The following is a 137,273-nucleotide window of genomic DNA, read 5'->3' on the forward strand; positions in this document are numbered from 1 at the left end:
TGATAATCTATTATAAAAGAGATAGATGAGAAATGGGTAGTCTTTACGAAATTGTGATCTGTTTTGAAAGGATCCACACACGGTGCAGTAACAATAACTTTTTCATCATTTTCAAATTTGTTGCAATCCTATTACTGTGGTCACAATATGTCCATGTATCTTATTGTCATAGTGATTGCTGTTGAGGGTTGTCTGTCAGTAAATTTCAGTGACAGATCCCCGAGCATTGCAGTCATATAACCAGATGGCAGCACCGGTCACTTGATTCTACAGTCACTTACCAATTCATTCCAAACTTCAGCAAATCAGCAGGTTTGATTGCACTGATCATTTATATAAAAACAAGCATGAACATTCCAGAGTGTTTAATGTATATACTAATGATGTGCCTACCACTGGAGAATTATTATATCGAGTTCATATACTGTGAGGAAATATCAGAAAAGCACTGCAGTGTTCTGATCTTTCGTAAAGTTTGTCTTTAAACAGACTTTCCCGTAAAATTACAGCCAAATGCCAGAATTGGTAGGTAACGCGACAATGATGCTGTAGTTGTGATGTGACGTTTTCCACACTGGTGGATTAAATGTACTTTTACAGCATGTACCACATTGCTTGGGTCACGATGGAGTGACACGTTACCATGGTGACCGCTTTGACAAAACTGCATCATCATACTGCTACTGTAGACTCTCTCACAGTCCCTCGCCTGCTTCACCTCTGACCATAATACCGCCCTCAGAGGGTGAGCCTACGCTATAACCCGGCTGGCTCGGTGAGCCTTGCTACGATGCTGAAGTTGGACTCAGTTTCGGATTCGGTTTCGGATTCGATAAACTGAGAATAGTTTTATATTTCCAGCTTATGTTATTATTTTTTCGAAGGATATGTTAACTACTGATACACAAGGAGATATTTTAACTAGATCACCTTACTGCACATGTAGCATGTATTTCATGACATAAATGTTGCTCACATAATCATAACTTATACAGTTTAAAAAACAAAACACTTTTGGCAGTAGAGCAAGAAACTATAGTGCATGAATACGCCAGACGAAACTGCTGAAAAATTAGTCAAAAGTTACAACTTATGAGCAATAATGGGCATTATGCAGTTTAGACTATTCAATGCAATCTTTATTATACAACATACTATCTGATAGTTTAGTCCTGGAGTTTAGTGTTGTACATTGAAAATGAAATCTATGTAGAACAACATCAACCAAAACATCAAAGTAATACAACACATTAGCATTACACCACGTGACTCACATTGTGACATATAAAGAAATTAAAATACAAATGTTTTTGTAAACGTTGTTTTCATTGCTCGACACTTCCGTTCGATTTCGAATTAAAGTGCTTTAAAGTTTTCTGTAATTTCTATTTTTTAACAATTTTAATTGTGAACATGCACACAATTTATGCTTTAAAATATATACTACATTTGGCCGGCAGGTAATCCAGTAAAAACTTGTTCTCGACAACATGTATTTATCTTTGAATACGAAAATACTGCGGACTATTTTATTTTCACTGGAATTTATTTTGACTGAAAACAGATTTCTTGTGTCTTATTTTCACTTCTTCTAGTCTGATTGGATTTTATTATAGCTGAAAAGAGTCTAGCGAAAGTAACGAAAATAAATTCCAAGTGAAAATAAAGGATTCCACACTATAATTAAATTGGTTGAAAATACAAAATTTCTTTCAGTCACTCGAATCCGAAACCGAATCCGAAACCGAGTCTAACTTCAGCATCGTGCCTTGCTTGCTAGAAAGACCATTGAGGGCGCATCACCATATGATTGAGGATAGCTGTGCCGGTGCCTAGCGGACGAGGGGCTGTTAACTGCTACTGTAGCTTCCACTCAACTAATATCGACAAAAACTTAGTGGCATCAAAATTTGAGATTTAAAGTAAACATGATAATAAAATGAAACTGGCAATGATCATATGCAAGTTTTTCTGGCAAAACTCACCAGGTAATGAAAGGTATAAAAAGTAAGGTTGGAGCTAAATGTGATGGAATGCAAAATAAAACAAAAATGACAAGTAGGTGTGTTTGCATTACATGAAGTTGTTTTTATTGAATAAAACAATGTGTAGTTGGCTGAAATTTGTTTCATGTCTGGTTTAAAAAAAATGATAACTATTGTGAAATCATAAATGAGACATTGCATTATCTTTGATTACTTGATCAGAGACATCAAAATGTTGGTACATAAATGCATTGGCAAATATTAGAGAACTAACTTTGTTGATAATGTGGTTGTGAATTGTGTCATTCCAGCTTTCTCCTGTTTGTTCAATGTTCCCCTGGAAAAGAGAAAGAAATCTAAAATGTTCAAATAATTTGTGCCCTAGTTAAACTTACAAAGAGTTCAGAGAGTTGAGGGAGAGAGAGAGACAGAGGGAGAGAAATCAGCAGACAAACCACAGTGACTGGCTAACAAAAAAGCCATGACAACTCTTTCCATTGCTTAACCCTTTCGCCACAATACTTTGGCGAAAATCAACCACTACTGGATAGACTATTGTCGACCTACAGCTTAACCCCTATTTCCCAATGTAGAGATCAAACCTGACCAGGAAAACAATAGGATTATACCAATCTTTGGTATTGAAAGGGTTTGCGAGGTCTTCCAGATGACATGGACCCTGTAAAGTTTACTCCTTAGTTGTTCAATGACTTTGGTAAGCAAGTTTGCTGAGAAGGTTTGCTGGAGGGATAAGACTGGAATACGGTCTCTTGTTGTTCATAATGCACTTGGAATATTCAATGAATGCTTGGCAAAACTAGATCGCAGGACAGGGATACTGGCATTGAAAATACTGTTGTCAAGACGTAAACCAACCACTGAGTGAATTTCCTCAGCTTTGTTATATCAGAGGGCCAACAAAGTCACCATTTTGAACAACCATTTACAAATTGAATACCTTGGCCAGTTATTTTAGTTGTCTTGAGTGATGCTTGAAACAATGCTTGGAAAAGAAGATGAGTAACTAAGCATATTGTCTTTCATCATAATACATTGTCACCATCTTTTCCATGACTACATGAGCATGTATGAACTTCTTTACTCTCTTTGCTTTCCCTGTCTCTTTTCTTTTTCCCTTTTTTCTGTGTTTTCACTTCTTCTGTACCGCACTCTGCGTGATCGCAGCCTTCATGATCTCTGCCCTTTGATTTGTCGCTGTCGTCTTTTCCTTTTCTTTTTCCCTTTTCTTTCCTGCCTCCGTCTTCAGTGGAGTCGTCTTCTTCGCTCTCCTCCTTGGCTTTGTTTTTCTTGCTGTCTCTCTCTGTGTAGTACGTGGTGGTCTGTTCCTCGTGGAAGGTCGACAGCGTTCGTTTCATTGCGAACGCATCTTCGCCGTCGGCGTAGTACTTTGGTTCTACTTCACAGATGCTGCATCAGGAGAAAATTTTGTAAAAAGAGATAAGCAATTTGAGACATTTTTTTACTTCTGTAGGACAGGAAAAGAAAAGAAAGAGCTAGATCAGAGAAGTATTGAGAAATCAGAGAGTCCCAATATCTGTCCAAAAATGACACTCTACACCTACATGTAACTCAGTAACTGTAACATCCTTTACATAGAGACTGAAAATTTACACCGGAGTAACATTTGAGGTCAGTGATCTCCCCAGGATTTTCTGATAGAGTGGCGGCTAATTTGCATAACAATAAATGTAATTGTTATGGTAATGAGTTTATATTGTTTACCAAAAATTATAGAGTGGCGGCCACCACTCTATAATAGCTCTGGGGAGAACACTGTGAGGTTATTGATAGGCATAACCATAAAGTAAAAGCTAAGGATTCTGTACACAACTAGGCATAAAAGAGACAGACTGACACTTACTTGAACTTCAAAGTGTTTGTATAGAGATGTAAGGCAGCCCGGTTGCTATGATAGAAAAGGGACGAAAATTCATTAGTCAATTTATGACCACTAAACATGGCAATTTCACAGGATACAACCAATCTTTACATTTCCTGAACTCTGCAGGTTACAACATGCAGATGAAATGGTCTTATTTATAAGGATATCCTGTGAGTTCCAGTACCTGCACATCCAAATCATCGGAGTCACTCTAAATTCACTGCTACTACATGGCAGCTGGTACCCATCTACATTATTGCCATCAAATTTTATGGCTAGCGCATACCTATCTGAATTTCACATTGCTTTCGATAAAGGAGGTTTCAGTAATTTTATCTATTGTTTCTCTGGGCGTCTTGTTTTCAACTATCAGAAAAGTAAAAAGAACTAAAAACACAAAGAGAAACATGTATGAAGAGAAACTGTATGCCATAAATTCAATCATATGAAATATCAATCTGTAATTATTTAATTTTGTTTTTTCTTGATCTGCACAATTTTGGTTCAACAAGTTCGTTTTCTAAAAACATACATTTTTTTTCATTTAAAGAAAAATATTAAACACTCATGGCACATACACACTTGGCATTGAAACACTTACCTTATTCTGACATGTAGTGACACATACTTGGCATTGAAGCATTCAACCATGGCCCTGGATGCTTGATCCATCAGTTTCTGAGCCAGACCAAGCCTTCTGTGTGATCTCTTCACGGCCTGTAGAGTTCATAAAATGCATGCAATCAATGCAATTGAAGTGGATATACAGATGTTTGTCGCAACCATCTGATAGTCCACTGTTTCGAAAACCAGAACAGCTATTGACAGTTTTTCAAAACAAGATTTTGTTTGCGAGTAGTTTTTTAAGTTTCTAAAGATGTACATAATACTGGTAAGTAGCAAATGTTAAACACAAATAGGGAAGTGAAATAAATTATTATAAAACTGACATGTTCCTTCAAATATTGATTTGAAAGAAAATAACTATTTGAATTTTGTTAGGTGGTACACTATGGTATGTACAGCAGACAGATGAGACAACGGAGTACAGATACATGCATTTGGTGGAGCAGGGCAATACAGACTGCCGTTTGGTGGGGAAAAGTTAAAACTTGGATTGACAAAGCAATATGTTCGTAGAAGTTCACAAAGCTGTGCTTATTAGAGGACAGAAATCAATTCATGTCTGAACCCTTTCTTCACTATAAAGAACAAAGCTGATCTCTGCTCTCAATGTTCAAGGGCCATGACTCTAACAGCCACTGTCAGAGCTTCAGATGGGAGCTTTTATTTCAAACGGGGAATTCACCATGGAATAGATTGGAAGTAAACTTTTTTTGTACTAATGTTGATGCAGAGAAACAAAAGGTTATGATCTTCTCTGAGAAAGGGTTAGTGTGACAGTAGTGAACTTTATGTGATTTAGAAAACATGCAGAATTTTGAGCCCAAGAAATTGCAACTATCTGTCATGACTTTTGGTTTTTGTATAATTAAGTTTCACTTCACTAGGGAAAGGAAATATACATTTGCATATACAACAGAATTGCAAACTCACAAGAGATGTAATGTGTCCATGTGGCACTTCCTCTGGGTCTTCTTCCCTGTAAATTAATCATCAGAAAACTCTCATTCAGTGTACAACATTGATGATTTTATTCCTGGAGACATAACTGTCGCCATCACATGCATATTTGTATGCAAGTGAAACTGTCTAGCTTAAGAATTATGAGTACCCTATCTACTGTGTGAAACATTTTGTTCACGGAACATTGTCCATACTTTTAATCATGATTTATTTTTTCATTCTGGTGAGCAGCATCCATGCGCTGAAACTCTGCAATGCCAGACTTCTCAACTGATTATCCACTGTCATTGGTTTAACCCTTTTCCTGCCAGACAGTAATAACTGTATTACTTCCCCATCAGCCAAGTCAGTAAAAAGCGGTATTGAGCCAAAACATGACGTATTTTCACCCGCTTGGCTTGGTATGTTATAGCATCTTTTGTCCAAAAAAAATCAAGTTTACAGTATTATGTTTTCAACAGCCTTCAAATGTACAGTATTATGTTAAAATAAATCATATGGAATACGTTGTGTTTCATTAATTTTAATCATCTTGACCTGGTGGTGAAATATGGACTTGGCAGGAAAAGGGTTAAACGCCACAACCAATCAATAAAACATTAACAAAACACACATGTTCTATAATGCAGTGTCTATGCATCTACAGATAAATTTTATCTTTCAAATGTTACTTAAAAATTCAATGTTGATCAGTGTGTCCTCCAATGCCACTGACTGAACGGTCCCTTTGACTTCTGGAATTACAAGATAGTTTCACACTCTGCCATTATGCGTATAGTAGTGGGTAGAGGGACTGTGGTTCCAGGTATTAATAAACTGTCTGACTTCAGAATTGAAATCATATAAGTCTAGGGAAGTAATGCTGATGATGCAGGTAGATGGAGAAGAACAGTTTGCTTTATGGTGTCGTCAAAAAGAGAGGGATTTCATTTAATTTATAGTCACTGCTCTTTGCATATTTAATCGTCAAACTTTTAAGAGTTCCTTGTCTGGAATTAGGGAGGAATGACCTATATACCGGTACAGTGAAGCTGGTTGAATGGGACATGGACACACCCTCCACTATAGTAGTATATCACACTGCATTTTTCTATATTTTTCTCTATTTGTCGTTGAACATGCCATTCACTGCAAGATGGGAATACTCACATTTTTGCCAGCACATATCCAACCACTTTGCCCTTTTCATCCTCTGCCACATAGGACAGCTGTGGCCATGACAGTCCATGATAGAAGTAATACTTCATCTGATAGTTTTCAGGCAAACACAGCAAGTTGCAGTGCTGCATATTCATTAGATCTTCTGGCTGTTTAGAAGACAGAACATGATTTATCACCACGAGTATGTTGAGTTACAAGAAGGTGCAATGAAATCTGTTGAAAATCTTATTAAGTTTTGTTTTCACTGACATTCAATGAATGACTGCCTGACAGCATTCTCAATACTTATCCTCCCATGGTCTTACACACAAATATTAGGATCCCTTTTAGTGTCTCCTGGACATGGTATGTTCATTTCCATTATCATTTTATTATTGCAGTGTTTGCAGGATGAATAAACGTGTGAAGCTGGCATGTTTTAACCTGTTCACCCCATTCCCTGTAAACAGATCCACAATCACTACTGACAACAATGAGTTTGGGCCAAATCATGGTGGTGAAAGGGTTAAAAGTTTGTCCAGTTGATATTGTTTGCTTTTTCGAAGAGCATTCAGTACAGTTTTTGGCCATGCCCCTTTCTACCAGAGTGGAAAAGATGGTACAGCCAGTAGCTGATGATTGGTGTACCAATCACAGTCCATGTCACACATCTTACAAACACAGACAAGACCGAGTTGGTGCTGGCCAACTGCCGAATGTGCAACTACAACAGTAGGTCCAAGCACAGTTACTTGCTTGTTGAAAAATTTATGCCTGATACTTCATCTCCTTAAAAAATATTCATATTGTGTGATTTTCGAAAGAGTTCGAAAGACACACTGCCAAAACATAGGAGTGAGCAACATTCCAGTCACCCACGTAGGTAAGCGGCGCCGACGTGGTCAACATTCAATGTGGGATGACTGGAACATTGCTCACCATAACAATTATAATGTTTTGGCGATGTGTATTTCAAACTCAGCTGAAAATCACACGAAATGAGCATTTTTGAAGCAGATGAAGTATCAGGTATGAATTTTGAGAATGAAAGGGAATGATAAACTGTTACGTGATAAATGAACTTGCTCATTTTCGCAGTGAAATTGAACACGGAAGATGACATGGCATCGTCCGCATAGCCGTTTGATTTCCTATTAAGCTTTGGGAGTTTTACATGCATACACACATCTAAGGGCAATGTAGGTGCACAGCAGTCAACAAGTAACTCCAGGTCCAAGAGATCAATTTGCTCATCGTCTTTGAGACTCTTGTTGATGTATGTTGCTAACAAGGAAACATAACGTAATTGGGCAGCTTGTTCCTGCATAATGTTAGCAAGTAGGGACACCACAACACTATGAGACTGCATTGTTTGGAATGATATGGTAACGCAAAGTGATTGTTAGCACAAAGATCTGCCACTTCCAGTCGTACTTGTTACAAAGATGTTCCCATTTGAAATTCAGCTTACAGCTTTCTTTTGACTGTCGGTCAAACTTTAAAATGTAACTGATAAGACGCTCGTGATGTTAAAATGTAACTGATAAGACGCTCGTGATGTGTTGTCCGAGGTCACTCACGGTTGTCATGTGGCCATCGGAGCTGAAGTTCATGTCAAGTATAGTACTAGTACGGTAAGTATAGTACTAGTACTAGCATACTAAGCGATTACATGATCGACTATTCACAGGTCACATACAACCGTGTGGCGGCGCTTTTCATCAAACGATTTAACAACTTGTTAAGCCAAGGTTTGATTTCGGGGCAGCATCCAGCTGCCCGGACAAGAGACCTTGGCAAGCGAAGATGTGGAACAATATGACTCATTCAGTGACAAACGTTTTACATGAGAATAACAAATGAAACTCATCATCATCAATCAACTCCTCATCTTACTAAGCCGCTTCTGTACTCCCTCCACTTGGCTATGTTGAGGAGGCCAAAACAAAGAAAGTGCTAGGCCTACAGATCTCTACGGTACTGTTGCCGTGATCCATAGACCTACTACTCCTTTGACAATGTTATGTTGCCTCAATATTTAACGGTGATGGAGTTACAGGTCGAGCCATGCCAACTGTTGATGCTGAAGGTGAATACCAGCAGACCTTTCAATGTAAGGTACGAGAGCAAGTGGTAAAATGTACAACAGTCCCGGGAGTGAAGTTTAAATGAACATGCTTCCTACACATTATCAGACATAAAGATTGCTCACTAATTTGGTAGTGACGTAGAAGTATCATTAGGTGCGTGCTTTTTACCATGACGCTTGCAAGTTTGAGGACTACATGAACACGGTCTTTCCTCGAATTCCTGGCACCGTGCTGTCAATGCAATGCCGGTCATTTACAAGCCTAAATCGACGTAATGTAACTCAAAATACAGACTACAAAGACTATTGCACAGGTGGGAACCTTACCTTTGCCAATCGTATATTCATGTTGGCGTGTATTAATCTTCTTCGTCCTAAATTTCAAGGAAAAGAGTTCTGTATTAACACTTCTCTGTAAAAACCTAGCGAAGGCATGCGTACGCACCAGAAGCTGATTCGGACTGAGATTCGGAACGATTCGATGAAAATTTGGTGGCAGTGTGGGCGCCCTCATCGTTCAATACCATTAATCTGCAAGTGTCTTTCTCGTTTCTGCTGCCTGTGGCATAACTCAGTAATGTGTCTATTATGTACTAATATTGCTAATGTCTGCAAGTTCTAATCTTCTCTCAGCATTGTCTGTTCTTAGACAAATTGTAGATGTGAAGTCAATGAGATTTGGAATCTGGTCAGTATTTTGATTGAAACATTTAATTCTCCAGGTTCTTTTGTTGTTTGCAAGTGCAATGCTTACTGAGCAGGTCTCTGTTGTTTATAGCAAATGTGGTTGGAGCACAGGCGAACCAGAAATAAATACATGTAGTCTAAAAATATGATATTTTGGTAATTATGAAAAATGTAATTATGAAACATTGATATCACTAAACCCGAGTTTAATATTTCATCCATATTGAGCTTCCTTTCTGTGATGCAGCAATTGATGAAATTGCTGCTCGTGTACGAGTTGTGTATGACATATATATATTGGGTGGCTGGCCAGGATGTCCAATATACTAGGAGCCGCTTTTGTACGGGTACTCATAGTATAATATTGGACGCCGCCTATGTCATACACAATTCATGCACGTACGATTTTATCGAGTGCTGCTCTGCAGAAAGGAAGCTCAACCTGTATTAAGTACGAACTAAAAGTAACTAGTAACTCAATGTTTTATAATTACCATTTTCTATTTTTTAATAATTACAAAAAATAATATTATATTTTTAGACTATTCATTTCCAGTTCGCTTGTGGTTGGAGGCATTATCAACAACCCACAGACTTGTATGCAGGGCTTTGGATGTGTATGTTAAGCTGTGATTTAAGAATGCCCTGCTGACACTCTGGTAGATAAGGCTACATTCACCACTGAGTAGAACAGCAAATGTTACCTTGAACGGGCATTAACATTCCAGAATAAATTATGTATGAAAACTGCATTCAATTTCCAATTATGAATATGAATATATTTTCAAACATGGTCCATTTTGATAGACTGTGAATTGAAAACCTAATTTTGTCATCACAGGATTCCCAATTGTATAGGTTTTCATTACATCAGATTATATTTCCGATTTGACTTCAGCTAAATTGTATGACTTCAATAAGATGTACAAATAATGCATAATTAGTATAATTATTATATATATACCAATACTGCAACTAACTATAACATTGAGGAATCCTGTGATCACACCTACAGGGGACTGAAACTCATAAATTTGCCTTCTATTGAAGTTGGACAAGTACGAATTATTTCGAATTACATGTACAATATTCATGATTTTCAAGTAATAAATCAGTGACAAAAATTCATAATTTCTTCCGAAGGCAAGGGGCTGGCCCTCATTGTGAAGTATACTGATGAAATGTGATATAAGAAAGATTGTTGGGTTTTATTCTTCAGATAGCATGTAAACAACTGGAGTAATGTACGAATGTGAAGAACATTGGGGATATTAATGGCAAAATCCTGTTCTAAGGTGTTGTACTGGGGTGCCTTTTGCATTGAAAAAAACAACAGTCCGGACTAGAATTCATTGCTAAATCTTGACATTACATATTTTACAAAATGTGCTGTGAAGACAAGGATACTACTTTGTGTTTGAACATTGAAATTTACGGTGAAGAAGAAGCAAAAATGAAGGAACAATTAAAAATTACATCCAGTTACCCAGTAAATTTCTACGGTAATATGCACGTAAATTTGAACAAAACCAAATGTTCCAGATTACAACAATTTTTAAGCCCTCAATCAGTGGATAGAGTGAAAAAGAGCTACAATGGCGAGTCATTAACAGCCAATTCACAAGTATCGTTTTCCAATATTGATTACTTTTATTTTCTAAATGTTTCACTGGATACAGTAACCTGGGAATTTCATTGTACAAATTGCTAGAAATCTGTAGAAAAGATAAAGCACTGTGAGGCTTGACAAAGTGGCTTGCCACAATTGACCATCACTGGTACAAATCACCCTGCTTCACACAAAAGCTGACAGAAGGGGTACCCTATTATATAGAAAAAACCCAAAGCTTTAAAGAAACACTTTGGTATATTAGCACTTACAATATTTATAAATTATTTGTTGTATTACTATAATATGAAAATGAAAATCACACCCTGTATCCAGAGTGTAAAGCTAGAGCAAAGTTGTATTGTCAAGAAATGTCTCTTTATCGATCCATTGATATTAATTAACATTTTTCTTTCAGTCCTGGTGTCTTTTTGACTTGTCAATAATTAATAATCTGCCACAGCAAGTATCGTGGTATAGAGCATTCTCAGATGATGATGATACGACAAATTTGTGATTGTGCAGTCCAAAAGATTGCACAGTCACAAGTCTCAAACAAGTGGGTAAAGGCATGTGCTCAAAATGATGGAGTAGTTTGTTAAGAGTCAATCTTTACACACATTATGCGAAGTGAGAATGGATGGAAATTGGCATGTATACGGATTTTACAATGATAGTGTATAGATGATTTCTACATTCAGTGCAAGTGTCTTTTGATATAACACTAGAAGTTTACAGGACATGAATGTTGATTGGATGATATAGAAGAAGTTTTGAATTTGAAAGCCACAGATTATGAGACACAGATACTGATTGGATAATATGAAAGCAGCTTTGAACTTTGCCATCTCTAGAGTGTTGCTCTGTAGCTTTCAGTATTCAGAATAGCTCTCTATCTTCAGCAGAGATTTCAGAACAATACAACTTTAAGTAAATTAATGCTTCATAAAATATTAATTCTACTTTATTTTTTTGCCATGACAACAAAGTCTTACTATAATATCCCACTTCTCTCATTCACTGAAGTGATTCTTTAAGTTGTTCACATTTGACATATCCCATAATGCACTAAATAGTAATGGACGTGCTCTATGAACAATTCTGTGTGCATCATCACAGTAGTATGTAAAATGCAAACATCATGACTCGCTACTTTTGCAAAGTTTACTTTACACAGGTTGACTTGTAAAATCAAGAAAAAATGCCATACAAATCTTACACAAAAAAGCACTTTAATATGCCGATAAAAACCAACCTGATAACAGGTATGACACAGGCATTCTAAAACTTTCTCAAAAGAAAAAATAATGCGTTAATAAAAAGTCTCAGAGTGAGTGTTCATCTTTCTTCAATTGTTTAAATTGTCTGCATAGAATAAGAGTTAATTTGTGTCAGTTTAAAACGGCAACTAGCATAAGCTGTCCAGATATGAAAGGTAATTCATAAAAGCCAGAAACCGCACAGACTAAATGTAAGAGAATATAAAAAGATGGATATAGAACTTACAAATTAGAAGAAAAAATATGAAGAGCAGGTTGTGTACAAAATGAGCTGTTACACTAAAAAAAGAAATCTATGATATAGTGGTAGAGAATTGTAAAACATCTTTAGCCATTAGAATGCACTTGGTGAAATCCCTGTTTTCTTGGGAATTCCGTATACCATATATCAAAGTTGTATTTGGTAAACATACATCAGCTTCTTCTGGTTATCACTGTTAGAAGTGGAAAGTTCTTAATCAGTCAATTTCTATAGAAATATATAACAATAGGTATTAGTGAGAATGAAAGTAACAAAATCTATGAAAGTTTAGAAATGTGCATACTTCACAAAAAATGACAGTAAAAGTAACACTCAGGAAATCTATGAAACATTAAAATTACTCTGATTATTAAAAATGCTAAGTTTTGTTATAGCGACAATGCCTCCAGGGCTGAAGTGGATGATTTTGATATTTTTCATTTATTCTCTTTCTCAGTCCAGCTCTGTTTCTGGGACACCTTTTAATGATTTCACCTGCTGAAGGATTTTTATACATTTAGTGAAGATGACTAGAAGAAGGACGGTCAAAGTTGGGTAAAGCTGAAAGATATGCAGTTCATGGCTTTGACAGAGTTATGTCACTACGGGACCTGAAGCCATTGGATATAATGGGAGACAGGTGTACGCACTGGTGTTGGTGATTTCAGACGTATATGAATAACAAAACGCAAAAAAGGACACTGTATTGATAACCGATAAGATATCATGAAAATATGAGCCACACGTCTGGAGTTAGCAGTGGCAAATCAATGCCCTCGTTGATCCAACTGATGTCAATACAGTAGTGCTTGGTATCTAAAATACCCAGTATTGCCCACAACGCTACCCTCAGACCGCGAGGGCTTGAAAATACATCTATTGAAGTCGTAAATGAGAAAATTAACAAAAATCTAAATATAACACAATATCATACAAGTTATCTGTGAGTTCATCACACTAAAAGCAACAAAAAAAACATTCAATATTATGTAACTGTCTATTGCAATATTTTCCACTAACCTGTCTGAATCAATCGTTAAAATATCACGCTACATCAGGAGTGACCACGGCAGGATTTTTTCATCCCATACTAAAAACAGCCACAATGCATGAAAGAAAATCAACAACACACCAAGCAGTAACATCTGATTTACAAGGCAAATACACTGGTATATCAAGTCTTGTTTAGGTACACCAGTGTCACCATAAAGAAACACTTCACAATCTGTGCTCGGGACCTAAGGCACAAAAGTTCACAGTTTTGTAAATAATTGAATATCCCTATTCGAAAAAGAGCACTAGAAATTTATCCTGAGTCTATTTATTACGATAAAAACCAAACATGTCTCCAAATATCCCTTATTCAATGTAGGTCATCCAGTACAATTTCAAATTATCCATAAATGCAATAATGCAGATATTTGTCCCCCGCCACAATTACAATGTAGCATGTTTCTCATAAAACATTAATAAAGCATAACACTTGCTATAAATATCAATATAAATATGGCATATAAATACAGCTTACGTGTAAGTAGCACTATATCTTGGGTTGTGAACTCAACAGAATAACACTGATGGTTTGCACATGGGCTTTGTACTTATATAAAAGGTTAGGTTTATATCGAAATGTACTGGGTACTGTACATTTCTTGTCTACACACATCAGAGAGTTAACAACCATGTTGTCAGACAGATCATGGTCTTTGTGGAGGGACCTTGTACAGATATACGATATTACACTCAGAATGTCCCTTCAGACAGACTGGAAATGAAAATCTGATGACTCAGTGCAGAACACACTGTCTGCAGTCACTTTATTGCCTGTGTTTTCTTCTCTATTTCCTTGCTGTCAGCGTTGTGAGCAGCATCCTCCACTTTGTCAGCAACCTCTCTTTTAATACAACATTCAAATGCTGGCCTTGCCCTCTGACTTTGTTGAGTCTTCACATTTTGAAAATGGCTGGTCGTCTCAGAGCTGAAATTACAAATTCCTCGTGTTCTGTCCGACTTTTTTATATTGTGCAAACAATATTGACATTTGACTTTGTAGTTTAATTACCCTGGATGATGTTTAGGTGATGCTGACAATCGGCATTGCTTATCATACTGGTTTTGAAAAATTAGTACAAACAGCACATATGAAACATTCTGTCTGTTATCAACACATTGATCGTGGTTGACCTTTAACCCCTCTAGACCTCACCTGTTGCTACTTACTCCACTCCCGTATGACACAGATCAAGCAAATTTTTCATTTAACAAATGGAAGTCTGTGCGTCATTCACAGTTAAGGTCAAAGGTCATTTGTTGCCCTGTGTTATGGACTGTCAAAGTTTTGACTGGCAGTGGCATAGCCAACATGGTGAAATATGGTAACATCACGCATTGGTAAATTCTGTGAAACTGCAATTCTATGCAAATTTAATCATCATCATACTCCACCCACAGTTCATATTTCTATTGCCTTTTTGTTCTTCTTTATTTCAAATTTGTTTTCAGTGAAAGGGAGGGATCAGTGGTTAGATGCTACATGCACAGCATCACACAATTTTTTTTCCTTCATCATTTACTTCTTTGTGTTTGATTTTTTGTTTCTCAATTCTCTCTGTATTGTGAGAGAGTTGGTTTTTATAGGCTTTACAGATCAGTACCTGCCCTGACACTGCGGTGAAAATCACCCAATAGGTGATCTATTTCCAAGAGGTTTATTTTGAATGTGATAAATCACAATTCGTATCCAGTGATTTCTCCTTCTTGAGAGAATCACAGTTTAATGCCTTGTTTGGATTTTTCAAACGCACTTTTTATACTTAAGGAGACCTTACAAGACAAAGATTGGCACAAATTGATGTGTTTCTGCTCACTGGGTGTTGCTTGTATGTCATTGATAATTTGCAGCCTTGTAAAACAATACCAAGTGTACATAGCCTCTTCTTTTACCACAATTTTCATGGAATTGCATCTGACAATCTTGGATTAAGACATCGTCATGCCAGTGCTGAATATTTTATATTTTAAGGTTTGACTTCTTTCTTGCATGAAGTCACTCAGCGCTTAAATTTCAGATCAAGAACGTGCAAGCTCATCCGATTCTATTTTGAAATATTCACGTGAATTCACCCTGTATTTCACATCATCACTCACCCAAAGTGACAACACTCTTACAAGTTGAGTTTGTACGGCAGACATGCTGTTACACAATTACATATACTGTGGTTGAATATAAAATTTGGAGATTGACATTACGTCACTTTTTGGTCTGTGCATGACAGGTTGACATAAACCATTTTCTGAGCAATCAAACACAAAACTCACAATTATGTGTAGCAGCTGATGTAATCACAGATAGCAGAAAAAGAGCCTGTCTGCTATCATCTGTGATCCTATATGTGCATGCATAAAATATTACGGCACACTTCGGAAACTTATAACACGCAGGGATAAGGAAAGGGACACCTGAAAGCAAACTCTTGCAATATGTCGGGTTAGCTCTGCTTGTTTGAGCAATATGGCAGAACCGATGGAACTCAGAGCAAGTGAGAAACAAACTTCACATAGGCAGAAATGGCTGCTAGTAGTGTGTTAAACTGCACAAAGGCCATAATACTTTGTTCAGTTACATTCCTAAGCTGTTCTTGGGGTCTTTTCTTTCATGTGTATTTTTCTACAGAATCAGGTGTGAATTTTGTTTCTCCTTGCAATGCGCTTCCTTGGTGAAAGAATGATGACAGCTGGCAAGCTGGCTGGGTTCCTTCTGGTCATGCCTAGTATCTACACGCATATATCCCAGCTGGAGTGAGATGTCATGATGGAAGGAAATGTCATTGTGGTCATGGAGAAACCTTGCGTCAGACACCTATGGTTGTGTTCCGTGGTATGGTTCGTGAAATGAATAATGACAGCGGTGCAGTTGCCGACTCGAGTAGATGTCCCTAACTCACCCAGTTGCAATCAAATGATTTCCCATGCTATACTCTCATAGTTTTGCCATCCGTTGTCAGAACAAGCGGATAAACAAACAGGTGGGCGGTTGGTCTGACCTTATTCAGCTTTGAATAATTGTGTATTAGTAAGGCAACTCTGTAGGTGGACTCCCTTCACCTGTCAGCCAGTGACTGTGTGTATGTTGGCAATATTATGCATAAGATGTGAGGTATATATTGGTCTGAAAATCACAGCCATGGATGTATGGGTGGATGGATTGATGATTTAATGGTGTTTCTCTTCCTATGAAAACAGGTGAAAACCATCCCGGCTGCACTGATCAGCTTTTATTTGGTGCTACAGAAACCCTTTGGAGCTGGAAACGGCTAGTTCTGTTGAAAGACAGAAAGCAAAAAACAAAAAAAAAGATGATTTATGGTTATGAAGAGAACAGCAGTAAAATGAAACGTGGCAGCTAGAAAGCAATAGTCTTGGCATTACATTAAATTTAGGAGAAGTGAGGTGGGAAGGGGGGTGGAGTGAGGTGTGCAGGTATGTTACGCAGTGCAGAAAAATATGAAGCAACACTTATAACAGCCTAAAGGACATTGAACACACACACGTAAAAACCAACATAACAATGGAAATATGCGAGAAAATTCACAGGAAAAAGGGAATATTACCACTTTTAGGAAGAAGGCTGGTGTTGGCGTCCCTGATGGAACTTGCCTTGAGGTCTCTGAGCAGGAGGCTGTGGCAAAATTAAAACACTTGTTGAACAGATACAGACATGAAGAGGAGTTCGAAAATCAAACGGCGGTGATACAGTCTTTGAAAATCACACTGCGGTGACACAGTCTTGTTAATGTCACTAATTTAAGTAATTAGTGGAGTTTATTTTTTTAACATTCCAAAAAAATAAATCTAGCAACTTGTCATTTAGTTTAAAAAAATGAAAGTTAGTCAGTACTGGTTCCTTGTTCTTGAAGTTGCCCGGCAATTAGTTATGTTTGGCAGATGAAATTGTGCATGATGGATTAAATTATAAAAAAAATATTCTTCACATGCAATCCATTCCTTATCATTGTTTGTGCTCTCCATTGCCTGTATCATTCCTTTGAAAAGTTACTCAAAAACTCTTGCATGACAAAATTACCTTGTTTTTATGCATTAATTTCAATGAATATTACATTTCAACAGTCTGTGTTATGTAAGCAATAAAACTATCACAGGTAAAAGTAAGCGATAGTACATGAACTGTCATACCGTACAAGACCACCTCTAACAAAAACAATATTTGAACAAAGTCGGTTTTTGTTTTTTGCGTCCAGTAGACAGGTATGACCTAACTTGTGACACTTGTCGGTATTCATCGGTTGTGTTCAACACGTTTATTTTTCATATCATTGAATCTGACCATCATTTTTTTTTCAAAAAATTGACATGAATAATTTACAAAAACAAATTCGAGGAGGTACGGCACAGCAAGAGTGGCGTGGTCTTACATTGGCAATAGGTTTGATAGAGGCAACGCAGAACGTGTTACAAAGCAAAATCATTAGCCATGAGATGCTTGAAAGTTATGTGTTAAAGTCTCCTGAACTCCTCCATAAAGAATACTTCAAAGCTACAACTAAAATTTTCAAAATCCTGTCAATTATTGGTACAGACTCACTCACTGAGCTATCAAATTTAGTTGTGTAGGTGATATAATGTACATGTATCCCTACATCTGATTTTGCAAGTGTGCATATAGTTTATAATTTAGGTAATATAATCAATCACTGTTTCATAAGTACTGTAATTATAAATATATATTCAGCTGCCACTGGTGGTTGAAATTTTTAGGAAGAAAAACAGAAAAAGCTATCTTTAAGTTTAAGTGGTGCTATTTATCAATAATAACAATTACACTAAAGCAGTTGCAGTCACTCACTCAGATTTCAGAAATTCAACCAGGCCAACCGTCTCTTACTGCTGCTTTGTGAAGAAATTCTTTTCCTGCATTTCATATTATTGATTGTTAAAGCTAAGGCACTAGTTGGTATAAGTACCTTCATCTGTGAGAAAGCAACATCATCAGATAGTAGCTTCACGTTTAAGAACTGTGTTGTTGTGGCAAACACCATTGCCACAAAAAATACTAGACCACCCTAGCATGTCAAAATGGGTTTTAGGTTAAGACCTTGAATTTGATTATCTTGGATAAAAAATATTGTTCTAATAATGTGCCCCAAATATGTCATGAATTTAAATTGTAGACGTTACAAGTCAAGTATTTGATGAAATTTGTTAAAATAACAATCACAGGGTGCAGCATTTTCATTAAGTACTGTCAAATTTAATTGAGGTAGATAATTTAGCGTGACACACATTTTCAACAATTTTGTGTTAAAACCTATCAGGTAAAACCAAAAAATAAATTTATCAAAGCTTAGGCTGCTCGTCCAAATTAATTAACAACTAAAGTCTAACATTTTGAATACATCATATTTCAATACTGATAAAAAATGTCAAAACCTATGGAGACCATTGTATCATATCAAAAAAGCTATAGTGAGTCACTGCATGATGTCAGGACTGACTGGTTTAGTGTCAAAATAAAAAATATCTTTTAAAGTCATGTGACGCAGGAACTGGTAATTTGCTCAGAGGAAACACATTTCACTTATATCAACTAGGAAACGGTTCAATCTTACATTTTACTACATGTGATAAGACAGACTGTATCTGGTGCGAATACACCATCAATCCCCCGAGTTTGTCAAGCTCAGGGTCTAACTTTACCAACATTTGTTCAGCATATTTTGCTTTCATAATTTGAGTCTCTCATCAGTCTGTAAGACGTTTCAGAAGGCATTTCATCGTACCCTTTGAAGTGGCTCAAGGCAAAGCATGCAGGCAGTTAGTTGCAGTTGGAAAGTTGCCTCTAGCTCAAACATTAAACTTACACAAAAGACAGAGTAGATTAAAAAGGAATTACTGAAGGACACCACATGCAAAAACACACACCAAGTTGTTAGGAAATTGACAATGCTAATGTTAGGAGAGATAAAATATATAGCAAAACACATATTTTCTGATTTGTGTGTAAAAATAACATACATTTGGTCCTCGTCAAGTTCAATCGTCTCTCCCTTAGTCGTAGTAGTATATTGACATACTGTTGCATCAGATAAAGTATTTGCGTAGGAATTTCTTTACTTCACTTTGCAGGTCTTTGAGTATGCTTGTGTGGGGATGGCACTCAATCATATGAAAAGATTTGTTTATCGGCGAGTTTTGCACCAAGGGAAAATGCTTTTGGAAACGGATTTGAGTAATTTAGTGACATGACTGTTCTATTATATCTCCGTTGAAAGGGATCTTGCATGAACGAGGTGTCTGATATTCACACGTAAATGCATTACATAGTTTATGGCAAGTCTGCAATCAGTAACCAGCTAAGTACTCATCTATTTCCCTCATGGGAAATCATAAAATTATTGCGATACTGCGTGATTGAAGTCAGTACTGACTACATTTCCTGTTTACATGTCTGTGAAAACTACATCTGATTAATCCTTCCAAATGGGTGAGTGCCAAATCCACAACTTTGTACCATCCAATTCGTACCTTTATGCATGTTTTGTCTTGCTATGGTCACAGTCGTAGTTACTTAAAAAAGATTTCATCCGCAAAGATGCATTTTTTGAAAAGGTTCAAGAGACTTGGTATGTTTCTGATGTAAATGACAGGAATTTGAAAGGGTATCAATGGATAATTTGACTAGGGCAGTATTTGTGACTGTAAACATCGATAGTCTGCCTTAAATGGTTTTCTGTGTTCAGCTCAGAGGTGAGATTCATATCTGGCAAGTTTATCAGACAAAGCTTTCGAATCAACAGGATTGCTATATCCACGGTAATAACTCACTCGAGATGATTTCTGTCGCCTCGTTCCGGAGCGTCTCGATGACTGTCTCTCGCTGCTGATCTCGTAATCTTCCAGCCGCTGTGTGAGGGCCAGTTTCTGCTGTATGGCCATTCTCAGGAGGGAGTTGAGGGTCTTCCTCTCCTCCTCTGCTGAGGCAAGTTTACGTTGCATCTCATCGAGTTGGGTGACGTAGTCGTCGCAGCGAGTTGCGAACATTGCCCGCAGACTCGCGAAAGTGGCGGCATCTTCTTTGAGGGCTTTGAGTTCGTTGCGTAGTTTCATCATGGTCTCAGCAACAATGGCCTTCTCGTTGGCGTATTTGCTCTTGAGGTTGGCCAACGCCACTTCTGCGGTGGTTTTGTTAGCTTTAAGGACCGTTCTCAGCGTTGTGATCTGTTCACGCTTTGTTGACAGCAGTGCTTTCAGCTTGACTACCTGGTCCTGCAGGTCTTCATTCTCAGCTGAGCCGCCGCCATCCACCCGATGCTGTCTAGCTGATTCCAGTGTGTGCTCAACGGCACGTTTCAGGTATTTGACCTGATCGCGCATTGTAGCTAACATGGTGAAGCATGTAGATGCGTCTGCGGGGCCTTCGCTGTTGAGAATGCCATTCTGTTCAACCTTAGCATCTCCTGTACCATTGGTTGACGCAGCTTCAAGCATTGCTTCATCGATATCCTTAGAGTTCCTGTCTGCATTTCTCCTCTCTTTACGACTCATGCCGCTGGCATTGTTGCTCCTAGATGGGGCAATGCCTCGTAGTTTGCTGGCAATCTGAGTATGGAATCCCTCTCTCCGACTCATGCGCGTGTTCTTGAAGTGTTCCAACATCACTTTGTTTGGAGTTTCCCCGTTCACTGTACAGATATGGTGATACAGCTGGCAAGATCCTCACTTATGCTAATCAGCTCGTCTCGCATACAGTTCAGATTCCCTTGGCTCTCTCCCATATTTCGCTTGTTTCTTTCAGTTTCCTCTCAAGTTCCTTTACCGTGGAGTTCTGCTTCCTGTTGTTGTCATTCAAGACGTTCATTTCAGCTTGCAAATCATTGTAGACCTTGGTGGGGATGTTCTGCAGCTCGTCGGCAGAACTCGTGCGATATGATTGCAGCTCGGCCTGCTGTTTCTGCACTCTGGTGACAGCAGCCAAGAAACGCTTCTCATATCTGTTAATTTCTTTCTTTAACATGGCAATTTCTCTGTCCTTGTCAAGAAGGTCCTCATACTGCTCACTTTCCTCATCCTCGCTGGCTCCTCCATCTTCATCAAACTCACTGAAGACCTTTTGGTCGACGACGGCGGACAGCTGGTTTACTCTCTTGCTCTGCTCAGAGAGAGCGTCTTTCGTGTTCCTAAGTTCTTTGTGGGACTCCTGCAGCGTTCTTGAAAGCTCTGATTTTTCATTCTTCAGAGAATTCAGCTGGGCTTCCAACCTCTCCACTTCAGTTGTGTGGAGTTCACTGAGGAGATCAGAAACTGTTGCCGGTGCTGGTTGGGGCGAGCCTTCATTGGGCAAAGATGCGCGGAACTCGTGTTCCATTCTGCGTAGTATAGGGTGATCAGGCGAGCTGCATTCTTCCCTGTCCAGCTGTAACCTATCGGTGCTGCTTTCTAGATCCTCATTGAGAGCTTCTAGCTCTGACAGCATTTTTCCATCAAGCTCTTTCTTCAGAGCGTGTTTCTGCTCACGTTCATGTTCAAGGGCATTTAAGGTCTCCTCAATTTGTTTCTCGGCAATTTCCTTAAGTTTGGCCAGGTCTTCAACCTGGGAGTTCAGGTACTCTGTTTCTTCGTTCATTCTTCTGATTTCATGTTTCATGGCTTCAAACTCCACTTGAGATGATTTCAGGCCAGAGACCTGTATGAGAGCCAGTGATGAAAAAATGTCAGTTTCTCTACTGGTAATGGTAACACAGCCAACAGTTAAATTTCTGCAAAGGTACAGGTATCTGTGGTTTAACAAGAATTCCGCCAATTTAATGCATTTCAATCAATATAATTAAACATAGCTAACAGTTTGATATTTACTGGCTTAAACAGTCTCTGTAAAGTAATGTCGGTAGTATGTTTACACAAAAAGGATGAATAAAGCAAAACATTCTGGAACACCCTTCATGGTTTCCTTGGTAACTGTTGCATCAGAGAAACAAGGTATTATATATTTTCAATATTACATGAGCTGTTATTGGCTTGTCAGATGACATCAGCTGATACTTCCACACTATCTATAGATGTACAGCTATATGATATTCCACACTCTCTATGAACCATCCACACTTCTCTCACCTGTTTTTGTAGTTGTATATTTTCCTCTTCCAATTCACTGTAATCCTGAAGCAGCCTAGTTTCCCGAAATTTATACTCCCTCAACTCGTCTTTGATTTGCTTCCTCTGTACTTCTAACTTTTCTGTCACATCATTTAATTCAGAGTTCCTGGAGGCAACCCTCTCATTTTCAGATTTAGTCCTATCAACAGATAGACGACACTGTTTGATTTCGTTCTCTAAGTCACTGATTCGGGAAATAAAATCAGCTTCCCTGGATGCGGTTTCTTGTAAGAGTGTTTCCTCGTGGGTGACTTCATACTGGGTGTGTTTCTTCAGATTAATTTGTTCTTGATCAAGTGCCTGATGGATTGAGATGAAAGATAAAAAAAGATAGTGAGGAACACAAACAGGAAGTTAAACTCTGATGAATGATAGAAATCCACTGGAATACAACTACCCTACACATGACAGAGAGTGTTTTTGTGGAGCAGAGGCAAAAGGTTTAGGGTCACACTTTTGCCATCCACTGTGATTGCCTTGCTGTACTGAGGAAATCACGTATACATGTAGACGGACATACAGGTGTACCCTACAAACGTATAATGAAAATATTTACTATCAATACCATGGATCCTGGAAGACTGAAATATAAATTTCATTCTTACTTCATCTGAATACCTGCAGGTTAAACTTGAAACCAAATACTGGTAGAGGGCCATTGTATTTTCAACGGAAATGAGCCGACTCACATTTTTATTTGTACTGTACATACTATATTAACGGTATCTACGTTTAGGTTTCTGCAGCTGAGGGGCTTGGAGGAAGATAAATTGGATTAGGGTGACACAGTACACTGAAGCACAGATTGGTTTCTGTTGAGCAAGCAAGCCTCCAGTACTTCATAATCATGTTCTACAATTCTTGACCTTTATTGGAAAGCCAGACAAGAGACACTCGGAGTTGGGATTTCCGTTTCAAGAGAGCTTTGCTATGGAAAGCCATAGCTGCCTTATAATGTATGATAACTATATGTCACCTTAATTAAACATTACATGATGCAGATATGACATTATGTTATGTAGTTATAGCATTATGTGATGAGGTTATACAATTATGTTGTGAGGTTATAGCCTTGTGTGATGATGACATGCCATTATGTGATGTGGACATGCCAATATGTGATGAGGTTGTGCCATTGTGTGATGAGGTAATGCCATGATGTGATGAGGTTATACAATTATGTGGTGACGTTATAGCCTTATGTGACGAGGTTATGCCATTATGTGATAGGGACATGTCGTTATGTGATGAGGTTATGCCATTGTGTGATGAGGTAATGCCATTATGTGGTGAGGTTATAGCCTTATGTGATGAGGTTGTGCCATTATGTGATGAGGACATGCCGTTATGTGATGAGGTTATGCCATTGTGTGATGAGGTAATGCCATTATGTGATGAAGTTCTGCAATTATATGATGTAGACTAGTCATTTTACTGTGTGGTTATTTCATTATGTATGCCAGACAAGCCATTACGCTTTGGTGTTGTATCTTTACGATGCTGACACCAGCCATTACGTTATGGTGACTCTTCGTTATGATGTGATGTTACTTCTTTATGATATGAGGAGGGCGCTATTTTCTTGTAGTTGAGGGCGCTCAATTTCTATTGAAGTACAAAGTAAAATGGAGGACATACTGAGAAGAGCGAATCTGTCAAGTTTGCTCCCCAGATTTCAGGAGCAAAAAATCGAAAGTACAACTATATTGTCCCTGACCGATGGAGAGCTGACTCGATTAGGAGTCACCACCATAGGCGATCGTGTGAGACTTAGAGAATTATGTAGCCCGGAAGCATCAAGTGAGTATTCTCCCAATGACACAACTGGCTCTGGTACCAGTACTACTACTAGTGGTAGTGCCAGTGTCACTGCAAGTACAAGCCGCATCCGCAGGGAGCGATCATTTTTGTTTTCGCCTCATCAGAATCCAGCCGCACACAGGCGAAATCGAGGAAATCGTGCAAAGAAATGTAAAAGGACATGGACTGGACAGTTTGTCTGTCTTGCTGACCGTAACGCCAGTAGCGTCCCATCTTCTGAGATCAAACAGATACTAACTCGAGCTGGGTTGGGACTGAAACGACTAACTTTTGACAGCGAGTGTAAAAGTAGAGACTTGATGGACACCTTGATGTCCGATGCCGGATTTCCACAACTACGTGATTGTGGGGGTGTAGAATTGCTTCACTGTGCATATGCTAAGCAATTAAAAGTGATCACATGCAATTGGTCAGTTCCTGATTTGAAAACTAATTTAGGCTCTCAGAGTAAGATATATATTAGACCCATCCAGAAAAACCTGTCTACGAAACCTATCAGTTCAGAGACTGACGAGACTTTGATTACTCAGACATGTATGGGCTGCAACAAAGAATTTAATATTCGTGAATTACGTGATCATCTGTGGACCTGTACAGCACGCTCTGATGAAGATGAAGATGATGTATCCTATGACAGGACTGAAGAACAGGAAGATCTGAACATTATTGATACAGTGGATAACACAAGGTAAGTAAAATGCTATAAAAGATTTGCAATGTACACTTATCAACTTTGTGTTGTTTATATCCTTTATGCAACAAGTATCTAATTGTATAATATTTGTGATTTTGTAGACAAATTCCACTCTCACAAGCTCAATGGGTTGCCCTTTGTGAACTATATAAATTATGTAAATTTGTTGCGTTGTAAACATTTTGAACAATGAAATAATTTCCATTTTTACGAAAACTTCTATCTATATATGTACATATATTTGCGTAACACACTATAGCTTGATGGCAAATAACAATAGTGTCCAGCAATTTCACCAATTTATACAAACTAATCAGCAATGAGTGAATAATGGCCTCATTACCTGATGATGACAGTTTTTGTGAGCAATGAGTATGGTTTACCCGCCAAATATTCAGACAACAATCTTACATGTCCATACCATTTATGTTTTGCAGCAGTGTCAATGAATCACATGTACATTGACTTGACATGAGATTTGCACATTGTATGACAGTTTGCAGTTGAGCTGCAAAGAAAGATGCAAAGATATTTCAATGTTATGTAAACAAATGAGATTAAATGTCTTGAACAAAAACATCCCATTGTTTTTTTTCATTTTCATTCAATGTTTTTATGCCTTAACCAATCTTGAATGAGCTTTTTATACTTTTGGCTTATAATCTTAATAACATTGTTGGCCTGTCCATTTAATAATCTCATATGATATAAACAATTCTAATAGATCAAGTAGTGATGTAAATGAGATTTTATTTTGTGTACATACCAATGATTGTATTGTCTGTGGACAGGTCAACATTTAGGTATCAGTTACCATACTTTATTATGCTAATGAAAGTATTTTAGGAAGATGATCTAGCTGACGTGAGTCTGTATTCATGTATCAGTATGTCATTCTGTCTGTCCATTCAGTTTTCTCAGAAATTACAATTAGTCAATGTATAATTCAGTGTGCTGATTTATCATGGTTGTAGGATGGAATTTCTTGGAATTCCTTAGTTCTATGTTTTTCTTTCTCCAGTGATACTGCCAATGGTACCACAAATATGATATCAAACATGGATGTCCAACAGTCTGCTGCTGCTTCAAATCCTGATAACACTGTAAGTAATTATTGGTGTACACAGCAAGACAACCAAGGCAGATTACAGTACATGCCTGTAACAGCATCTAATGCAGAATGAGGCAAAGTTGCATTTATTTATGCAAAGTATGTTAATGAGCATTGTTTATTTATTTACATTTAATGATAATGACTCATTATGAATGGTGAATATTCATTTCCCTCAAGCCTGCACTGTACATTATGTGCAACAGGGGCTGACTAGTACCTGTATCAGGTCCTGAAAAATAACCTCTGTTACAGAATCTGTATAAATTCAGATTTGAGGGCTGTATGCACAGTCCTGAATTAGGCCTGGTGGTGAAGGACTGTACACAGTGCTGTAATTTCTGACTGTATCCATGCAGACCTGTACACCGGCGTATGTACCATTGAATTTACAAACTAGGGCCTGATGCAGGGTCTGAAGATTTGCAGGATTTCACGTGTGAAAATATCAGACCCTGTCACAGGTCTGTGTTCACAGTACATATACAGTCCTGTAATACAGGTGCTGTACATATACGGTCCTGTAATACAGGTGCTGTAAGAGGCAGAGATTTCATACCTTGTCACAGCACTGTGTGCACAGCATTGTATACAGCCATACATACAGCTCACAGCTAGTACTGGATACAGACATGTTCTGTAGCCCCTGGTAAAACCCTGTGGTGTCTTTGCTAACACAGACCTATACCGCAGGCTATATCATGGCCTGTGTAGGGCCTGTCATAGGGGAGAATTTTTTTTTGCTGTGAAAATGTTTCACTGTGTGTGAAAACCTGATTTTATAAACATATTCCTTGTTTCACTTTCTTCACTTTAGATCTCATACTTTTGCAAGGAAGCAGTTACATTTTAGAGTAATAAACAAGATTGGATCTGTATTATAAAAAGAAGATAATAAAGGACATTAAGGAACAAAGTCACTCATTTTTGACATTATTTCTATTGCTTCGGTTTCTTTTTGAATATATAAATTTTAGTAATTATGTTTTTTCACAGAAATGGGCTCAGTCTATGTTAGACACAGCTCATCTCACACCCTGTCCATGGACACAAAATGCATGATTCCTGACGTAGATGAATTTTTGGTGTGAACCAAAATGGTATTTTATTATAATTCATGTGTTGTGGCCATGTACTGGATAAGAGTTGAGTTGTAACAACTTGTCATTGAGAATATTTCTGTTAGTGGGACAAATGAATAATATTTCATAGGAAATTCAAATTACTGAAATAAGGGAAAACAATGAGTGAGTTTGTCCTCTCATAAAAGATGTGTAAAGTTCCTGTAGCAGGTTGAAGCAATCTATCCTGTAAATTAGATTTTTGAAAGTAAATAGTTTGGAATAAGTTGTGAAACTTAACCATTAAACACACAAGGTATTACAGACAAAAGTAGGCTTTATATACCACCACTGTAAGGAGTTTGTCAATGCATGGCTGTCATGTGCAATATAAGACTTCAAATTTATTTTGCCAACCTCTTTTGATGCAGAACAGTAAGGCAGGTTGATTGATAGATTGATTGATTAAGATGTGTGTGGGAGAACATTTTTCGGTGTCACAGTGTACACATTCCAATAGTTTTTTCTAAGTCTGCATCTGTTAAAGGCCCACCAGCTGCAACTCTGCAAGATTTGTCTAACCTCAAGATATACTGTTCATTGGTATCTATAAATTGAATGATTTAGTCATTAACTGAGACTCAACAACTTGCACTTGTGGCAGATTAGGTAAGAAGTTTAAAAGACTGATTTTTTTTTTAGTCCCCACGGACATTGACTTTTAGGTTTGGTCATGTCTGTGCGTCCGTGCGTGCATCCGTGTGTCGGTCAGTCCGTTCCCACAGATATCTCAGAGATGCCCGGAGCAATTTCATTCAAACTTGGTACAAGGAGTATTTCTTATGTCATACATACGAACATTGATTTTTTTTGTGATCTGATTAAATATGGCCATGTGACAGACATTTTATTAATAAAGCGGGGACTATGTCATCGAAATGACTTCTTGAAAAAGACCTCTATTTCTAAAGCGACCACTAAATATGATGAAACTCCGTAAAGATATTTGTCACACACAGCTCTGATTGAACGCAGTCAGTATTGCACCAATTAATGACTAATTTGCATATTTGATGAATTTTTGTAATTAGGGTGATAAGTCTAGAAATACAGCAGTAAATTTGATGAAACTTGGTTCAGATCTTTAGCACACAGTCTCATATTAGTGTACAAAGACACTAAGCATTGTTATGGGGATTAATTGCCAATTTGCTTATTTAATGTACTTTGCTAATTAGTGGGCTATCTCCAGAACCACTGCATCAAATTTGATGAAGCATGGTACAGATGTTGATTTCTCTGTACCGTAATACTGAATGTCAATTAATTGCTTATTTGCATATTTGATGAACTTTCATAATTAGTGTGCTATGCCTAGAAATGCTGCATCAAATTTGATGAAATTTGGCACAGCTGCTGTTGATTTTTTGGGGTGTAATGGTGAGCATAGATATGTAGTAGTATCATGTTAATTAATTGCCAATTTGCATATTTAATGAATACTCATAATTAGGCTGATACGTCAAGAAATACTTCATCAAATGTCATGAAACTTGGTACAGATGTTGAGCTTACATTGCTTTAACATTTGAATGAAGACATTTATTAGTGTCATTCAAATTAATTGTTAATTTACATATTTAATGAACTTTCCTAATTAGGGGCTATGTCCAGAAATACTGCATCAAATTTGATGAAACTTGGTAGAGATGTTGATCTTCCAGTATTGTAATGGCATGCAAAGATAAGTTGTATTATCATGTCAGTTAACTGCTGATTTGCATATTTAATAAATTTTCGTAATTTGGCTGATATGGCGAGAAATGATTCATCTGGCAGCCCACCTTGGTTTTACGATGTCACCACCATGCAACTCATCTTTAATCACAGACCCAATTAATGAACCGGACTCCATCCTCTCCAAGGACTTGTAATCAAAGTACCGCTTAACAAGTGGGGACTGTGTCATTGATGGTGACTTGTTCATTTTGAATTCCCGCTATTTTCAAAATCTTGCCATACAATTATTTGTGAAAGTGGAATGAATCTTTTCCTTCCTTACAGTGGGTTGTGTACACGCACCCTTTACACAGTTGATCATGCTGTGAAGAGGCTGTCATATTTAGGTGTGACACCCATTTATCATTTGTCTCACTGAAATCTCCCAATGCTGTCGTACTTTGTGGATAATCAATCACACTTGAGTAAACATCTGCGAGTAAGAATATGTATATGAACTTATTTTTATCTGAATATAAAATCATAAAAATGATGTCAAAAGTTGCAGCTCATGGGCTTTTAACCTGATGTACATGTATGAAATAAGAAAAGTGTATATCCTGTAAGTAACTAATGCACAACCATATTTATATTTAAAAAATGTCAAGCAGTACAGGAGACTAAAAAGCTCAATAAACACACTTGGTGTCAAACACATAATGTATATACCGGTATACTGACATATAATACATACATATGTTCAATTTGTTAACGTAATGAATGTTATGTTTCTTTTTGTCTAGCCAAATGATGACAGTTTACCAAATGAGGAGACTGTGGATGATGTAGTGACTGCAACTTATGAATACTGTAACACAAACAGTGTATCAGATCCAGTTGAAATTTTGAAAATTTTTCAAAGTAAAATGGTTACTGGCCGGAAATTAGACATAGAAGATTCAGCTGTTCTTGTTGAAGGTGAAACAAATTTCATTATGGTTAACAGATCTAAGATCTTAAGTACAGCATTAGATGAGATTTGTTTGATTGACAATCCAAGACTGACTTGGAGGTGGAATTCTATGGAGAGGTATGTAATTAGCTTGCATGCTTTCTATGTGAGAGTTGTCAAGAACATTATGTCATTTTTCATGATTTTTGCCCTGTTTGTGAACAATACATCTCTGCAACAAAAGAAAAATTCATTCTGTTCATTAGTAAATTATTACTAAATATTGCTATGCATTGAAATTTACGTGGACACCACTAGGTAATGAGACTAATACACATCTACAAAAATTTCTACCAGTCTGTTCATTTATGGCCACCATGGCGGGAAGTATCAAAGGTGTCCTTTGTTGCCGCAATGTGTGTGAGTGTGTGTGGCTTTCTGTCTGTCTGTCCATCTGTCTCTCCATGGACGGATTTGTTCCACTCATAATTTTAGAACCATTGAGTCTAATGTCATCTAATTTTGTATGTAGCATTGTTATGAAAAGCTCTAGATCTGATTAGATTTTGGTGGGTGTGGTTTACTAATTAAATGCTCATTTGCATATTTAATTATATTCCGTAATTAGGCCATATCACAAGAAGTACTCAACGAAATTTAGTTGAACTTTGCACATACTGTAATCATCTAATGGCATCACTATATCACTATAGTATGATAAAAGTTAACATGGCTTGTTAGTCAATTAGTCATTTGCATATATATATATATATATATATATATATATATGTTAGACTGTGGTTTTTCAGGTTGTCCCCAGTGTTGTCGGTGGCGTGGTTATGATATATTCGTTTGTAGGATATTACACACGTACCAATCTGCTGGTTCAAATAGTTTATTATATCTGCACAACGTTTTGCGTTGTGCAGATATAATAAACTATTTGAACCAGCAGATTGGTACGTATGTAATATCCTACAAACTAATATATATATATATATATATATATATATATATATAATATATATATATATATATATATATATATATATACTGGTATATGAGTTTAGCGTGGTCCCTCCGGGCCATGTCTCAATAATTACTCAACAAAATTTATTTGGACTTTGTACATACTTTTGTCGCTTCTAGAATTAATATTATAATAGTTAAGTGGCCATCGCTTATTAATTAGTTGTTCATTTGTAATTTAGTGAATTTGAATAAGTAGGCCATATTTCAAACATTACTGAATCAAATTCTTTTGGATTTTGCACAAACTTTGATCATCTGAGTGCAATAATATGATAACAATTCAGAGGGTAGTGGTTGTTAATTAATTGTCATTTGCATATGTAATGAAATGTACTATATAGGCCATATCAAGAGAAATACTCCACATTAGCCTTCACAGCATGTAAAGAACTTGTATTTGGTGATGTGTGACACCGTAAAGGACTATTCATTTTATACCTTCCTTGCAATATAAGACATCATTTATTATCTTCATATCTTATTTTAGGCATTACTACTTGATTACTTGCACCCTGCCAATGCCATGTCGAACTTTAATTTTCTATTGTTTCATCATATATATCTTCAAAGTTTACATGGTGACCCCATAGTTTATTCCATATAAAGTCCAACATATGATAAATAACAAGAATTCATTTCTTTGCCTTTGTACTGTCTTCCTAAGTCATGCCCATTAACCACAGTGTCCACTTAAGTCTCACTGATTGAGTCCTAATTTACATAATTTTGATGCACATGTTGCCCAAAGTGTCATATGATCATTTTCCTTGATATAATGCACATTGCATTACAGAAGTATACCTGTCATAAATTGTTCATGAATAAACATGTCTTTTTTTTACACTCAGCTTTTTATATGAAGTTACTTACCAATAATTCTGCTACCAATTACAGGAAGCCAGGGACTTAGGTGGCCCAAGGAAAGAATTTTTTACTGTTGTTCTACGGGAAATACATGCCAAGTATTTTGAAAATGGCTTAAAACAACATCTTAAAGAAGACTATAAAACTGTTGGCATCATTATGGGTAAGTTGTACAATATTTAAGTATTTAATAGGCATGCCTTGTCTTGTTTCTCAAAAGTCCATACACGTACTTGTGCTGTACTACTTACTAAGACATATGATTAATCAATGCAAGTAAGTGGGAGTAACCCGTACATCTTGTCTCAGCCTCTCCATTTGAAAATCACAGCTAATCAGGTATGAAATTTAAACATGCAAAATGTGTAATATATGTTGACTTAATAATGTGTACAAACCTACCATGTCTAAATGTCTCATTTTTTAAAGTCAGATACAAGCCTTACCCTAACATGTCAAATTAATAAAATTTACTATTCAAAAGTGACTTCAACTGAAAAATATCTAATATGTAAACATAAATTCATTTGATTATACATGTTAGACCAACATGTTTGATTTCAACATTTATGGAAAATTCCTCTGATTTGACAATTATTATTAGTTTCATAATAACAAATAATGCCTTTTCACCAACTCCTGGCAATCACTTCAATTTACAGGAAAAAGGGTCCAGTTGCAGTTCTGACTCAAATTAATGGTGAATACTCACAGATACAAGGAGTGTGCTTATGTTTATTGTGTGTTGGACTTGTCCTAAAAAGTACTAACTAACATTCCTTTTCCATAGAAAACAATTTCTGCTGGATACAAAGTGTGAAATAGCCTTTTTAGCTACTATGGACTATACAGTCTATAGAAGCTATTGGGATGGGTATCCGTCCAGCAGCCATCATCAGTCTGTATGTATGTACGTTTGTGAGGATGTCTGTCTACTCAATATCTTGATAACTGCAGTACTTACAGACTTGATATTTGTTGTGACCGGTAGAAGCAAAATATGACTATGACAAACTAGTATTTTTTCGTTGTTTGATATTGTTGAAAATATGCAAATTAGGTCAAAACCGTTTTTGGCAAAAAAATCATCTTCTTCATAACTGCTGGTCAGACAGCTTTGATATTTGGTATACAGGATGACCTTAGTGAAACAATTTCATATAGTTAGGAAATGCTTAATTTTGTGTTTGGAGGGCGATTTTTGCCATTTATATGTGTATGTAGGGTATATAGAGGGTCTGTAAGTATGAATCATACTGAAACAATTCTTCTGCCATAAGAATATTGCCAAAGGACCTCTGCACTTGCTATATCTGGTATTATAGTATGTACATCCTCTCTGCCGTCCATGTCTAGAGTAGCTTCAGGGACATTGGCCCTATGTTTAAAAATGTGATTCTTTGGTTCAAACTTTTCTTTGCAAGACTTTAAATGAGTTTTTGTTACTCAATGTATAGGATTAAGTACACTACAAAATGGAAGAATTCCACAGTTCATGGGTGAAGAAGTTCGTCAAGAGCTATTCCAAAGCCCCTTTCCGTCACCATGTATTGAGCAACTTAGACAAGGATTTGACAAACTTGGCATTTGCAAGGTGTGTCATATACCCCGGTATTTAGCAACCAGGCTTCCGTATTTATAACTGATACACAACAGAACTTGTCTGGTATTTCTCTACTCGCATTGAATATTTCAATATTGCTATTAGCCATCATGGATAACTTCCTTGTTGGTTCTTGTTTTGTGAAATTGTTAAAAAGATGCATGAACAGGCATGATTTTAACCTATGTCTTCAAAGGGGCAGTTAGAAAATACTTGAATGTCATTTTGGCCAACCACTAGTTACACGACTTTGCAAAAATCTGGAATTTTTCCGTAGTGCTTCATATTTTGCATGGGAGAAAAACTCCGAACAAAATGGAGCTTTAATGTACCATGTGATCAAGAGCAAACCATTGTTGTTATGGATACATCCAGTAGATATGCCAACAATATGAAGATATACAGTTGGCCGTTTACGTGTCATTGGGTCAACAGGGCTAGACATATCCATAACAACAATGGTTTGCACTTGATCACGTGATACAAAGCTCCATTTCATTCTGAGTTTTTCCTCTTGACTATCAGTTAACAATACACAGTACTATAAATATCCCATGATTCGTTCTGATTTGTACCATCAGAGATTAGCCAGTAAAGCCAGTCACACGTGGAGGGAGAATTGTAGACCACTAATAAAAAATTTTACAATGTACTTTTGAGACTCTTATTGTCAATTATCATTTCAAATGATTTTTAGCTCATATTTGGTATGTATATAAATACAAATAAGAACTTATATGGTGAGTCAGTGGCGTCTGAATGTATGTATGTATGTATGTATCATTGTATGTATGTATGTGCGGATGTATGTCTGTCACATGCAAAAGCTCCCAAACCGCCATAAAATAATATTACCATCACAGTATTTGGTCTACAGGTAGACCCAGGGGTTGAGATGTTACGTTGTTCAAATGAACATGTCAGTGTCATAATATGCAAATGAGGTAAGAAAAAGGGGAAATCCTGCAAATGTGCGGGAGTGGTGGCAATAACTGAAACAGCCCACACATCTGAGTTGGAAATTCTGTAATCTCTAACCTATTTGTATGCAGTGTACCTATTATGTGCAGGAGTGGTGGCAGTGACTGAAACAGGCTATCCACTGACCTTGAGTCATTTCTGTCATTGTTCATGAACTGATATGCTGAAACATGAAGGACTGCGCTGAAACATTTCTCTGCTAAGCCTGTTCCTAAAGTTGACCTCCAGTACCTAAAGTTTCAGACCTTATTTACTTTTGTCATTCTTGTTTTTCTGGTTTAAATATTTCTTGATGGACCAATTCAAACCAAATATGAGCACACTGTCCTTGATGGTATTTTTTAAAATCATGCATTATTGAGAGAGGAGATACAAATGTTATTAAATATTCAAGCAATTGCATAACCACTGTACAGAAAAGTTTAAAGTAAAGCAGAGATACTTGAAGCACTGACAAAAGATGCAGATTTTTCTACTGACAAGACAAAGAATATTTACATGTTAACTTTCAACAGAGATTGGCCACAGAGTTAGTCATCTGCTTGTTTCCTCCAAAGTGTGACATTTGCAGTACATGCATACTGCGCTTTCTTTAAATTTTCTTTAAATTTTGATTTTGAAACTTAATTCATGGTAAAATTTCCCTACATACTTTTCCTATATAAAAATTAAATAATTTTATCCTTAGGCTTGTCAGTATTTAAAACAGAAAAAGGTATTAAAATGGTAACCTTCGATGGTACAAATCATGGAGAATTGTGGGTAAAATATTGTACTGTGCAATAGACATGCTGGCAATACTACCTTACCAAAAGTGATTTGCATTTTCCAATAGTTTTCGCTTAACTTAAGTACTGGGGTATGTGTCCTTGTGTGTTCTAACAATGCACGTGAAACAATTTTAGTGTTAAATCATATTGCTATGAGAGTTGTCTTACAGGTTACATAATTTGTCTCTTTTTACAGCTTGCAAAGAAATTACCGCTTTTGCTGCATTTATTTGTTCCAAATGCCAACAGTGCTCTAACATTTAGAAAGCTGAAAACTCTTCTGAAGCCAAAGTTTAGTCCTGAAGGATCCAATAATCGAAAACTTGAAAATGATGTGTATGCCATCTTTATCGCTTATATGAGAGAAGCTGCAGGCAAGTGCTTTTACTGAAATAAATAGATTCTATCACAAACAAGTTTCTTGATGTAACATAATATAAATTAAATGAATATTTCGTATTAATCATGGGCTAAGCTTAATGGTCATAATAGAATGTATTAAATAGTCTCAGAAAAGGAAAGAACTGGTCTTGTCATCAAGTTGTTTGTTTACTTGATGGACAAACCAAGCCACTTTAGTGTGGCATTAATATGCTCTATACTGTATTGATGTTAAAAAAGTCATCAAGACATGTAACAAACAATGCTGTCTTCTTGGTTTCTTGTATCATTGTCATGTCTGAGATGGGACAACATACAATCCTATTTGAAGAAAGGCAACTGAACTATGGTCAAACTGTTCACATTATGCTAATCATCAAGCTATACTACAGTACTGACTGAACTTTTATGTCTGCCTCATTATCCAAATCATTTTTTGACGACAAAGTTAATTAATTGAGGAGGCTATCTGGTAGGGCATGCATATAAGTGACGTCATTTCCATAAAGACACTTCCGTAACATTTTTTTTCACACTGTTATGTAACAAAAACAGAATTGCAGAGTAGTACTACCACAACTATTGGCTGGGAATTGTGAATACTTGCTGAAATGGATTTCATGCGAGGAAATCGTAGAAATATCTGTAGAAAGAAAAGGAGAGAGTGTGTTGTGAACATGAAATGATAACACAATTTCAATATACTGTAAATGCCCCTTCGTGGGAATTGACTTTTACCGTGCATTAAAATGTTCGGTGTGGTAGACCCTCCATATAGTTAGATGAAGTAGTTTTGGTCCCAAGTACATGGTGTTATTTCTTTGTATAGCATTAAATAGAGTGACGCAAACAATTTTGATGATATATAGTCTTGTCAGTGTAAATTCCGTGCATGGTGGACTTGTGAAAAATACTCATTTTGCATTTGTGGAGGGAGATACCGTGCAGTTCGACAAGTACCGGTAATAATGCCTAAAATTGATCTCTGAACATGATGACTCTATATATTCCATTTAATGGAAAGTCCACAAGCTTTCTGTTTTTTCTTGTACATTGAATTAATTCACCTCTTTGCCACTTTGTTCTTTTCTCAAGTCATACCCATTAGCCCCCGTGTCCACTTAAGTCTCACTTTGCCTGTGTTTATAAAACATATTCTGTCTTCATTTTAGGTGGTAGGAGATGTGAAGGTGATTTAACATTGAACCATATTCTCAAGTTTGTTACTTGTGACTATGATGAGCCTATTCTGGGATACACAGAAGGTCCAGCTATTGATTTTTTGAAGTACCAAACAACGCATCTTTTTTGCCAACAGCAAATACATGTATCAACATGCTGAAGCTGCCAAGAGCTACCCATGATCATCCTCTGCCAGACAAAGACACTCTATTTAAGCTGTATGATTATGCATTTTCTTGTCACTACTTTGGTGCAATATAAATGTATAATCACTTCTTGTTGCCTGAAAAGACTCAATCATTGGTTGTTATAATTTGCCAGTATTTCTTCAACAGACATACCAAATATCAAACACACACCTTTCCAATTGTCCAATTAATAGAGCTTTGCAGAAAAGGGATTTATCATTTTGTACAAAAGTGCATCAGTGCTTTAAGGTATAACACATTGTGCTTTCATGGTGATAGTTTTGGGTTTGAAGAACACTTAATTTTACTTTGTAATTCATAAACTATATGTGACTTAATTCATATAATTGTCTTTCCTATATCATGACAATGTAACTTACTTCAATGACATTGGTGTTGATGGTCTTTTCAAAAAGTCCACCAAGAATAACAGTAATTGTTCTGTTTCCTAATTAGTTAGAAAGTTCATTATATACCTTTTAAATCAAAGAGTTTGTTAGTCCCTGCACATGAAGTCAGCCGGAGTTATAGATTAGGTCCTCTTCGTTTATCTGTCTGCAGCCATTTCTGAGATAGCCCTGAACTGATTTCGTTCAAACTTGGGATAAAGATAAACTACTATGGCATACAATACACATGTCAGTTAATGCTTTGATGTGATACAATATGGCTGCGTGACAGCAAATTTGTTGCGATTCTTTTTTCATGTCTTTGAAGTGTAACATTAACTTAAAGTGACAAAGCTGGTCATTTTTCATAAATTTTGTTTGACTTGTTGAAAGATATTGAATAAATGGGTGACCATGCTTATATTCGACCCTGATTTTAGACATGATAAATGAAACCATCGCGAAAATGAATTATTGGTCATGACCATCAATTCATTTTCATGATGGTTTCATTTGTCTAAAATCTTGGTCGAAAATATGCATGGTCACCCATTCATTCAATATATGTCACAATATAAGTAGTATCTCGTATCAAACAAAATTCATGAAAAATGGCTGACTTTGTCCCTTTAAACATTCCTGAATCAATTTTGTTTTACACTTGGCACAACAAAAACTTATCATGGTGTTCATATGCGAGTCAATTTATTTTGTTATCGTCCAATGTGGGCATATGGTACGTTGCACTCAATTTTTTGAAAAAAACAGTTTGTCACATTACTGGCTGGTATCATTTATTGTGCTGTTTGGGTATTTAATTCAAAATTAGGTAGAAAATGTACCATATTTAGGAGGAGGCACAACTAAAATGTTAGGCGTTTGCTTGTAAATGTAAATTTTCAATGGTCAGAGAGCATCACAAGTTTGTTTAGGCCGCAATTGCCAAAAGATGTCAAGTATTACTATTGCCATTGAAAAAACCAATGGCCATAACTTTACTCTCCCAAATGCAAAAACATGGCTGCCACATTACCATTTTGATGTGATTTTTTACATTAAAAATTCACCCCTTGCCCCTGTATTGAGGCTGCAATACATATAATTCAGACACCATAATTCAAAGACCTTAACCAAGCGGGGACTGTGTCATCAGCGATGACTTGTTGAATATAAATTTTCATCATTTGTGAGAAGAAAGAAAAAATATGTTTTGACTTGTACAAGGAAAGTACATATTAGGCCGTAGATATGTTTAAAATATCCGTATGTGTTTCTTATGTCACAGCGCATTTGTATGTTGTATAACTTGCTTGAGGTAGGGAGTGGGGTGGGGCTTGGGAGTAGGCACTTGTGAGATTTCTTAAGGCAACACCAGTTTCATGCTAATAAGGTCAATGATATTCTTGGTTTTAATTGAAAGCAAATTAAGGACAGACAGAATCAAGCTGAAATATAGAACAACAACTGTTTTTAGTGCCTTGGGATGATGTTTTGAATCATTTTGACCACTTGGAAAATCGAGTTGACAATGTGAATTTGAATCCCATCCAAATGTAGAACAGTATTGGGAAGATCTGGTATGAATATTACTTGTATATAGCTGTTATCAGTGCATGTGTTTAAATTGTCATCATCAGTACGGTTAGTGATTTGTAGATATGGCTGGGACAATGGCAAGGAAAAATGTCCAAATTTTTGTACTTGATAGAGGTACTCAAATTTGGAACACAGCTTGCAAGGTCTTTCCATTGATTTTCTCAGATATGCAAAAATGTTGTATAAAAGAGTCAAATACTCAAAGCCCCAATTTCGATTCAGGCAAACGTGTTATTTGCTGTCATTTCAGATTTTTGAGACAAGCTTTTAAAATGAAATTAGTGTATTTTGAAATACATTGAAATTGTTCAGTCTATAAAGGCAAAAATGTTTACTTTTACAGTGTTATGTAAATCAATAGCCAGGTACCTAACCACTCAGTTAAAAGCAATCAGCGTTGTTTTACTTTTTCTTTGATGACTTTTGCTGATGACCTTTGATGAAGGTTGGTTTTGTTTCGGGAATATCATCATGAAATACTACTAAGAGTAATGAGAGTAATTCCATTGACAACAGGTGATTAATTCAGAAACTTTTACACTTCAAATTTATTTCCACCATACATAGCTAACTTTTGTTCTAAAATTCCGGACTAAAGTCTACATCTACTTTGCATGTTTGAAATGAAAGCAATGTTAGTCTGTCTATAGGCTGTTATAGTGGTGAATTCTCTAAGAAAGTGTTTTTGTGGGTCATTTATCAAGAATAGCTCGGTTACATAACCAGCTGGCAAATGTGCTCTCTCTGTAAGTTGCTATGTTCAGTGGAATTCCACCTTTTTACCAAGTTTAATAAACATGTTATACTAACATACTGGTTTTCACTGTGATATGTTTATCATTGGCATTATATAAAGTAAATGTTGTTTGTATTGATGTCTGTGAGTTGAATGCTGCGGTAGTAAGACCACTTATGAACACGGATGTAACTTATAAAATAAAGTCAGCCAGGTGACATATTATGGCCATACATGTCTACACAAACTTTTAAAAATATGTTGCACAAGACCAAATGATTGCCATACATGCAGTAAACTGTGAAAGTTTCAATGAATGACCTTACTTGGCAACAGTGCTAGTAAGCAGGCAACATAGGACATTAAATCCCACTGGGTGGAAATGTAAAATTTAGGCCACTTTACTGTCTTGCTTCTGATCACAAATATCTTTTTGAATTTGTGTACGTTGAATTAAGTATAAATCTTTTCTATAGAAACTTAAAATATATGCCTTTGAATGAATACTGTCACAATTGTACTGAGATTGTTATTACAAAATTAAGTGGAGATGTTATCTTATGATTTTACATGATAAAGGATATGTTACTTGATCATCAACAGAACCTTTACAGTTTCAATAATCATGATAATTCAGTACTCTAAGTAACACAAATTTGTGCTTGAATTTCAAGCATTACAAATGTACAAACACTGATTTGGTGCTAATTTCTATTTGATGGATTCACGGCAAAGGGAAATATCAACATGTAGGAGATAGTATACAACAACCGTCACATAGTCTTAAAGCAGAGGTTCACAAAGGTTGAGTTTTAGCTCACATGGTTACGCCACCTGAGCTGTTGTTGTGGCATTTTCTGTCTGTATGTCTGTCTGTTAACATGATATGTCAAGAAAGGCTGAACAGATTTCAACCAAATTTGGTACAGAGGTTCAAATATTAAACGGCAACATTTGATTATAGTTTGATGGGCGTGGCTTGCATATTTCTGAAGTTATCACATAATTTTAGTTTTTCTGTTACATGGTTGTCTGTGTAAAGCATGATGACCATAGGGTCATAAACTAAGATTTACTGCAACAAATTTCATGAAACTTACCATATAAGCTATTTTCTCAATAATGAGATAGTGTGATGAGCACCATATCAATTGAATGCTAATTTGCATTTAATGAACTTTTGTAATCAGTAAGCATCACACTTGAAGTAACATTGTACAGATATTGATCTGAAAGATACCTGACTGAAGAGTGATATATTTAGCAGTACCATGTTAATTAACAGCTTATATAACAAATATATATGTAACTTGCATGGGTTTTTAAACAGAAAATGGCCAAAAATAGTGGTTGATGTTCCATTCTAAGGTTTCATCAACTTCATTGGTTTGATCACAGTGTGTCAGGACTGTGGTTTGATTCATGGGAAAAGCCAAGCTTGGCGCTTTCAACACATGATACAGCAGGGACCATTTCCCAATGTGGGTATTGTATTGTTCGTTGCTCATTGACGTTCATGTCGGATGATGCGTGTATGTGCATGAGTGAACAAACACTGTGATACCCATTGGATATGGTCATGTGATAAAAGCACCAAGCTTGGCACTTTTTCATACGAATCAAAATCCAAAAAGTTGAGGAAGCCCTAACATGGAACTTCCGCAATTATTTTGGTCAGTTTTGTGAAAAATAGGGTGCATTAAAAATGGCAAAAATTGAGTTTCTTGAATAAGCGATCCCATAGCTAGCACATCTGTAAAAATCAGCCTTGGTAAACTTCTCCTTTCAGAAATGTATAAATGCAGTAATTGTGTTTTAAAAGCTGACTTGCACTAAGGTTACTTTAATGGTTTCCCAAAGAGTTTTGAATAATTGATAATGCATTCCTATAAAGGTCAATACCATAATTCTCTGATGACCACGTTGGTGATATTGCCTGTGAAAGGAGTTCCAAGCATTCATCACTTAGTTGCAAGGAAGGACCACTCAACATTGGTCTGGATTGTTCTACAAAGTCATCGACATATCCTTCAACACCATAGTTGGGAATTTCAGTCTCAGATAGGTCTACCCCAATAGGATTTTGCAACTGACCTGCAACCCATAGACGAAGTGGGGACGAACCCACTGTCCTTATTCTGTGACAAATCCAGGCATTTCGCCAGAGTTCCAGTTTGTTATTGATCCTGTCCAGAAACACATAATGAAGGGCTGTAATGTGAACAGGATTTAATGGATCCAGCAGGGAATTGTCCTCCATAAAGTGAAATAACTGGTAGTATAAGGCAAGCACTCCTTCATATATATCACGCCATAATCTTTCAATTCTCTGGTTGTGAACGCTGCTACCTGTTATCATACTGCCACGATTGAGTCCTCGCGCCTGTAGCATGAAATCTGCAATTTCAACATTTTCCATGCCTTGGTCTGAGCGAACCCTGCTTGGAACACCATAGGATCTAACAGCTGACTTAAAGCATGCTAACAGGGTATCTGCTCGATTATTATCACTGCACTTAGCATTACAGGAAGTCGACTGAACCCATCTATACCACCAATGATGATCATTCTCCATCGTATCAGTTTGTGATTAGTATCAATATGCCAGAGGTGATTTGGACCTTTAACATTGTATATTCGACGCTGTAACCTACCACGTTTCCTTGCTTCAACCCCATCTCCATCTATGCGGCATACACTGTCCCTAAGTCTGACCCGTTGCACTTTATTCCACTCTTTTCCATGAGCAAGTGCTTAAACATGTTTTGCCCACAATAGGGGAATTCTTTTGTTAGTTCCTCAACATGATCATCAAGTTCTGCATCTGAAATGTCACTAAACATCATTTTACTGAGACCATACTGTCCCTTCGACGGTAAATTGTTCTTTCTGACACCATGAGCATTGAGGCTATTTCTGAGATCTTGAAACCTTGGTCCAAATGAGTTTCCAGTATGTCCCTGGTATAAGAAATTCAGGAGCACCACATGCACCATGCACTCGGGGAGGATTATGGCAACCAAATGTTAAACATGCTGTACGCAAAGCCATTTGATCAGTAGGATTTTTCAAACCTAGCAAATCCATTTCATAGCTTGATAATTTACATACAATATCAGGCGTTATTTTCTCCACTTCGAATGTCCTTGATAGCTGTCAAGGTTCAGTTGATGCAGCACATCAGAAATACTTGTCAGTGACTCCATATTTGAAGACTGCAAATTCCCATTCAATATGGCAGACTGAACATGAAGCTATGCACTATGGGATACGTATAGGGCCTAATGTCAGTGAGGACCGTTTGTCATCACATTACGACACTTCACAATCTGCTCATCACACTATGACATTTTCCAATCACATAATGCCATAACCTCATCACATAATGGCAAAACCTCGTCACATAATCATGTGAACTCATAATAGAATGTTATACCCTTCTCACATAATGCTTTACCCACATCAAATAATGACATGTCCTCATCACATAATGGCAAAACATCATCACATAATCATAACATCATCACATAATCATAAGCCCTAATAACATAATGCTATACCCTTTTAACATAATGCTGTAACGTCACCACATAATGATATGTTCTTATCACATAATGCTGTAACCTTATCACATAATGTCATAACCTCATCACAAAATGCTATAACCTCATCACATAATGACATGTCCTCATCACATAATGGTATAACCTAATCGTATGATGGCATGTCCTCCTCACGTAATGCTATAATCTCATCACATAATGACATTTCCTCATCACATAATGTCATAACCTCATCACATAATGCTATTATCTCATCACATAATGACATATCCTCATCACATAATGTCATAACCTCATCACATAATGCTATAACCTCATCACATAATGGTATAACATCATCACATAATGACGTGTCCTCCTCATATAATGGCGTAATCTCATCACATAATGCTATAATCTTATCACATAATGACATATCCTCATCACATAATGCTATACTCTCATCACACAATGACATATCCTCATCACATAATGCTATAATATCATCACATAATGACATGTCATCATCACATAATGGCATAACCTCATCTCATAATGACATATCTGTATCATGTAATGTTTAATTGGGGTGACATATAGTTATCATACATTATAAGGCAGCTATGGCTTTCCATACTTTGCTCATAATACCAAGCTTTGTAATGCACTTAGGGTTCATGAAAAGGTCATGAACGCTTGCCACACATCCAGCTCAACCAAGCCTCTTTCAGTTCTATCAACAGGCATGACGGTATATCCACATTTGCGTTGTAATCTTTTTTTCAGCAGCATATTTACCTACTGTACAGCTATATTCCGTATAAGGATGGAAAAGGTGTGTGGACAGAATAAATTTCAGGAATTTTACACTAATAAGATCACCGTGCATTTGTGTATGCCTGTGAGGGCAAACAAGCTCTCCATTCCACACATGGTTCAAACTCGCTATTCCACACACGGTTCCTGCAGTTACACTATGGATACTACAGAAACTAATTTCCTTTTCTTGAAGTAGTCTGATGTATGTGTACAAACAAGTACACTAGAAACACAAAATTTGCAGTAGAGCCTCTCACAAATTAATACACCTCAGAGAATACCATGCAAGGCTACATGTATCTATATCTTAAAGGCATGCACTCACTTAATTTGATAAAACCCCTTTGTTTTCTAGGAGGCAGCAGATTGCTACAGAGAAATGTAGCTGAGATGGGTTCAAGGCTACAATGAGAGAGGAACTACACCTACGTGTCTATGAACAGCAAGAGCACACACATCAAAATGGATGAAAAGGTTCACATGAATGAAGTGAAAATCACCCTGGGATCATAAACTGCTCTGTAGCCATGCTTACATGCTAACAAGTGACTTTCATATTCAAATTCAAATGGTTTGGATTCTGGTGAGAACGGCTAATTGCTAACGGCCATCTTTTCGCATATGTCAAGGCATCTATCACTATACCATTTATGCTATGAAAAATTCCAAGAGATAATACATGTAGTGCTCTGGACATCTGGCGCTTTCAAGCTTTACAACGGCATCAAAACAAAGTCAAGAAAATGATTGATACTGTTACTGAAATGAGACTTTGTGGAGAAGTGTGGTATCTTAAATCCAAAACAAAATCTGGCAGTTTGACATGACCAGCACCTGTATTATTTAATACAGATAGAATTGCTACTTATTGAAGAATCTGGCAGTGTCTAGTTACCTCCCACTTGATTACCATCAACTCATAGACAATCACATTGCAGTACCAGTACACTTTCGCTATAGTAAAGTTTCAGAAATTTACAAACACTGTCCAATTCTGCGCAAATAATACAACAACTTGGTGACCAGGTTGATTCATGCAACTGTTCGTATCATGTGTAACTCCTTGCTAATTTTTTTGTGGCTGCTATAAAAAGATGTGGGAACATGAGTAGCCACAGAAATACAACAGATGCATGACATTTTTCAGTGAAATCTGATAATTAATGATATTTCTGAGAATAGGACACCTGGCAATTTGTAATATTTTGTCTGTGCCAGTCTGATTTCATAATGATAATATTTTAAATATTAGACAATACTCATAAATCTAGTATTTTAAAACACGTTTGATGACAAAGCATGCATCAAAATAATCATGAGTACTACTGAATCTAAATGTGTATTTGCTGGAGATCATTACAATATATATATATATATATATATATTATATATATATATAATATATATATATATATATATATATATATATATATATATATATATATATATATATATATTGCAATGTAGATGACTTTGTATGATAAAGTGGGGTTTGCTGCAATTTGAATCCATAATGCGAGGACAAAAACAAATTTTGAATGTACTAATGAGAATCTGTATGGAAAATTGCAGTTACTAGCTCTACAGGACATTTCGGACTAACAATTTATAGAGAAGAACTTTGTTTCTATCAACTAAGTTTAGAGCCGTTCATCATTACTACAAATAATTTCTCTTGGTCGTTATCATCAAGGTCATATTTCACTGGACAAAAACCACCTATGGCAATGAGTCATTTGAATCAGAAACATGGCAAATGGCTTTGATAAAAAGATCAAAAAATGTCAATTGGAGCATTCAGCCATAAGTAATAAATAAAGCACTGATCAGTATGCCAATATCCCAACTGCAACACTTTGTAATGGAAAGACATTTGTTACATAATCTTTTTCATATGGTACATTATTGATGGCTTTATCAATAATAATTGTATTCATAGCTTGCTTCTGCATAAATGCATATTGTATGTTGGTATATAAAGTACTGTGATGAATATTGTTTTTCTTTTAAGCACAGACATTATACAGCATGTGTCAATCACAAGAGTTAAATTGAAGTTATATTGTAACTATTTGACATGAGAAATTCAAATATGTATACAAGTTTGAAAAGTCAAACTCGTTTTTCATTAATTGTGAACAAAACAATCCCCAGATTGCATCCACCATATTGAAAGTAATTTTCCCTTTGATTTCTATCATGACAAGGTTTCAGCAGGTATACCAGGTTGCAATATGATTGTCATACATGTAATTACCTTTTGCCCTGTTCATCTCTCTGCCATGGGAGGGGGGCCCGGGGAACTGCTGATCACTACTGGTGTGGGAGGAAGTGGGGAGGGGCCTAGGGGCTCAGGGAACAGTTAAACTAATTACTGTGGGTATGACACTTGCTGTGCATGTTCACTGCCATATGGTTGATATTAACTACTGGCCAGTTTGAAACTAGAAAGACTCATACCGGATATACATACACCTCAAATTACATGCACCCAAGATTAATTTGATGTTATTGCTGCATGTTGGTGATTATCATTTAGCAGATGGGTGTGGTGACAATGGGAACAGATGTTTAAGGAGCGCTGTTCAGGAGCATACTTCAATTGTCCACAACTGCCATCACCAGACACTGTTGTTCAGAGGGACAGAGTCAGCCATTTTTCATGAATTTTGTTTGATGCGAGATACTACTTATATTGTTTGACATGTTGAAAGATACTGAATGAATGGGTAACCATGCATATATTCGACCCCAGTTTTAGACAAATGAAATGAAACCATCGCGAAAAATAATTAATGGTCATGACCATTAATTCATTTTCTCTATGGTTTCATGTATAGTGTCTAAAACCAGGGTCAAATATATGCATGGTCACCCATTCATTTAGTACCTTTCAACATGTCGAACAATATAAGTAGTATCTCGTATCAAACAAAATTCATGAAAAATGGCCGACTTTGTCCCTTTAATACATGTACATGTGAATTCCATGGGTGAAATACATGATACACAAGCCACTGGTGTGCATAGTACAGTTTGTGATTTACAGTATGTGCAGGGGTTTTGATGCCTTGAGATTTCAAGTGAATTCACTGATAGATATTAGTGCCAGTGCCTTGGCGGATATACATGTACTTGTGAGTTGAACATGTACAAACTATGGTGTGATGAGGTAACAGTATTCTTGCACAGTGCCACCACCTAGTCATCTACAGAAACAGTTCTATTGTTCTTTTGCATACATGTAGTACGGTAATAAATTCTTTGAAAATATGTCTGTTGATTCCTGACTAGTAGTAGCATCTGTAGATTCTCAAATCAGATTGACAGCCTGGCTTACTGGAAATAGAACTGCTACTAATGGCAATAAGATACAAATATGAGTTTAAGTATAGTTTTTTAATATTATATCCATTCTCACATTTTCTCCTGTAAAGTTCCATCTTTAACTAAGAAAACAGTGGTAAAAAATAGCGCCAATGGCACTTGATCACAACTGGCACATTGTGAAACTACTCTATCTCTGGGTACACCTGTACATGAAATACTGAATGGGCAGGTGCTGCGGGTTTGGAGTTTGTCAGTAAATCCACACAGAAAACAAAGTCCCGAAGTAGCGAATTCCAGCCATTTTCAAACCACACTGTTTGTCAGTGGGGTAAGCAATATTCGCAAAAATCACATTTCCAGGCTAATAGACTATGTTTTACGAAATCACACGTCCTTATTACAAAATAAAACGATCTTTGTCTTTAAATCAATGCGCCAGTAAACAGGTCCAGCAGCTAGTTATGTCATCAAGTCTGTAATGTTAAGGGTCATAACAAATGTGAGAAATCTAAAACATTAAATATGTTGTTTTTTATCAATTTTATTACCAAGAGCGCATGAAAATCTCTGATACTTTGAATCAGCCATCCTGCATATTTGTAACATTCATCAAAACCTCATTTCTGTTCCACAACTCATTAAATAGTCCACAATGCAGGATTGGTGTACATTCCAAAACTACATATATGAAAGACCCCTAAAATCAATTAGTTAAAGGGGGGTTAGAAATTTCCAAAAACTATCTAACTGCTGCTCCGTTTGGCTCCATTTTTCGGAATCGGAACCTTGGAATTAGTCTGAATATCTCTACCAAATATCAATGCAGTCTGTTCAGCGGTTTTTGACTTTTTGTCGTTTACGGAAAATGGACACTGTCCCACACCGGTTGAAGCTAACCCTATATCACAACTTCCAGTTGTGATAATGACCTATGGTCATTATGTTAAAAAATACCGCCAATGGCGCTTGGACACAATGACCGCCTAGTATTATCAGCATTTATCAACAACCCCACTCACTGTGAATTAGACACACCACAAAGTCAATGAGCAACATATAGCTGAAAGACTATTTTTCACATTGTGATTTTAAGCTCATTTTTATGAGAAGAGACATGCATATGTATGGAGAAAAAGCAGAAGACATGTTTGTAAATTGTTTGTTGAGTGACAATCATATATGCATCTCTTGAAATTTTGTGGATATAAGGTATAACAGTAGTGTAAGAATAATGAGGTATGAATAAGTTAGTAAAGCTAAGTTGACAGTAATTAAGATTACAAAATTATACACTAAACTGAGGAAATCTGAATGAAATAAATGTTGAAAAGTTGCAAAGTCATGGTCATCTTTTGTCTAATACCTTGTGTAAGTTCATGAACTTTACATAAATCTTGCTACAGATTTGTTGCTAATGGGCAATAACTGTGTTTCAGATCATTTGAGAGCAATCTATCCATGACAGGTTTAAATTGTAATATACTTCTATTTAAAGGAGAGAAACTTCTCAAATAATTTTTTTCCCTGTAATTTGCTGTGAGAACACATGGACAGATGCTCAGGACTCTATGCTGGTGCTACCTTGATAACTAACCTACAACTTGTAACGTCATTGTCTAACCTGTTCACCCCAATTTCCTGTAGACAGGTCCACACTCTCCATTGATAACAATGGGTTTGGGCCATACCATTGTAGTGAAAGACTGTAACATGTGAGGTTGTGGATACTTAATCTCTGGAATGTCAAAGTCTGTATATTGACACAAGGATGTTTACTTAACAAATGCCTAGGGTCATCTCAAAAGTGAGAATCTAAACTATGAAATATGTTTTTTTAATGCTTTTGATGCCCAAAAGACCATAGAAATCTCTTATACTTCGAATCAGCCATCCTGCATATTTGTAACATTCATCAAAACCTCATTTCTGTTCAACAACTCATAAAACAGTCCACAATGCAGGATTGGTGTACATTCCAAAACTACATGTATGAAAGACCCCTAAAATCAATTAGATAAAAAGGGGGGTTAGAAATTTCCCCAAACTATCTAACCGGCGCTCCGTTCAGAATTGGAACCTTGGAACCAGTCTATGTATCAGTATCAAATATCAATGCACTCTGTTCAGCAGTTTTTGACTTTTTGTCGTTTACGGAAATGGACGACATCAAACACCGGTTGAAACCACCTCTATATCACAACTTCCAGTTGTGATAAAAAGTAGGGTAGTAGAACATTGAAGAATAGTGCGTTCAATATATCACTTTAATGCATTGCTGTTACCTTTGATGATACCGGTATATGGCATTGCCTGAGTGTGAAGGTACACAAAAAATGGTCTGGGCATGTTTCATGATAAGTGACATAACAATAATGGAGAGCATTTGTATTAGTTCAAGTTTTGTTTTACTCATTTTCCTCAGGTCAGTTTTTCAGCTTTTCTGCTGTACCATCACGTTATGGACATCATAAACAAACAAACTAGGAGAGTAATAGACATGACATGCATGTCAGAGACAAGTACACCAGCATGTTACATGTTATTACAGATAAGCATTCTACATTCAATTGTATAGGTTCAACATTTTCCCTTTTATTTCACCATTAAACCATTCTAAACAGGTAATGTCTTGGACATCAGCCCTAAGTGAATCATACACATGACAGACCTGCAACAGTTGAGGGATAATGCATGATATCTCATATAGCTATACAAATACTGTGAAAATCAATTGCACAACTGGCCCTCTATTTTTAATAGTGATTATTTTCTCCTCATTCCATGTAGGAATAATTAATTGGTATGATTCACATACTGGGAAGAGTAACATCAACCCTTTGAGTGCCACAGTCAATTTTTGTCACCTTCATAAAATGTAAGACATATAATTTTTTTTCCAGATTCAGACAATTTTTTTTTTCAGATTTATCCCAAACCACTGGTCAAAAATATAGCAAGTGAAAAGTTGTGTCCATTTGATCCAAAATTATTTTGAAAATAACAGAAAGATTCATAAAAATTGGTCAGACAATTACAGCTCTCAAAGGTTGATTTCTTTCAAGTAGTTATATAGAGAATAAGCTATATCATCTCTTTCTCTCTGCTGGAGTTCTTTCATATTCAGTAACCACCTGTTTTCTAACATCTCATCCAAACTGCTGGACTGCCGTCTTGGATGTTGTGTGTATTGATTTAGCATCCAAACTGGAAGATCCAGACTACATGTGTGTGCAATGGCACCTTGCAATGAAATCCGTATATGTATATCATACATGTAAATAACCATTGTATTTTATAAGAAGCTGCTACGTGATGTTAATACCCAGCAAATTCAACAGCGCTTTGTGAAAACAGAAACTGAGTAAGCTTGTGTATACATGTACAAGTACCGTATATGGAGATGTAGTGAACTTTTCATACATGCTGATGAGAATTACAAAATTTACCAAGTGTTTTCAAAAAGACTGGCATGAAAGGTGGCTGGTCAAAACATGCCTTTATTCTCAGTTACATGTATACGCTTGCTTTGCAGAATTTCAAGATCATCTTTCGATAATTGAATGAGAAATAAAATCCTGCCGGCAAATCTGTCTTCAACAGATGACTGCAGAACACTTTGAACAGCACAGTCAGAACTGCAACATGACTAAAATGAAGATTGTAAAGTGTTCCTCGTGGCGTATCCAACATTATCCAATATAAAGATCTACAGGGTATCCTACAACCTACATGTAAGAGCTAACATGGGTGAAGAGAGTTGTTGGACATCCTGACCATACAATGTACATGTACATATACGGTAATATTGTACACATACTTCAATTCAATTAGTCAAACTAATTAGACATACATGTACATGTGTAGATCAAACCTTACTTCATGTACCATTGTTACATCAATGGTTTAACCCTTTGAGTGCTGTAATTGTTCCTACCAAAATTTTAGTGCAACATTTTTACAAATATTTAAAAATTTTTCTGTAATTTTTTGATAATTTTGGACCAAATGGAAATCACATTTCATTAACTACAGTTTCTTATCAAAATTTTGACAAAAATCTGAAAAAAATTGACTGGAGTATATTTTCTAAAGGAGACAAAAATTGACTTTGGCGCTCAAAGGGTTAAGTACCAGCAAATGTCCTGGTCAAGATCAATGCATCATATCTGCATTACACTGGAAATTAATAACTTTATGGATTCTGAATCAATAAATGCTACTTGCATGATCTTTTCAATTATTTCTGGATGAGTACAGTGTATGCGGCTCATTGCAGAATATGCCAGCAGAGTGTGATGTTCCTTATGAAATCCAAGAAATACTGGACAAGGAAGGTTGTGTGGATTTTGAAGGATATTGAAATTGTTTTTAATTAACCCTTTTCCTGCCAAGTCGGTGAAAATCCGCTTGAAATTCGGTGTAGCTAGAATCTGAGCAGCCACGGCCGTTATCCTGCCAAGGCGGTGGAAATCGGGCTACTTTTTGGTACCCCCTTTCCTGCCTAGTCGACGGAACTACGTGTAGCAAACCCTTGCTCGCGCTAGGGGTCGTTCGAGGACAGGTTTTGGGCGAGGAACGGCGTTTGCTCTCGAAATGGGTTCACAGAGAGTCCAACGACAGGGAAAGGTGCGGAAGCTACCCAGCCAGTCCCCCACCCGGTGGGGGACTGGTTTTTTTGGGGGGACGAGTAGCGTACTTGGCAGGTTAGCACGTTGACGTATTCTAGCGGAGTTTGGGTTAACTTGGCTCTGAGGCACTACATAGATTGCGGCCGAAATTGACCGTCTCGGCAACGCTAATCTGTAAGGCAACCGCCTAAGACCGCCTCAGCTGGCGGTGCAATTTTTTGCCAATGGTGCGAGACGAAAATCACGGACTTGGTCCTGATTGACGGGAAGTGCGGACGGATTTGACGGACTCGGCTTTCTCTAAGGCAACCGCCTAAGACCGCCTCAGCTGGCGGTGCAATTTTTTGCCAATGGTGCGAGACGAAAATCACGGACTTGGTCCTGATTGACGGGAAGTGCGGACGGATTTGACGGACTCGGCTTGATTAGTCCCTGACATGGAACTGATCCGAACGGACTTGAGCGACATTTGTGAAGGGTAACCACCGCTTTTAACCGACTTGTTACCTTCTCGAAAAGACTACCCACTCAGATGTCGGACGTTGTCGGCTGCACTTGGCTCTAGACGTTCAAGCCGTGCAACGAAACACACCGCCTCAGCCTTGCCATTCAGGAACATGGCCTCAAAATTTGATACCATTGTTCACCGACTTGGCGGCTGCGGTTAGGTGCGTGAACCGTTGTTCACCGACTTGTTACGCCTATGTTGTCCCTGTGAAGTTCGGCTAACGGCCGAGTCTAACGGGAGTTGGCAGACCTGTGTTTGGTTTATACCGTAGTATGACCGACTCAGGTAGAAGGTACCTGTCGGTATATTCCGAGTTTTACGCACTCGGGCGTCAATGACGGGTCGTCATCACCGCTGATGACGTAGACGTGCTGGCCACGTTATTTGAAGGAGCCATGTTTGCCCAACGGACGAGGCCGAGACAGCCGTTGACAATTTTGGCATCCTTCATCTTTGACCGCCTTAGTTGGGTAAGCCGCTCGGCAGGCGACGGTTATGACCTAAACAAGCCGCTGAAGCACTGTTCGTTGCCGTACAAGAACGAGACGGCCAGTCCATTACTGCTTAATGGGCAATCTGTCGGGTTGGCTTGTCACCGACTTGGATGACAATACGCCCTGCGCAGGCGTACTTAGAAGGGACATGAGGTTAAAGATACGGGTTTCCCACCCGTACTAAACATGGGCTTGGGCCAACGTCCTTGGGTGGCAGGTGCGCATGCCACGTACCCAGCTGGACGGAATGTCAAGTTGAGATGCTAATGACATTGACTATGTTATGCTAAGTGCTCGAGGGATTTGCATCGCAAATGAGTATTATTAGCATATCAAATGGTGCGGACAGGCAATTTACATGACGGGTAGGAATGTCAGCGCCGGTTGGTGGACTGATTGCCGTAGGTCCATTATAATAACAGGTGGATGCATATATTAACACCCCTGCGTCCAATCATGTCCAGGGCTTTGTTTCCCTGTGGCTTTAAAAGGGAGGGACTGCTAGTCTGTCGACACTGTTCCAGACATGAGCTTGACGGACCGCAAAAGTTTTCTGAAGGCGAGCAGACGACTGAAGCTCAAAGATGCAGAGTCTCCGGGCGGTAGTGGTAGCGATCGTTGTGATGTCCCTAGTAAACGTTCTAAGAAGTCGGGCAAGAAACGCTCCCGTAAGGCGAAGCCATCTCCGGCTGAAAAAACCCAGTGGTAAGCGTAAACGTAAGACCGATCGTTCTGCCGATGAGGATGATGACGGGTCACCGGTTGCCAGTGGTTCTCACCCGGCTGCTCTGGGAGAGACTACTTCACCTGCAGAGACTACATCTGCTCTTGTGGGAGATACTTCACCTGCACAGACTACGTCTGCTGCTGCTAGTGAGACAGTGAGTAATGAGACGGCTGATGCCATTGGTTCTCCCCCGGCTGCTCCGGGAGAGACACCACCTGTTGCTACTATGAGCCCTCATCCTGCGTCAGGAGAGGTTCCTGTGCCCAGTGCGAAAGAGCTTGAGTCCTCGTCATCAGCAGAGGCTGCCGAGCCCGCTCCTGCCATAGTTTCGTGTGCTGCGATGTCCCCGCCGAAAAAGATAGTGCGGAGGGTTCGTTATCAGGATAGCCCACCTGATTTTGAGCCAGATATGATCCTTGATGCCGCTACGGGCGAGTTCAGGCCCAGACGCCCAGACGACGGTGATATCACCGCTGAGTCCGACTCGGAGGTTGACGAGGATGCGGCAGAGGACGATGACTTTTATGACAGGCAGTATGTAGGTGAGGCAAGCTCTGACGACGATGATGACGTTGCTGCTGTGTTGGCGGAGGACGACACCCCTCCTGTCTGGGTATGTCGGAGACTACCGATGCTAATATATTTGAGGAGATCGATTTTGACCATGAGAGAGGACCGACTTTCACCTTGCCCAGCCACGCCCGTGAGCTCGATTACTTTTTTAAGTTTATTCCAGCTACACTGATCAGATTGGCCAAGGACGAGACTAATAAATACGCCAAATTCCACCAGCGACATATCGCTAGGAAAATAGATAAATACTGGCGTAACGCTGACTACCGAGAGGTGCAGGCGTTCATTGGCGTCTTAGTCTGTATGGGTATCGACCGTAAATCATCAGTGGAGGATTATTGGTCTAGCGATCCCTTTCTGAGAAACCAGGGTATTTCTACTGTGATTACCCGCAGTCGCTTTCAGCAGCTTATGCGATACTTTCATCTGGCAGACCCAGAGAACGATCCACGTCGTGATCCTGATGAGGCACGCCGCCGCCGTCGGTGTCAGGAGGATCCCCTGTATAAAATCAATCCATGGATGGAGCCCATAGTTGACCGGTGCGTAAATAATTATAAGATGGGTAGAGAGATCTCCATCGACGAGGGCATGGTGCGATTTAAGGGCCGTTCTAAATTTAAGCAGAGATTACCGCATAAGCCTGATCGAGACGGTTTCAAGATATGGCAGCTGTGCGACTCCACCACTGCATACATAGCTAACTTTGCACCGTACCTAGGTGTGAAATATCGGGATCGGACTGATGGGAGACGGCAGGAGCGAGGTGTGGTGAAAAGAATTACGATGGAGCTGGTCCAGCCATTCTGTGGATATAATCACAGCCTATTCTGTGATAGCCTGTTTAGCACGGTCGTTACTGCTAGAGAGCTGATGGAGACCGGGATCTACATGGTCGGGAGTTTCAACCGCCGTAATCGTCGCACCATGCCCCCTCAATAATTCCGCCGGGTAAGAGGAAGCGCCTTCCTCTGTCTGTTGGGGATATGAAAGCCACGACCAGAACGGACTCTCGTCTTAACATCACTGCTTATCAGGATAGTAACGCTCAGGTGCTGATCTTGAATACGGTCTATCCACCCTTGGAGTGCGTGCCAGTGGGGGAGGGAGACGAGCAGCGACAAGTGCCTCTGTCGCTGTATAATTATCGCCGGTACATGGGAGGCGTCGACCGAGCCAACCAGAAGCGCAAGTACTTTCACACTGGGCGCAAGAACCACAGATGGTGGACATATCTGGCATGTTACCTGATTGATGTTGCCCTGGTAAATGCATATATATGCTTCAAGCATGTACACCCTGATAGTAAGCTGACCCATAAGATGTTTCATCTGCGTGTCGGGAAACAACTCATTGGCGGTTATTGTGGGCGATCGCAGCCCAGTGTGAGAGAGGTCGAGGCCACTGTTTCTCTTGCCTCGTACATCAATCCACAAAATCAGCCGATGCACGTTGTCAGCCGTTTGGAGGGGCGGCAGAAATGCTGTAAAGTATGTAGCAGAGAGGGTAAGACCACTGCGAGCGGACGACTGTCTGAGACGTCCAAAGGATGTAGTCTGTGCGGGGTTCATCTTCACGAGGGCGAGTGTTTTGCGGCTTTTCATCATCGCATGATGCTACGAGGTAAGAGGAGCATTGGCGTGCAGACCTCTACTCACACAGCCCCGACGACACCCATCAGCAAGAGAACCCGACGTAAATAACGGACAGGGGACAGCTTCGCCTAACAGTGGCTTGACTGTATTCTGAACACGGACCATGATCACATTTTGAGCACGGTTGTGCCGTTTGTTTGTGCTTTACGATCCCGCTGATTGTAAATTGAAACACGGATTATTTTGTACAATCCCCCGATTGTAATCTTTGTAACACGGACCATGCACTCGGACGTCGAGACAGACTCTGAGATTTATTATTCGGCATAATGTAAATTATTCCCGAATAAAATACTATCTATGGATCGCATATTTCGTTTGTTTTGTTTAGACGGATTATTTTGTACAATTCCCCCTATTATAATTTTTGAAACACGGATCTGCCACCCCGATTGTAATTTTTGAAACACGGACCATGCACTCGGACGTCGAGACAGACTCCGAGATTTATTGTTCGGCATAATGTAAATTATTCCCGAATAAAATACTATCTATGATCGCATATTTTCGTTTGTTTTGTTTTTACCCCCACTTTCGTTTTTGGCAGATCCGTAAGGACGCTATAGTAATGGATGAACGTGCGTTGTATCACGTGGGAGGGGCACAGCCCAACGGAGGCTGTGCTCGTGCGACGTAGACGTTGTACCAACCATCTGTCGTTGGGGTTAGTGCATAGAGCAGTTGCACTGTCCAGAGCTAAGGTGGTACAAAACTGCACCTTAGTAACAACTGCACAACTAACCTGTTAGGAAACGGTAACACTAACAAGCTAAGTGTTCACTGAACTGGCCAAACTACGTACACGCCTTCCTTCAATGGCGGAACTATGTCGTTGACACTACGTCAAAGCAGACTGCACTGTGCGACTCTTCCAAGTCGTTCAAAGTACGTGGCCAAGTGACACAACCCAGGGGAAACAGGACAGGTTTGAGGGTGCTGCCGCACCCATAGCACTAACCCCTGGGTCTTCTACTAACCCACGAGAGAGGTGACGTTTCCCCGGTGTGGCCGTGCGTGCCGGCGAACGAGCTTTACTTCCGCGAAAGTAAGCTAGAAAAGGGCATAAAAGTGCACGTCCCCCGGGCAAACAACGCCCGTGACCTCGTCATTTTCTGGACACAACCTCATCAGCGGTTGCCCCTCTATACGGGCATGCAAAAATTTTTGAAGTCTAACACGTATATGGTCGGTAATCGTACCCCGAAAATGCGGTATTTTCCCGCCAAATGCCTGGCAGGAAAGCGTGCAGGAGAGCCTATCTTCTGTAGACACGGAAAATGGGGCCGGTTTTGACCGACTTGGCAGGATAACGGACAGGGGCGCTCGGCAGGAAAAGGGTTAATAGAGAGAGTGCTCAGGGACTTTGGACTTTCACTGGGAAACATGACAAATCTTGAATCTTTTGTACCTCTTGGTTCAGTTCACGTAGATTTCATTTCTACAATTTCTACAACTTTAGATTTCTATAGTTCACATGGATGTATCAATGAATATGTACATGTGCCATATTAACCCCTGAGAAGTTGTGATCAAAGTTTAATTTAACCCTTTCAGGCCAGATACCCTATATATAGGGGAAATTTGGGTACGTTCCCAGAAAGTCAGGCCTGAAAGGGTTAAGGTAGAACGTGCCTTGGGAACCGACATTCGGACTCTCAAATTTTTACAATTCATTTCTAGTATACCACTCTTGGGGGTTCGTTTTAAAGCTCTTGGTGTAAGAAAACTTTTCACTGGCTTAGATTTTTGAAATTCGAAAAGTTTTATTTTTCTCCATAGAGAAAACACAGGGATGGCGGCCATTTTGAATTTCGAAATTAGTAAATCTTGGTTTATTCTTTTCTCTTGTACCAATATTTGCATGGTGACCCCCAATTTTTATTCTTGATTATGAAAGAGAACAGTTGAAAGATTTCTTAAGGAAAGTTGGAGCAAAAGTTTAAGACTTTCACTTTCGAGGCACATACTACCTTAACTGCAGATGTATATGCAAATTAATTTTTTTGGACTCTCCCTGTTATTGTTTTTATCTGTCATCATATGACAAGGTTTGGATGTATTACTGAGAAAGCTATGTCGTGTCAAGAGTTCAAATATAGAAAATACGCAAAATAATTTTCTTGGGCTCTCCCTGTTATCGTTTTTATTTGTCATCATTTAAAAAAGTGTGGATGTACTACTGAGAAAGCCATGTTGTGTCAGAGTTCATGCTTGCTGTCACTTGTCTGAAATGCAGCCAGTCAACTTGCTGCTCTGGGAACCTGTGTCTTGGGTTATTAGAACTGGAAAATGACCGGGTCCATTATTTAAACACCCATTTTAAATTATGAACTCTCATTAATGTGACTAAATTACGTTCCTTTTCTTAAAATATCATATTTCCATTTAATCTCCCCCTAACTTTCCATGGTTGGGAATAAATTCTCCTCTGACATGTATTTTATGTGGTACTGGGAGTCATTGTTGATATGTGGCTGGTATGCTAAGTTGTAATTCATAGCATGCGAACATGTACATAATGCAGATTTCAATATCTCCAGCCAACCCAGGAACCGAGTCGGCATTCCATTAGTATTACACAATAAAAGGTCAGTGGTTTTTGATGCCAGTTGACATACTTCCAATATTAGAAAACTGCAGATATCCTGTTGTCAAATTATGGTAAGTCAGAAATCAGAGCAAAAACATTTATTACATGTATCAGGCAAGCAAGCCCAAGAGCTACCAGGGCAAACAGACTACATCTCACTTAAAATTAAAGTGATTGTGGAGGGACCATGGATAACCAGTTGAAGTTATCTTCTTCACTACTTTCAATGATCAATAATCTACCAATTCAGGTTTGCATTAACCCTTTCACCACCACGGTTTGTCCCAAAACCATTGTTTTCTATGGTAAAGTTGGACCTGTATACAGGGAACTGGGGGTGAAAGGGTTAAATATTTGGACTATTACTTGGGCTACCCTACATGTACATGCACTTGTAATGAAATACATGTAACTGTATCTTATATTGACGGACTATTGTCACAGGCATTTCCTATGAGTATTCAAAATGTTTCCATGGGTATTTCACTATTTTAGAATTTTTGTAGTTTTACTGGTACATAAATGATAGACGATAATTAGCATAATTTATATTATCAAAGTCATCAAAGTCACATTTACAGCCAAGAGTTTGTTTCTGTCTATCACACACTATGAATGCGGTTGCTAGCTGACTGGTATTTTGCTGTGACAGCACAGGACAGAAAGAATGCACACTGCCTGTGGCAATTGGAGACAGCCTACCAATGGAGGTGGTGAATAACAAACATTTTAGTACCGGTATATTACCTGACAGGTATGGTCTAATAGCACATGGCAGGTGTTTGTTACCTTAGATATATGCAGAATATGACTGGAAATGATATGCACGGTCTCAGGTGCTTGCACGTTCTCAACAACAGCCTGACAACTATTAGCTTTGAAACTCGACAAATTGCACAGTAATGATGATTTATTGGCAGCTTTAATTTCTGCCTTTCTTGTCAAGAAAAGTGAAGCCTGTAGATAATCTTGAAGAAGGTTCTGGATAATCTCTCATGCTAGCAGACTGCCCGGCCGATTCCTTGACAGAAATCTATATTTGGAATACAGTATCCTTGTCAGCAATGACCTTCCGTGATGCATGGTGACAAAATTGCATAATGTTATGTATGTGTGATCAGGGTGTCAGACTGTGTGTTTTGCACGGACTCTTTCTCCATCTATGTACAACTACAAGTAGTTTGTACACTGGCAAAGCAACTTTTACTCCACAATATACAACGTGATATACATACACATTTGAGATACATGTATAAGCTACAAAATAGACTAGTATATCACAAACACAACCACTATAGATTTTTCCTGGTTGATCTAAAGTTATTTTCCTATTATTATTATTATTATTATTATAAGACTTTATTTCGGACTTTGCCATCCACATCATAATTACGAAAAAATAAAGCTTACAGAGAAGTTACTATGTGAGAAAATGATGCAATATGTAGCGTTGTGAAACCTTGGATAGTGGGTAACTCTTTGGCAAGGGACCTATTGGCATAGAGCCAGGAGGATTTGACTACAGGTCTGGTAGAGGCAACACACTGACCACCTATCAGTTTAGTCCACTGGTATCTCTCTCTTTCTTATTTAATACAAAAAATTTAAGGGATGTACATGTGGGTATGAACATCTGATTTGTCTTATTATTAAGAGGTCTTCCTGTGAAGAGCTGAAATGTGACACGTCCAACCCACGGAAACCACTACATTCCAACCATCCAATGATCAATCCAAGGAATATGGCACTGGTACATGTATATACGGTTATCTCTTGGCCAGAGAAACTGGCCAGTTCACAATGCAATATAATTTGGATATTCATTGGATTTTTAATATCAACTGCATACAAATAAACTGAGTGTGTCAAGTCCCTCATGTATCTATGCTATGGGTTGACTTTCCCAGTGTTTGAGAATATTGGAATGGTTTTGGAGCCCCCTGCCACATAGATTTCTCTCGGTTCCTTTTACAAAATGCATCCACTGATATTCAGAACCTCAGTAACATAAAATTGAACGACACAAGATTTGACCATAAACAAGTTTCTCTAGGGGCTATGATTTGACAAAATGGTGGAAATCAACTTCCCGTCACTTGTTCCTCTTTGTATTAGTCATTCTACATGGATGTGGCTAATTTATACAGGAAGCTGAATGCAATATTCTTGTACTCATTAATTTTGTAATCTTCATTTACCTAGTCAATACTGTTACGTGCAGAGAAAACGAACAAAAGGGTGAACTCAGCAGTTAACGTTTAAACAAAATTTATTACGAAAATAAAACTAATTGCTAAGTCAGGGATAGAGTACAAGCTTTAAAAGTGTACAGACTACTTATCTCAGCTGGGACGGCAAAGCTCCAGTCTCAGAGTTGTAACAGTCAGTTGGATGAATGAACAGTCCTTGCAGGCTTGAAGCTGCACAAAGTCCACAGTACAAATCCAGCGCCGGCAGTGAAGGTCTTGAAAAGTCTTGAGAATGACTACTGCTGGAGTTTAGTAACACACAAGAGACACGATCCCCAAAAGTCTGACTGGAAGCTGTGCACGTCCCTTTTATAAAGGCATATAAGAACAATCTAGAACTTTTATTGACATGCTAATTACTGTTCTAAAATTATCTCCCTTACACAACTAATCAACTTTCCAGAACATTCCAAACATGACTAATTGAATTCAAGGTTGTGAGGTCATCAAGGGCAGTGACCTTGGGAATGTTCTAGACTAATTGAACTCAGGTCATGATGAGTGTGGGGGAAATGACCTACATAACAATACTTCAAAGGTTTTCACAAGTTATTGTTGAATGTGAGTGTTAATTTGTTTGTTTGTTATTTATCGGCTTTCTATAATGCTACAATAATGTAGCCAGGTGCCCTATCAAACGAGTTTGCAGCATTTAAATGCAACATTACCCAATACTGTATGCATTAATTTGCAAGAGCTATGCAGGCTCCGCTCACATTTTATTAATAGTAACACTGTATAAATGAATCATATGATAAAAATTTGAATATTGCGGCAGAGATAAAATGAAATACATTTATGCAGATACATAACTATGGGTGAACCGTTTTATGCATACATTATTCTATTTTTCAAAATGTACTTACAGATCACAGGTGTGACAGAACACTTGGCTATGTGAGAAGAATTGCTGACGGCAAAAAACATATACCCAACTGTTTTACTGAACATGTGTATGCATGCAGCGTACATGTTGCCTTCATGGCTTTGGGCTGGAAGTTTGAATCAAAGACAGGGCTGTCTCAGTCCAACACCTTTTGATATTAAATGGAAACCCTCAGTTAATTTGACACAATTCTACTTAAGCCCTGGGTGCTGCTGAACTGTGGCAACGCATGGATTCAGAACAATGTGCTCTATTGACACAAGTTTGATGCACTTTGATTATTTATTGATTTCCCAAACAAACTATTGCCCTACATTCTGGTACAGTAACCCTATTAGCCAAGCAAAATTGAGCTTTTGTCCCTAGCATATGTCAATTAAAATAAAATGTGACCAGCATACCACGATATGAAAAGTGCCTTCAACTTTTAGAATTCAAACAAGAGACTTTTTCAATATGGAACAATGCGCACGGATATTAAAAATCAATTTATAGAAAACCATTCATAGATAACGATGTTGTTGACTAGGCTATTGATATAAAAGTTGAAACGGAAAATAGACATCATAAACTTATGTAACTTGAGCATGTATTTAAAAATGTCGTACAAGGGATGGTCCTTGAATATATCAATCACAGAATGATCAAGCTGTCACAAAGCACCTTTCTCTCTGTGTTTTGTCTGCTTAATTTTCAGCAGAACTATTTGATCCCAAAAGAACTGTCATCTAATAATATGCTGTGGGACATTGTGGAAGAAAAAAAAAGCAGTTCTATGAGTGAAAAAGGATTATCCTATTTTGATGGGAGCTTGAATCTGCATGTTATTTAGGCAATCTGTCGAATATTGCTAATTGGATAAGTTGGATGAAAGAATTAGTTCACAGAGATTTAGAGCTGGACCATTATTATTATATTACCACAAAGGACCATCATTATTTCAAAGTGGCACACTCTTAATGAGATTAGAATAAAGTAATTTCATTCTACTGATTTAAAATATCAAAGACTTGCATAAGTATAAAGTGAATAAACCATACAAATAGAACAATTATTGTATACAGAAATGTGCTTGATAAACCATCTTCCCCTTCTACTGCCTATGGATAAACTATCCAAGGTAAAACTCTGGACCAACACCATGTACTGTAGGCAGTGTCAACAAGGACGAGTGCCTCTTTGCCCTCAAATCTTGTTCTAGTACATGTACTAGTAGTAGTGTCTGTGCTTTTTTCCAGGTTCCTACCAGCCTCTCATTAATTTGAAAGTGGTTCTGATTTACAAACCTTTGCCATAAAAGGGACATAAGCTGTAACTTGTGGCAAATTTTTCTGTGTTCTGCTTCTGTATATCAACTACCCTGTCTAAGAGTCAGGACTTGAATACAATTTTCAACAATAACAATGGTTTGTGTTAATATGCTAAATAATTGGCATTAAATTACAGTTTAGGGATTCAATGCAGAAAGTGTAGGGAAACCACAAAAAAGAAGTTCTGAAAAACTAGCAAAAAGATACAGCTTATGGAGCTTTAAAGTACTGGTTGAATTCTCAATGGTGGAGATATCTCACTTTCAGGACACATTTCTTTCTAGATCTCTCAATGCAAGGAGCTCTAGCTCATCATTGCATGGAAGGTGTACCGCACACTGACATACTGATACCCAGACACAATCACAATTGAAAAGACATCAACAACAACTTGTCTCTTAAAATCCAAGGCTGCTGCCAACTTTTCTATGAAGAAGGTCACGAGTTCTGAAACTGTACACCGAGAAAGGTCATTGAAACGTGAGAGAAATTCTGTCTGTGTGTTGGCATGATTCAATGAGGATCCCAAGGCACACAAGTATTGATTTTACAATGACATGTGACAATTGCCCGGCCTGGATATCAGCCCTTGGGGTTAGGAGAATCAGTGCTCAGAGGTCTGGGACCATTGATTTTTTTTAACCAGCTTTTACGGCGTGTGTGATCGATTAAAGGTTAAAACAGTACACCGGGGCATTTTAATACAGTTTACATAAATGGTCCTGGGACCAGTGCACTCAAAAATGGATTTGCTATCATAATCTGACTGCACAGCTTGTTCACTCAACCTATAGATTTCTGTATCATTGTCTAATGTAAAGTCAGGTTGGCTTGGAAAGATGCACAAATGGTTAGGAAAGTTTATCTGTGGAATGCATGAGGAATGGACACTATTATATCTTGAAAAAAAAAGTTTATTCATCATCTTGAACATGTGTAAACAGATGTACATACAATTGGAAGACTACAAGCACAATACTCTATACCTACAATGAGAGACTCTCAGGTTGACTGTGTTAAGTGTTTACTTGCCTTTTCAAAATTGATACTGGATCTATACATAGGTAACTCCCATCAAATTCTATCAACTTATGTCATGTCTCCCGTAGATTGATATTTTTTATGCATAAAGTTTGGTCCTGGTAGTCATATGACATCATGACCTTTGTGAACTTTAACACACCTACCCTATGCCTGACTCACACCATTTCCTCAAATGTCATCGGTCAAAAGCAAAACGTCAGCAACAGTGTGTGGAAGGGAATGCCCTTTGACCATGGACTCTGACCATGCAAAAGAACATGACTACTTCAGATCAAAGCATCTTTGTATTATTGCTTATATTGTTACACAAATTCATGATTCATTACAGGAGAAGCATAATGGGTCTTCTTTCTCTGTGAATTATGACACACAATGATAATGATCTACATACATTCTATCAGATCTGATGCAAAGCATCAATAATTACAATTCTGTCAGAGTTTGACTTTATCAATCCTGTCAAATCAGGAGGGTTGATCTTAAAATATTTAAAACATGACATTTTTTGTCAATTTAAATAAAATGTGTCATGATAATTAATTTAAGTACTCAACTCAAACATTGAAAATACTTGGTGCTAACTCACGAAACGGCTGTAGTTGCATGCATGTAATTACGTAAACAAGAAAATGCAGATTCTTTCTTACAATATAAGGACGGATTAATTTTGCACTTACTGTTTGGTGTTTTTGCACAAAGCCAAACAATCATAATGGACTTATGTAGCTTCAATAAACTAAATTCTCTATTTATCAAGCTGCTTCACCTACTGAACACAGAAAGAATACTTGATTTGAAAATTCCCGGGAGTAGGAAGGTGTCAGAACTGCAATTGTGTGACTTTCTTATGTACAAACAATTTATTTATTGCACAACATCTGGATGCATTATGTCAACAAAGCTGCCATATTTAAATTTTACGAGGTACATTAAGACAAACATGTTTTAACTTTGATCAATCACCAATGTACGTTGGACACAGAATCTACATGTACATTAGTCATATGAGTCCCATACAACCTTTGACTGCAGTTCTGACAAACCGCTTCCCTTTCAACATGATCCAGGTACTAGGTATTTGATAAAAGTTATGGACTACTAGAATGAAATGTCAAGTCCCTTGTTATTACATGTAGCGTTGATATCATTCCCATGAATCTATGCCTTTACGTATGAATTATTCACCAGAAAAATGTTAATGTAATTTCATGTAAAAGTGTCTTCATCGGTAACAGTACATTGCAGACTCTCATTCAGATATTCTTTGCAAAATCTGTCCCTTACACTCAGATTAACCAGTGAATTTCCTGGAAATCACGACACTTATTGTCTAGCTTGATACCTCTGATGTCCATTTTACTAAGCATATTATTTGAGCAATAACATTCTTGACCATATATCATATTGATTTGCTTGCTTTGACCTATTGTAATTACTGTAAGATGATTTGCATGCCTGAAATTCAAAGACAGGTAACAGGTGTAGTTGAAAATTGTAAAGATTTCGATACTTGCTCCTATAACTTTCATGACAGCAAATTTGATATTTTGATGATGGAACACAGGTCATGACAATGTCATTCATACTGTATGTACATCACAGCCTAGCCTTTCAATGTTGGTGCTGGAGTGGATTTGATCACCCTAGGGCTCATGTTCAGCCTATCCTGCAGTAGTACTGGTAGTTTTGGCTTTGCATGCTTCGATATCAGCAATTCACTTTACATGCTACTGGCAGTTCTGTCACCCATTTTTAGCACAAGGGTAATATAACGAGATAAAAGGCAAGCACCTTGAATTATTGCATATTAAAATATCAATCAATTTTATAATTAGCTCTTTATCTTAGAGGTATGAAATATCATGTGTATATGTGCACATACAAATTGAAATTACATGTACCACGTACACTGACCACACCTCTGCCATACTCTAATACTTCAAAATGTATGCTATATAAGGATGTCAATCTTCTTTAAATAATTATAGCAAGGTTTACCATTTATATCATGGATATCTTATACACATTCAAATAATTTTGGCAAAATTAATGTATTTGAGCTTTTCTGAAGAGAAGAGAACGTGTTATACCAGTTATACTAAAAGAAAATAAAAAGACAATGCATCACTCTTTTCATTAACCCTTTTCCTGCCGAGCGCCCCTGTCCGTTATCCTGCCAAGTCGGTCAAAACCGGCCCCCTTTTCCGTGTCTACAGAAGATAGGCTCTCCTGCACGCTTTCCTGCCAGGCATTTGGCGGGAAAATACCGCATTTTCGGGGTACGATTACCGACCATATACGTGTTAGACTTCAAAAATTTTTGCATGCCCGTATAGAGGGGCAACCGCTGATGAGGTTGTGTCCAGAAAATGACGAGGTCACGGGCGTTGTTTGCCCCGGGGGACGTGCACTTTTATGCCCTTTTCTAGCTTACTTTCGCGGAAGTAAAGCTCGTTCGCCGGCACGCACGGCCACACCGGGAAACGTCACCTCTCTCGTGGGTTAGTAGAAGACCCAGGGGTTAGTGCTATGGGTGCGGGAGCACCCTCAAACCTGTCCTGTTTCCCCTGGGTTGTGTCACTTGGCCACGTACTTTGAACGACTTGGAAGAGTCGCACATTGCAGTCTGCTTTGACGTAGTGTCAACGACATAGTTCCGCCATTGAAGGAAGGCGTGTACGTAGTTTGGCCAGTTCAGTGAACACTTAGCTCGTTAGTGTTACCGTTTCCTAACACGTTAGTTGTGCAGTTGTTACTAAGGTGCAGTTTGTACCACCTTAGCTCTGGACAGTGCAACTGCTCTATGCACTAACCCCAACGACAGATGGTTGGTACAACGTCTACGTCGCACGAGCACAGCCTCCGTTGGGCTGTGCCCCTCCCACGTGATACAACGCACGTTCATCCATTACTATAGCGTCCTTACGGATCTGCCAAAAACGAAAGTGGGGGTAAAAACAAAACAAACGAAAATATGCGATCCATAGATAGTATTTTATTCGGGAATAATTTACATTATGCCGAACAATAAATCTCGGAGTCTGTCTCGACGTCCGAGTGCATGGTCCGTGTTTCAAAAATTACAATCGGGGTGGCAGATCCGTGTTTCAAAAATTATAATAGGGGGAATTGTACAAAATAATCCGTCTAAACAAAACAAAACAAAACGAAAATATGCGATCCATAGATAGTATTTTATTCGGGAATAATTTACATTATGCCGAATAATAAATCTCAGAGTCTGTCTCGACGTCCGAGTGCATGGTCCGTGTTACAAAGATTACAATCGGGGGATTGTACAAAATAATCCGTGTTTCAATTTACAATCAGCGGGATCGTAAAGCACAAACAAACGGCACAACCGTGCTCAAAATGTGATCATGGTCCGTGTTCAGAATACAGTCAAGCCACTGTTAGGCGAAGCTGTCCCCTGTCCGTTATTTACGTCGGGTTCTCTTGCTGATGGGTGTCGTCGGGGCTGTGTGAGTAGAGGTCTGCACGCCAATGCTCCTCTTACCTCGTAGCATCATGCGATGATGAAAAGCCGCAAAACACTCGCCCTCGTGAAGATGAACCCCGCACAGACTACATCCTTTGGACGTCTCAGACAGTCGTCCGCTCGCAGTGGTCTTACCCTCTCTGCTACATACTTTACAGCATTTCTGCCGCCCCTCCAAACGGCTGACAACGTGCATCGGCTGATTTTGTGGATTGATGTACGAGGCAAGAGAAACAGTGGCCTCGACCTCTCTCACACTGGGCTGCGATCGCCCACAATAACCGCCAATGAGTTGTTTCCCGACACGCAGATGAAACATCTTATGGGTCAGCTTACTATCAGGGTGTACATGCTTGAAGCATATATATGCATTTACCAGGGCAACATCAATCAGGTAACATGCCAGATATGTCCACCATCTGTGGTTCTTGCGCCCAGTGTGAAAGTACTTGCGCTTCTGGTTGGCTCGGTCGACGCCTCCCATGTACCGGCGATAATTATACAGCGACAGAGGCACTTGTCGCCGCTCGTCTCCCTCCCCCACTGGCACGCACTCCAAGGGTGGATAGACCGTATTCAAGATCAGCACCTGAGCGTTACTATCCTGATAAGCAGTGATGTTAAGACAAGAGTCCGTTCTGGTCGTGGCTTTCATATCCCCAACAGACAGAGGAAGGCGCTTCCTCTTACCCGGCGGAATTAATTGAGGGGGCATGGTGCGACGATTACGGCGGTTGAAACTCCCGACCATGTAGATCCCGGTCTCCATCAGCTCTCTAGCAGTAACGACCGTGCTAAACAGGCTATCACAGAATAGGCTGTGATTATATCCACAGAATGGCTGGACCAGCTCCATCGTAATTCTTTTCACCACACCTCGCTCCTGCCGTCTCCCATCAGTCCGATCCCGATATTTCACACCTAGGTACGGTGCAAAGTTAGCTATGTATGCAGTGGTGGAGTCGCACAGCTGCCATATCTTGAAACCGTCTCGATCAGGCTTATGCGGTAATCTCTGCTTAAATTTAGAACGGCCCTTAAATCGCACCATGCCCTCGTCGATGGAGATCTCTCTACCCATCTTATAATTATTTACGCACCGGTCAACTATGGGCTCCATCCATGGATTGATTTTATACAGGGGATCCTCCTGACACCGACGTCGGCGGCGTGCCTCATCAGGATCACGACGTGGATCGTTCTCTGGGTCTGCCAGATGAAAGTATCGCATAAGCTGCTGAAAGCGACTGCGGGTAATCACAGTAGAAATACCCTGGTTTCTCAGAAAGGGATCGCTAGACCAATAATCCTCCACTGATGATTTACGGTCGATACCCATACAGACTAAGACGCCAATGAACGCCTGCACCTCTCGTAGTCAGCGTTACGCCAGTATTTATCTATTTTCCTAGCGATATGTCGCTGGTGGAATTTGGCGTATTTATTAGTCTCGTCCTTGGCCAATCTGATCAGTGTAGCTGGAATAAACTTAAAAAAGTAATCGAGCTCACGGGCGTGGCTGGGCAAGGTGAAAGTCGGTCCTCTCTCATGGTCAAAATCGGTCTCCTCAAATATATTAGCATCGGTAGTCTCCGACATACGCCAGACAGGAGGTGTGTCGTCCTCCGCCAACACAGCAGCAACGTCATCATCGTCGTCAGAGCTTGCCTCACCTACGTACTGCCTGTCATAAAAGTCATCGTCCTCTGCCGCATCCTCGTCAACCTCCGAGTCGGACTCAGCGGTGATATCACCGTCGTCTGGGCGTCTGGCCTGAACTCGCCCGTAGCGGCATCAAGGATCATATCTGGCTCAAAATCAGGTGGGCTATCCTGATAACGAACCCTCCGCACTATCTTTTTCGGCGGGACATCGCAGCACACGAAACTATGGCAGGAGCGGGCTCGGCAGCCTCTGCTGATGACGAGGACTCAAGCTCTTTCGCACTGGGCACAGGAACCTCTCCTGACGCAGGATGAGGGCTCATAGTACAACAGGTGGTGTCTCTCCCGGAGCAGCCGGGGGAGAACCAATGGCATCAGCCGTCTCATTACTCACTGTCTCACTAGCAGCAGCAGACGTAGTCTGTGCAGGTGAAGTATCTCCCACAAGAGCAGATGTAGTCTCTGCAGGTGAAGTAGTCTCTCCCGGAGCAGCCGGGTGAGAACCACTGGCAACCGGTGACCCGTCATCATCCTCATCGGCAGAACGATCGGTCTTACGTTTACGCTTACCACTGGGTTTTTCAGCCGGAGATGGCTTCGCTTACGGGAGCGTTTCTTGCCCGACTTCTTAGAACGTTTACTAGGGACATCACAACGATCGCTACCACTACCGCCCGGAGACTCTGCATCTTTGAGCTTCAGTCGTCTGCTCGCCTTCAGAAAACTTTTGCGGTCCGTCAAGCTCATGTCTGGAACAGTGTCGACAGACTAGCAGGTCCCTCCCTTTTAAAGCCACAGGGAAACAAAGCCCTGGACATGATTGGATGCAGGGGTGTTAATATATGCATCCACCTGTTATTATAATGGACCTACGGCAATCAGTCCACCAACCGGCGCTGACATTCCTACCCGTCATGTAAATTGCCTGTCCGCACCATTTGATATGCTAATAATACTCATTTGCGATGCAAATCAATCGAGCACTTAGCATAACATAGTCAATGTCATTAGCATCTCAACTTGACATTCCGTCCAGCTGGGTACGTGGCATGCGCACCTGCCACCCAAGGACGTTGGCCCAAGCCCATGTTTAGTACGGGTGGGAAACCCGTATCTTTAACCTCATGTCCCTTCTAAGTACGCCTGCGCAGGGCGTATTGTCATCCAAGTCGGTGACAAGCCAACCCGACAGATTGCCCATTAAGCAGTAATGGACTGGCCGTCTCGTTCTTGTACGGCAATGAACAGTGCTTCAGCGGCTTGTTTAGGTCATAACCGTCGCCTGCCGAGCGGCTTACCCAACTAAGGCGGTCAAAGATGAAGGATGCCAAAATTGTCAACGGCTGTCTCGGCCTCGTCCGTTGGGCAAACATGGCTCCTTCAAATAACGTGGCCAGCACGTCTACGTCATCAGCGGTGATGACGACCCGTCATTGACGCCCGAGTGCGTAAAACTCGGAATATACCGACAGGTACCTCTACCTGAGTCGGTCATACTACGGTATAAACCAAACACAGGTCTGCCAACTCCCGTTAGACTCGGCCGTTAGCCGAACTTCACAGGGACAACATAGGCGTAACAAGTCGGTGAACAACGGTTCACGCACCTAACCGCAGCCGCCAAGTCGGTGAACAATGGTATCAAATTTTGAGGCCATGTTCCTGAATGGCAAGGCTGAGGCGGTGTGTTTCGTTGCACGGCTTGAACGTCTAGAGCCAAGTGCAGCCGACAACGTCCGACATCTGAGTGGGTAGTCTTTTCGAGAAGGTAACAAGTCGGTTAAAAGCGGTGGTTACCCTTCACAAATGTCGCTCAAGTCCGTTCGGATCAGTTCCATGTCAGGGACTAATCAAGCCGAGTCCGTCAAATCCGTCCGCACTTCCCGTCAATCAGGACCAAGTCCGTGATTTTCGTCTCGCACCATTGGCAAAAAATTGCACCGCCAGCTGAGGCGGTCTTAGGCGGTTGCCTTCGAGAAAGCCGAGTCCGTCAAATCCGTCCGCACTTCCCGTCAATCAGGACCAAGTCCGTGATTTTCGTCTCGCACCATTGGCAAAAATTGCACCGCCAGCTGAGGCGGTCTTAGGCGGTTGCCTTACAGATTAGCGTTGCCGAGACGGTCAATTTCGGCCGCAATCTATGTAGTGCCTCAGAGCCAAGTTACCCCAAACTCCGCTAGAATACGTCAACGTGCTAACCTGCCAAGTACGCTACTCGTCCCCCAAAAAAAAACCAGTCCCCCACCGGGGGGGGGACTGGCTGGGTAGCTTCCGCACCTTTCCCTGTCGTTGGACTCTCTGTGAACCCATTTCGAGAGCAAACGCCGTTCCTCGCCCAAAACCTGTCCTCGAACGACCCCTAGCGCGAGCAAGGGTTTGCTACACGTAGTTCCGTCGACTAGGCAGGAAAGGGGGTACCAAAAAGTAGCCCGATTTCCACCGCCTTGGCAGGATAACGGCCGTGGCTGCTCAGATTCTAGCTACACCGAATTTCAAGCGGATTTTCACCGACTTGGCAGGAAAAGGGTTAAATGTCACACTGTGAATTCAGATCTCTCAAAAAAATTGCATTGTATTATTGTACTTTGATAATTGCTTGTTAAAAAAATGTGTGACAAATGAAAAATTACCGGTAAATTTTGCAGATTTTACATCTAAAGTGGCTCAACACAAAAATCGTCTCTACCGGAAAGTAAACAAAATGCAATTACACGTAGTGAAATGGCTCAACTGATGAATCTCATAAAAACTCCTTTAGCAGATTTGCAGTAGGGTTTGCAATCAATTATTGGTCTATGCCAGACATGATTAACAGTCTGTCAGGCTCAGCGTTATATCTCTGCCACCATTACTTTCAGTTTTATCAGAGGGGTCCTATTACTCCATAGTCATTACTTGGCTGTGACATTTTCAGAAATAATATCAGATATGTTTTGAAACCTCCAGTGAATAATATATTTAGCAGTGGTGAGAGGCTGCGTGATACAGTGTGTGTTCCAATTTTCTTGTTCCTCTCTATGTAATGTTCAATGGTGAAAAAATTGTGTTAATCTGCAACTCGTGTCATCCAAATATGCCCTGTTTCATCAAATACACATTGCCAAAAATATACTAATGAGGCAAGGTTGACATTTACAACTGTATATGGCAAGTTCAGTGTAAATATCTATATTGACGTACTAAAACACAGTGACACTTTCTCAATATACATGCATCTCTAAAGAGACATGAACTCCAAGTTTCCAGCTTCACTGACAAAGACTGAACTATTAAAACCACACCAAAGTTCAATATGATCAAAGAGCTATTTTTTGCCAATTAAAAATCAGACACAGAGTTCAGCAATACATATAAAGTTTGACGAAAGAGCTTGATCAAGAACTTCCCATTTTGTGAAGCAATATGCGTTTGCCCATAAAGAAATGTTAAAGTATCATGGCAGTGTTGGTGCAATTTCATTATAAACAGTGTATTTATTTCACAACAGTTGGATGCAGCATGTTAAAACAGATACACACAAATTACACGTTCACCATTGTGTTTTACAAAAGAAAACTTCAACTCTGAATCCCTCCTACAAACATGTATCCTTGTAAGTTGGGTATCTTATTATGACCTCTAATGATAAGGTGAATCCGTTAAACTTTATATTTATCAAACAATTCTAATCATGGTACCAAATATTAAGTACGTTCAGACTGACGACTTTGCATCGGCCCAGGTCCCGACCAGGGCCGGGGCCGACGTAAAAAACCAATGTGGACACGCTGAGTCGGCCCTGGGCCGACTCAGTTTGGTCCCGGTTAGAAGGGGGGGCTTCAGGGCCGACTTAGGGCCGACGCAAAATTTGGTCCGACGCAAATCGCCAGTGTGGACACGTTACGTCGGCCCTGGTCCCAGTTGACCAGGCCTCCGCTATGGATCGAAGTTGATCTAGTCACACTATTCGCACAAAACAAACGACGTTTGAAACTAAAGTTTACACCTATCGAAAGTTTTCAATCCAGTCTTTACATTTTAATATCATCCCATGTACGCTGAACTTCCCACCAACCTTTGTTCCGCAAAACGAGACCATGTCATTCGATTCCACAGTGCACGTAATAGACTAGAGAGCATGTCAAAAATGCCGCGCAGTGGTTATTTCTCCACCGCGGTCTTATATATACCATATGCTCATCAAATAAATGGTGAAGATCTCTCCGATGATTAAAAGGGTGAGTGGTAGTCATATTTGCCCTTCTTGTGCGTAAAAACACAAGAAAATCATGAACAGTAGAAACAGCATGCCATATTCAAATGCGCCATTTTGAACTTTGACAGGTCAGAGGTCACAAAGGAAGGTAAAGTTACGTCGGCCCTAATTCTGGTACCGGTAAGTGTGGACACGGACCAAATTTAATCCCAAAAGGACAATTATTTTGCGTCGGCCCAAATTTCAGTTGGGTTGCCAATGTGAACAAGATATATCTTTCAATCTTCATTTAATGACAGATTAAAATGGCAAGGTTCTATTTATGTGATTTGACCCTTGACCTTTGGCTTTTAAAACATCCTCCAGTGTTTACTGGCCCTGAAAAACTGTTTTACCTTTAAAAAATTTCAAACCTGCTCTGGTTGTGTTATTTATTTCGTTTGACGAGTAAAATAGTTGTAATCGCTGTTTCAACTTTCAATACAGGTAAAAAGATCAACAACAGCCTTTTGAACAGGTAGCTGAAAGCTTGTTTGGTCAATTTTACATATTCAATACACAGTAGACCGCTCAAATTAGGGATGCACCATTAGACACTGAGTGGGATGATCAGAATGACACTGTATAACTTTTTCACCCTCAATGCTTTGAAATGTTTTTAGAGTGGGCAGAACATGCATTGATTACTTTTCAATCAAATATTTTTTTAAAAAAGCAGCACAGCTCCAAAATTTGCTGACATTTTCTCTTCTGACATTTCAGCTCATTCGTAATTATCCACCACCCTCCCATGATCTAATGGTCTTGCCCTCATTTTCCATCACAGTGCTGTCTCAGGCAAACATATCCTCGTGACATTCTTGTGATTCCTACTGTCTTCATACCAGGCCTTGGTATAGCATCACTTGAGAAAATTTCAATACAGGATTGCCATTTCTATATTTACTGTAAGAGCAGAACAAGAACTGTCGTACAAGTACCGTGAATGTACAGACAGCTGTGGTTTCCAGCATCTGAGAGTGTGAGAAACAGAATGACGGGCACACTCACACACTGTCACATACACATATGACTGGCACACACATCACAGTAGGACTGGCACATATATGACAGTATGACCGACACACACCCAGTACGTGAAGACCGAACAGGAACTGGTACCCTGCAGAAACTGTCCTCAGTTTCAGGATGATGTCAAAAATCACACTTGAATGTGAAACGGCACAAGGTTACCTGCTAACAGCCAAAATGGATTTGACTATCAAGAATAAATAAGAACAAGAATTCTTTGTGTGTTGGCTTTTAAATTGTAATCTATATTCTTCATAACCATGCACTGTTTTCTATACTTGTCCAAATATACAATTTTATTTGAATACACACTCTGCTCATATATGTGCAATATACCACATGTACTTGAAAAGTTGGCATACAAGCACAGTTAAAACCATCAACTAAATGGCAATAGAAATCAATGAGGCTTGATCATGCAATGGTCTTTTAAAATGTCCATCAGTCCACGGTTGACTTATATGTAACTATGATGTATGCACACTTCTCTTTGTCAGAACTAATTCCTTGAAACTTCCGCTGTTAACAGAAAAGATGCAACTTCCACAATGGTATAAAAACATAATTTTCCTCAAGGGGATTTTTAGGGGGTGGTCCAACCCTGTGATTTTGGACAAATCTATTACTACAAAGTTATAACTGGTTTAATGAAAACAAATTTAACAAACAATTATGAAGTCTTTTGGAAAAAGTTGATCACTGATGAAAATAGTAAACTAAGAATGTATGCCAAAATAAAACGTAATTTTAGATTAGAACCCTACTTAACACAGTTGCAAGGTGAGAAAAATTGCTCACCAAACTTCGCATTAGCAATCATGATCTAGCAATTGAAAAAGGGAGACACACTGTTCCAAAGTATTGAAGATGAAACACACTTTTTATTAGTCTGTCAGAAATACAAAGTCCAAAGAAAGTACTTTTTCAGTAAAATCAATTTCCCAAACGACGATACTGAAAATCAGCTTATTTCTCTACTAACAAAACAAGAGTTATCTTTTAATGAACAACTTGCTGATTATATTTTTACTTTATATAAACAAAGAAATACCTAGTTATATTTATTATTAGCTACTATTATTATACTGTAATACTTTATCTTTATTGAAGAAAATTTTAACTTATTTTTGTATCACACTTTTATTGCCACAAATGTGATGTAAATCCTATATTTACAAGCAAGCAATAAAAATATTATTATTATTACTACGTACAAATTACACAAAATCAGCCCTTTGTTCAATACAATACAAACTAGATATCGTTATGTAAATTAGCCATCCTTTTGTTTTAAGCTGTGGAAAACTGATATAAATGCACAGATAATTTATGTGGTTGAATATACATCAAAATATGTAACTCTCAAGGTCTGAGCACCACCTTATAGATCAATAATAATAATGAACAGAGATATATACCATAAACAGAGTTTCAGTTCCTCTGAACACTGCTTTCATAACAGAAAGTAAACCATGGTAAGTTTTATGACCAAGCTGCAATAAGGTGATACTGATAGCACCAGCTGATATACGTCAGATCACATCACAGCTACATTTAGCAACATCAACAAGAATATTGTCTGGGAATGTGTTGGGAAATGTGTATCTGAATTTATGCTGTGCACTTGCTAAATGTAAAAGAATTTTTCTTTCAATTGCTGACATTTTCAGTGATGTTTTCATGAACTTCTGACATTTTATGTACAACCATACTTTGACTAATAGAACCTGGTATGCTGAATATTATGAAATAGTTTTTCCTGAAAAACATTTCCCAATACTATTTTAAATCAATTTCCTCTTTTTTTGTCTCCTTGAAGCAGTGTGAAGCAGTGAACTTCCTCACTGGAGAGGCCCTCTCAACCACAAAGACAAACATGGATTAAATGAAAGCTACAGACCATTATTACACTGTGTCAATATTAATCATATTTAACAATCAGAGAGCTATTTACAAAAGCTATTGGGCTCTGCTCTGACACATTGATGGTGTTTCTAATGGATCTACAGACACAAATGCAGGACTGATTCCTGACACCCTTTTGAAGGGTTGACATCCTTTTTGAAATATCGATTATTATGTGACTTGAACCCCCTTGTGAACAAACTATGGTATATGTCAAGGCTGCTGCGACGGCATGCCACTGAAACTCAACAGCTGTCATGGTGTATTCAAAATGACAATAAATTTGACAACGTGAATGTGATTTCCTTTTGGAAACGTGACAAAATTGTACACTGCTGCAAGAGATGTTGCACTTGTTAGATGCATTTGGTGAACAGGAATTATTTTGGTTGTGGGAAATGATATAACATTATGCCACAGTCCCTCCATCATGACCGTGATCATGCCTAGATTGAAATTGAGCCAAATGGAAGATAAACCCTACAAAGTAGCTCACAAGTGTGCATCATTCATGTCTTTGTATAGTCATTCAGTCCATTATTTTAAGGTCATTTGGGCAAATGTGTGGTTTATTTTACTGTCATCTTACTTTGAGCATCAAGACATGATTATTTCGTGTACATGTATGTCTGGTTTGTTAGTAGTTTTATGGATATTGTGTCAATAATATGGAATCCATGCCTTGTCAATCAGTAGCAATCATATGAAGAATCATATTGGTATGACTATGAGGGTGGGGAATTTTTTTTACAGGAGAGCAGTAATGACATAGACCTTAGAGCAGAAGCATCTATGTGTGTCTAGTTGCTTCTGAGTGATAAAATATGATAAAGTATGAAATGAGAAGAATTTTGTTGGTTAAACAACTGTTCCATAATTGGAAAAAACACTGGCTTTGCCTTCATTTTATGATAGTCTAAAGATCTATTCCTACTTTAGGTACCCATCCATAAGTTCAAGATATGGAGACTACATCCTGGGCAAGCATTCCTATTTGATTATTGATTCACTTCAATTACTGCATCGAGAAACATGAAACATGTCGTAAGAATATAGTCACTTTAGTAAAATAGTGAGAGTATGTACGGTTTTAGCAATTGCCAATCCAATGTTGTTTCGGGGTTCTGCTCAGAGCAAAGTACAGCAAAAGATATGCATACATTTGTGTGTGTACATGCATGAAGCCATTTGTGTACCTTCCAAAGGCAAACAAACTTCTTGAGAAATGGGAGCAAGTTAAAGGCAAACTTATGGTTTAATAATTAATGATTTGTATACTGAAATTGCACAGGTGTACTACACTATCACAGATGATCACCATATGTTACTTGCAATGTACTGGCTCAACAAACACTACCGGTATGTGAAAGGTTGCAATATGACATAATCACTACATATACTGGGGCAAATATTTGGTTTTTACAAATTACACACAATTTCAGTACCAAGATATTTAACTTTTCCTTATCTGACTCTATTTGTGAAATGCCAGTCTTGCCTCATCAGTATGGGTGCAGTCTTTCCACTAAAGTATCAGGTTTGCTGTGCGTTACAGAGAAGATGACCGTACTCAACATTCTCAGTTCATGCTGTTTTGGTACAGTAAGTTGAATATTAATGGAGGTCAGGTGTGTGGAGGTCTTTCTCATCCATTTGTTATGGTCAAAACAGTGCTCTGAATAATTTGTGATCCAGAAAACTAATAATTTATACTTGATGCATGGAAAATAGCAAAATTGAAGAGTTATGTACCATGTGTGTACCAACAGACTGTTGTTGGTAGTTTAGCCGTTGTATTTGCATGATGTGATCTCCTGGCCAGGTAGAGAGATCAGAATCTTTGTCCTCCTTTACTGCAAATTGATTATCACTTTATCAGCTTTGACAAAATAAACACCATGTTAACTTAAAATTTAAGTAGACACAAGCTCAGTGTATTATTGATTACAGGAAATGATGGTATCAATTGCTCAGCCCTGAAGATGAGTCCACCAGTTTTATGACAATATTGTATCAATTTAGGAATATATTTGAATTCTGTTGAGTCAGCACTATTTTATTGAACCAAAGAAAAAACTCCAGATATAGTTTGTAGGTGAGGAAAAGTGCAAAATGTCCAACTTGACCAACACTGCCAATCCTATTAGTGCTGTCAGGCTCCACCCACAAGAAAGTATTGATTTGACCAGTAATCACATTAGCACTTTGTTACATGTAAATTTCCATATGTCCTACAGTCTGTACAAGAAACGATAGAAATTATCAGATAAACTGGCAATATACAAAGCTGGTTATTTTTAGAAAGAGTGATCTACACGTTGATATTAGACACATTTTTGATATCATATAGAGAAGACTGACATTTGGGATAATGTATTATTTGTAATAAAATTGTTCGATGGTTGATAAAGCTTGATCAAAAAACATCTCATTGAGATGACAAGATAATGGTAGTGCTGGATTGTGAAGCATTTTAATAGAAGGAGAATAGCTAAGGTATACACCGGATAAAAAGATTTAAATGTGCATCCTAGTCACAAAATATGACGTCCTGATAGGCAACTGAGCAAATGCAGAGAACTTCAGATGAATTACATGATGTTGACATTAAAGTGTGCCACCAACTACCAATGGGGGATTCATTTACAGAAATAATTGGCAAGAAAGCTGCAATTCAGTATTATCACAGACTGACGTACTGTCAACCCATCTTTGATTACTGAGTTTCATGCTTCCTGGCGCAGTGGACTGAAATGTTTTCTCAGTAATTATAGTCTTTCTTTTCCTCATTTTGTGAAAAAGGGAAACCGAATAACAGGACAATCATGGATCTTTCTTCTTCGGCAGTTACATTTACAGCAACCTGGATAGGCTCATGATTAAATTACATAGACAATATCGGCACTGCTATATAATTCAAAGTGGGGTGCTGAATTCCTGACACACTCCATTGTTGACAACAATTGAATGTTTAAACTGAAAACAATTACCCTCAGTACTGGCTGAGGTATGCCCTATTGTCAAACACCGAAGTTCTTGTCCAAACTTGAATTTAGCTACTTGACTTGCAAAATACACACAGTGACATTTCCAACTTGCAGATCACTTTTCCGGTCTTCATTTACCGTGTTCAAGGATCAAAAGAGGGAAAAAAATTGTGGTACAATAAAACCAAATACAAATGTACACAGGTAGAGGAACTAAAGTTCGGCAACAGTATCCACTGAATGAATGAAATAATAATGGGTAACGCCTTTGTTGTCTGTCCCTAGAAATGCGGGTCAAACTGCGTAAGGAATCTCCTACACCCCCAGCGACAATTACTAAAACCGCTGACATTCTAACTATTCAACATTTCAGTCGCATAATCTTTGACAAAACCACTGACTGTGATTAAACAAAATAAACCTTATCTACGAAGCGTGGGACGTAAAACCTAACCCAATATTCCGACTTCCGGTTATGCCCTAACCGGCAGCAGGAAAGTCAGAATTATGCGCCAAATACCAAATCGATCAAACAATTTAAGTTTAAACTTCTGTCTCGTTAATTCAACACTTCTTGATAGTGGGATCTGGATTGCACTCGTCCGATCTCGCAAAACGATTACACCGTACTTGTGAACTAATTAAAAATACTGAAACTTCGGTTTGCGAGAGGCTATCTGATGTGACGTTAAACAATACGTTAAAATCGTTATCGGCATGATCTGGTGTATGGGCCAGCCATACGATACATCATTTTGTCTCGCCTTCTAAATAGAGCCGTATTGAACTCTCTTCATAACAGTACTTATTCGGTGCAAACCAAACAGCCAAGTGCAAGTCGAAGGCAAAAACTATTGTAAAAGAAGTAGGGTTTTACCGTTTTTGCCAATTGAAGTTCATGTTTGGTACTTTCATACAGTGATTCCAAGTCCTCATACTGTTGCTTCAGAGCTTGCTTTTCTTCCAATACCACCAACCCGTACTCGGCCGCTTGAATTTTCTCATGGCTTGCTTCTGACAGTTCGCGGTTCAGACGGTCGATTTCTACCTTAAGTTCTTCAATACTTTCCATGTTTGTATCTTGGTGTGTCATTTTGTTACGTTGGGGCTTTGTTGGCAAAACGGGGCGAATATTTTGGTGGTAAAAGGGAGCTATGCACGACCACTGCCAGCCATGTTAATATTTATGTAGATATGATGACGTCATTTGTATACTACAACTGTAGAGGGCGAAATTTCAAAATGGTGGCGGCGTTCGTGATGTCGACGTCGACGTGAGTACGGTTTCGGTGTTTCGGAATTAACCATCCGCATGGACTTTGGTTCGTTGACCCTGTCTTCAGGACGTGGAAGCATTATATTCTTTTCCGAAAGTTTAAAAAAATCTTGTTGTGCAAATATCAAACGTCCTTATTTTGTTCAATGGCTTCTCTGTACAGTACATACGACAGGATGTAACGTTACGGTGTATCCCACACGCATAGCATTTCACTACAAGTTTTCTCAAGGTTGATTAGGAAGTTAAAACTACTTTACACGGAATATACAATGAGTGGTGGTCTAGCGCCGAGTAAAAGTACCATATATGTTTCAAATCTCCCGTTCTCCCTCACAAACAACGACCTCCACAAGGTGAGTGTGCAACCTGTGTGCCCAAACTGAGCGAAGTAAATAGACGCACTCACAGGCTTTCGACTCAATGCAGGCAAACCGCCACTGATGCAATGCATCAGTGGCGGTTTGACGGTTTGCCTGCATTGAGTCACGGTCCCTCCACAAAAGGGACCGTGATTGAGTGGAAAGCCTGTGGGCGAATTTGTAGCGAATAAGGAATCGTGTAGAATGGTATTTTCATGATTTCCAGCCATTGACATATATGTTAAAGATGTGACACTTTTCTTCCCCATAACATAATGAAGTCAAAGAGTACGACCGGGCCCGGACATTACCAGAATAGCAGTGTTGCTTCTGCTGTAAAAGATAATTGACAGAGCCATTATATTGGGGTAACATAACAACTTCAGATTGTCTATTGTCAATGTTGTCCTCCATCTCTCAGCAACATGGCTAATGCTTCATCAAATGTAGTCATTGATGCTTGGAAGGATGGTTTGGTAGAGGATTTCAATCTGACTGATGCAGGGCATGTTTTGCATGCAACCAAACATTATTGTTTGTCTTGATATTTTAAAATCCTGATTATTGAAATAATGGCACTGATGACAAGAATTCTGATTTTGTCTTAATTGTCTGAATTTATCCCCTGCATGTTTTATTGACACGTATGATTGATTAGTCTCTGAAAAATTTTGCGGACATTGAAATTTACAAATTATCTGATATCTTTACATATTTTCCAGATATTTGCAAAGTATGGAACAGTTGTCAAGTAAGTGTGTGATTTGTTATTGAAATTGACAAATTTATTTGCTATTGTATGATAAAAAAGACCATTGTCATTGTTGGTGTATGAATTCTTCTTGCAAATGTATGTGTGTAATGGTACTCTTAGGATCAAATTATTGTCAGATTGTATGTAGTTTATGGAGTCTGTATGGGAACTGGTCGATTGGACCCCCTGCCAATTGGACCCCCTGATTTCACACTTTGTATTTTTATGGTTGACATTCTTGCAGTTATTCAATATAAAATTCATGTAAGTGCATCATGGAAAGTTTCTTTTTCAGACGATTCCAAACAAAATTTTGTAATTAACTCATTGAATTTTATTCTTATATTGCCAGTACAACACTGATGACACAAACACCATGCACCAGCAGTACATGAAATAGAAAGTTGCTGTGCCTGAGTACTGTGATGCCCAGTGCAATTATAGATTTAATAGCAAATTTCTTTGTAAAGTCTCTATTTGAGGGCAATAAAAGTTGGGATGTCCCTACCCATTATGTTTTGGGCGTCATAATTCAACCTATTAGTGCAAGACACAGCACTGCTCGAGAATCACAACATTAAAAGAATGCATGACACGATATTGGCCTGCTGAAGAAAAAATTACAAGTTGCTTTTTGAAATATACGTAAGCCTCTACACATCACAAATTATATAAACTAGATACAAACTACAGATTTTTCGATGAGTGAAACGGGTTATAGCAAATCACATCACGACTACTTACAATGATTACAGGGTCCAATTGATCAGGGTCCAATAGGTTAGGGGTCCAATTAACTAGAAAACGTCTGTATCGTTGTATAAAAGGTAGATGTAACAATCCATACAATGTTGGCATAATGTACTGTGTCTGCGAATTTTGTTTTCAGGGACATCTTGCAGTGAATATCTATCATTCAGTTCTTGGATTAGAACTTTATGATAGCCTGTAGTGTCAGCAGCAAGTTGCCTGGTAGAAATCAAGTATCTAATCTTGACCTTTCACAGAGTAAAGATATTACAAGTGACTGTGATTTTATTCACCACCAAATCTTCAAGAATGATTTCTAAATTGTTTTGTTATGTGTAGGGTGACAATAATGAAAGACAAAGAAACCCGGAGAAGTAAAGGAGTTGCTTTTGTCTTGTACTTGAAGAGAGAAGAGGCTTATAAGGCAATCAAAGCTTTAAACAATAAAGAGGTAGGATAATATTTCCAATTACAAAAGGAAGTTAAAGTTTTACAATACTTTTCTGGTCTGCCACGTTTTTTGTGGACTTACTTTATAGCCTTTGGGTTTTAACAATTTTTGAATGGTTTTGTGGTGAAGAATTCGTCAATCTCATTGTGCAATACCTATAATAGCTGCCATTTGATAATAGCATATGAAACATAACCAATAAAGTATGACAAAGTACCTCATGCTGTATATCATTGATTTCCCGTCAGTCTCTGTGAAGAAATGCCTGAGATAACATTCTGGTTGATTTGACTGCATATCGTGATATCTAACATTCTTCCACTATTGTAGTTGTTTGGAAGAAGACTAACATGTAAGATAGCGACAGACAATGGAAGAGCATCAGATTTTATCCGAAGGAGGGATTACCCGGACAAATCTCGGTGTTATGAGTGTGGGGTGAGTTTCCTACGGCTTTAAATTGCAATACGCCTGTACCAACATAGCGGATTGACAGTTTTAGTTTCTTTATCACTTTCACAGTGGAATTTCTAGAAAAGAAGTACAGTAGACAACAAATTTTGCCCAGAGACTAAATTGCTTTCTTTTCCACCATACTTTCTCTTTCAACAAAACATGAAAACCATGATTCATATTTCTGCATTGGTACATGGAAACACCAGCAAAATATGAAATACATTCATGGGGAAAGCATACAATGGTGATAGTCTATTATGGAGGAACCAACAGGGATGTGGAAATGCTAATTCAACACCCACATACTGATAAATCCGGTATAATCTGATTTATGGATCCTCTACCATTGAATTTGATGTCCATTAACTTTTATGTTGGTCAGTATAATTTGGAAAGAGGGTGCTGTAGGGAGAAATGGCAGAATTTGGAATACTTCATTTCTCTCAGTGTTTGTAAATCGTAACCAGAAGTAAGTAGTACCTGTCCAAGGTCTTACCAGTAAAGTTAGCGCAATATATCAAGCAATTACGTAATGCTGAAAGGGCTTGCTGGAGGATTGAAGATTTCTCACGGTGTTTGTTCCTCGTATTTTGCCGTACAGGAGGTTGGTCACCTTAGTTACAAATGCCCAAAGAATGCACTCGGGGAGAGGGAGCAACCAAAGAAGAAAAAGAAAAAAGACAAGAGAAACCAAGATGAGTCGTACAGGTTTGTTTTTGATTTATTTCTCATTGATTACGATTAAAGACTTTTTGATATGTTTCGAACAGAAGAGATAGTAAACTTAATATAGTATCAAAGAAGTGACGCTCTGGAGTGTTTAATCAGTGACCTTCAACTTTTTAAGCTTGGAGTGCCAGATTTTCGGTAGAATATTAAATTGTCCATGCTCAGTTTTCAGATTGGATAATCATACTCAACATCTTTAATTATGTCACGATAAAATGTTTTCATGGATATGTATACTTTTAACATTTAAAATACACACCTGTATTGTGAACTCTCCATTCCTACTGCAGATTACATTGTGTATGTTGGATCGATCGACCAATACAATGTCATGTATAGTCCATGAAAGTCTGTTTGAAATGTTAGCATACTTGGACTCAAGGTCAAGCACAAAGTGTTCAACCCTTCCATAGATACTCATAAGTTCTATGAGAGTTCTGTGTGTCGACAAGAGCATGCTGTCCTACAGTTTCAGCATTCCATGCCATCATGTGATTGTTGTTCACACTGTACAATGTTGATCAATTTACAATAAATATCTTCGCAATTTTCAATCACCATTTGTTAGGTATACACTACAAAATGTAGTGACGTTACTGCAGAGGTATAGATCAATTGCCTAAGACCATGAAAGAGCTAGCGGTACATTGCTTATTTTGAATGTCATACTTTTTTCTGTTTTCCCTGAAGCAATCAAATGGCCAGGGAGGAGGAGGAGGAGGAGGAGGAAGCAGAAGAGGAGGAGGAGTTCCAAGGAGAAGATCCTGCTTCAGAAAGCCTCAGCGCAGCTATTCAATATCAGGTACCAGAAGCTTTAAGAACAAATGATTACTTCAGACACTGGTAGGGTTTTGTACTCTATAAAATTCAATTTACCCTGAAAAGCAGAATTGCAGATTCCACATGGAAAGAGCATATCTCACAGAGCTTTCTTCACTACTTCTATTATTGAAATCCTGAAAACATGATAGTCTGTGATTTTCTTTAGTGATGAGCTGAGTGCATCATTTGGCTATCGTCATGGTGAGTTAACTTGTTCTAGATTCATACCCTAGGCAGAAAGGTAGGCATGGTTCTCAAAAACCTAAATATGCCTCCAGGCTTTCAGAATCTGTGAAAGTAAATATGTTCCCACATAAGCTATAATGATGGACTGAGTTGATCATTTACCATTGATTGCAAGTAATACAGATTTTGTCCAGAGTGTGATCAGAGCTTACCACATGAAAAATATGTCTTTTCTGCAGAGAGAGAAAATGGAAGAAGAAGAGTACAGGTATCGTGTCGCTACGGGAAACTATGAAAGTGAAAACCCATCGACCAGTGAGGATGCCAAAAAGCTGAAAATTAAGAAGGATGCGTATTTCAGTGATGAGGAAGCAATTAGCGATGATGATTGAATGCACACGATATCACTGGCTTAATTCAGTCAGTTTGTTCCTCCTTGAAAAATAGTCACACATCCATTGCTTTTGGAACAGTCATGCACGGAACAAGGACGGGAATTTCAGATAAATATTTTTGTATGTCTGTGTGACAGAAGAACAAAAAGTTAACCATAATGTCTTTAGCTGCCTTAAAGTATGGGAAAGACTTTGTGTCTGAATCAGTTTTCACTTATTATGAATCATAGAACTGGCTTTTAATACAACAAATCTGATGAACTCTGCAATTTTATTTCCTTGATATATTCATCAATGTAAAGTTAACAGTTAATTTCTCATGTTTTTTCTTCATTTATTTGAGAAAGTAAAGAACGATTAAAAAAAGAATGATGGGTTTGAACAGCCACAGCTACGGTGAATATTTCATGATTTCAATATTCCATAGCTGTATGATGGAAAATTTTTACATATAGATGACAGAATGATGGCAAGTTTGCTACGGAGTCTTTCTTTCTGTTGATCTCCCCAGACAGTAAAGCACAGATGATGCAGTATTACATTGTACAATTACACCAATAGTATACAAATCTACTTTCTTTTTCTCTTTCACTCCCCGCATGAAAGAAATTGAAAAAAAATATACACATGGGCGAGAGTCACTTGTAGTCGCTGTACACGATTGGGATAAGATATGCTTTGTCGATATTCATATTTTTTTAAAAACATTTCCTGGTCCTAAAACTGCTAAAATTAAGAAGTGTTGATATTGTAGATGTCATTACACTTTTGGAACTGTAACCTCAACGGCAGCTGTTCCATCTTGTGTATGAGGTGAAGCCCTTTGGTGTCAGAACAGTGATCACATCTGGGTTAGTTACCCACTGCAATGAACCTAGTTCCTGAGAAAAGTAGAGCTGTTCAACGAGTTTTGATGCCTTCAGCGATGTTTGCTTGGCTCGAGTTTGGATCTGAGACATTTTTACCGAGATTATTGTCTGTTTGAATCAAATTCAGACTGTGGGGAGAGACGTCTGTAGTATTCTGTGGTGTTTAAGTCGCACTTTAAATAATTTTGCAAAAACACCACTGGGGGCGCTATTTTCATCACTGATCAAAATTTCAAAGAACTTCGCTGCCCACATGCTCCAGCTGACATCGATCTAAATACCCGTCGTACCCCTTTTAATTGTATTAGTGCAAAGTCACTCTTTCTTGAGCTATTTTTTATGAGTTCTTTTTGATATGAAAAGTTTGTGTTGTTTGAGGATTTAGAACATGCTGAAATATTGGTCAACTGTACACTGACTTTATCTCACGTGCAAGGAGAGTTGCCGATGTGGTATACACAGAAATCTTTCTTTTACGTTACTCTACACTGAACATTCTATCACGCGCCTGTACCTCTACTCAGCCTACAGCCAGACAACGTTAAACACTCATTGAAACATTGTAGTGTCGCTATGTATAAATCAAGCTCTGTGTAGAAGAACTCTTACCATGACTGAATGTAAAGTTTGGACCTCATGGAAGCACAGTCAAACTAGGAATGAATAGTCCAAGAAATAGGATGTTAATATCATAAATATATCTTACTAGATATATTAATATCAATAAAGCTGTTTTGATTTTGCACCAGGGTGGAGCTTCCTTTCTGCTTGGCAATATTTGATAAAGTCACTGAACGTGTAAGAATTATACTTGACATAGTAGTCTACAGTGTGTCCAATGAAGATGTCATACACTACATGTACTATGTCCATAGGGAACCCAGCAATGTTCTCCACAGCTTGGAAACAGAGGGGTGGCCAATTTACATGACAATGCATAAATTGCATATCATTTTGTTGTGAAAATACATTCTTTTGTATAGTTATTAAGATTGCTTCGAAAACGGGGGTGGCACACCCCTAAAAATCCCCTCCGTTGTGGAGAACCCTGTTCAGTCTCTGATGTTTTCTTGCATTTTGCTTGTTTATGAACACGTTCATGAGTTTAATAACATGGCGTAAACATGAAGATGTATATGTTCGTTCGTTTTTAATTAAAGCAATAAATAAAACATACCATGTAAAATGAAGTCAGAACAGCAAGCACACTCCATACTCTCCCCGAACTATAAAATACATGGTTAAAGTTTTATACATTGCTTTATTTCAAACAAACATACATCTTCATGTTTCAGTTATACTAAGTGTGTGTTTGTAAACAAGAAAAAAACAAACAAACAACAGGAAAATGCCAGAGACCGAGTTCGCAGTGATATATACAGGTACGAGTGATAGCGAGTGCATATCAGATTCATGGAGGTGAACCGGTCAAAAACGAGTGCTATACCCAATGCTTCAGATTCGTTTATTGCGTTTCAAGGCCTCCGGCCCATATGCAAGAAGGTTACAGAGATTTTAAATACATGGGATAACAAAATATCTTAGAATCACATACAAAAACGTAGACAATGCATAAATATCTACAGTACAATAGTAATGTTTCAGTCATGAGTTACTATATGTGAGAGAGCTATCGTTCTCTGCTTAAAGGCTTTGTTTACAAAAATACAAAGATTCAGAAGCTCATCAGTTTTAGATGTGCTCATAGATTGAACAAATTAATGAAAGTTTGGTTGCTCAAAATAAGCACGTGATAAGAATTGTTTTCTAAGTTCTGTGTAAACCGGGCATTCCAAAAGAAAATGGTATTCATCTTCTACATCTCTCTGTGAGCACAATTTACAAAATCTTAAAGTCACATCCATATTGTACCTTCTCCCTTCCTCTATTGCCAGAGGAAGGGTAGAACAGCGAAAACAAGCAAACACTTGTATAAAGCTACGAGTACATGATAACTTAAGGTATTTTTCAGGTTCTAGCAAACTTTTAAATTGCATGTATGTACGGAGTTTTGGTTTCAAAGGAAGTTTACCATTCCAAAGTTGTCTAAAAACATCTGAAAGTTTCGTATCAAAAAGTGACAGAAACTGCTGTTTATTGCCTATCTCCTGGGCAAGCCAGGCGTAACCGAAACCATATGAAAAAAGAACATTCTTTATAGAGGTAGCCCACGTATACCCACATACATGCATATACCCAATGTTGAGGTGGTTTATTGGAAGTAAATCATAACAATATATTGAAATACACGTGCGAAATGTCAAAAAGGATTTTTTTCTCTAGTTGAGTGCCAGCTGAGAATTTTTCTCCATCTATATAGGGAATACTGATATTCCTGTACATGTATTTGCGCCACCAATTTCCTGGTATGATATAATAATGTTGTAATGTTCATTAGGAAACCAAGCAGACATTTTTTTCCCTACAAGTTGAACAAAATCATGTTTGCATTCAGGAAACGGGTTAACATTTGATCCATGTATTCTTGACATCAAAAAACAATAAAAAAGAGCGACTATGTAGATCTTCCTGTAAAATGGGAAAATCGATGCAATTGTGGTTCAGTCATAGACCTAGCTGTGGGTCCATAGCTGTGTTGTTTTCGGACGGGATTTCTGCCTTTTACGGGCTGGTTTTGACTTTTCCGTTAACTCCGCCAACACACGGGTTACGTAAAAGTCAACCAGCCCGTAAAAGTCAGAAATCCCGTCCGAAAACACCACAGCTATGGACCCACAGCTATCATAGACCATAGAAAGATAGTTAGTTCTGTTTTTTATTTAAAAACCGATAAATTTATGCCAACAAAGTGGCAAATAAAGCGACCTTACGTAACACTTACAGCGTTACCCTAGTAGTCGCCACCAGTGGCCAAAATATGACATATATCCCACAATGCAATAGGTCGTATTCGACCCTGAGTGCGAATCTCATGCTGTCTTAACAATAAGTAAACAGTCTGAATGCTGGGGGTGTAATTTGAACAGCGCCCTCAGAAAAATAGCCTCGTTTTCATTTCACAACAAAGGTCGCAGTAGTACGCAGGGGTCACACAAGCATGGGTCGCCTAAACATGCCTATATTCACGCTATACCGCGGACCTGAGTGAATGTTATAGGTAATATGTGTTTTTTAGGAATTTGTTTCTGATATAAACAGTTTGTCATGTAAAAATAAACCTACCTTCAAAAGATTGTCGATGTGTATACTGAGTAGTTTCTGTTGCATAACACGATTTGGGTCTGTCTATGAAGGAGAAACGGGGCTAGTAAATGGTCTTCCGGGTCTTGAACACCGATCAAATTTCAGCAGTGTCTTTTTCAGTAACAATTGATTGTGTATACCAATTTTTAACTTCACAGAGCTATTTTACTGGAAATGGTACACTTTTCAATAGACCCTTGGCGAAACTTCGTCTAAAAATTTCACCTATGAATGCCGTTTTCTAGTACTTGTTACAGTGGGCATTATACATTCACCACAGATTAGATGGCCTCTACAAACGAGAATAATCTTAACTACAACTACAGTTCTTTAGTATATTTTTTTCTCAGAATTTTAGAATTTATAAATTGCTTTATGTATCTTGAAGTCTGTTTCTATATATAGGAAAATGAGAGCAACTTTACACCTCGTTTTCTACCTTTGATAGTGATGCGGTATATTGATTCGATCAATGTGGTTTAATGATATGGAGAAACATGGCGAGACACCGGTGAATCGATAGTGCTTTGACCCTGGTCATGTGATCTGGGTCCCCGGGAAAGAACCGGTTATGTGTTGGAGCTATTTATCCCACATGTTAATTTGATAGTAGCAATTGTTCATCAACTAGAGATGCTAGTATGGATATGTTGTGGTCTGAACTTTGAGTGGTTTGTTGGTCAGACCGTTCGTGTTTATTTTATCCTCGTGCTTGATTTGTGCCTGAACGAGGATGTCTCTTAAGTTTTTATTCCTTTTGTATGCTATGATAGGTTTTTCTGGAAAAACTTGACCAGTGTTTGATCGGCTTCTATTATTTTCCAATTTTTTGTTAGACATTGTTTGATTTGCCTGGTTTTGATGAATGGACTGAAGGTCGTTGTGTAAACCAGTTTTGTTCTTATGTCATATTCCTCTTATCTTTATCGGTGAGGTATCGTCGATGGTTGGTGAGATTAACATCTTTCTTTATACGAGATATATCTTTTTTTTCTATAATCTTGTTGTTGAAGTTTGCGTGTGAGAAAGTTGACCTTTTCAATGAAGTCCATGTCGTTGTTGCATGTGCAAGCATATCGGAGAAGTTCACCTTTAATGAAGCCTTTGAAAGTGCCGCTCGGGTGACACGAATTTCTCAATAAATATTGGAACGTGTCGGTTGGTTTTGTGTTGGTTAAATTAAAAAGAAATTAATAAGTTCTGAATTCAATATACTGCAAAGACAACAGCTTTATTCTAAATAAACCTGAAGTTTGATCAATACTTAAGCCTCAGAGACTTGACTGCAACAAACTGAGACAAATCAGACACGAAAATTACGTCAAAAAAGTTAAAAGTGAACAACCATGAGGTCACATGCACAAGTTTTTCTATGGGAAGCCCCGGCTGGAAGCTTCGAAGCCATCCTCGGACTGTGATGACCCTGAAAAAAAAAAGAGGAAAATAATTAAAAACAACTGTGACACGAATTTTACGTATTACAACCTAAAAGTGTCACTTGATGATAGTTTCCCCCCAAAAAGTAACATTTGACCTAAAAATACGCACATTTTGGGGATTTATTTCACTATGAGCGTATGCGAGTACACAGTGTACGTGTAAACGTACAGTACACTAATGTTGATTTGGCGCCATATTGGATTTTAGCGGCAAAACACAGCGGCGAACTTTGCCGCCCAACATCAAATTCCTGGCATGAACAGACAAAATTCTGCGGTAAAAAGCTAATTTATAGTATAATTCCACGAACTATGCTTGATTTTGGGCCATAATTTCATGCTACCGTAGTTGGTACAGCAACACAAGTCCGCGCTCGACATATAACATCATACTATGAAAAATCGCTGAAATCGCAAAATTCACTTTAATTTTTTAAACAGAGCCCCGAAAAGTCACTTACCTTCTCAGAAAATCCAATTGAAGAGATGAAGTTGGTCTCCAATGATAATTATCGGCGAAAAAATGAGGATTTGGGAGTGACTGAAAGACTGTGTTAGCCAGCCAACGGTCACAGTGTAGACTGAGTTGCTGAGTGCCGTTCGAAAGGAAATGGCATTTGCATATGCAAATTGCACCCCTAGCGTTCAGACTGTAAAATGGCGTGGCATTTCGTAACAGGCGTGTGACCGGTGGCGTAGTAGAGGAAATCGTGTATGTTCAGGGTGAGTATGTGGTATGTGATCTTCTTTTGGCATTTCTTAGATAATTTGTCAGCCAGATGGTATCCTCAATGTTATAACGAGAGACATAAACTTGTCTTCTCGACAACACCGTGAACGACGGCCAGTGCTGTTGCGGAGTGTGGTCCTCAACAGCACTGACCAGGAAGCAATTAGGTATACTATGGAGGTTGAAAAAGACACACCGTAACACTTACTAGCTTCCATAAAGGTGCTGAATTGCCAAAATAATTAGCAGGTAGTGGTATTTAGTCAGGACTCTGCGTAAAATATCCTGACATGTGATGTAATCACATGAACTTCATGATGAAGCCAATTTCAAACAGAAGCAAATTGACTACATGCAAGGCGTACATTCTGTTTGTAAAGGAGAAAAGGTATAATTATGGATTATAAGATGGATTATAAATTTGACAAGTGTGTCAACACTAAATCTGTAATTGTAGTATAATCCTGATGTCCAGGTGCGGCCTCTTTTAATTCCTCGCTGATTCTTCATTGCGTAAAGACTCGAAAAGAGCTTGGGTATCATGAGAAAAGCATCAAATGAATGGACACTAAAAGTGGCAGGATAGTAGTACCGACTGGAAACCAGTGTTTGCAGTGTAGTCATTATTTCTTTCATTCACAGTCATGACCGGGTGGACTGACCAACTTGTGAGCCTTGAAGGAAATGTGTGAACACTAATTAATTATTTTAATTTGCAGGTAGGCAAGTGGTCCATATTAACAGCACCATGCTTAGAGGAAATTCCCTGGTTGCCATCAGAAGGATACAGACGTCCATATTAGCACGTCACCAAAAGAAAGTCAGGCCATCATCAGAAGTGTTGCAGACACTACCAGATCTATATGAAATCTTTGAGAGCAGTCATGTAACGCATAAACCACCGTTGGTCCGCAAGTACAGCTGCACACCAAGGTCAGCTGTATTTGTGTCCCATTTACAGGTGAGGAGTCTGTGTTCTCAGAAACCAGTGGATGCTTGCTTGCAGAATGAGGATGAGCTGTCAGATGAAGAGGCAACCTGCGAGAACGGATCAGGCAAAGGTGATACTGTGATTTCATCCAGTGAGCGGGAGAAAATGCTGGAGGATGCCCGACAACTCGTAGACATGTGGCGCAAGTCAGGAAAGTTTGTACCAGAGGAGGTGACTGAAAGCGAACTTGAGCATTTCTTTAAACTTGAAACGAAGAGCAGCCGAAAGAAATACTTGAAATTTCTGGCTCGCAAAGAAATTTTTAAGAGAACAGATAGAATGAAGAAGCTGCGGAAGGCGGAAGAGAGAGAAAAACAACAAACTGGTGAAGAGGAAAAATTCGAGAAAAATACAATTTTTTTGTATATACGCAACAGTACCATGGCCAATAATGATTTGTGGAGTATGGCACGTGGCATGCGATTTGGTCCAAAACTTATCATTGACCACAGTTATGAAGATGATATGACCATGAGGGAAATAAAAGCACTAGTCAAACAACTCTCTGAAGTCCTCGGTGCCATGAAAACGCAGTGGGAACCATTCCACATGCTGTGGACAGATATCAGAAGAGGTGGCCTCGTTGAAAACGAAATCCAAAGAGTGTTTGGAGATTACTTGGACAAACTTCTCATTGACACCACAGATGAATCTTTCACTGATATTTTCCCCAGAGAACAGTTGGTGTATTTGAGTGCAGATTCTCCAAATGTTCTTACGCAATATGACCCAAACAAGGTCTATATAGTTGGGGGTATGGTAGACCTGACGATAAGGCCACGCGTTTCACTTGCAAAGGCCAAGCGGTACAACATCGCCAGTGCACGCCTACCCCTGGATCACTATATGAAATGGGGTCCGGGCGGGGGCAAGAACTTGACCGTCGATCAGATGGTGAAGATCATGTTGGAACTGAAAAAGTCTGGAATTTGGCAAAAAGCACTGAAACATGTGCCAATGCGGAAAATTGAAGGGGTCTACGAAGAGGTCAAGTCGCCTAGGTACACCCAGAACCGGCAGCAAGCCATGGCATCTAGGTCCAACAGGCAAGTCCAACAGCAATCTCTCACAGGGAAATTTTCCTTCAGCCGAGCATCCAAGCCGGTTAAGGAACAAAAGGAAATGAAAGAAAACAAACAGGACCTTCATGGGTTGTGGTATGGAAGGACTCCGTATCCTGAGGAGCAGTCATACTTTACTGCCAGGAGGAAAGGAATGATAACCAGTGACACTATCCCACCAAACTTTGCTGAGAAATACAAAAGGACAGTGGAAAAACAGAAAAATGAACAATACAAACAGAGGAGACAGATCCACAAAGAGTATCTGAAAGACATATTTGAATAATTTTCTCAGCCACAAGGTCAAGAGATCAGTTACAAACATTTTACAAGTTTCAGAATGGTGATATCTGTGAGACTCAGAATTGAACACTTGACTTTGGTACAGCATAACTTGCAATTGCATATTCCAATATAGCCTGATGAAACGATTTTATCACATGAAATAATCAGTTGCCCACATTTTCTCCAGGCATATTTCACAACTTACATGCCGCTATGAATGCTGTTCATCCTCCCTGTGTAACAGCATACATGCAGAAGTTATCTGACATATACAAAAAATAGTACAATCAGCCTTCCAAAAAGCCACCTTTAAAAAATTCAACTGATGATTGGTCAAGATGAACTTGTTCTGATACTTAATTGAAAGAGTTGCGTGTTTCAACAATTACAAAATGTGAACCAAAGCACCAGAAGAGTTGCTTTTTGTCGTCTTGGTACTAATGGATTCATTATGTGTTTGTTTACTTGAAGTGTGAAGGCATTTTGTTCATGTCATTTTGCATTTTGCAGTCACAAAAGAATTAAACTAAAGTATTACTATCATATTACATACTTTGTCAGAAGTATTTATTTTTTCCAGGATTGTATCAAGTATTGGAAGTAATCCTTATCCTGCCAGGCCTATCAGTTCATTAACTGCTGTGCAGTGTGCCCGCCAAGGCCAAATAAGAAGAGAAAAGGTTTTGTTTCTCATTCTAATTCAAGTTGACCTAGACTAGCCAAAACAAATTATTTTAAACAATGACAGCATGGCAGTAAATGTAAAATTTATTGTCTGTAAGACCTCATGCATACAATGTACAGTTCTAAACAGTAAAGTTGCCTTGAACAGTGCAAAATGTTAGAATTGCCATTGCCTGTTAACATTCCCAACATGGGTTTTTCTCATATGGGTAGTTGGATCGTCTGAGCTGAAATAAAACCCGCAAAACCAACAATAAAAATCTGCGTCACATCGCCACATCATTTACGTCAGACACCTATAGGATGACAAATTTGTTTTTGCCAAAGCTGGTATGACAATGCCACAATGTAAACAAATTGCCATACATGTGAGCCAAGTAGATGTGTTTCTTTTACAAGTGAAAAGAAGTACTAACTGCTAAAACTTTATCGTGTTGGTCTTCCTCACTTGTTTTGCCAAGAAGTCCAAGCAACTGCTGTTATTGTATTCAGTTTGTAAATATCATTCTGTGTTGTACAAAAGCACTTCTGAAGAGGTCGGTGAAACGAGAGGGCAATATTCCTTGTCTCACTCTACGAATGGAGTTTGTCGAAAAGGGATTTTAATGATTACAATACCTATAATTTATGCGAGTTAGTACTTTTTGCACTATCACACCAGTTTGGACTTAATAAGATCATAACCCCCTGCATGACCTTTTCACCCTGGCACTTCAGGTCTATGAATCCACAAGTTTGAGTGAAAGCCCTTAAAGAGCTCAGCGCCATCATCAATTGGCTTATTTACTAAATTGTCAAATGTCAGTAACTCATTTTTGTGTCAAACTTTGACAGTTTCTGAAACAATATTTGAACGCCAGGATGTAGGGACCATGAAGATGGCTTAATTTTTTTTCCTGAAATTTAGTAACCAACTTGTGAGATTTGAAAGCCCCCGAGCCATCAGTCATATTAGAGATTTAGGACATCTCCCTTTCAAGATTTTCAGTTCATATAACATCCTGGTGTTCATGTCCAAATTCATACTACCGTACTGAACGATAGTTTGTACATTCATTCACCACAGTGTGTCACGTCTTCAAATAAATAACATTTTGAAAGCTTCAATGCTATAGAAGGGTTACGTAATGCAGGTTGGGCAAGTGTTTAAGGTTGAATGACTTCATACCAATGTCATAATCTGGTAGTGATCAGGTCATGTATGAGATATGAAGATGCGAGCCAACCAAATGACAGCAGCATTTGCTGTTTATATATAAATGCCGGACTTTTGGGACGGTCTATCTGTAATGACAAGGACACCAATGCGGTATTTTCAATTGGTTTAAGAATTTAATGTCACTTCAAGACAAACATAGATTGTTACACAATAGCTGGAGAAGGACAATAAAAAAGCATCATTGTACCAGGGTACACACCCCTCATGCATTGTAAGCTTATAATCTTCGTTACTGTATTTTGCACTGTCATTATCATTGGACCATTATTGCATTAGCAAGTTATACAAAAAATGCAGTCCACCATTACACTGTGCTATCTGAGACCTTGCTCCTGCACTGGTATAAAATACTACAGCTAAAGTTTGACATGTGAACAGCAAGACCCCTTCTGATTTCTGAGCACAGTTCATTGTTTTCATTTTATAAAACAATTGCTTCACACAGACAACTGCATTTGTAAAATAAAGGAAAAGTATTGTACTCTCTAATAGTGTGAAAAAGGGGCATTGGAAACCCTTTTTTGAACAAGTTCTCTTTGACTGAGAACACGATGTATGAGGGCATGGAAAACAGCTTTCGCACTAGAACAACACAGATCACATTAAACCTTCTCTGATGATCTCATTTTGGTCAAGAAATTTTTTCATTTGTAAATTTTTTTTATTTGTATATGAGCAAGTGTCCCAGACTCCTCGTAAATGAATCAAATGTTACATTAAAAACTGCGGTATATCCAAGCTAACCACTGGCAAAACTATAAAGGTGATGAATAGTTTCAGAGGTCAACTCTGTGCATGTGTTGTCTTTATCCTGGTTTGTAAAGTGCCAAATTCAATCACGTAATGCATGCGTGCATGCATGGGTAGTGGTTCTATTCCAGAATAAAAAGGACGTGTCATATTCTACAGACTCACTATGCCCAAGAGATCATGTGATGGCAGTACAAACCAATCCACGCATACCAGTGTGTACGGATATACATGTATATTGTGCATTTGGGCAAATGGTTTTGTCTATTTTAATTCCAGCTTTAACCCACCGCATGATACTATGATTCTACTAATAACAACATGCCTAACAAAGAATTCAGTATTGCCATTAGTGATATTGCTAAATTTAACATGTGAAACATAAAAAGATATTTAGTAGCACTATTTAGTGCATACAGAATAGCACCTAGTATACACATTTTCATATTATTCTTACTGATTTTTAAAATCACTTGTTAAAATAATACATTATCGATGAAGATATATTTCAGTGACTTTTTATTTAGGTCAAGGTCAAGGTTGAAATTGAATTGAGGTTGGATTGTATTGCAGAGTGAGGCTGGTGGTATTGGATGGGAGGCACTACCAGTGTTTATCACTCCACACTTGGTCATTGAGAACCTTGAAGGTGATATCTGCATTGCCATAGTTCATGGCACTGAGTCTTGATACTGATTCTAAAGTTTGTGGAATGATTTGACCGTCTTTCCAGCAACTTTCTGATATATGTACGGCAAGAAGCTGAAATGAAAGTAGAAGAGTTGTATTGACTTTGACGGCAACTGAAATACACAGCTCATGATCAAATGTTTTAAAATGATTACACATTTTCTTCTGTGAGAGGGATTTTCCTATATCATTGGAAAACTCTTTGTGATTGCAGTTTTTGCTGTAATTAAGAAAATCAATGGAACATGCAATTTGACCACATGGGAAAGAACTTATTTTCAATTTGTTGCTGTGCACAACTGCAACTGAGGGGCAACATTCATATTTTTCTGTGGGCTATAAAGTTGCAAATAAATCATGTACTGTTTTTTACCAACTGCCTTATCAAAATTGGTGTTCAGCTACATGTAACAGGAATAAATGAGGCTATGTAGCTAATATTGTCACACATTTTGCATATCTTATTTAAAGAATTTGCATAATATGCTTAGTTACCTTTCCAACTACAATGGTTGATCCACCGTATTTAGGTTCTCCGATATCCATCGTTTTGTAAAGAGAACATTCCAAGGAGAGTGGAGATTCCTTGACGATAGGAGCAATTCCATATTTACTGGCAACTGCCGTCAACCCAACTTCATCAAATTCATCGACATCAGGATCATATTCATAGGCAGCTACACAGAAAGAGATGCTACCATTAGTGCATTGTGAGAAATGTGTGTACTGAGAATATTGAAACATTATAGCCTCTGCCTTGATATGTTAAACCGCTTCGGCCAAAATGCTGGTTAATTTTCATTGCCATAGAGATTGACAGATGTCAACAAGAAGAGGAGGTTCCAGTTACGTTGTGGATTTTGAAATTCAACTTGTCAAACGTTTAAGCAGACAATGAAGGTGACAGAAGATGTGAAGGAATGACTCTTTAAGAAACAGTGTCTTAACATGGTTACTAAAACCTAAAGAGCTTCTACAGCAGCAACAAGGAGTATAACTCACTTTTTGTCATGATGAAAATGTTTTGTATCCAGTTTTTGTGTAGAATCTTTCTGTCAATCATATTGTTAGTTGATTGATGTTTTAACTTTTAGGAATTCTTTCCCATACTTTGTTGTACAATAAAATGTCACAAATGCTTCACATACGCCTCAATAGTGGCTAAAATTTGTATAGTTGCAGTAATTCTGTACAGCTAGGGCACTGAGGAGAATTCTCTTCCTGAAGCAAGTTACTTCCATTTTTAATATATTACAATTGGTTTCACATGGTCATAACCCACTGATCATTTTTCTCTATTCAAACTAGTGTTTCCATACCTTGGTAGCCTTTGTCAAATACCGACTGGACCGTGTGGTTGACCACAAAGTGACCAGTGTCCAAAATATTGACCAGGGTGTCCTTGGCACTATGCCTCTTCTTCCTGAATATATACAAACAGACAGACTCTACCATAAGTGGTATTACAATCAAAGAAAAACAGTTAATATGTGTTTTTTTTTCAATTTAGTAATTTAGGCATCTTTAAAGGGAGGGAGTCGTTGCAACTGCACGTGTGAGACTTTCTCGTTTACAAACAATTTATTTTATTCATGATATCTAGTCATCACGTCAACATAGCTGCAACATTTAAATTTTATTCATTGTTAACAAACACGTTTTAACTTTCATCAATCTCCAATATCATAGATAAAGTGTTTACATCAGCTGTAAGGGTCCATGGCAACCTTTGAGCAGAGTTCCAATTACACCCTCCCTTTACTATAATTCTTTGTTTGCAGTCCTTGAATTTTCATACTGCCCTCTCACCAGGTAAAACAACAAACTACAGAAATAAAATGCTTTATAAATACTTGTTGGCTTGCGAAAATAACATTTTTTTCACTTCAATACCTTAATCTGTGTTTGTTTAAATATAAATAAAACACTGAAATATAAATGAAACTTAGATATAATTAAATATAAATAAAACACTTGACTTCACCTTGTAATAGAGAATGCAAGAGTGGGTGGTTCACTGGTCACCGGCATGAAGAAACTAAACATTGCCAAATTTTTCACTCTTCCATCGGCTGAGCAGGTACTGACGAAGGCTATCGGTCGTGGCACAATTGCTGCACACAAGATATCATACACTTTGACCTTGTCCATTGCAAATGCATCAAACAGCAACTTTGTTGTACTGAAAGGCAACACTGATGCCGGCTTGTTGTTTGGCTGGTGTGAAGCTTTGTCATGGTGACTGGAGGATGCTGTTGCCGCAGCTGTTCTGCCAAAGGCTCTTGCACGTTGATTGTAGAGTCTGTGAATTTAGATAAAGTAGTTTCTATCGATGACAAAATTCATAGAAGATGACATTACCTTTTCGCCAAAGCTAAAATGTCTCTCTGAATGCACTAGACCTGTATGGCTGTCATTTTCAAAAACATATCTGATATTGCACTAGGGCTGAGCCCATAACTCGCCCAGCTATTTACTTTCAATAAGTGACAGTTCATAGTTTGTACAAGACAGGGTTTGAATAAAGATACTTTTAAGATACTCCTCTTTGTCACAGGTGTTGATGGCCTCGTTACTAAGCCAGCGTGCGACAAGCTCGCTGAGCCGAGACCAACTATACGTTGTGCCATGGCATTGACCGGAGCTACCCTTGATGCAAGACGGCTGCAAGCGTGCAGCGCGCACATGGCTGATGCTATAACCTAGAATGACGCAATCACAAGAATCATATGGGATTTAGTATGGTAGTGACCTTGCCGTCAAGAATTTTAAGCTTATCCTACTGTACTGACTCATGCGTATCAGTGAGCTGCTTGAGGCCACCTTTGGAAGCCTGCTGCACAAACTACTACATTTACACCAACATAGTTTGGGTCTGGGAAGCACTGTTGTTGTAATTCCTCGTAGTTGTTCACTGGCTTGAGGTTCCATATTTTGATAATATATTGCAACAGTGTGCTTCTATACCCATTTGTTTTGGTGCTGTCTAAAAACTTTTGTGCACATGACTGAAATATTCACCTACCCGAACTTTATCATGGTATAAAAAATAATCTGCTGAATGCTCTCCGTCATATCGGGAACAGACCCACCAAGAGGTTGTTAGCTGCAGTGTACATTAAAGTTGTACAATAACTGGCCTTGCAATTCAAATTTTGCATAAGAATAAATTGATTGGGAAAAAGATGAAAATACCAATACAATTATCAGAATAGAATATGTGAACTCTGTTTATTCATGCTTTATTGAATAAAAGAAACTGCACACTGCTTATGCTTAGTGAGTGGCATAATGATGGATTCATCAAAAGTGACAAGTACACACACATTTGATAGCACATCTCGAAACCACTACACTGCCGAGGTAGAGGGTGTCAGGCTTAAACTGCACCGTTAGATAAAGAACTTCCTCATGCAATAAAGAAGAGGGACTCTACAATTTATCTTCAGTTACCTAGTTTTTACTTCAACACTCTACATACTCTCTGAGCATGCACATATTTTTTCATATAATCTGATAGCAATGTATAATTTTGAGAACCCCATTAGGCAAAGTTGTGAAGAATATTACAACTCACATTTTTTCCTAATAAGGCTTACACCATTGGCCCATTTACATTTTCAAATGACTGACACCGCTAAAACTGCAAAGGAAAAACAACCCGAGCATTTTAAACCTTCCATGCAGAAGACCAGAAACAGGAAAGATATGGTATCAACATTATATTCATCATCTATGGGATGGCATGAGCGGCCATAAAGTCACATCTACCATGGCAGTATAGTGTATAGTGATACTGACTTAGAATTTTGAATATCTGTTGCATTTGTTGTTTGGTCAATTACAGTAGTTTGCGTTGACCCATTGGCAATAGGCAAACTAAACATATTGCCTAAATTGAGGTGTTAACACTGTCAGGTGTAACTATGATCAGCTTAGTGGTACAAATATGAGTCCTTCATAAAGGAATCAACGCTGCACGTTGAAACATAGTCTAGCAGGAGGTCAGGCATAGTCAAAACAACACCACCACATATGTCAACGCACTGTCAAAGTCATCTCACTTGCTTTAAGTAGTTGTAGTTGTTTAGTTGTAGTTGTTTTGATTAAAATCTGACCTGCATGGCAAGTCTTTCGCTGTGATCGACTGGAATTACTGCTCAGCTGACAATTATGCTACACCTGACAGTGTTGGCAACACCTCAACTTAGACAATTATGTCTAGTTCGCATTGCCAATACACCAAAACAAACCACTGTATTTTAATTCTTATTCATTTGTTTTTTTTTATATTTATTTATATTTTCTTTTGTTTTTGTTTGCATTTTATTGGTTTTATTTATGTGCTATTCATTACTTGTATGTTTGTTGTTTCATTTGGGTTTTTTTTCATTTGTTGCTTGTTTTGTTTATTTATTTGGTTTTGGTTTATGTTTTTGTTTATTTGTTTGTTTATCCTGGCCCTCCTGAGGCATAATGACAATCACCACCATCTTGCTACTTCGTATTCCCACCCCCACCCCCTAGACTTGGTTCAAGTCTGTGATTTGTGAATGTTTGAGTGGAGTGAACGCAATGATTTGTATTCTGCTTTCATGTGAAACGCGCGCGTGAGTGGACGCGATGAGTGGGGTGAACGCGATGAGTGGAGTGAACGCTATACAGCGGAGTTTCACCCGGAATCACAGACTTGGCTTTCTTGCACGATCTGCGTTGCTATAAATTATTCATGAGATGACGTTTTCTTTACTCATATATTATTCATAAGATGACATCACTAAATTTTACACATTGGGAGGAGTTACCAATTGACCCAAACGAGACGTGCATAAAACTCACATGGCGTTGTTGACAAAATGTCGAGTGCGATCACTCCCACAAAAGTCAGCACGACCTCTGTTGTATCACCGAAAACGCGTGAAAATATCTGTGTTGTTTGTGGGGCCCATGTTGCAAAATGCGAAAATCGTCGCCGGTTATTCAAGGATGGAAAAAGACACCGTCCTTACAGTTGTAGCCTGTTCTCTTACGTGCCCAAAGCGATGGAAATCAAAACAATGTGGGGCGACTTCGTATGTCAGTGATTTTCCGCTGCCGGTTGGTGCGCAGACGAACTCATCTTTTCCCTCAATGTAACTCTCAACAAGCTTTCTTTGGTAATCTCGCATGATTAGCGATGGTCGACCGATCAGTTGTAAAACGCAGTTGATGTACGAACTTGATGCCATTATTAAACGTACTCGATGTCTAGCTTTGCACTGAGATGACAACAAACTTTTGAATGCATGCAGAGCATGCGTTCTTCTTATTGGCCAGAATAACGGTTGGGCTGTCAATCATTTTGTATTTGCTCTACGTCACTGTGTACACAGTCCGTCTCACCGCCTGTACTTGCAAGAAGTCCAAGTCGGTGAATCCGGCAGAAACTAACTCACTACTGCGCAGACTCAAACTCGACGCATTCAATAGTTGGGAAAACCTGGCGTGAGCTGCCAAATTCCGGATAGGTTTGTACGAAATAGGAGAGACACAAGAGAAACTATTATAAATGATTTTATTTTTTTTTAATTCACCGACTTGAACCAAGTCTACCCCACCCCCATAAACGTGGGTGGAGGGACTGTGACCTGGCTATGTTTATTGACCTTGAACAGACATTACATAATGGTTCATGTACAGACAGTACAGTCACTGTCGACTGTGGCCGTGTCATACTCCCTAAAGCCTTTGTAATAATCAAAACCTAACTACATAAAATATAAATTTCCATGACAGCATAGAGTCAAATGTCTTGGATGTCGAATACATTTCCTGGCCATAATATTTACAAGAGTCCGCATATTTGACGAAAATAAAACTTCAAATGTCTGATTCAAGTTTGCATTGGCATGTACTCTTTCCCATTGCTGCAGTTCCGTAGCCCTGCCACTCCCTGGCTGTTTGTGCACATGGGAACAAGAAAAAACACAAAAAAAATCATGCAATCAACAAAACAAACAAATAAACAAACAAAAACTATACTAACAAGCATACAAACAGACAATATTTATATATATATATATATATATATATATATATATATATATATATATATATATATATATATATATATATATATATATATAGAAGAAACTTGGGTTGAAACACACACTACCACACCTGGTTGTTTGGTTCCAAACGTATTTATTATACCTCAAACACAACGTTTCGCTCTAAATTTAGAGCTCCTTCAGGTGTTCATGTTCGTACTTTTTATTGTAGAAAACACTGAAGAAGCTCTAAATTTAGAGCGAAACGTTGTGTTTGAGGTATAATAAATACGTTTGGAACCTAACAACCAGGTGTGGTAGTGTGTTTCAACCCAAGTTTCTTCTATCTTCACCCCATTCCACGCTCCACTGGGGATCACCTGAATTCCTACAGTTTCTTATATATATATATATATATATATATATATATATATATATATATATATATATATATATATATATATATATATATATATATATGTGTGTGTAACCCCGGTTACGAAGTAAGTCAGGTGATTTGATCTTCCATCCCATCTGACAGTTAAGTAATCAGATGGAATTCCTTGATTGCCGTGATCTCCCACAATGCACTGCGAGCAGACAGATACTGCGTGGAGTGGTGTGGTTGTGCGGGCAGAGACTCGGTCTAAAGGGAATTAGTTCTTCTTGCCACTAACCAAGACGACGTGGTTGGTCTTTTTGCATGGCTTATGAACTTCTAGGTAGGTTTTTGCATCTGTTGCAATACTGAATTTGTAACGTGTTTTCATGATGTATTTTTTGAAGTTTGAGACCACACCCATTGTGAGGCAAATTGGAGAGGCCATGTGCTTTCCCGATTGGACTGTGAGCCATCCTGAATCTCAAGCTTCCACAGCAATAGATTGATTTGTTTAGTAGTTTTGTACTTATTGTTTTGATTTTTGAATACCAATAGTTCCACAGAAAATGAACTTGTTCAACTTGACATAGTGACTAGAATGGCATTGCCATGCCATGGATTAAGATCCAGTTGATATCACGATCTGCTGACTCAAAGAGCTTATGTAACTTGTAAGTGCTTTTTGTCTTTTTGCATGGGTTATGAACTTCTAGTTTCCTAACATACCAACCCATTGACGGAAGCGTTTGGACTGCTAATGAGTTAATCCCAAAGGAGAACTGTCTGGAGGACGTTTTGTGTGAATCAGTTTCCCACCCGAACTGGAAGAGGTTACGACACGGAATTTGTAACCATAGCAACAGGATCGATGTGGACTCTGAACCCTGAACAATTCTGGAGAGTGTCTATTGAGTGAACACTGTAATTGATACGAACTTGGATAGGGGCGTGTCTAGAGTTTCTGTATGTTTAAACAGTATTGCCGGCTAATCATTGTAGACTTTTTATAATCATTAGTGTGTAGTGAAATAAACCTTAATATAAACTGCAACTCAAATTGTACGATAATCATTCTTTCCTTTGTTGTTGATTGGATAATATGAACTTGGGTCCAGGTTTAGTTGACTGACGTTTAACTACCTGGGTTACATAAATGGGGGCTCGTCCGGGATGGGGAGAATGAGTTATTATCGTACAGTTTGTTGCAGTTTGTTTTTACATTAATGTCTCGGAACTGGAGGTTTTAAAAAAAATGGGAAGGACCAACCACGTCGTCAGTCGTCACACCACCAGCAAGATGGGTGATACCACACATGGCACAGGTGTGTCAATGCCTTGTTTAATTGTTAGTTTTATATAGTGTAATTGGAGGGAGTATTGGGATGAAGAGAAAACTGCAATGGAGGATTACACATGACATGTGATTTCTGAGGGGAATAGGAGCTTTGTTGCACGTTTTCATGGCATGTAAACATCAACACCTCCATTTGTGAAAGTTGTATGGCTTTTCATTTGTTTCACTTGGTGTTCTGTAGGTCAAGTGACCTTCTTTTCTGGCTCTGCTTTGGAATTTGCATTATTGAGTTGTGATTATCTGTCAAAGGAGTTCACTTACACCCGGAGTGTGTAAGCTTCTGAGGGGAATGTGTAACCCCGGTTACGAAGTAAGTCACGTGATTTGATCTTCCATCCCATCTGACAGTTAAGTAATCAGATGGAATTCCTTGATTGCCGTGATCTCCCACAATGCACTGCAAGCAGACAGATACTGCGTGGAGTGGTGTGGTTGTGCGGGCAGAGACTCGGTCTAAGGGAATTAGTTCTTCTTGCCACTAACCAAGACGACGTGGTTGGTCTTTTTGCATGGCTTATGAACTTCTAGGTAGGTTTTCACATTGTTGCAATACTGAATTTGTAACGTGTTTTCATGGTGTATTTTTGAAGTTTGAGACCACACCCATTGTGAGGCAAATTGGAGAGGCCATGTGCTTTCCCGATTGGACTGTGAGCCATTCTGAATCTCAAGCTTCCACAGCAATAGATTGATTTGTTTAGTAGTTTTGTACTTTTTGTTTTGATTCCTGAATACCAATAGTTCAACAGAAAATGAACTTGTTCAACTTGACAAAGTGACTAGAATGGCATTGCCATGCCATGGATTAAGATCCAGTTGATATCACGATCTGCTGACTCAAAGAGCTTATGTAACTTGTAAGTGCTCTTCTCTTTTTGCATGGCTTATGAACTTCTAGTTTCCCGACATACCAACCCATTGCATACCAACCCAATGACGGAAGCGTTTGGACTGCTAATGAGTTAATCCCAAAGGAGAACTGTCTGGAGGACGTTTTGTGTGAATCAGTTTCCCACCCGAACTGGAAGAGGTTACGACACGGAATTTGTAACCGTAGCAACAGGATCGACGTGGACTCTGAACCCTGAACAATTCTGGAGAGTGTCTATTGAGTGAACACTGTAATTGATATGAACTTGGATAGGGGCGTGTCTAGAGTTTCTGTATGTTTAAACAGTATTGCCGGCTAATCATTGTAGACTTTTTATCATCATTAGTGTGTAGTGAAATAAACCTCAACATAAACTGCAACTCAAATTGTACGATAATCATTCTTTCCTTTGTTGTCGATTGGATAATATGAACTTGGGTCCAGGTTTAGTTGACTGACAGTTAACTACCTGGGTTACATATATATATATATATATATATATATATATATATATATATATATATATATATATATATATATATATATATATATATATATATATATATATATAATATATATATATATATATATATATATATATATATATATATGTAACCGGGTAATTAAACTGACAATTAAATTTAGCCAGTAAGGGATGGACCATTAGACCTTGGGAGGGGGGGGGGTGGTCACAATGAAATTGTGAAAATTTTTTTTTTACTATTGTAAATTTCTGAAATTTTTTTTTTCCAATTGAGATTAGCTGTGCAAATTTTTTTTTTCAGAGTAAATTTTCAGATTTATAATTTTTTTTCGTTCGTCGCTGTCTGGAGATAAAGAGGGCAAACATGTGGTGCCAAGCACCACAAGCGGCCACGCAAGCGGTCACTGGGAAGAGGTCAGGAGAGGGGTGTCCCCCTGCTGCTGTTGCAGCTTTTGAAGAATAGAGATTAAAATGGTGTTATTTGGTGGCACTTGGGGAGTATTTTTGCGGGGGGTGGTCAGGAGGGGGTGTCCCCCTCCTGCTTTTGGAGCTTTTGAAAAATAGAGATTAAAATGGTGTTATTTGTGGCACTTGGGGAGTATTTTTGCGGGGGGTGGTCAGGAGGGGGTGTCCCCCTCCTGCTGTTGGAGCTTTTGAAAAATAGAGATTAAAATGGTGTTATTTGGTGGCACTTGGGGAGTATTTTTGCGGGGGGGTGGTCAGGAGGGGGTGTCCCCCTCCTGCTGTTGGAGCTTTTGAAAAATAGAGATTAAAATGGTGTTATTTGGTGGCACTTGGGGAGTATTTTTGCGGGGGGGGTGGTCAGGAGGGGGTGTCCCCCTCCTGCTGTTGGAGCTTTTGAAAAATAGAGATTAAAATGGTGTTATTTGGTGGCACTTGGGAGTATTTTTGCGGGGGGGTGGTCAGGAGGGGTGTCCCCTCCTGCTGTTGGAGCTTTTGAAAAATAGAGATTAAAATGGTGTTATTTGGTGGCACTTGGGGAGTATTTTTGCGGGGGGTGGTCAGGAGGGGGTGTCCCCCTCCTGCTGTTGGAGCTTTTGAAAAATAGAGATTAAAATGGTGTTATTTGGTGGCACTTGGGGAGTATTTTTGCGGGGGGGTGGTCAGGAGGGGGTGTCCCCCTCCTGCTGTTGGAGCTTTTGAAAAATAGAGATTAAAATGGTGTTATTTGGTGGCACTTGGGGAGTATTTTTGCGGGGGGGGTGGTCAGGAGGGGGTGTCCCCCTCCTGCTGTTGGAGCTTTTGAAAAATAGAGATTAAAATGGTGTTATTTGGTGGCACTTGGGGAGTATTTTTGTGGGGGGGGGGTGGTGAGGAGGGGGTGTCCCCCTCCTGCTGTTGGAGCTTTTGAAAAATAGAGATAAAAATGGTGTTATTTGGTGGCACTTTTGGAGCATTTTTTTCGGATTACACATCTTCCTCTGAAACATGGTCTTCTTGCTCCTCAGTAGCTTCGTATAGTTTTGAAAATTGACTATTTTGGTTTCCTGGCTTCCCTTTCTACTGCGTGGTGAAATGCCTACATTCACCCCACCAAACATCATGCATATCTCATGATTTACCATTGATTTGACAAGCTGAGAAGCTAAAATAAGCTAAATAATATAGTTAAATTTGCATATTTGTGTTTTTAGAGCAATTGTTGCCCTTTTTTGATCAAAACATCTATTTCTCTGTAGCAGCATGTCCAATTTGATTGCATGTGTATAGATGTGTTGAAATTTCAATATTGTCTTTTTGGCAATTTATGCCATTCATGGTCAAAAAATCTGTATTCTCTGAAAGGGCTTGTCCATTTCTTTGAAATTTGCTACAAAAAACGATTATCCATGCAGATTTATTCAGTATTTGCTATCGAGAAACTTTCAAAGTTCAACCCTTTTGTGTGTTTTTGTGTTGGGATTTGTTGGATAGATGGCATTCTACGTAGTGTATTGTTGAATGTTAAAACATGTGTTGCTGTTGTTATTTGAGGCTTTTTTTGAGAAAAAAGAATTGAAAATGCCTTTTTAAAAGCAAAATAATACATAATGACTTGATATGTTGTTTTATCATTATTGACATGTTTCTACTTGTTCACCATTCTTGCATTCATCATTGCAATAAAATGCTGTGAAAAAAATGAAACTGATGTGGCCTGCATCTGTTACCTTGATCTTAAAAGGCAAATACAACTTTCTGTCTTGACAACCATACCATAGTTTCAATGTTTTACCTAGTGTACCTGCTTGGTTTGTACGCAGGAAACAAGTAGAAAACAGGCTCTATAATTTCATAATTTTCAAGTGATCAGAATACAAAAGTCCTGAAAAGATAAGATAATCACAACTTCCAGTATAAGGGATACAGTCACTCTAAATGTATAAATTAAAATTAAAAATGTGCCGGGAGGATGTATTAAAAATACAGAAAGTTGCTTACTGTCGGTAAAATCTAAAAAAAATTCAAAATTTTAAAGACTTTTGCAGATTTTTTTTTTACGCCTTTGTCTTCTTATTTATTTTTTTTTTATTTTGCAAACTAGTTTGAAGATTTTTTTTTTCCTAACTTTCTGCTCTGAAAATTTTTTTTTTCTGTTTTTGACCACCCCCCCCTCCCAAGATCTAATGGTCCGTCCCTAATAAACCCGACCCAAATTCATATTACACAATCAACAACAAAGGAAAGAATGATTATCGTACAATTTGCGTTGCAGTTTAACGTTGAGGTTTATTTCACTACACACTAATGATGATAAAAAGTCTACAATGGTTAGCCGGCAATACTGTTTAAACATTCAGAAACTCTAGACACGCCCCTATCCAAGTTCGTATCAATTACAGTGTTCACTCATTAGACACTCTCCAGAATTGCTCAGGGTTCAGAGTCCACGTTGATCCTGTTGCTACGGTTACAAATTCTGTGATGTAACCTCTTGCAGTTCGGGTGGGAAACTGATTCACAAAAAACGTCCTCCAGACAGTTCTCCTTTGGGATTAACTCATTAGCAGTCCAAACACTTCCGTCAATGGGTTGGTATGTCAGGAAACTAGAAGTTCATAACCCATGCAAAAAGACAAAAAGCACTTACAAGTTACATAAGCTCTTTGAGTCAGTAGATCGTGATATCAACTGGATCTTAATCCATGGCATGGCAATGCCATTCTAGTCACTATGTCAAGTTGAACAAGTTCATTTTCTGTAGAACTATTGGTATTCAAAAATCAAAACAAAAAGTACAAAACTACTTAAGAAATCAATCTATTACTATGGAACCTTGAGATTCAGAATGGCTCACAGTCCAATTGGGAAAGCACATGGCCCCTCCAATCTGCCTCACAATGGGTGTGGTCTCAAACTTCAAAAAATACACCATGAAAACACGTTACAAATCCAGTATTGCAACAAATGTGAAAACCTACCTAGAAGTTCATAAGCCATGCAAAAAGACCAACCACGTCGTCTTGGTTACTGGCAAGAAGAACTAATTCCCTTAGACCGAGAGTCTCTGCCCGCACAAGCCACCACTCCACGCAGTATCTGTCTGCTTGCAGTGCATTGTGGGAGATAACGGCAATCAAGGAATTCCATCTGATTACTTAACTGTCAGATGGGATGGAAGATCAAATCACGTGACTTACTTCGTAACCGGGGTTACACACACACACACACACACACACACACACACACACATATATATATATATATATATATATATATATATATATATATATATATATATATATATATATATATGTGTGTGTGTGTGTGTGTGTGTGTGTGTGTGAGTGTGAGTGTGAGAGACAACAGCATACTTTGAAAAAAACAAAGAAATGATTGACTGAACAGCTCATGCAACATGTAAACATGCGAAGGAAGTACCACGACTCACTATACTTCCCCAAGGGATATAACTTAATGGCTGCCCACATCATGACATGGCCAGTGATATAATTTTCCTAACGCACATAAAATGACCGTCTCACTGCAAAGGAGTAAAAATCTATACCAGTTGGGAAGGACATGAATGGGGCTCTCATGTTTAACATGTAAAATGAATGTGCGATCATTGGGAGAGCAATTTCCCGGTGATTCCTAAAGTTGTGCCGATACCATTTCTTCCGCTTTCTGCTTTTCTGTATGAGGAGTTAAAACACTCGGGTTGCCATGTTGTCCATTGAGCTATACCAGTCGTTTCAAATCCTAAATGGGCCAATCGTGCTCTGCCAATTGAGTCGACCGACTATGCCAAAACGTAATGTTCATGATTGGCTCATTTAACGGACAGGTGTAGCTCAAAAGACAACACGGTGTTCCTATGATATTGTTTGTTTATCTATTTGTTTGTTTGTATGTTTGTTTATTGTTTATTTATATATTTGTAGCTTGTTTGTATATTTTTTTGTTTGTTTATGTTTGTATGCTGTTTTTTGTTTTTCCTGGCTCCCCAGTGGTTTGTGATGGGAAACTGTCGGGAGTGGCAGGGCTACGCATCTGCAACAACCTTTGCCATAGCCCTATGCCACAGGCCCACGGAACGTTTCGTAGATCGTCGTCGGATGGGAAGTGACTGACACTATGAGGCCGAAGGCCGAACCTCGATACTGTATAAGAATACCAAGGTATGACATGAAAAATCGACCGGTGGCCCGAAACAAACGAAATAAAGCATCTACCTAAAAAAAAAATTACATCGACCGGTCGGAAATACCTTCAAACTTTCAAATCTTTACAGCATTTCTTTCAAATCTGCCAGTTATGGGCGATAATTAACTGTCCGGCGAGTACTCGCACTTGCATTGCCACTCCGCCATTTTGAAAAGCTTTTTTACTCCCCAAAGCCTTTGCGAGTGGACGAGTGACCCCCTGACCCCACAACCGCTAAATTCAACTGTTAACCGTTAGGTAAATTTCATACTGTAAGTGAATATAACTTCAGCTATCTGGCAACAAGGCAATCAACGCAAACCATTGCCTCGGCAGCGTGATGTTCAAATCCCGCCATCTGACATTTGTAAACAAACTCTTCACGGGGTCACTCGTCCACTCGCAAAGGCTTTGGGGAGTAAAAAAGCTATTCAAAATGGCGGAGTGGCAATGCAAGTGCGAGTACTCGCCAGACAGTTAATTATCGCCCATAACTGGCAGATTTGAAAGAAATGCTGTAAAGATTTGAAAGTTTGAAGGTATTTCCGACCGGTCGATGTAATTTTTTTAGAGGTAGATGCTTTATTTCGTTTGTTTCGGGCCACCGGTCGATTTTTCATGTCATACCTTGGTATTCTTTATACAGTACCGAGGTTCGGCCTTCGGCCTCACAGTGTCAGTCACTTCCCATCCGACGACGATTTACGAAACGTTCCGTGGGCCTGTGCCCTATGCTAGCTGTGTGTTCCCGGCGTTATACGGCTCCCTGTGGTGGGAGGCCGTATAACGCCGGGAACACAAACAGGATTGCGTTCTGAAAACATTTCTGAGAGCCGCCATTTATACCAGCTTCCGGTAATGGCGGCTCCCAGAAACAAGCGCAATGTTTTTTTAAACATGATCGACATGCTTGAACGAATACAGAAGCAATAATAATAATGAAGCAATTTTCTACTCAAAATGCGAAATCGTTTATAAAACACGCTTTTCAGCATAGTTTCCGCATTTCTCGGTCGCTTCTTTTTTTGCTTATCCCTCAAGGTATAACTCGGACACCCCTCTTTCCACATGGTATATGACCAACGCTGACGACACACGTATCAGACAAGTGCAGTTACGATACAGCACAGCACGCCCACTCGGCTGCAATTTGTCTGTTTCTCCGCCGACATTAAGTATAATGCAAAAAACCCTAAGACCAGGGAGTGAAGTTGTCCCGACATAATTACCGGTATATATTAGTTCAGTACACTCTGGTCAATACTGTATATAACCTTCGGAAACAACCTTCACGCATCATACCTATTCTTGACCGCGGACATCCGGGAACTTGCGGTTTTTGACATCATTTTTGCGTCACACTGCCGTGAGAACAAAATATTGAAGTGTGAATTTTTCTACCTTTACACCAGTATTCAAAGTTTCAACATTATGTCATTGATAAACACTAAGTTCTGTCCTTTGTCACATAATTTCTGCATTGTTCACTGTCTTCAATCACAGTCACTTGTGAGCTATTCAGCTCTGGGACTATTCGCCCCATAGACGAGTGTACATAAGCGGGGTTTTTCTCGCATATGTACACTCGTCTATTGGGCGAATAGTCCCAGAGCTGAATAGCTCACGAGTGACTGTGCTTCAATTCACCTCACTTGCGTGCGTGAGGTGAAAGTGACGTCACTCTGCGGTCAAGAATTACAAACAACTGTGTGAAGGTTCAAATCAAAACTTCAACAAATGTTCCCGGTTCGAAGCTTTATTTAACCTTCTGAAGGTAACCTTTGTCCAACCTCTCGGAAAACTAAGGTTGTCGAAGGTTTCTAGTCAATCTTGACCGCGGACATCCGGGAACTTGCGGTTTTTCACGTCATTTTTGCGTCACACTGCCGTGAGAACAAAATATTGAAGTGTGGATTTTTCTACCTTTACACCAGTATTCAAAGTTTCAACATTATGTCAATGATAAACACTAAGTTCTGTCCTTTGTCACATAATTTCTGCATTGTTCACTGTCCTGTATAGTTTAATCCCAATTCACCTCACTCGCGTGCGTGAGCACATGGGGCTCGTACTTGTTTATTTGTGTCTGTGTTTGTTTGTGTGTATGTATTTGTTTATTTGTTATTTTTAATATTATACCACTCCAGGTCATGTGACCTATTGTTCTTGCCATCCATTTATCCCTGAAAACACGACTGACACCTATTGTTCTTATGCAAAATAAGTAATCAGTCATACTTTTATTCATATGTAAATAAGTAATCGCCACACTTTAATGAAAGAAAATCATTATCATATCAATAAAAGTGTAGTGATTACTTATTTAAATATGAAAAAGTATGACTGATTACTAATTTGCAAGAGAACAATAGGTCAAGTCGAGATGTCTAAAGCATTCACACACATTCAATGACAAAATGAAGAAAATTTGTTCAACTGATATGTTATAGCATCACATTTTATAATTCAATTTTAACTTTCTTTTGACAATGCTCAATGTAAGCAACATGATTTGTTGATGAAGACTGTCCTTCTTTAGATTCGGCGTCTTCTTGGGTTGGACCAATCTTGTCTGTTTTGTTACATTGTTTTGTCGTAACTTGAGAAACTGGTTTACTTACAGATTCCTCTGATTTAACACTACATGGAGGTGGTAGTAATATATTCGACACATGTTTTTTTTTGTGCAGTAGACATACATTTGAGGCGCGTAAACCGTCATCTGATCTGTGACCTGTTTGTTCTTTGATAAGCTGCTCATCGAATCCCTCATGGTACAAAGATGTTGCCGCATTCACCTGAAATTATCAAACACAAGACATATGTGACAAATATCATGGCAATAAGTACAGCCTTTTTGTAACGTTTGTGGAATAGTCGAAAGAAATTATGTGATACTGCCGTACACACAACAAATTGTTTTGGTCAATGAATTTAATTTTATAACTTTACAGAATTCGTTTTGTGTATAAATATTTTAGTAAAAGAATAAATTACCTTGCCAGAATATCCAGTGTGCTGGCAGTCTGGCCAAGCCATCTTGCACATTTGCTTTGTGTTAAGACGTATATTTTCTGGCAGGAGAACTTGATTATCCCTTGGCAAGGGTCATCGATAGTACAATCCCGTCCGTTGTTATCATCGATAAGTACTTTTTTATAAGTTGAAGTACACATCTTGGACTTTAGGTGCTCCGACGGAGCAGTAGCGGCTGCTCTTATAGGGCAGTTTGCCCGTGTAAAATCCACTTTGGTTGTTTTTACATGGCCGTCCATGGAACTCTAGGAAGTCTCTTTGGTCATCAGATCAGACAAGTTGACAAGGTCCATCTTGACCAGTCGAAAATACGAAAATGGTATTGAAAGCCTGATGCATCCACGAGGCAATCACATGCATCTACAGAGTGAATTCCTTCTCGCTAGCCAACAAGATAGAGTAAGGCAAGCCATTTTATTTAACCAATCAGACTAAAATAGTTTCCTTCCACACAGGTGCATTATGTAACCACTATGTAGCCCTTATTCAAATGCAGATTTGCAGTTGACCAGAGCCCTTGTCCTACTTTTCTGGGATAGGTCATTCTCCCAAACTCGCATGCCAGGTGCATAATGACCTCTGTGAACCTTTCGACGTACAATGGGTCACTCCATGCCCTTGTGGGTATTCAAATCAAAAGTAGACGATTTATTGACAGTAATTTTCAAATTTTAGAGAAGATTGGCCTGTTTTTCGTGGTATAAGTCATTAATCGCACCTCGTAAGTGAGCTGTTACAGTTGTAATCACCACACTTATGGTCAGGAACTTGTAAACATCACTCGGCCTTCGGCCTCGTGATGTTTACAAGTTCCTGACCATAAGCGGCCTCATGATGTTTACAAGTTCCTGACCATACGTGTGGTGATTACAACTGTAACAGCACACCTACTCGTGCAATTAACTATATATACAAATAACAGCGAAAAGCTATTTTGTTAATATTTGTCAATAAAGAGCAGTTTATTTATTTATTTGTTTGTTTGTTTATTTGTTGATATGTATTTCTGGTGGTTTGGGTTAGGGTTAGGCTTAAGTTAGGGTTAGGGTTAGGGTTAGGGTTAGGCTTAAGTTAGGGTTAGGGTTAGACTTATTCACTCCCTCTTATATTGAGACTAACCCTAACCGTCTCAATATACCGTATAGAGGGAGTGAATAAGTCTAACCCTAACCCTAACCCTAACTTAAGCCTTATCCTAACCCTAACCCTAACCCTAACCATCGGAAATATGTATCAACAAACAAACAAACAAACAAATAAATAAATAAACTGCTCTTTATTGACAAATATTAACAAAATAGCTTTTCGCTGTTATTTTATTAAAAATAACAAATAAACAAACACAAACACATACACACAAACAAACACAGACACAAATAAACAAGTACGAGCCCCATGTGTCAAGAATTGGACCCAAGTCAATTGGACCCTGTGATTGATCGCGAGGTTTTACCAAATTATGAACTCATACAATCTATTTGATCATCGCTTTGACTTAGCATACGTAGTTTTATGTTTGGAGTTCACTAGCAATTTATGAAGTCTTAGACGACCACAGGTGCCTGGGTTGCCGGTGTACATGCATAGAGTGAGATCTCTCTCTATGCATGTACACCGACAAACCAGGCACCTGTGAGACGACCATCATGTATCGGCCTTGGCTCAAAAAGCTCACCACGCAAATGTACCGTACGTACTGTACTTCACTGTTTAGCGCTGCGGGCCGGGTTCGTTACACAGTATTAATTACCGGTATATAAAGACCAGAGACTGGAACAACAAACTATGCAGTACAAGTCTTAGTCACGGTGTTGTTATGCCAGTCAGTGATACCGAACGTTAGCTGACCAACAAAATGTGTAATGATTCAGGTGCAGCCAACGGAGCTATTCATCGAAAAAGCTATTCCGAAAGCAATTTTTGAGGGCAGGGGAAATTTTAATTTTGCTAGGGCAGGGGACATATTTTTAGGTGGCAGGGGAGCAAAATTAGTTTTTTTGTCGGGCAGGGCAGTTAGTTGTCTTGGGGACAGGGCTTGGCGAAAAACGCGGAGAGGGGAAGCTACTTTTAAAACGGGGACAGGGGAATTTCAGCCAAGGTATTTCCGGGGATGGGGACACAGTACATGTACTTTTGCCGTTTAAAGGCTACCCAGACTACTTAGCCTATCGATTGATCCCACATCTCACTCTATGTACTGCGAGATTGAAACCAAATACAAGGCCACTGCAGTATGTGTCTGCATGAGAATGTTAATTTTCAGGTGAATTTTTTTCTCAGGGCAGGGGAAAATCGACAGTTTTTTTTTCATCACAGGGTAGGGTAGCTTCATGTCTGCAGGGGAAATGGAATGACAAAAATTTGAGGGGAATTACTTCCAAGGCAGGGGAAATCAGCAATTTCTTTTCACCACAGGGCAGGGGAGCTCCAAACGTTCACAGTGGGGAGGGGAAACAGGCAAAAATATGTGGGGATCGGAGAAAAATGAAGTTTGAGTGCGGCGGGTAAGTCGAAAAATTTTCAGTGGGAGGGCAAATTATGAACAGCTAATTAATTACCCTCTTGACATAAAATTAGTCAGTTCACATTACTTGTCATTTACAATATATCTTATCATAGTAAGGACCCCTTTGAAAGTGCATAGTTCGTTGGCTGCACCTGATGATTAAATATAATCGGAGTGTCTATTGTCAGGCGCCTAGCGGAGTTCGTTAGTTCGTTAGAATGTACACTCATTCCTAGTTCGTTGGCTGCACCTGATGATTAAATATAGTGGGCCGTGGCTATTGACAGGCGCCTGTCAATAGACAAAAGTTGGCTATTGACACGCGAGACTTTTTTCGCCAAACTTTACGTGATTTTAGCGAGAGAAACTGCCTCAATCTTCTCAGAATATTTTACTTAGCCATTTGCACGAAAAAATGGACAAAGTCGCCGTTGACTTTACCATGCATGGTGTAATTGGACTACTATGGCATCCGAGTCGGCGATCGATGATGCCGCCATCTTACGGTACACGGTGCATACTGGAAGCGGCAGGGTTTCGGTCCTGTTGACATGCACCATTTTCGCTCTCAATTGCAGTTGACAAGATTTTTTTTGTCTTTGATCAAAAGACGAAGAAACAACGACGAAAAGGCAATACAAATGCAGCGTTGTACACTGTTTACAACATTAGAGCGCGAACTCTTTCATCATGTGTAAGACCCAGTCATAACCCTAACCATGGAGGTAGTACTATCTCCATGCCCTAACCGATAACGTGTCATCAACGGTGACCAGGTGACGTCACTGTCGACATACACTGCCATGTAAAATTCATTCGAATACCATTTCGGTAAAAGTTTCGAGGCACATTTTTGAAAGGCATCTACTTGTGTCAGTTCAGTTACTGGCACGAAACTCTCTACCCTTATATCATAACGGAATGCAGACTCGAACTAGGGCTTCTTGTCTATAACGGTCCCGTTTCAACGAAATGACCATTGACCGCAGGTGGTTTTTACAAAGGCAAAGACAGGCAAAATGGTAAATGAAAGTACACTGCACAGATATCAACTTTCGCTGTTGTGTTAATGATGTACCATTGCGACACAGGCTATTGAGCTTAGGTGTATAACATATCATGTGGCAAGTAAATTGACAGATACTGGCATGTCTTTGCAGAATTTTCAAGACAAAGTTTGGAAATATGTAGGAGATATTTCAGATTTCAGGTTACGTAGAAGTTTGACAAAATATAAATTAAGTGATCATAATTTGCGTGTTGAAATTTGTAGGAAATGTAAACATCATTTACCTTAATTTGTTTGAGATGTGATAGCAATGTAATAGAGATGATTTTCACTCTTTATTCACATGCAAGAGTCGCATCTCTCAGTCAGAAAAATGGAACAGATTTTGTATGAGTATTAAAGAAAAAATGTGAGATATGATAAAGGTTGTGAAACAGAATTTTCGGAACCTTCAATATATTTAAGGAATTCTGATGTTTGCTGATAGAATTAATTTCAAATAATATCAAACAATGATCACTTGCAGGTTCAAGGCAAATCTGTTAGGGATAACCGCATTCCAGTCCAGAAACAAGAGAGAGGTAGAGATTGTGGCTTAATTGGTTGCGATTGCTTTCGCAGTCTCTCTTTGCTTTGCAGAACCACTTTCACTGTTTGATCATAAATGGATGAGGAAGCACCCTTGTGATTGTTTCGAAAAAAATGATTTTTTATCCATTTCTGAAATATAGATCCACAAATAGACAAAGGAAAATCTGAAGTAATTCAATATAATGTTTATTGTATTTGCAGACAACCTGGAAGGAATAGAGAATATTTATTGCACAATGTTATAAATGAAATGAATGATATCATGAAGACTGTGTAGAAATCACAGAAAATATTTTTCAACATGAAGATGCCAAGTGGAGCTGCAGACTGTGACTCCATGAACAACATATATTATTAGCATTTTCTATAAATTATTTATTTTTTTGGATTACAAATATAAATACAAAAGATATGTATATGTAAATATTAAAATATTTAACTATATTTCACTTGTCTAATCTCAAATTTTGGCATGTAAATAAAGTGAGGTTTTCACATTTAAACTATATTTCTCCATGTGTTTTAATTGTACTTATGCTTGGAGAAAAATCTTAAATCTTCCGGCATCAGCTGAAAGCCTAATAAGTGTAGCTGAGAAAAATTATTTGTTGAGTAAAAAGGCAATCAGAGTTCATTTTTCATCTCTGTAGCAATCGTCAAACATACAGGATATTTTTCACTAACCAAACAAGCTTGTAACATCTTTGGGAATAGCACTGTGAATATTGTTATAAAGAAAGCAATGTTTGTTAGAGAAAGAAGTTTCAATTTTGTGAGAGTAGTGTGACTTAATTTTGCTTCCCCCTCCAACTTATCTGCCAAGTTTATATAGAAGATCCATATTGTAGAACTTTTTAGCACGTTCAAAAAGAAAGGCATGATGTTAAAAGTTATTGCAATGTTTAATCCTAAGTTTAAAATGAGGAAAAATTATTACCCAAACGGTTTAATTCCGGATACAGTTTTGTAGTACCCAAGGTCATTGACTTTGCGATGCCACGAACATGCAAGGCCGCATGCAGAGGGTGAACATCAACCGATCTGGGGGTCAAAGGTTACAGTGTTGGCTCTCCGATCGTTAGTTGAGATTTAACGAATCTTTCGCTCTGGCTCGTGCCGCAAGCTGTACTTGGCTGTAAAGTTCAACTTGTTGTGCTTCTGGTACTTTAACCTTGTTATTTTGGGCCATCTGCCGATATTTTAGAATGTCTTCACCACTGTAATAGCCATTTCTCAGCGCAGCCGCGGAGCCATGTTGAAGGCGATCAGAGTGTCGCGGCCGTCGAAAATCGCCATGAATGCCTTGACAGTTGTGACGTTAAGTACTTTTTTCAACTTTTACACTGCAAAACGGGCTTAATCAACACCGAAACATTGTATTGTACAGTACAAGTATGATCTATAGGCCAAAATATACGTGCACTGTGCAGAGCATGTACGTGCTAGAGCTCGGGTGATGAAGCTTACAGTACGGCACCGCGGATGACCGGCTTTCGCTACTGCGTTCAAAACGTTGAATTTGTGACGTGTTGGCACTTATTTTGTAAATTTTTCATGGAAAAATAATGTGTTCTTCATTTAAGTGGAGAAAGAACAGTTTATTTTGCTAAAATGCGGTGAATTTTGGCGAAAAACGTCCCGCGTGTCAATAGCCATTTTTTGTCTATTGACAGGCGCCTGTCAATAGCCGGATTCTGTCTATTGACAGGCGCCTGTCAATAGACACTCCGTTAAATATAATCGGAGTGTCTATTGTCAGGCGCCTAGCGCCTGGCTATTGACACGCGGGACGTTTTTCGCCATAATTCACCACATTTTAGTGAAAAAAACTGCTCTTCTTCGACGTAAATGAAGAAAACATTGTTCTGCCATGTAGTGATTACAAAATAAGTTCTAATACGTCGGAAAATCAATATTTTACAATGCTAGCGAAAGCCGTCACGTACGGTACGTCGTAGGCGTTCACCGTGTCACTCTAGCATAACCACGGTCCTGCATACGCGATTGGTAATACCGCGATTGCCGATAATTATTTGGTACAATGCCACCCTTTTAGTGATGATGGAGTCCGTTTTGCATTGTAAAAGTCGGAAAATTTTAGTAGTTCACGTCAGAGAACTGTCATGACAGGCATCGTGATTTCCGATGGCCGCGACATTGACAGCTTGATCGCTTTCAATATAGCTCCGCATGCCTGCATTGAGAAACGACTATTACGATAGTGACAACATTCTAAAACGTCGTCAGATAATCCAAAATACAAGCAAAATATACCCGACGCGTAACTTCACGGCCTAGAACGGCACGAAGCAAGAGCCAGAGATAAAGATACGATGAGTCTCAACGGGGAGCCGACACTGTAAGCTTTGACCTCCAGTTCCCAGTTCGGGTCAGCACTGCTATGCTGCGGCCTCCATGGGGCCTCCAGCTCCATGGTATGACCTTGGGTACGACAAAACTGAACGCGGAAATTAAATAATATCTATCTCTTGGGTCCAATTGACCAGTTCCCTTGTCGAAAGGTTCATTGTGAACATTTGTACTAGGAGGTTGTACGGCTGAAGCTGTATTTAACCTTCGAAAATAACCTCATTCAAACTTTGGGCATTAACCTTTGTACTAGCCCTGCGTACGATGCTGTGTGTTCCGCTACAGCTATTCGCCGCAGCGGGGCGAATAGCTGTAGCGGAACACACTGCATCGTACGCAGGGCTACCTTTGTACAAGATTGCAATGCAACCTTTGACTTGGATTGTTTTGAATCAAAGCTTTGTCTAAGCTTCAGCATGAACGCCAGCACAACCTTGGAGGGAATCGACCTTCAACAAAGGTGGTGCACAATACCTAGCCCTGCGTACAGGTCTGTGTGTTCCGGCGTTATACGGCCTCCACGGGAGGCCGTATAACGCCGGGAACACACAGACCTGTACGCAGGGCTACACAATACCAAGCATTTGCGGAGGAAGTGCAGCAGTCACCGCTACCGAACAGAGGTCCTAGGCTACAACATTCAGGAACATATGAAAGAAAACTATTACCTAAGTCCAGGTCGAGATAGATTGCAGATTTCATGTCTCAGCGCTGTGGCGAACACACAAATATTACGACAAAACTCCATTGCTAGAGAGCAACCAGGCCACGCTGGACTATATGGGTACGTATTTACACGAAAGCAAGTTCTGGTGTATTTTGCAGCCGTGCTTGCAGTAGAATCTACAAGGAATTATTGTACATCTTTGAGATCTCTCATCCCCTATCACAGGAGAGGATACATCCTGTAGAGACGATTGTGTTGTAAGGTGGAAGGGTCCAAGGACTTTTATCCGCGGGTGAGCAGATTTACGAGTACTCGGTGTGCGCATGACCACTAAGTGTTATGACGTGCCTGCACCCCTGCGAACTCTGGCAGAATGAGGGCTTGACCTTAGATATCGGTGGACCTGTTGAAATACCGGGGAGGGGGCCCTTGGAAGATTTCGGGGGGGGGGGGAGATTCCGAGAGGGTGCCTTAACAAAAAATTCTACAAACAAACCTGACAAATGAACAAGCCAAACTTCTTATATTTTGATATTGTATGTGCTGAAAAAGTAAAAAGACTTATTTTTGCTCAAACTTTCCTCAATACAACTTTCAACCACTCTCACAAGATCAAGAATGAAAATTATGGGTCACTGATCAAAGTTTACTACTAGAGAAACAAAGTACCTGACAATTACCTATGTTTGAAGTTCAAAATGGCCTCAAATCCCAGTGTTTTATACTCTCTGGGAAAAAAAACAAAAAACATTTTTGATTTTCAAAGAACTAAGATGGTTAAAATTTTTCTTACTCCAAGAGCTTAAAACGAGCCCCCATAAGTGGTAGATCAGAAAAGAACTGCAAGTTTGGGAGTCAAAATATGTCCCTGAGGTGCATTCTACCTTGAATGACAAAGATTCCACAACTTTCCAAAATTGTAGCACTTCACCTCCATAATAATAATGTGTTCATAGTTGCAGGAGTCATTTTTTGCAGAGAACTGATACCAAAGACTCCTGACAAATGGACTGAGGACACTAGCTGTGGGTCCATAGATGTGGTGTTTTCAGACAGGATTTCTGCCTTTTACAGGCTGGTTTTGACTTTCAAATTTTTTTTGTGGTGGTGGGGTTGAATATGTAAGAGTTAAAACCAGCCTTTAAAAGGCAAAAATCCCATCCGAAAACACCACAGCTATGGACCCACAGCTATGATGACACATCCGGAGACAAGACATTGTCACACAGCTACATAAAGTGCTGCCTTGCCATACAGGCCAAACACGTTAATTAACATAGAAGTCTACATGCTTTTGAACAGTAACAATTTAATACTTCAGTTGTACAGTATATTTCAATTACAGGAGTTACCATGTAAAAAGACAAGGCAGATATAAATACACTTTAATATTTTGTGCCATTTTAAGCAAAGCTGGTGATGACTTTCCTCGGCACTTTCATACAGGAGTTTATTCCACATTTCGCAAACAAGATAAAGAAAATAACACAAGTCATGTTTTGCATCGTATCAAGAGTAAGGAAACAAAATTGTAAAAAGAAAGCACTTTCTTCTATAGGCTGTTGCTTGCTCGTGATGCTTACACAGACACTCAAAACTGTTGTTGTCCAGTTAAAGATGCTATTATTTTGAAAATGTGGGTAGCTGTGTTCATAAAACTCTATGAGCTACCATATCCTTTCAGACAATCATTGACTGGTATCCTGGACAAGCCAGTTCAGAGTACAAAAGTACCCGATGCCTTATCAAATGATAAATAAAATAGCTACCGAGGGAATTTGTTTAACATCTATATCTTTCCAAGTTTCAGGAACTTTTTACAAAATATTTTGATTCATTCAACAATGGCTGAGGTTCATTTATAATTCAGTGGATAGTATATAGTGTTTTACACCAGTGATGCGAATCTTCTAGTTTAGGGAGCAAATAATAAATAGATACCCTCTGGATCATTTGATACTTTTTGCAATAACCTTTACGAAACTTCTTGCATTGTAATTAACAGTACGTGTTACAGCAACTGATAGAGAGAACTTTGGGTGCTTGTGGATCAGCAGACTACAAACATCAGTAAGATAAGTTCTGATTTAAGATAGGTTCCTTTGCTTTCGATATTCAGATCGATCATAAATGTAATGTCATCATATTTTGGTGCCAACATGGTACAGGTCCATCACTGAGAATGCAGGGTTCACAATATTTACAACGGATTCACGGGGTTAGAGGGTGGCATGGCACGTAGGAACGGTTTTCAAAGATCTGTTTGGCTATCTTCTGTTTTAGTATGTCACCATTGAACTTCTCACCTGTAAGGACAGACACAGAGATTAAAGTGAAATTCCTGTGCTTGTTCTCAATGTATACCATGTGCTTGTGGTGTCAAGTGCAATATTGAATAAACCAAAGTCTATGAATAAACAAGCAAAACCGAGACCTTAGTTCAGTACACATTACATCCTTTACTATACAAATTTATTTCAACATGATATCATTTATTTTTATCTTCTTCACGGTCCCTCCACAAAACCGTGCTTTCATGCACAAAGTGGGTTGACTTTGTATTCAGAATAAAAAATGACATGTGCTTTGAAGTAACTGATGCAAGGATTCATGATTGTGAGGGCACGCTGGCACTAGACTGAAAAATATATCATTTGAGGGCGCTGTATAGGCTCCCGAGAGCGCCTTCGAACAACGGATTTTTCAGTCTAGACTGGCAATTGTATTGACTCTTGATTGACAATGGTTTCGGACCAACTGACAATAATCAACAATACCTAGCATAGCCACAGCCTATGGTAACTGTTTTTGTTTTTTGCTTTTGTCTTTTGTATTTTTTTTGGAGGGGGAGGGGGGCCGCTGAGGGTCCAAAAGAATAATAAGGTGCACACTCACATGGGTTTACATTAACATCTTATGATATGAAAAGGGGCAATATTGAGATTACACAAAGAAAGTAAATCTTTTTACCAATGCCGATTTCATGGAAGGTGGATTGACATTTCTTGTATGTATCATCACAGAATGCGTTTGCCAGCATAATTTCATGATCACTGTTCCGGAGACCATCAGCAGTGGCTCTGCTTGCCCTGGACAGGACCGCTGTCATTCCGTATATGCCGATACAAATATCTGCCATTCTTTTCAGCATGATCTGCTGATGTACGATATCCTGGAAATAGCCGGCACAATAACAAGGGTGACATCTTACAACAATACGCAGGTTCTTTTTCATTGAATTGTTCAGTCAAATAAGTTCTCTCACATAATTAGCTATGTTACGATTTGTTCACAACTGCGTTAAAATCTACATCATCTCAAACTTGCATGTGCCTTTTTCAAAACAACATTCTCATTGCTCTTATAGTACAAAAATTCTTGTATCCATGAATGGTTCCTCTTGCTAGACCCTTGGGTATGATTTGGCAGTGGCCTGGAACTTGTAAAGTTAAGCACTTGCACGTTGTCTGTATTGATATTATTATCAGCAACCTTTGTGGAAGTCCCATCATCATCTTTCAGGCCTAAACACATATACACAGTATATAAAGGTGTAGCTCTGCTAGGTTACCAGGTTAGGCCTGAAAGGGTGCATCATACATAGGAAAACAATTACATGGTACCAGAAATAATGTTATTATCACTTGGCTATTTCTCCATTTATATCAGCTGTTGCCAGCAGCATACCTTTCTGTATTTTGTTAAAAGCGATTCTGAAATCATTCCAAATGTCACCGCCGTGTCTTGGAGTTTGATTGCACTTTCCTGCATTGGAGGGAGAAATCATAAAGAGAAAAAATTTTATCTCAGGTCATTTGCTTCAAGAAGCAGACTACATGCTTGGCAAGACTGGAGCACACAGGGTTCACGTCAAGAATGGGCCAGTATAACTCATTTCAGTCTTACAGAATATCTCTGTAAAAGGCAGATCACCTTCAGTGGTTACAATCAGAGTTTGATACCTTGTATTAAAGTAAATTTCTGTAAACTTAGAATTCCGGAAGTTCTTACTTATCTCTCACTTTTGGTATGGCCACCCATAACAAAGGCAGCCAATTGACTAATTTTGAATTGATGGATCGATTGTAAAAAGGGTTTGCGAAATAAAATGGCAGCTTTTGATGTGTGTTGTGAAAATTGGTTTTACATACAGCTCTCTTAGATTCCTACTCAGAATACGGATCGGGTTGAATACGGGAATTTCAGTCTATCATGAATTCCTGTGAACACGTAGAAAAGTGGTGAGAAAACCATAAATTGTCATGAGAGTGATGGCTGTCCTTTTACATCCTTGCTTGACAACATGACATTCATACATAGGATAAAACTGAAAGACCGATTCCTACCTTCATGGATGGATGAACACCGCCATCTTCATGAAACAGGTGGAGTTTGCGTTTCATTCTCAGACCATGAAATGCCTTCTTGCCTAGAGTCCTCAAGACCAAACCAATGTTCTGTCCTGGGTTCCGTAACTTGCTGAATGAAGTAAAAAAAACACCCTAATCACTCAGCATTCTGGGCTATATGTTTGATCTTTGTTTTCTCATTATTAAGTTTCTTGTGCTATAAATAATCTTGGGAAGTGTTAACTGTGGCTATTCTTTTTGCAAGCTTTCTAAGGTATGCAGGTAATGGCTTTAACCACCCCAGGTGATATGATTTTCTTTCCCATTAAATGACTGCAATGATACATCTCAGTAAACCCTGCTGAAACGACCTGAGTTTCTTGGGCACAGATATTCCGACTCTCAAACTTTTAAAATTCTTTTCTGATCTACCACTTGTGGGGGTTCATTTTAAAGCTATTGGTATAAGAAAACTTTTGACCGTCTTAGTTTTTTGAAAATTGAAAATTTTATTTTTCTCTATAGAGTTAACACGGGAGTGGCATCCATTTTGAATTTCAGATATCTGTAAATCTTGGGTAATTTGTTTCTCTGGTACAAAAATTTACACATTGACCCCAAATTTTTATTCACAATTTTGAAAGAGAATAGTTGAAAGATTCCTTGAGGAAAGTTTGAACAAAAGGTTAAGTCTTTCATTTTCGAGGCGCATACTACCTTAACAAAAACATGATCTCATCCGACAGGAGGAGATGTATTTTTAAGGATGGTTCACCATGCATATGAATATTAGGTATGGGTATGCTATTGTATTTATAGATTTTCTCATATTATGTGATACAAATAAGGGCTAATACATGCAAAACTTTGTTCTAAATCTCTGAGCTCTATTTTTCACTATTTCAATTCAAATTGTGTTGTCTCATATTTTGCGAGAAAAATCTGAAGCAAATGTTTAGGAAATCCAGTGGTCTGTGGTCTAGTATCACTAATATTAGTTTGTTTGATCTGATGAATCTGCTCCTCCCATGCTCTGGCTGATCAGTTAAAAACTAACTCACTTGTCCGCAACAGAAAATGTGCAGGTGTAGCAAACTTTGCTGCAGGTCGACTGAACTTGCATGAATACTGGTTTTGTACGCCTTTCAAATTTTTTTCCCCAGAGTCAGTCATTATCTTATTTGTGTTTATGTTTTGATTACGTGTATTCATTAACTATATTGATATTCTGGATATTCACATATACTCTACAAATTATGGATATTTGCACTTACTCTATCAATTCTGGATATTTAGTCTTTCTCTATCAATTCTGGATATTTGCTCTTACTCTATCAATTCTGGATATTTCCACTTACTCTACAAATTTTGGATATCTACCATTTCTTTACAAATTCTGGATATTTGCATTTACTCTATCAATTCTGGATATTTCCACTTACTCTACCAATTTTGGATATCTACCATTTCTCTACAAACTCTGGATATTTGCACTTTCTCTATCAATTCTGGATATTTGCTCTTACTCTATCAACTCTGGATATTTCCACTTACTCTACAAATTTTGGATATCTGCCATTTTTCTACAAATTCTGGATATTTGCACTTTCTCTATCAATTCTGGATATTTACGCTAACTCTACAAATTCTGGGTGTGTGCACTTACTCTACCAATTCTTTCAAGTGCTTCCCAGCATACTGCATTCCTGTTAAGGCTATGTACAAACGGAGAATTTCATTAGTTCCTTCAAATATCAACAGAATCCGACAATCGCGTAAATATCTTTCATATGGATAGTCCTTCATGTAGCCCATGCCCCCAAGTATCTGAAGAGCTTCATTGACACAGTGCCATGATCCCTCAGAACTGAAAACCTATTTCAGAAAAGAAAAATACAAAAAGAGAGAGAGAGAGAGAGAGAGAGAGAGAGAGAGGAGAGAGAGAGAGAGAGAGTTACAAGCACATTCCATGGAAATAATGTTTTTATAGTTTATTTATGTTACATGTTCAAGTACTGATATATCTATATCTATATATATATATATATATATATATATATATATATATATATATATATATATATATATATCTACACTATGTGTTATATATATATAATATATATATATATATATATATATATATATCTATATAATATATATATATTATATATATATATATATATATATATATATATATATATATATATATATTATGCAGTTACCATCAATAAATGTTGGCATGCATGACAACATACGGTAAAGAATGTCTATGAGTTAGATTGACTATTTCCAGGCACCCCAAAGCACAGAGCCCCCTGCATATCATCTGCCTTTGCATCTTCACTTTTGGCAGGTTTCAAGGGACGAGTTGGAAGTTTGTAAGGATTTACTTCATGCTCTGTAAATCAAGTGGCAGAGGTTCATCCTTTATCATCCTTGACATTGGCAGTGGGAATCGGAAGTAACAAAGTTATTACAGGAACATGCATACTGTGCTAATGTCCTCCGGCACACTTTGAAGTATTTTCATAATAAACTCATAGTGTTATACTGTACCTTGAATTCATGTCTTGTAAAAAACCAACACACTATTTGCATTCCAATTACTCCACTACACTGACTGTCCAAGATGTAGCAACATCCATTTATGGTAAAAGCACTTTCTCTACAGCAGGCCAAAAATTATGGAACCGTCTTCCGCAAATTACTGTTTCAAATTTGATTGTACATGTTTTAAGTGCCTTGAGGCTTTTTCTGAAATGCGCTGATAAGAGTTAGTTTTTTATTTATTGATTTATTCATTCATCATAAAACTTTGCAAACAGATTGATTTGTTATGGCCTATACAAATCTTCTATATTGATTTTCCAAGTTCTTACTTTGACCATGGCTGCTTCCACTGAGCAATCTGGCAACCCTCCTTCCCATGGTCTGTCCATCATTCCTGCAGTGAGGTACGCCATGCTCTCCATGGCATACGTTGTGATGGCCATGTCTGAAAACTTCTCTTGAATCAGACTGAAGTCCTTGAGTTTGGTGTTGAATTGCTTCCTCGAGCTGGCATGCTCGGCTGCCATTCCTGTAATTGTGTAGATACTTTAATAAATATCATTCAGTCTAGAAAATTTGAAGCTTTCACCACCATGGCTTGGTCCAAAATCCATTTTTAAATGTTAATTGTATAATAGATGAACAGGTTACGAAGATCTTCCAACTTCTTGACTTCTTCTTTGAATTGCATTGTAACCTTGGATTTATTCTTAATTTGCAGACCTGTCTACTACCACAAGAACTTAACATCCCCCCTGTGTCTCTTCTACTGACTTATTTTTGTTTTTATAACGTTATTTCCTCTCATTTACTGCAGCTAAGCATGTGTGCAGGAATCAGAAAAAGACAAATTGTCATTCAATAAACAATGAAAGTCTGTCACGATTTTGAATCATACTGTCTTTTCTGGTCAGAAACTCCTAGAGACATAGTTCCACAAAATTTGATGGCCGAAATATATAACCAAGTTTGGGACAATGATTGAGAAATCAAGGTGAAATTTACCATAACTACTTGGAGTTAAAACTTGTTCCCTTGGCATTCACAGAAGGAGACTCAAGAAATGTCATTATAGCCCCCAATATATGTACCACCTGTATCCGCTGACATTTAGAAAAATACTGATAATGATCTACTGTATTTCAGGCACTTCCCCGGCATCTATTAAACACACCTGTTGACACACCTGTTACAGTCAGTGCCATTATTCTTCGGTGGGGCAAGTTGGTAATTACCTACCAATTTAGCTAGGGATATTGCAATATACCAAGGGAACTTCCTAAGCCAAACTCTGTTTTCCTATCTGGAGCGGCAAGATGAAATCTAAACAAACACAGCGGGTAACAAACTGTTACAGCCAGCAATGGTGATCTGATACCGGGATGAACCATTTTCATGTAGGTTTGTTAAAAGGGCACTGGGTTGGGGAATGAAAACTACAAGGAATAAAACACGATAATGAGATCGTATCGTGCCTTGTCTTCTTTTTGACAAATATACACAACTAGGTTTGAAAAAGCTGCATGAAGTAACATCATTACAGAACATGGTATTTTGTACAAAAGTTTGAGATCACCCCATGTTCATTGATCTTACAAAAGTTGGTCTTTACTGTGTGGTTCACAGGAGTCTGATTCAAAAGCACTCAGCGACTCATAAAAAGTCAACTTTACAGTCCGTCTTGAAAGCTCCATCGAAATTGGAGACAAGAAGACAAAATTGTACAAAGCTACATGAAGTTGAAACTATGATAAATATTGCTCAGAGAATAAATGCACCACAGACGGCACTTCAGCATGTCATCGCCCATCTCATCCTCAGTACAATTGCCCAAAACATCCTGGAAGACCACAATCAAAAAGTTTGACATGAACCTGCACAACTAGTTGCTTAATTTTTTGTGGGTGAAGAAACCTTTGATAGCAGCCAGTAAAATATTGACAAAATACTTTATTTAGAATACTTGTACTGTAAAAAACCAGCCGGCAATCAGAACAGTGTTCAACATGCTACACGATGAACTGAGCCACACATACAAAATCACTACCAAAGTTCCCTCTGACCAGCTAAATTACTGAAATATAAAGCGGACAGTGGAGTACATTTATGGTTCATCCCGGTATCAGATCACCATTGCTGGCTGTAAAAGTTTGTTACCCGCTGTGTTTGTTTAGATTTCATCTTGCCGCTCCAGATAGGAAAACAGAGTTTGGCTTAGGAAGTTCCCTTGGTATATTGCAATATCCCTAGCTAAATTGGTAGGTAATTACCAACTTGCCCCACCTAAGAATAATGGCCTCAACTGTAAGTACTCAACACTGACAAGGGACTATTTCTTCCCCAGCTGATTTGAGCTGACCTGAGCAGAGGCTCATTCATATATACGCTGAAACAAAATACCATGTCAACGTACCTACAAGCTTTTTGAGCATACCGGCGCCAGAGCTGCCCATGCTGAACCTGCCACTGTTCAAGATATTCATGGCAATTTTGAATCCTCCTCCGACTTCACCAATGACATTCTCAATTGGCACAGGAGTGTCCTCAAAATGCACTTCACAAGCTGTCGATGGGTATAACAGTATATGAAATTAAAATACCGGTAGGAGAGTTTTGACAATATTGTCAGGAGCAATCTTCAAATCACATGTATAGAGCTGTAGTGTGTAGCATAGCTTGCAGGTGAATTATACATTGAACTTGGCTAAAGTTTGTTAGTTCTGCCTCTTTTACTCATAGAAGTCGATTACACATCAGCTAGATTTGTCACGCCATAAGTGTAAACTGCATAGGTGACAATTTTTTCCGTTTAAGATATCTCTGAGACGGAATATTTTCAGTTATCAGGTCTTACTGTCAGGTACAACTTATAACTTTCTAACACTGATAAAGTTGTAATCCATGCTAGAGACATCAACGCAGATGAAATATCACACTTACTGTTGGATCCTCGAATTCCAAGTTTATCTTCTGGTTTACCATTAGTAATTCCTCCAAAGCCTCTTTCCACTATGAAAGCTGTCACTTTGTCCTTCTTCTCACCCTAGCAATAAATGTGACAAACTTGATCAGTTTGGCACTGTGGCACAGGTGAGCTATCATTATACATGTAAAAATGGCTGTAATATCATAATGTAGCGATTTCACTATTAGTCACTTCACGGTTGAGGTGAGACTCACTTACGTTGTTCAATTCAGTAAATTCTCCATCAGCTTGTTCAGCAGACAAAATACTCAATAAAAAAATAGTGACAATAATCACTGTTCGCTCCCATACAGTTATCAAAACAAACCAACAATTGTATGAAACATGGACATACACATACAGACAGACTGACATTCACAGACTGGCACAGAGTGATGACATTGACCCCAAGTGTGCCTTGGCCCATGAAGAGTGATAAAGATATAACAAAAAGCTGAATGTAATGATAAAATAGTTAAGTATAGGCCTACAGACACTGAGGGTGAATTTGTTACAGCAATTTGATTAGTTTCTTTTCGTTTTCTACTTCTGTGATAATTTTTAAGACAATCAAACTGCAAGGCAGTTTTAATATGTAATGACAAACATGTTATCTTTTACAAGCACACAGCAAACTGTTCATGATTTTTCATTTACAATATTTGACATAGACTGAAATACATAACATGCAACCATATTTACATTTTGCCCATGCACCAGATACATGGGCGGAGAGATTTCAACATATAATCATCAACTCAGAAACCCTACAGGGAAAAGTAAACATTGATTTCTTCCAGAACAGCTGGTACATCCACATCTGGAGCAACATACAAACTTGACCAATTACACAAGGATGATGACACAAGAGATAAAGTTAAGAAATTTAACTGTGGTGAACTTGACTATTCCTTTCAAATCCTTACCGAACTTGATTGACATCTTAAACTAAAATACACTGCATGGTTAATTGCACACAAAAATACATCAGGGGTGTACCATTTGATAAAAGGGGGTTGTCTGGAAGATTGATGAGGAACATTATCTTTTTTATCCGATACATTGTACATTCTTTTTTTCCCACTATCCCACCTTTTCTTTTTGACAAACCTTCTGTAGCTGATTTTTTTATTGACATTTGTTTGGATTTTTTTCAAAATCTGCCAGGACTCCCCCCCCCCCCCCCCCCCCCCCCCCCCCCCCCCCCCCCCCCCCCCCCCCCCCCCCCCCCCCCCCCCCCCCCCCCCCCCCCCCCCCCCCCCCCCCCCCCCCCCCCCCCCCCCACCCCCCCCCCCCCCCCCCCCCCCCCCCCCCCCCCCCCCCCCCCCCCCCCCCCCCCCCCCCCCCCCCCCCCCCCCCCCCCCCCCCCCCCCCCCCCCCCCCCCCCCCCCCCCCCCCCCCCCCCCCCCCCCCCCCCCCCCCCCCCCCCCCCCCCCCCCCCCCCCCCCCCCCCCCCCCCCCCCCCCCCCCCCCCCCCCCCCCCCCCCCCCCCCCCCCCCCCCCCCCCCCCCCCCCCCCCCCCCCCCCCCCCCCCCCCCCCCCCCCCCCCCCCCCCCCCCCCCCCCCCCCCCCCCCCCCCCCCCCCCCCCCCCCCCCCCCCCCCCCCCCCCCCCCTCCATCACTCTTTAACATTGAAAAAAACTTTGAATATATTTGTTGGAAACCAAACCTGCTGAAATCACCTCAGCTATGTTTTCTCATTATTTTTTACCGCATTTCAACACCAAATACAGTTTACCATTTCAAATGCTTACTGAATCACCGCATTATCTTGAACATAGGGCCAATGTCCCTGAAGCTACGATAGACATGGATACAAAATTAAGTATTTCCTGACTGTATGAAATCATCTCACTAAGGTCATCCTAGGGACCTGTTAGTCAAATATTAAAGCTGTCTGACCAGCGGTTTTGAAAAAACAAGCGACCCAATAGTCGACAGAGCTCTGCTGTGTTATGTAGAGAGCAACTTTTCGTGACATGTATTGATGAAGAAGGTTGAGATCTTTGATAGCCATTGCAGGATGGCCTGACCTAAAATGGCAAAATTAGCTGCAAAAATACAAAATGATGATTTCATCATAATTATGTATAAAAATGTATACCAATATCAAAGCTATCACATGACTAACTTTGAGAAACAAATATTTTGACCAAAAACGGCAAAAATTGACTCAAAAATACAAAAATTGAAGTTTTCATCAAATTTCACTATATCACACTAAGAGAACCCCTAGGAACCTGCATACCAAATATCAAAGGCATCAGACAAGTAGTTTTTGAGAAACACATTTTTTGACCAAAAAACGGCAAAAATTGCACCAAAAATACAAAATTGCAGATTTCATCATATATTCTATATATCATATTAAGTTTATCTGTAGAAACCTGTATACCAAATATCAAAGCTGTCAGACGAGCGGTTTTGATGAAATAAATTTTTGACCAAAAATGACAAAAAATTCCTTAAAAATACAGATTTGCATATTTCATCACAATTTGAACAAATCCAAGTTGGGTTATCCCTAAGGATCTGTATACCAAATATCAAAGCTGTCTGACCAGCGGTTATGAAGAAGGAGATTTTTTACCAAAAACGCCTTTTTTGGCACTAATTTGCATATTTTTGGCAATGACAACTTCATTTGAACAAAATCTCATCTACAGCCCATCATCCATGTACACACCAAATATCAAGATGAAATGTGCAGCGGTTTTGGAGTTTTTGATGTTGACGGACAGACATACAGACATACAGACATACAGACATACAGACACACAGACATACAGACATACAGACATACATACATACAGACATTTCCCTAGCCTATAAGAATAGCTTCCATTGCCATATATACATATGGCTATGGGAGCTAAAAATTCTGATTAATTGTGCTAGGTTCACTACTGTAAAATGGCATAGCTATTAAGAGTGACTGTTTTCATTTCCTGAATGTAACAGTTTCAGTTTCTCCCTTCTGTACGTATGGATGAGTAAGGAAAATAAAATTTACAATTCATCAATGATTAAAGGTATACTGTCACCTGTTCCAATTTTGCCACGGTTACCATGAAAAGAGAAAATCTAACCAATCAAATTTTAAGCGGGTGGCCGCTTTTTCAAAACAGCGCCCTCACATGGGCATTTTGATTACCAAGGAACACCCCTTTGACCATATATGGACATATTTAGATTACAGGTGACTGTATACCTTTAAAGAAGAAATTCTACCTTCAACGTTAAAAGTACATGTGATCTGGATTCTAAGCTTTTTCAATGCAAGAATGCTTGCTTTTGCACATAAATTAACAAGGATTAAACTCGAACATTTATTTACTTGGTTGTAAACAATGATCTAGCTTTGATGAATCAGTTATTACTGAGTCTAGACTAATATGCTTCTTTAAAATGAACACATACCTTTTCATCTGTCACTTCAGTTTTGGCAAAAACAGTGAAAATATCAGCAAGCCCACCATTTGAGATCCAGATCTGCTCAATCATGAAACAGAAGTTCAGGGTTGTGAACACACAGGATGTTACCGTGCAGAGTACATGTGAACGTCTATAACTACTATTATTATCTTTTATGAATAGGGGAAACCCTCAGTTTAAATGATCTATAGTGTAACAAAGACACATGCAGATATGCACCAAGAAATATGTGCATTCTTGTGCGAATATTTATGTGGATTTGTTTATGCTGATGTAACATGCATATGGTGTCTTTAGCGTCCACTCTCTATATAACACTGCTGTAGTCAGAGTGTGATATTGTGCTCTGGAACAGGTCTATTGCAAGCATTAATAGGTGATCAATGAAATATTATAATCCTACTATCAACTCAGACAGTTTCCATTTGGATCATGTATGCATTGTTTCTCAAAAATGTTGATGTCAAATGTTGCTGGAAGTTTCATCATGATGTTGTTCATCATTCCTTCTTCAGGTCATCTGTACACCTACCTTGCCACCATTGAGCAGGAAGTGTTTTCCATCTTCACTGAGTGTGGCTTTGGTTTGTATGGAGGCAGCATCACTACCACTGCAAGAGTTGGAGGAAAACTTTGCAGAATTGAATATAATGACTTCTAAAAACCACTGGTGTGATTTTTGTTAAGTTCCTAAGGGCAAAACCCAGCCCTGTGTGTACTTCCCACCTGGTGTGGTGCATTCAAGTACACGGTATCATGCTTGTCTCTTGGATGACATGAAGTGTATGTGCAGGAAATACTGAATTTTTTGTTCTCTTCCATGGGGGCGCCATTTTACATGTGTGGTGCCCATTTAATATTTAACCTGTTAAAACATGTAGCCATGGTCCAAATCAACGAGCAGTGATCCTTTTATACACGTCCTTCAGTTAGCACATTTACCCGAACCAACTTTGGTTTGAAAATAAGATCATGAAAATAATGACCAAGTAGCTTCAGAAGCAATAAAGATACCAACCCTGATGGTTCAGTTAAGTAGAAAGCATGAAAAATACACACCTTGTAATGGTGCAGTTACGCAGAAAGCATGAAAAATACCCACCTCAGTTAGGCAGAAGGCAGGAAAAATACCCACCGTGATGGTTCAGTTAGGCAGAAGGCAGGAAAGATACCAACCTTGAGGGTTCAGTCAGGCAGAAAGCATGAAAGATACCCACCTTGATGGTTCAGTTAGGCAGAAGGCAGTAACAATACCTGTCTTGATGGTTCAGTTAGGCAGAAAGCATGAAAGATACCTACCTTGACGGTTCAGTTAGGCAGAAGGCTGCTACATGTTCCCCTGTTGCTAGTTTAGGTAAATACTTGGCTTTTTGTTCAGGCGTGCCAGCCAGTAATATTCCCTGTGAAAATTGTGCAAATGTAAATAATTTTATTAAACTAAAATTGAACTGACATAAAGTTCTAGGACGAAAACCTCTGCTGAAATGTTTGGTATGATAATGTTTGTACTTCAGCATCTAATATGTTTTCACCTCTATGAATTCTGTTGGCTCTTTAACTGGAACACTGCTGTACCAACTCACCAAACTCAGTGAAAATGGTTTCAAAACACAAATCTTTTTGACTATTTTTAGTTTGTGAAAACTACTAGTACTATACAGCTTTCATAGACATGTGTACATGGTTTGACTGTAATGTAATAAGAACGGGTTGTAGGATTTAACATTAATACCTTTAATCCGATGGCTTGATGAGCAGCGAGTGTGACGGCAATGGCACCATCCAATGACGTGACTTCTGCTATCCTGGCATACTTGGTATTGGACAAACCTAGACCACCTGTTGAGAGTTGCAGGCAAATGTTTCAGCATGAGTGAAGATAAGGTGACACAAACATTTGGATTGGAACCACAATGGCCTTCTTGAGGGTGTGTGTGTGTGTGTGTGTATCTGTCTGTGTGTATACATGAGGGGGCAATGCCTCTAGCTATGTACTCTATTCCAACATTAATGATTCCCTAATGTTACAAATCATTGATGTCAAACGCTGTCTGCTTCCACTACACTTCACTCTTGGGGATTGTTTGCTTGAAAATCAAGAACAAAATGTTGTGATGGAAGTCAACAATTAAACTTATGAGTCCAATGGCTGTTTATTGATTGGATGTCCACTCCTTCCAAATTAAAATTGCAAAATATCTTTCTGTGTGAGAAAAAATATCATGTGTAAATTTTAAAATCAGAACAAAATTCAACCGCCCAATGACAGAAAACCTGTACATTTTCTTCACAAACATTGCACTATAAATGAGAGACATTGGAAGACACAGGAAAACTCACCATAATCTTCAGGTATCTGTTGTCCAAACAGTCCCAACTCTTTCAACCCTTGTAAGGTCTTCTCATCGATTTTACCATCAATGTCAATCTGTTTTGAATCAACTGAAAAGCAAACAAATTGGGATAGGTAAGAATTTA

The 137,273-nt window shown here is 38.7% G+C and overlaps 7 protein-coding genes and 3 long non-coding RNA genes across 11 annotated transcripts in view; 4 read left to right on the forward strand and 6 right to left on the reverse strand.

The window, feature by feature from the left end:
• Positions 1–2,889: 2,889 nt before the first annotated feature.
• LOC139135507 (N-alpha-acetyltransferase daf-31-like) lies at positions 2,890–9,174 on the reverse strand. The gene is made up of 6 exons (XM_070702914.1): positions 9,032–9,174; positions 6,625–6,782; positions 5,446–5,491; positions 4,490–4,605; positions 3,868–3,912; positions 2,890–3,413 (listed from the first exon to the last, which is right to left on the reverse strand). Exons 1-6 carry the CDS (start codon positions 9,050–9,052, stop codon positions 3,029–3,031), a joined length of 771 nt encoding a protein of 256 aa, XP_070559015.1. The 5' UTR covers positions 9,053–9,174; the 3' UTR covers positions 2,890–3,028.
• A 7,527-nt stretch (positions 9,175–16,701) lies between these two features.
• On the reverse strand, positions 16,702–80,638 carry LOC139135504 (protein bicaudal D homolog 2-like). Its single transcript, XM_070702909.1, is given in 7 exon segments — positions 16,702–16,840; positions 17,132–17,199; positions 20,364–21,244; positions 21,247–21,312; positions 21,315–22,221; positions 22,650–22,991; positions 80,325–80,638. Coding segments are annotated over 6 exon segments (2,475 nt in total). The 5' UTR covers positions 80,541–80,638; the 3' UTR covers positions 16,702–16,840; positions 17,132–17,136.
• On the forward strand, positions 24,229–31,957 carry LOC139136003 (uncharacterized). Its single transcript, XM_070703823.1, has 4 exons — positions 24,229–25,200; positions 26,228–26,309; positions 29,901–30,187; positions 31,930–31,957. Exons 1-4 carry the CDS (start codon positions 24,317–24,319, stop codon positions 31,955–31,957), a joined length of 1,281 nt encoding a protein of 426 aa, XP_070559924.1. The 5' UTR covers positions 24,229–24,316.
• A 26-nt stretch (positions 80,639–80,664) lies between the features above and the next one.
• On the forward strand, positions 80,665–85,810 carry LOC139135509 (zinc finger CCHC-type and RNA-binding motif-containing protein 1-like). 2 transcript variants are annotated; one of them, XM_070702917.1, is made up of 7 exons: positions 80,665–80,721; positions 81,808–81,836; positions 82,929–83,040; positions 83,371–83,478; positions 84,098–84,204; positions 84,916–85,027; positions 85,473–85,810. In XM_070702917.1, exons 3-7 carry the CDS (start codon positions 82,939–82,941, stop codon positions 85,623–85,625), a joined length of 582 nt encoding a protein of 193 aa, XP_070559018.1. In that variant the 5' UTR covers positions 80,665–80,721; positions 81,808–81,836; positions 82,929–82,938; the 3' UTR covers positions 85,626–85,810. The 2 variants fall into 2 exon arrangements, with proteins under 2 accessions (XP_070559018.1, XP_070559017.1); XM_070702916.1 differs by having other exon boundaries at positions 80,684–81,079.
• A 5,103-nt stretch (positions 85,811–90,913) lies between these two features.
• Positions 90,914–91,821, reverse strand: LOC139135471 (uncharacterized). Its single transcript, XR_011553002.1, has 2 exons — positions 91,602–91,821; positions 90,914–91,124 (listed from the first exon to the last, which is right to left on the reverse strand). It is a non-coding gene; the product is annotated as an uncharacterized lncRNA (long non-coding RNA).
• On the forward strand, positions 91,781–94,755 carry LOC139135468 (tRNA methyltransferase 10 homolog C-like). The gene is made up of 2 exons (XM_070702858.1): positions 91,781–91,863; positions 92,590–94,755. The coding sequence occupies exon 2, from the start codon at positions 92,619–92,621 to the stop codon at positions 94,206–94,208; it is 1,590 nt and encodes a 529-aa protein (XP_070558959.1). The 5' UTR covers positions 91,781–91,863; positions 92,590–92,618; the 3' UTR covers positions 94,209–94,755.
• Positions 94,756–96,203: 1,448 nt separating this feature from the next.
• On the reverse strand, positions 96,204–121,814 carry LOC139135469 (uncharacterized protein aq_928-like). Its single transcript, XM_070702859.1, has 5 exons — positions 121,498–121,814; positions 99,535–99,852; positions 98,870–98,973; positions 98,046–98,227; positions 96,204–97,622 (listed from the first exon to the last, which is right to left on the reverse strand). Exons 1-5 carry the CDS (start codon positions 121,575–121,577, stop codon positions 97,464–97,466), a joined length of 843 nt encoding a protein of 280 aa, XP_070558960.1. The 5' UTR covers positions 121,578–121,814; the 3' UTR covers positions 96,204–97,463.
• Positions 104,069–106,566, forward strand: LOC139135462 (uncharacterized). The gene is made up of 3 exons (XR_011552996.1): positions 104,069–104,301; positions 104,675–105,843; positions 106,214–106,566. It is a non-coding gene; the product is annotated as an uncharacterized lncRNA (long non-coding RNA).
• LOC139135463 (uncharacterized) lies at positions 113,760–115,044 on the reverse strand. The gene is made up of 2 exons (XR_011552997.1): positions 114,315–115,044; positions 113,760–114,115 (listed from the first exon to the last, which is right to left on the reverse strand). It is a non-coding gene; the product is annotated as an uncharacterized lncRNA (long non-coding RNA).
• A 971-nt stretch (positions 121,815–122,785) lies between the features above and the next one.
• The window catches only part of LOC139134436 (complex I assembly factor ACAD9, mitochondrial-like), a 14,665-nt gene continuing 177 nt past the window's right edge, over positions 122,786–137,273 (reverse strand). The window contains exons 2-14 of the mRNA XM_070701297.1: positions 137,136–137,237; positions 136,528–136,634; positions 136,095–136,195; positions 135,328–135,406; positions 134,781–134,852; positions 131,336–131,438; positions 130,809–130,958; positions 128,725–128,924; positions 127,512–127,720; positions 125,843–125,975; positions 125,184–125,261; positions 124,467–124,668; positions 122,786–123,802 (exon numbers count right to left, since the gene is read on the reverse strand). Of these exons, the coding sequence (XP_070557398.1) occupies positions 123,708–123,802; positions 124,467–124,668; positions 125,184–125,261; positions 125,843–125,975; positions 127,512–127,720; positions 128,725–128,924; positions 130,809–130,958; positions 131,336–131,438; positions 134,781–134,852; positions 135,328–135,406; positions 136,095–136,195; positions 136,528–136,634; positions 137,136–137,237 (1,631 nt within the window). The 3' untranslated portion in view covers positions 122,786–123,707. The remainder of the gene's footprint in view (positions 123,803–124,466; positions 124,669–125,183; positions 125,262–125,842; positions 125,976–127,511; positions 127,721–128,724; positions 128,925–130,808; positions 130,959–131,335; positions 131,439–134,780; positions 134,853–135,327; positions 135,407–136,094; positions 136,196–136,527; positions 136,635–137,135; positions 137,238–137,273) is intronic.

The sequence above is a fragment of the Ptychodera flava genome, chromosome 6 (assembly GCF_041260155.1).
Source record: "Ptychodera flava strain L36383 chromosome 6, AS_Pfla_20210202, whole genome shotgun sequence".
NCBI lineage: Eukaryota > Metazoa > Hemichordata > Enteropneusta > Ptychoderidae > Ptychodera > Ptychodera flava.

What these genes read in the sequence shown, in the direction of transcription:
- LOC139135507 (XM_070702914.1), bottom strand. Translation starts at nt 9,052, where the DNA reads ATGAATATACGATTGGCAAAG. An exon ending in TGAATATACGATTGGCAAAG is followed by an intron (nt 6,783 to 9,031) that starts GTAAGGTTCCCA and finishes TCTTCTAAACAG; the next exon opens with CCAGAAGATCTAATGAATAT. An exon ending in ATGGACACATTACATCTCTT is followed by an intron (nt 4,606 to 5,445) that starts GTGAGTTTGCAA and finishes TGAACTCTACAG; the next exon opens with GCCGTGAAGAGATCACACAG.
- LOC139136003 (XM_070703823.1), top strand. Translation starts at nt 24,317, where the DNA reads ATGGAGGACATACTGAGAAGAGCGAATCTGTCAAGTTTGCTCCCCAGA. An exon ending in GATACAGTGGATAACACAAG is followed by an intron (nt 25,201 to 26,227) that starts GTAAGTAAAATG and finishes TTCTTTCTCCAG; the next exon opens with TGATACTGCCAATGGTACCA. An exon ending in CTTCAAATCCTGATAACACT is followed by an intron (nt 26,310 to 29,900) that starts GTAAGTAATTAT and finishes CTTTTTGTCTAG; the next exon opens with CCAAATGATGACAGTTTACC.
- LOC139135509 (XM_070702916.1), top strand. Translation starts at nt 80,996, where the DNA reads ATGAGTGGTGGTCTAGCGCCGAGTAAAAGTACCATATATGTTTCAAAT. An exon ending in AACCAAGATGAGTCGTACAG is followed by an intron (nt 84,205 to 84,915) that starts GTTTGTTTTTGA and finishes TTTTCCCTGAAG; the next exon opens with CAATCAAATGGCCAGGGAGG. An exon ending in GCGCAGCTATTCAATATCAG is followed by an intron (nt 85,028 to 85,472) that starts GTACCAGAAGCT and finishes TCTTTTCTGCAG; the next exon opens with AGAGAGAAAATGGAAGAAGA.
- LOC139135468 (XM_070702858.1), top strand. Translation starts at nt 92,619, where the DNA reads ATGCTTAGAGGAAATTCCCTGGTTGCCATCAGAAGGATACAGACGTCC.
- LOC139135469 (XM_070702859.1), bottom strand. Translation starts at nt 121,577, where the DNA reads ATGGAGTTTTGTCGTAATATTTGTGTGTTCGCCACAGCGCTGAGACAT. An exon ending in CTATCTCGACCTGGACTTAG is followed by an intron (nt 99,853 to 121,497) that starts GTAATAGTTTTC and finishes CTAAATTCACAG; the next exon opens with ACTCTACAATCAACGTGCAA. An exon ending in CTTGCATTCTCTATTACAAG is followed by an intron (nt 98,974 to 99,534) that starts GTGAAGTCAAGT and finishes GTATATATTCAG; the next exon opens with GAAGAAGAGGCATAGTGCCA.